General features: G+C 53.4%; 5 protein-coding genes across 13 annotated transcripts; 2 read left to right on the top strand and 3 right to left on the bottom strand.

The window, feature by feature from the left end:
* Positions 1–3,183: 3,183 nt before the first annotated feature.
* GGT5 (gamma-glutamyltransferase 5) lies at positions 3,184–22,944 on the bottom strand. Its single transcript, XM_087423610.1, is given in 16 exon segments — positions 3,184–3,605; positions 5,991–6,101; positions 6,237–6,355; positions 6,519–6,625; positions 7,057–7,247; positions 7,626–7,762; positions 8,284–8,305; positions 8,308–8,364; positions 8,366–8,430; positions 8,489–8,524; positions 8,625–8,771; positions 9,336–9,493; positions 10,120–10,315; positions 10,863–10,958; positions 11,297–11,427; positions 22,772–22,944. Coding segments are annotated over 16 exon segments (1,893 nt in total). The 3' UTR covers positions 3,184–3,458.
* A 3,048-nt stretch (positions 22,945–25,992) lies between these two features.
* On the bottom strand, positions 25,993–47,503 carry GGT1 (gamma-glutamyltransferase 1). Its single transcript, XM_004443094.3, has 15 exons — positions 46,971–47,503; positions 45,601–45,829; positions 37,359–37,532; positions 36,645–36,809; positions 35,965–36,095; positions 35,726–35,812; positions 32,664–32,856; positions 32,120–32,277; positions 30,986–31,135; positions 30,373–30,509; positions 27,484–27,671; positions 27,152–27,279; positions 26,943–27,055; positions 26,756–26,869; positions 25,993–26,411 (listed from the first exon to the last, which is right to left on the bottom strand). Exons 4-15 carry the CDS (start codon positions 36,803–36,805, stop codon positions 26,265–26,267), a joined length of 1,707 nt encoding a protein of 568 aa, XP_004443151.1. The 5' UTR covers positions 36,806–36,809; positions 37,359–37,532; positions 45,601–45,829; positions 46,971–47,503; the 3' UTR covers positions 25,993–26,264.
* A 2,982-nt stretch (positions 47,504–50,485) lies between these two features.
* On the top strand, positions 50,486–57,151 carry LRRC75B (leucine rich repeat containing 75B). Its single transcript, XM_004443111.3, has 4 exons — positions 50,486–50,659; positions 53,229–53,357; positions 54,699–54,814; positions 56,332–57,151. Exons 1-4 carry the CDS (start codon positions 50,486–50,488, stop codon positions 56,870–56,872), a joined length of 960 nt encoding a protein of 319 aa, XP_004443168.1. The 3' UTR covers positions 56,873–57,151.
* Positions 57,152–69,460: 12,309 nt separating this feature from the next.
* Positions 69,461–88,146, bottom strand: SNRPD3 (small nuclear ribonucleoprotein D3 polypeptide). 3 transcript variants are annotated; one of them, XM_087423854.1, is made up of 5 exons: positions 88,001–88,146; positions 87,566–87,650; positions 86,322–86,465; positions 71,633–71,825; positions 69,461–69,698 (listed from the first exon to the last, which is right to left on the bottom strand). In XM_087423854.1, the coding sequence occupies exons 3-5, from the start codon at positions 86,445–86,447 to the stop codon at positions 69,637–69,639; spliced, it is 381 nt and encodes a 126-aa protein (XP_087279980.1). In that variant the 5' UTR covers positions 86,448–86,465; positions 87,566–87,650; positions 88,001–88,146; the 3' UTR covers positions 69,461–69,636. The 3 variants fall into 3 exon arrangements, with proteins under 3 accessions (XP_087279980.1, XP_004443150.1, XP_087279981.1); XM_004443093.3 differs by lacking the exon at positions 87,566–87,650; XM_087423855.1 differs by lacking the exons at positions 87,566–87,650; positions 88,001–88,146 and adding an exon at positions 87,837–87,955.
* An 8-nt stretch (positions 88,147–88,154) lies between these two features.
* Positions 88,155–100,251, top strand: GUCD1 (guanylyl cyclase domain containing 1). Of its 7 annotated transcripts, none has more exons than XM_087423852.1 (8): positions 88,155–88,257; positions 92,396–92,480; positions 92,993–93,167; positions 93,360–93,525; positions 94,737–94,828; positions 95,600–95,645; positions 96,878–96,990; positions 97,722–100,251. In XM_087423852.1, exons 1-7 carry the CDS (start codon positions 88,213–88,215, stop codon positions 96,941–96,943), a joined length of 675 nt encoding a protein of 224 aa, XP_087279978.1. In that variant the 5' UTR covers positions 88,155–88,212; the 3' UTR covers positions 96,944–96,990; positions 97,722–100,251. The 7 variants fall into 7 exon arrangements, with proteins under 7 accessions (XP_087279978.1, XP_087279975.1, XP_087279976.1 ...); XM_087423849.1 differs by having other exon boundaries at positions 96,749–96,990; XM_087423850.1 differs by having other exon boundaries at positions 96,749–96,990; positions 97,719–100,251.
* The last annotated feature ends 10,431 nt before the right edge of the window (positions 100,252–110,682 follow it).

Here is a 110,682-nt window from a genome sequence, read left to right as displayed (position 1 = left end):
CCACAGAGGGACAGAGGGAGCCAGGGCAGGTGCCATCCTCCCTGGCCATGAAGGACTAATGAAGTTGATCATCAATGCTACCATTCTGGTAGATTTCTAGCAAAAAGAGGAGATGTGGAATTGGAAAAAGATGGAATCCCTTATGTTATGGCACTAAAATGGAGCCAGGTGGACATGAGGAGGAGATGAACAAATTCCTCCTTCAGGATGAACTCTTGAACTCACCAGAAGCCTGAAATGTGTCTGCAAGTCTTCTGCCGTTCCTGTCAGTCATCTCCCACATTCCTAAGTTTAATGGCTTGTTTCAACCGACCCTCACCCCAATGACTACCCTGTCCCTGGAATTTGTTAAAAAAAATTCCTTCCCTCTTTTTTTTCTTTGCCTGTGTTAGCCATGACTATAAAACCTCCCTTCTCCCTTCAATGGCCGGAACACAGTTCAAGAGCTACTTGAGTCTGTGTTCCCAGGCTGCAGTCCTAACAAACCCTGAGTAAGCTTCTTTTTGTTTTACGCTTACCAGAGCCTACCTCATAATCGATTGACACCGGTGTTCTGGGCGGGAAGTGGACAGGGCTGGGCAAGTCCACTGGGCAGGATGAGCAGGGATGGAGGGGAGTGGGCTTCCTCCAGGGTCCCCAGGAGCCAAGGAGGGCTCCGTGCTGTTTCGTGGCAGGATCAGGTGTGCTTTTTCCAAGGCTCATTGTTGCCATGAATGGGGAGTGGATCGAGGTGGTGGCAGCTGTGAGGAGGTGGAAAGGGGTAAGGAGACAGAGCCAGGGCCGAGCCATGCAGGTGGAGGGAGAGGACTGGATGACTAACACGGGAGGGGGTTGAGGTAGACACCAGAGAGCTCTGGCTGCCTCAGAGCTGGCTTCCAGTTTGGCATGTTGAGTCCGAGGTGCCCGTGGATCCCAGATGCTCCGGAGCTGGGTGAGTATGTGGGTATGTGATGCTCTAGAAACCTGGGCCAGAGCTTGGGTGGGGACCCATCAACTCACAAGTGGCAACTGACCCTCCAGATGGGTGAGAGCCCCAGGGATGGCCGAGGGTGAGTCAGGAGTGGGGCACCAGGGGGCCCTCCCCTCTGCCCAGTGTGCAGGGACACAGTTATCATGCTCCGTGAGTGCCGCTAGAAAGCCCTACCCAGAGGGACCTCAAGGCCTCCCAGGCCGACTCATGCCTGGCTGGTGCGGGGCAGCCTCCCTGGACCCTGGGCCGGGGGCAGGTCTGGTCTGGGAGCACAGAAGCAGGCTCCAGCCACAGGACAGGCTTGTGCCAAGCAGCCTCCTTCTCCCCATGGGGTTTGGGACAGCTCTCAGTGTGGGCCCCATGGACCCAAACCAATCAGCCTTCCCCATCCCAGCCCCTCCCCTCTGGGCCACACGGATTGCTGAGGGAGGGACGCGCTGGGCCCAGGAGAGCTGGGTCCATGAAAGCTGGGCCTGGGACTTTTGTTAAACCCCAAGAGGTTGGGTGTTGAGGGGAGAAGCTCTGTCACTCCTCTGGCCGTGAAGTTCAGCAGATGTGCTAGAGCCATCGGGATGGTGGCCAGGGAACCACCTCGGGTGAGGCCGCCCCATGGAGGGTCCTGATGGCGTGGGGCCAGCCTCTGGATCCTACCAGGTCTGAAGCCCCTCCACTCTCACTTCTGTCTAAGCTCACTTGTTGTGCATCCCTGACCCCTGCATGAGACCTGCCCTTTCTGAAAGTCTGCCTCCCAAGCCAGACCCCAGGAGAGGCTGGTGGCTGCGAGGCTGCCTGCGTGCAGCAGTGAGTGGCCCCGAGGTTCACACTGGAGCACAGCAACGATGGCAGGACTGCCCCATCTCAAAGTGAGCCACCCTTTATCCCCAGACATCCTGGAGTCTATCAGAATGTCCCCTCCACACTCCGAGTCAAGCCCAGATCAGGAATTTGCCCCAACCAGACTCCTCTCCCCATGTATAGCAGACTAAATTACTGTTCCCAAATAACGTCCACGTTGTGATCCCTGGAACCTGTGAATTATATGGCAAAAGTGACTTTGAGACTAAATTAAGGATCTTAAAATGGGGAGATTACCCTGGATTATCCAGGTGGGCCCTATATGACCACAAGTGTCCTTACATGCTTTCTGAGTGTGCCTTCTCTACCCAGACCTGCCGAAGCAGAGGGAGCCTTCACACACACAGAGGAGAAGGCCATGTGACCATGGAGGGAGGACGGGTGGGGATTGGATTGGAGCTATGCGGCCACCAGCCTGGAGAGGAGGGAAGAATTCTCCCTGCGAGGTGCGGGGCAGGGGACATGCGGCCTCCAGTGACACTAATTTCAGACTCCGAGTCTGTGAGAGAATAGATTTCTGTTGTTTTAAGGCACTCAGTCTGTGGTATTTTGTCTCGGCAGCCACAGGGAAGTAACACCCGCCCTATCCTGCCTGGTGGAACTCCAGGGCAGAGTTGGGGGTGATGGCTCAGAGGTGGAGCCTCGGTATGCCCCTGTGCGACATTTGGGGTGAAATGGAAACACTCAATGCTCCCAGGAACTGTTGTGGAGCAGGACCCCCAGGTCAGTCCAGCAAGGTGCCCCCAGTGAGGGTGGCCCAGCCAGCAGCACAGAGCCCTTCACAGCAGCTGGGGGCTCCTGGGTCCAGAGCCACGGTTCACAGGGGTGATTTGGCACTGTCACAACTGGCTGTGGGGGGGTTGCTGCTACATCTAGCAGGTAGAGGCCAGGGAGGCTGCTCAACATCCTACAATGTGGGGACAGCCCCCCCAGAAGAATGTTTCACCCAAAATGTCAACAGTGCCAAGGGTGAGAACATGAGCTGTTGGGGCTGGGGGCTGGGTGGGCTCTCAGGTCTTGCTTCGTTCCACCTTTCCCTGGCACGGAGGACAAGATCCAGAAGGTCTCAGCAAGAGGCAGAGGCTGGTGCCCCCAGGCCACACCTCTGCCTTCCCACCAGCAGGCAGGCCTCGGGCAGCCACGCTGTGGAGCCCCAGCAAGTGGTGGGTGCTTGCTCCTGTGGTCGAGCCTGGGCGAGCAGCAGCCTGGGCGAGTCCCGGCCCGTCTCCGGGCTTCAGTTTCCCCACCTCCATGGTGGTGTGTTGCGGAAGACTGTAGGAGCTCAGTGTGCGTGCTTTCTGAGGGTCCCCTCCCCCACTTCGACCCCAAATCAGGCCACAGTCCAGCCTCCTCTTTAATCTTGGGCTGGAGAAAATACAGATGGGGGTGGGCCACAGTCCTGGGCAAGAGGCCTGGGAAGGCTAGAGGGGCCAGGGCAGGACACAAGAGGCTCTGAGGGAGGGCTCAGCTCCCACAGTCGTCCATCTGCCAGGCTGCCCCCACCTCTCGCAGCCCCAGGCCGACCCCCTAGCCAAGGGGTCCAGATCCTGCTGGAGCTCTCAGTCCCACGGCCAAGGCCAGCCTGGGCACACACTGATGGTAGGCTAGATCCCGGCTTTCGGGAGCAGCCTCCTCAGTAGCCCGAGGCCTCCCCACCCTTCCTTAGGTCTGATGCGGCGTCCACACAGGCCCCGTCCTGGGACACGGCCTGGACCACGTTCAGGAAAAGGAGGTTCTTGCTCTGGCTCTGGCCTCGGTCCTGGAGCCCCTTCTGCACTTCCTGGAGAGGAGAGAAGGCCGGTGCACAGGTGAGGGCAGCTTAGATCTGCCTCCAGAGGGGACAGAGCCCAGGCAGGGATCTAAGAACCCTACAGCCTCCCACTCAAAAGGCCCTAGAGGAGAAGCCTGGCTCCAGAGCACATGGCAGGAGGACAATACTCATGCTAGAAGGAGCTTGAGATGCAAGTTCATTTCTGTCCCGGATCCAAGGACACCAGGGGCCCCCGTTGCAATGCCTGAGAAATCTGGGGCTTTCGGTGGAGAAGGTGGCTGCTGGGGACTTGGGCTGAGAGGCCTCTAATTTTGAGGACCTTGACAACTAAGCCTTCTAGAAGGCAGAGGCTGGAGCCTTTGGAGTCCTGGGTCCTCCAAAATAAGAACTGCCCAATTCAAGGTCTTAGTCCCCGCCTTGGGGTGTGGGCTGCTCAGGGGCCCCTGGACATGGAGGAGAAGAAGGTGCCAGTACTGTCAGGCTGCACAGGACCTTCCATCTCAACACCCACATAAGAAGACCAGAGATCCCAGACCCCAGGAACACGGTAGTCAAACTCCTCACGGCCCAAGGCCCCACAAGATTAGAGCCCCGTTGTTGAGGAATCAGCTGGAAGAGGGACCCAAAGCTTTAGACACCGTTTGCTCTGAATACCCAAGGACCCAAAAGTCCAAGGATGTTGACCCCCAGGCCAAAGGCACCAGTGGTCCCCGCAGGGGAGGCGCTCCGAGCACAGGGCCCTAAAGGCTCAGGTCTGAGACGCTGAGTCTGTGGGATTTAGGACATCAGGGGCCCAGGTGTTGGTTTCTAAGACGCTGGATACCCTGCCTCAGGGTTATGGCCATCACACACCGGCCAGTCTGTAAAGGGGCACAAATCGTGGAGTGTAGGGACCTGTGCTACTTGGACCCCATGTTTCCAGTTACCATTTTGGACCAACAGTCAAGGACCTTACCCCACCAGGGCTCTAGATTCCAGAGACCTCTAAGAACAAAGGCCCTAGTGTTCTGCCATCCTCAGGACAAGGACCTCCAACCTGAGGTCACCCAGTGAAGCCGTGTGACCTGAGCTGCTGGTGCGGTGAGGTCTCTGGAGTGCTATGCCTTTGAGTTATAAGTTTCTCTGCCTGACGTACTAATTGGCCAATGTCCTTAGATTTGAAAGCCGAAGTCCTCATGGCCGAGGCAACAGCAGGGACCTTAGTCCTTGGAGACTCTGTTCTTTAGGGTCTAGTGGCCAAACTCCAAGGCCCTGAGGAATGAAGACCCTCCCGGCCCTTGGGTGTGAAGGCCCTTGGAGACTCAAAGGCTCCACCCAGAATCTAGGATTTTCTCATGGAAGGCCCTAGACCTGCATGGCCAACACTCTAACTCTCCAAGGGAGCTGAGGATCTTGGGCTCGTGGGTCGCTGGATTCCCGGCTGTCATCTCTGAATTCTCAGAATCTAAGGTCCTTGGAGAATGATGTTTACAGAGTAAGGACCTTCAGCCAAGGTCAAGGGGAAGGGCTGAAGAGGATGAGCCCTGAGGGAGCACTCAACATCCTCCTCCACAGGGAGGACCCTACACAGGGAGGGAGGGCCTCGGGCTCTGGAGTCTGAGCTGACAGGCTGAGGTTTTTAGTCTCCCGGCCCAAAGACTGAGGTTCTCAGAGACTACACACCCCCTCGGACTCAAAGCCCCTCATTCTACGGCCCTCAGAGTTCTAAGGGCCATGGAAGGCAGCCCTGAGACCAGAGAGGCTCATTACAGAAAAGGCAGCTTTGAGGACTCTGAACACCAAGTTGGACTGACCCCAGGCATGAAGCCTGGAGCCTTGAAAAGCTGCCAGTCTTTTAAAGTAGGTCCTAGGGAAGGGCATCTGCCAGCCCAGAGAGCTCCGAGGAGCCTGACCATCTGCTGGGGCAGGGCATCCAACAGGAGAATTCAGCTCCCCCGACGTGCTTGTGTGGGGGAGTGAAGAAACGTTTGTAAGAACCCCCAATCCCCCAGAAGGAAATCCCTCTGCTGACTCTCACAGGAATAATAAACTCTTTACAAATAAACTCACAAATAAAAGCTGCAAATCACACAAGGAAACATACCACCACAAGGGAGAGCCTGGGAGGCCACAGCCAGGAAAACCAGCTTCTGGAGAGAACAGCACAGACTAAGCAGGGACCAGGTGCAGAGGTGCCCGGCCCAGGAGAAGCGCGGACCGCACCCTGTTCTCTGCCTCGGAGTCCACGAGACTGGCCTGGTGCCTCTCCCACTCAGCTTTGCAACTTCCCATGGCCCCCAAAGCTGGAACGTGCCTGGCCTGAGACATCAGCAGCTGAGACCCTCCCTGGGAGGTGGCTTTGAGCAGCATGCACTAAAGCGTCCAGCCTAGTGGTGGCGTGGACCGCTGCCTCACCTGGCTGAAATTGGGCTCGTAGTCCACCTGGCCCTTGCTGTCGACATGCAGGATTGGGGCTGCAATGGCTGCTTTCAGGTCAAAGCCAAGCCACAGCTTGTTCATGATGGCCTGGGGAGAGCAGGAGGCCGCAGGGAGGGAGGGGACACCAGCCCCACCACACCAATCCCTCCTTGACCCCGGGGAGAGCAGAACAACACGGTCTCCCAGAGAGGCGACATTCCAGCCAGGAGCCCCCAGACTCACCTGGGCCACAGCAGAGATGATGAGCTCCCCCCCAGCCCCGCCAATCACCAGCTTTGACCCCTGGGCTGCGTTGACCAAGACGGAGGGTACCATGGATGATGGGGGCCGCTCACCTGCAACTGGAGACCAGACAGGTGTCACCCACAGCCTCGCTTCCAGGCCAGCGCCCTCCAGGACCGCCCCTCTATCTCTGTCTCCATTCACTCCGGCTGGGTGAGGTGGGTGGTAGCACCCACCCTGCCCGGCTTCCCTCCTTTTGCCAATGGGGGCCCCCACGCTCACCAGGTTTGGGGATGACACTGGAGCCTGGCTGGCGCCTCCAGCAAAGGTCCAGGAGTTCATTGTTGAGGAGAATTCCTGTGCGCGGTGAGTACACCATCGCTCCAAAGCTGCAGATGGGGAGGCGGAGCCTGGGCTTGGGCCGCATGCTCCCGCCTCCCACCTCGAGTATGGATGCTGGCTCACCAGCCTTCCAGGAGCCCCCTGTTTTAGCGGCTACCCTCCAGCATGCTGGAGCCGCTATTTTCTCATTGGCAACACCCCCAAATATCCACCCGTGCCCCCCATCAGGGCGTTTTTCTGGGTAAGGCCCATCCCCAGGCAGGTCCTGGCTCAGGGCCACCCCATGCAGCCTTTTCAGTCAGAGGTGTCAGGGGTGTAGGACCTCTTTTGACAGAAGAAATAGGCAAACTCAAGGTTCCGCCCCATGGAGACAAGCAGGGGAGGCTGGGGGCCAGCAGACCAGGCTGGGGACAGGGAAAATTCAGGTCTAGGGAGCAAAGGAGTGGGATCTGCCCGCCTGCCCCTGGGCCTCACGCACGGCGTGTTGATGGTGCTGGTGGCGGCCACAGCACTGCCATCCTCTCCCAGCACAGACACGTGGGCCGTGCCCATCCTGTGGCCCCAGGCCCCAGCCAGGCTGTAGTGGCTGAGCTGGTGGTCACCCCGGCTGTCGATCTGCTGGCGGATGTGCTTGGCCAGGGCCTCCCCCAGCAGGACCTGGGAGGCATTCTGGGGTGGGTGGGCAGGGGGCAGGGTCAGTGAGGGGCAAAGTGGGGCCCAGAGAGCAAAGGACCCCCTTGGCAGACCCTGTCCAGTCTGTCCTCCCTCCAGCCCAGACCCTGCCCACCCTCCAGGTCCTCTGAGATGCCAGGCCACCACTGCCCCCCAGTACCTGCCACTCCAGAGCCCCTTCCAGTCCCCAGACCTGCTGCACCCTCCCTTCCCTGGGCCACTGGCAGGCTGTCCTGTTCTAGAACCAACCGCGTATACATCCTCCAACACCAGGCTCTCAGGGTCCACTGACAGAGCACCTGCTGGCCTGACCCTCCCTTCGTGCTGAGCCCTGGGACAGAGAAGGGGGCTCTCCACCAGCCCAGGCTACTTCACCTGGATCTCTGGGTGGCTTCGAGGGTCCCACAGCCGCCACCTCTGCCCCCCAGCAAACTTGAGGGTCTCTACGAGGTGATGGTACAAGTTCACGCTCCCCTCGGGCCTCGCCACTGACTCCGCGGAGAAGTTGAACCCTGGGGAGGGGGTAAGCACAGGTGGCGGTCACCCTGTGTAGCGGGTTGAATAATGGCCCCCCTCAAAAAAAATTTGTCCACGTCCTAATCCCCAGAACCTGTGAATACTACCTTATATGGCAAAATGTGTGATTAACTTAAGGATCTTGAGGGGAGCAGACTATCCTGGATTATCCGGGTGGGCTCTAAATGTAATCACATGTGTCCTTATAAGACAGACACATAGAGAAGAGGAGGACGCCATGGGACCCCGGAGGCAGAGACTGGCGATGTGGTCACAAGCCTAGGAATTCCGGCAGCCCCCAGAAGCTGGAAGAGGCAAAGAACAGATTTTCTCCCAGAGCCCCAGAGGGAACGTGGCCCAGCTGACACCTCGATTCTGGACTTCTGGCTTCCAGAACCATGAGAGAGTAGATTTTTGTTGTTTTAAGCTACCAAATTTGTGGTAATTTGTACGGCAGCCACAGGGAACAGTCAGCCTTGGGCAGCCCCAGCCCTGGACACTGCTGGGACCCCCTCACCACCCTGCAGGCTGCCAGAGACGGGGCTGGGCCTCAGCCCCGGGTGCACACACTGGACGGGCAGCTCACCGCCTGCAGAGCCCACCTGCTCCTGTGCCTGAGACTGGGTCAGCTTGCAGGAAGGACTCAGACCCTTCAGCAAAGCCCCTAGAATGGGCCTCGCCAGAGGCCGGCTCTAAAACACACCATCTTGACCCGTTTCCACAGCCCTGTCATCGGCGTCGTTCGTCTGAGGAGGGGGCTGAGCTGGAAAAGGCAATGGCTGCCCAAAGCCATGGCTGGGCTTGGAGTCGAGGTTCCCAGCGAGGCAGGGCTCTGGGCGGGAGGCCTGGGGGCTTCACCTTTGAGCACGTTGAGGATGAAGCTGAGAATGGCGCCCCCTGCAGGCGGTGGCGGTGAGTACAGGGTGTAGTCTCCCAGGGGCAGTGCCAGGGCGTCCACCACCTCTGGCTGGAACGATGCCAGGTCCTGCGGGGTCAGCCGGCTGCCTGGGGTGAAATAGAGAGGGCTCCACATACAGATGGGGAAACTGAGGTGGAGAGTGACAGCCACCAACCCCAGGTCACACAGTGGGGATCCCCTCGTCCCTCGCCTTCTAGACCTGAAGGGGTGATGGTGGGTCCGTGGGCAGTGGCCTCAGGGCTGGGCCCTAGAGCCCAGTGGAGGATGGGTGGGCAGAGGCCAGAGGCGGGCAGGTTGGGAGGGGGAGAAGCGGGGTGGGAGAGGCAAGCTGGCCTCTGAGAGACTGTGAGGGTGGCCAGCTCTAGGCCCAGGGGCCCACTGTGGCCCACCATGGCCCATGGCCCATGGCCCATGGCCACCATGGCCACCGCTAACTCCATTTACTGGCTGGGGCTCTGCTCCTCGAGGTCCTTGACTGCAGGGTCCCTGAGGCCAGCAGTGGGCAGGACTGGGTGCACGGGCTCTCCAAGCCCTGGGAGCAGCCAGCACTCCCCCGGGGCCTCGGGAAGGGCCTGTCCTCAATCCCAGCACCCAGAAGCTGGGCCTTTCTCTGGCAGGGCCGGGGGCTTTGGGACCTCAGTGCTGCTGACCTTCCTTGGCAATGTCCTCCAGCAGCGTCTGGCCCAGGCTCCCTGTGTAGAAGGCCTCTGCACCCTCCGTGGCCACGGTCTCCAGGGTGGCAGCCAGCACAGGCCATGGGAATGAGTCCTGAGGCCTCAGCGGTTCTGTCCCGTTGAAGAAGAGCTGCCTGGGAGTTGGGGGCAGCCTCAGTGTGGGGCCAGTTCCCAGAGGGCAGCCACACTCCTGTAGGGGCTCTTGTGGGGTCCTTGGGACCCTACAGGGAGGCAGTCCTGGTCTGGGGTCCTGAGGGGCTGAGGTGGACATCAGGGGAACCAATTCTCTAGGACTGGGTGGCGCTGACGCCTCTCACCTCACTCATCACCCTGGCCCAGGCAGGGCATGCTCCACCCAGGGCCTGTCCTCCCTATGCTCCTGGGAGGACCTGGTCAGTGGGCTGGCAGAGTGGGCAAGGGGGGCAGCCAAAGTCCTCCTTCCAACCCAGAGAGAATGAGAAGGCGGGCAGGGCCAGAGAACAGTGCAGAGCCCAAATCCACACCCTGGGAGTCCCATCACTGGGCATAAACTCCCTCTGGCCTGAGCCCCTCGGATTAGGCTCTGCCATGTGGAGCCCAAAGGTCTGCGAACTGAGACAACAAAGTACTAGCCCTCCAAGGCCCCCAGCACCCACATTGGGTCAACTCTTCAGTGCGAGGAGGGGTTGAGGCGGAGCCAGGATGGGGGCCGGGCTCAAACAGGCCGTGGCCTGAGCCCAGGAGCTGAGGAGGGGCTCCGGGATCCCCCAGGGTTGTTCACCTCAGGGACGAGGCATGCAAGGAAGGCCGCAGCAAGCTGTGGTTCAGGAACTGACTGAGGATGGGGGGCATGCGGTAGCCCCTTCGGAGCAGCGCAATGGTGGGCAGGAACAACTGCGCCCAGGGCAGGCGGCCGTGGCGGCGGTGGGCCTCAGCATAGCCGCGGAGCTCCCCGGGCACTCCGATCCACTGGGCCCCTGCATAGCACAGTTGTGTCATGCCCCGGCACCCACACCGCCCCCACCCTGCCCTCGGCCCCGTGGTTCCCAGGCCTGCCTCAGGGGTTCTCCATCACCCTACACTTATCCCCCCAGTCATGGCAGCCAGAGTGAACTTTCTGGAGCCCACACCTGACCACGTCCCTCCCTGCTCAAAGCCCCCTTGGCTCCCCACTGCCCTCCATACAAAGTCCATGGCCAGGCCCCCAGGGCCCAGCACAAACTGGCCCTGGGACGCCCCACTCCCATCCCACCAACCCACCTTCCTGAACCCTCTGGGCCTTTGCCCAGGCCATCCTTCTGCTTGGTTCACCCCTCCCTACTCAGAGAGGCCCTCTCCCTGGAAAACTCCCCCAACCCCAGTGGGTCAGGACCTCCGTGGGGGCTCTCCAGCTCCTAGCTGCTGCTCTCCAGTGCCAGGGTGTCACAACCTGTCCATGAGGCATGCTGCCCCTTCAGGGGGCTATTCTGGTCAGCCCCAGTGGCCTGGTGGAGTGGGGGCAGGTGGCCTCTTCCAGGGACTCACCTGTGGCCAGGGGCTGGGTCCGCTCACACTGGTCCAGCAGATGCAGGTCGTAGCTGGCGGGCACTGTCTCCCGGGCATTGATGACCTCCACCTTCCCTGGAGTCGGGACAGGGCATGCAAGTGGTCAGGGGCACTCCCATGGCTGCCAGGCCTCACCCCACCCACACCATGGTCCCTCTCAGATGGCCCTGGCCCTGCTCTAGGCCTCAGTTGCCCTCTCTGTACCATGAACTGGCCTCTGGGCTAACACTTGGGATAGGACTGGCCACTAAGGCTTTGCACAGGTGAGGCGCTGGAGGGGCACCAAGGGGCCCCAGGAAGGGGCATGAGCGCACGGGACGGCTTGGCGGTACACTCAGGATGTTTACAAGTCCCTCACCGTTAGTGCTTGTGGACAAGCCCATCCTCCCCATGGGGGTCCCATATAGGCTCACCTGTGGTCGCACTGTAGATGGTGAAGATGACCCCTCCGCCCAGGCCCATGCTCTGCGGGTTGACGACGCCTGTGCAGACCAGAGCCGCGATGGTGGCATCCACGGCTGAGCCATGCTGCTGGAGGATGGCTCTACGGGACACAGCACAGAATAAACGGCCTGGTCCCGTGCACCAGCCTCCCCACCTGGGCTTGCTCGGCTGCCATTCACCAGGGAATGGTGACAGGTGGATGGCCCATCTGCTGCCACCAAACACCAGATTAGGTCACGGACCACACCGGGCTGCCCTCTCAAGTCCAACCGCTCACAGGTCCACACACTCTACAGATTGCAAATTGTGATGCCATTTACACTGCTCCTTGCCAAATATAAGGCACTTCTCAGTTTGTAAAGTGCTTCTGCTGCCATTATTCCCTAGGTCCTCCCAGCAGCACTGGCTCGTTTGCAACAGGCAGAACCATGCTTGGGCCAACCCCTCGGTCCCTCCCAGCAGTCTCAGGAGCCCACCCCGGGCAGCCTCCACTCCTTATCTCACTGGCCCCAACCCCTTCAAGACCAGACTTTTTCAAGCGACTCCAGGATCCTGCTCTGCCACCAGGGCTGGAGATTGGGCTGATGGGCCCCAAAGCTCCTCCCGGGGCCCCAGTGTTTATGAGAATGCTGTCCGGCCTCATCTCCCCATCTGCCCGTGGGCAGTGAGGCCTGGGCCCTTCAGTTCTGAGGTGCTGGCCAGACGGGCCTACGTCATGGAAATGACCCCATCCCTGGGGCACAGCCCTGCACAGCTTACCAGGGGCTGCCTCTTCCCTCACACCCAGCAATCCTCTCCAGCACCTCAAGGAAGCCAGCATTTAAACCCCAGTTACAGATGGGGAAACCAAGGCCCAAAGAGGGAGCGGGTCCCCTTGAGTCCCCTTCTGCCCCCAGCACCCTCTCTCAGCTCGGGCACCTTGGCCTGACCATCCAGCCTGGACTCACACCCCGCCTCGAGCTCCGTGTGCCTGCTCTGGGCCCACACAGACACACGTAATCTTGGAATGAGAAAGAGGGCACGAAGCCAGAAGCATGCAAGAACTAAGGCTGCTACCCTCAGGCAGAGAGAAACACACATTTTAATAAGAATAAAACACTATAAACAAGGTCAAGAGACAAATTGGAAAAAAATTTCTTTTTTTAACTTCTATGAAAAACAAAGGCCTCATCTCTCCTGACCCATTTCTCCCTCCTCATGGAAGTGCCTTCCACACTCAGCTCCCAGGAAACCGCACCCCCACGCTCTGGTTTTCTTCCCACGACCCTGACCTCATGATGTTGGAGGCGTTGGCCTCAGTCTTTGGTCCTCGTGCATCTGTATCTTCTGGATGAGCTGATCCAGGCTCAGGGCTGAAAGTGTAACCTCTATGCTGATGACCCCCAAATTTTATCTTCAGCCCAGTCATCTCCCCTAAACTCCAGACACTTATACTCAGCCATCCACAAGCTACCGCCCCTGGGTATCTAAGAGACATTTCACTCTTAACATGACCTAAACTGCCCTCCCACCTCTGCCCCTAAAATGGCTCCTCTCCTAGTCTTCACTGTCCTAGAAAAGGACACAACCTTTCACCCCTTTGCTCAGGCCATACACCTTGGTGTCATCCTTGATTGGTCTCTTTCTTTTATCCCCGTATCCAATCCACCAGCAAATCCTGCCAGTTACTTACAGCTTCAAAATTTACCCAGATTCTGATCCTTCCTCATCACCTCCACCACCAGCACCCAGGTCCAAGCCAGTAGCCTCTTTCACTGGGTGACTGCAGGGAGCTCCTACCTGGTCCCCTGCATCTGCCTTGCTCTCTTATATTCTAACAAAATAATCTGTAAAGTGTAAATCACACATTCCGGTAATGGGAGAAGAAATAATTCAGACCAAACTTCCCACAGCCAACCAGCAAAGCCAGATAAGCAAAAAACCTCTGCTGACAGGCATCAGAGGCAGGGAAAAAATACAGGCCTAGACAGAGAAGTGAGCCTGGCCTTGGGAGCTTCTTTCCCTCAAGACGACTGCCAGTCCTGGAAGAGGTGGCTGAGGCCACACAGTGCTTTTGACACCTCGTGTGCCTGGGGGCTGCAAGTGCTGGCGAACCACGCTCAGAGACAGGTCCTTACTCTAGGAGTGACAGGGAACTAGAAAGAGACCAGCCCCTACAAGCACGGTGGCCCAGCTTCAAATCATCTCAGTTGCTTAAACTGGATTAAGGTGATCCCAGAATGTTGGTATCCTAGGCCTCAAATTATTTCTTTTTTTGTGAGGAGGACCAGCCCTGAGCTAACATCTGATGCCAATCCTCTCCTTTTTTTCCTTGAGGAAGATGGGCCCCGAGCTAACAACCGTGGCCATCTTCCTCTACTTTATATGGGACGCCGCCACAGCACGGCTTAACAAGCGATGTGTCCGTGCGCGCCCGGGATCCGAACCTGCGAACCCCGGGCTGCCGCAGCCGAGCATGTGCACTTAACCACTGCGCCACTGGGCCAGCCCCTCAAATTATTTCTAAAACTTATTTTTAACAATTTTTATACACACTTTCCAGTGCTAAATTAAAAATAACCAAGAAAACAAGGAATTGAGACAGTACAAACACAGTCCAAGAGAAAGCATAGACAGTGACGAAGAAAACGACCCGTAGGCTCTCCAGACTATGAAACTGTCACACCACAGAATTTAAATAACTACTTTCAAGGATATAGAAGACAAGATTAAGAACTTCACCATGGGGCCGGCCCCGTGGTTTAGCAGTTAAGTGCACGCGCTCCGCTACTGGCGGCCCGGGTTTGGATCCCGGGCACGCACCAATGCACCGCTTGTCCGGCCATGCTGAGGCCGTGTCCCACATACAGCAACTAGAGGAATGTGCAACTATGATGTACAACTATCTACTGGGGCTTTGGGGGGAAAAAAAGGAGGAGGATTGGCAATAGATGTTAGCTCAGGGCCAGTCTTCCTTAGCAAAAAGAGGAGGATTGGCACAGATGTTAGCTCAGGGCCGATCTTCCTCACAAAAAAAAAAAAAAGAATTTCACCAGAGAACTGGCAACCACAAAACATGGAATTAAGAGCTCAATGCTAACAGTAGGTTAACAACAGATTAGACACAGAGGAAAAAAATTACAAAATATCCAAATTTAATTACTGAAAGAAAGGACAGAATATATAGAAAATAGAGTAAGAGACACGGAGACAAAATGACAAAAAAATATATATCGTGCAGATACTAACCAGGCTTGTACAACTATATTCATTTCAGACAAGGTAGACTTTAAGAAGAAAACTATCATTAGAGATAATGAGGGACACATTATTATGACAAAAAGCTCAATTCAACAGGAAGATAAAAAATCAGAATGTGTATGCACTTAGTTTTAAAATATATAAAGCAAAAATTGGCAGGAAGAAAAGAAGAAATAGACAAATATACATAGGGGGTGACTTGAACACTCCTCTCAGTAACTAACAGAATAGCAGGAAAAATCAGCGAGGCTGCAGAAGATCTGAATGACACCTTTATAATAAGTTGACTGAACTGACATACATAGAACACTATGCTCAACAATCACGCAGTTGAATACACATTCTTTTCCAGAACACACAGAATATTTATAAAAATTAATCATTTGCTGGACCTTAAAGTAGTTTCCAAGAACTGATATCATATAAATTAATTAGAAAATCCCCAGGTGTTTGCAGATCAAGAAAAATACTACTAAATAACCCATGAAACAAAGAAGACATTACAAAATATTAGAAAATATTTTGAACCAAGTGTAATGAAAATACCATAGGTCAAAAGTTGTGGGGTTGAGGGGCCAGCCCAGTGGCGTAGCAGTTAAGTTCACGTGCTCTGCTTCAGCAGCCTGGGTTCACAGGTTCAGATCCCAGGTGCGGACCTACATCACTCATCAGCCATGCTGTGGCCGTGACCCACAAACAAAACAGAGGAAGATTGGCACAGATGCTAGCTCATGGATAATCTTCCTCAAGCACAAAAAAAAAAAAAAAAGGATGAAAAAGAAAACCTAAAATTAAGTACAAAATGAAAATAAATTAAGCTAATGGTATATTGAATGGCTAACATAACCATACAGAAAAAATAATTTAATTTACTTACTGTATATCTTTTGTGGGATATATCCTAAGGAAAACAAACTGGCAAAGACACCTTGAATTTCACTTAGTAGATTTATTGTTCGTAGTGGTATTGTTGAAGTAATTCTGAAACTATTTTGTGAGTATTTGGGGATAGAGCAAGAAGTAAACATATTGACATTGTTGGGAACTTCTCTCACCATCTCAGAAGAGACATACAAGTAAGGGATGGAGAAAGGTGGAGAAGACCCTGTCATGGTGGACTTGAACTGGAGGGATCAGTAAGGACTCACGATATTTTAAAAATATAGTTTGTTCTGGCTGCATGCACTGACACAACCTAGAAGCAATGGCATCCCAGTAGTGATGAGCACTCCTAGCATCCAGATCTTGGTTTCTAAAATACCGTTCTCTATTAATTCCTGATTCCAGGTCTGGTTGAGGGAATGTACAAGTAGATCCTGGAACATCTAGTGCTAGAAGACAAGAAAATTCTCCAAGACTAATGGAGACCTGAAAAAGAACAGTTATTGGCTTAAACGGGTTCTCACTTGGTCAAATTTGTGACGATTTGAGCATCCAAAAGAATAACAGTGATGGATTGTAATATAATGAATTAAAATAATCCATGAGTCAATAGTGATCCACAAGAATATCAGGGTTGGGGTGTAGGGGGATCTTCTTTACAGAAGATACCAGCTAATGAATGTTGAAGAAATGACAGGTTTAGAAATCACCTTTTTGTAAATACAAATTTATTTATTCAGACAAGGATCAAAATAGATGCTAAAACATAGGGTAAAATGTTGTCTGAGAAAAAGATGTTCACATGGTCTCAAAGTATCAAACCACATGTTACTAATTTAATAGGGAAAATGGTACCTCTTACAGTGGAGAGATCTGGGGGACACCACCTTTAGGAAGTGACCCACATAGTGTCATCAATGACGGGAGAGCTTGACATTTTGATCCCTCTTATGAGTTACAACTGGAAGGACAAAACACTGTCTATCTTATGTTATGTTTAACCTGAATCTGATCATAAAGAAAGAAGCAGACAAACAAGACTGTGAAGAAAGGCTGTGATACAACTGGACTGATGTCTTTAAAAATGTTAATGTTGGAGGCTGGCCTGGTGGTGTAGTGGTTAAGTTCACCCGCTCCGCTTCGGCTGTCCAGGGTTCACTGGGTCGAATCTTGGGCACGGACATACACACCACTCATCAAGCCATGCTGTGGCAGGCATCCCACATATGGAATAGAGAAAGATGGGCACAGATGTTAGCTCAGAGCCCATCTTCCTCAGCAAAAAGAAATGTTAATGTCATAGAGGATCGACTGATTTTTTTCTAAAAAGCTGGGGATTGTTCCAGATTAAAGAAGACTAAAGAGGGCCGGCCCCATGGCTTAGCGGTTAAGTGCGCGCACTCCGCTACTGGCGGCCTGGGTTCAGATCCCGGGCGCACACCGACGCACTGCTTCTCCGGCCATGCTGAGGCCGTGTCCCACATACAGCAACTAGAAGGATGTGCAACTATGACATACAACTATCTACTGGGGCTTTGGGCAAGAAAAAAAGGAGGAGGATTGGCAATAGATGTTAGCTCAGAGCCGGTCTTTCTCAGCAAAACGAGGAGGATTAGCATGGATGTTAGCTCAGGGCTGATCTTTCTCACAAAAAAAAAAAAAAGAAGACTAAAGAAACATGACAATCACTGATTGGATACTGGATCTAAAGAGATGATAGACAGATAGACAGACAGATAGATGATAGACAGATGACAGATGATAGGTAGATAGATAGACAGACAGACAGATAGATAGATGATAGACGAGAGAGAGAGATGTGACAATTATTGGGTCAGTTGGGAAAATTTGAATTGGACTAGGTATTAGATACTATTATTGTATCAAGGTTAAATTCTTGAGTGTGATAATGGTATTAAGGTTATATAGGAGAATGATCTTATTCTTAGTAGATCTATGCTTAAGCGTTTAGGGATGAAGTGTTATGACGAATGCAATTTACTTTTCAAAAATGTGGATAGATCTATATGGAGAGAAGGAAAGAAAATGAGGTAAAATATTAACAATTGGTGAATCTAAGTGAAGGATATATGGGTATCCTCTCCATTTTTCTGTGGGTTTAAAACTTTTTCAAAATAAAAATATAAAGATTTAGGGTGGAAAACAGCACCAACAACAAAAACTTGTGGAATGCAGCTAAGCCAAACTTCGAGAGAAAATTACTGCTTCAAATGCATATATTAAAAGAGACTTTATTTATTTATTTTTTTTGTGAGGAAGATCAGCCCTGACCTAACATCCGCCAATCCTTCCCTTTTTTTGCTGACGAAGACTGGCCCTGGGCTAACATCCGTACCCATCTTCCTCCACTTTATATGGGACGCTGCCACAGCATGGCTTGCCAAGTGGTGCGTCTGTGTAGACGCGGGATCCAAACCGGTGAACCCCGGGCCACTGCAGCGGAGTGCATGCACTTAACCGCTTGCGCCACCGAGCCAGCCCCTTGAAGAGAGTTTAAAGATCAATAACCTATGTATTCACCCTATAATTTGTGTTTTCCAAGTTGTATCTCAAAATGAATTTTTTTAAAAAAGCAACTTAAATTCAATGGAAGTAGGAGAGAAGAATCAAGATAAAAGCAGAAACTAATGAAAGAGGGAAAAAAATGTACAACGAAGAAAATCAAAAGCAAAAAGTTGACTCTGCAGGGGCCGGCCCCGTGGCATAGTGGTTAAATGTGCGCACTCCGTGGCTGGCAGCCCGCGTTCAGATCCCGGGCGTGCACCGAGGCACCGCTTGCCAGGCCATGCTGTGGCAGCATCCCATGTAAAGTGGAGGAAGATGGGCACAGATGTCAGCCCAGGGCCAGTCTTCCTCAGCAAAAAGAGGAGGATTGGCATGGATGTTAGCTCAGGACTGATCTTCCTCACAAAAAAAAAAAAAAAAAGTTGATTCTGCGAAAAGACAATAAAATTGATAAAACCCTTGTCAAGATTGATCAACAACAAAGAGAGAAAAACACTAATTACCAATATCAGGAATGAAAAAGAAGACTCATTACACACCTTGTAGACATTAAAAAGATAATAAGAGGATGTTATAAATACCTGTACGTCAATCAATGTGACAATTTGCATAAACTGGACAAACTCCTTGGAAAGAACTTACTAAAACTGACACAAGAAGAAAGAGAAACTTGATAGTCTTATATGTATTAAAGAAATGAAATCCATTCTTTAAAACCTTCACATACAGACAAATAACTCAGGCTTGGAAGGCCTAACCAGTAAATTCTTCCAAACGTTTAAGGAAGAAACATAAAAACAAGAATCCTAAACAAAATATTAGCAAATCAAATCTAGTGATGCATAAAAACGATATTAAATCATGAACAAGTGGGCTTCATTCCAGGAACGCAAAGGTGGTTTAACATTCATTGCAGGGGGCCAGCCAGGTGGTGTAGTGGTTAAGTTCACACACTCTGCATCTGCGGCCCGAGGTTCGCGGGTTCAGATCCCAGTCTCAGACCCACACGCTGCTCATCAAGCCATGCTGTGGTGGCGTCCCACATACAGAACAGAGGAAGATTGGCACAGAGGTTAGCTCACCAATAAATAAATAAATAAATAACAACAAGAAAGCATTCATTGCATTTCTTAAAAGGGAGAAAAAGTATTAGAGTATCTTGATAATGCAGAAAATGCATTTGGTGTATAACTGATAGGAAAATGGGCAAAAGATTGCAACAGAAACTTTACAGAAAAGGAGATCCAGATGGCCAGTGATCACTTCCAACCCCTCAGCCCTAGATATAGATGTGTTTCTTGTCTGTGTTCCCACCACGAAGACAAGGGCTTTGACCATCTGGGACACCTCTGTGCCCTAGGACAATGGCTAGCAGATGGTAAATGCCGCATTCCTATTTGATGAAGGGCACTGCAGGTAGAGAAGCACGCACACAACTTCGCGCATCCACGACGCCCACTGACTTGTACCATGTACACACCCATGTCCACAGGCACGATGGCCCAGGCTCGGGCCCCCAGGCTGGAGTTCCTACTTACCAGCCACATGACGCCAGGCTCATGACTCAACCTCCCTGAGCCTGAGTCTCCTCAGCTGTGAACAGGGGTAGTTCTGGCCATCAGAGAGCCGCCGTGCAGAGCAACCACACATTTCCAACATGCTTGTCCCCAAGGGCCCGTGAAGCTGCCGTCACCATCACTGCTGTCACACACCCACTCGGCAGTGCATGCTCACACGTGCGGGAGCACACACACGTGGCTGCTCACACAGGCATGTGCTCACACATGCAGGTGCACAGTGCCCAGGCACACAGGCCATTTCCTCCTGAGTCCCAGAGGGGAGGAAATGCAGCAATTTCCTGGTGAGCTGGCTGGGAGTACAGAGAGCCACTGGGGTCACAGGGGCTGGGAGGAGAGGAAAGGGTGGGGCCGCACCCTAATCCCCTATGAGCCTTCCCCACAGTAGCGTCCCCTGCCCTGACCCTGGACCTAACTCCAGGTCCTGAGATGCTGACTCAGGTCCAGTCCAAGCCCCTGTAACAGTTAGTGATCAGTACGGCTGCCATCTAGGGAGCACCTCCTTTTAGGCCAGGCAAGCTCCATGGCCCTACCATGAGGGAAGTGCCAACATGAGCCCCATTTCACAGATAGGGAAACTGAAGCTCACAGAATGCAGGAACTTGACCAAAGTCCCTGCTGTCCTCTGCACTGACAGTGCAACTCATTGACCCCTGGATGGGTCTGGAGCAGTGACAAGACCCAACTCTCGGGGGCCCATCCCCATCCTCACCTCTGAAGCCCAGTGCCAGCCCACACCCCAATGCCCAGAGGGTGAGCACCCTGGGCCCACCAGCCTCCTCTACAACTACTCATGTGACCAGTAAGGCTCTGGCCTTTACAGGCCGACCCTGGGGGCTGGACAAGCATTGGGGTCCAGGGAGGGGGGTGGGGGCTCTGGGAAGACCCCACCCCTCCAGCAGCCCTGGAGAGTTTCCACCCCTGCAGGGGCAGCAGAGGATGACGGTCCCAGCTGGGCCTGCTCGCTCTGTGACATCAGGCAGGTCCCTTCTGTGCAGCCCTAGTGTCCTCATAAATCAAGTGGAGCAATGAATTCGGCTGGATTCTGGGAGGAGCAATGAATCCTCCCACTGAGGGTCCTGTGGGAGGGCAGGCATTTCTGGGCCACAGCAGACAGATGTCACAAAGCCTGAAAGTCACCACTGACCCTGAAGCGCTTCCCTAGAAGACAAGCACTTACTCGGAGCCTCAGAACACCCAGTCTGCACACAGGCCTAACCCACTGGGACATCCCACTGGAAGATGACCATCTAGAGGGGAAGGGACCTCACTGTCACCGTGTGTCTACTGTATGTCCACTAGGCGGTTCTGGGTCCTCCTTCACACAAACTTTAAGAACCCTCCCCAGGGGCTCTGGCTGCCGCAGAAGGCCCAGTCCCAAAGGAGAAAACCTGGTGCTGATAGGGTAGAAGGAGAGGGGGTCTGGGAGGCTGTGCTGGTGAGAGGAGAAGGCAGTGGGGAAGCTGGGGATAGGAAAGAGGAAGAGTGGGCTGTGGGCGGGCAGCCCCCATCAGACCCCACAGCAGCATGACCAGGGCCCTCGCGGGAGGCATCTTGGCCAGCAGGCCCCCAGCCCAGCTGGGGTCAGACCTCCTGTTCCACATCTGCTGGGGCCAGCTCCAGGTTCCCTCCCACTCCTGGCTTCTTAAAAAAGAAGAGGAAGTGGAGAGTCCTGTGTGACAAGCACACAAAACACTGAGGAGAAACCACATCCGCTCTCCTCATCAAGGGAGGGCTGCTGGGAGCACACAGCTCAGAGCAGAGACACCAACCTGGACTCTCATGTGCGCAGCAGGGCATGCCATGGAGAACCCCCAGACAAAGACTCAGGGAGACACAGTGCGCCAACACTCCCTCTCAGAGATACATGGCAGCAGCCCCCCACTCCCGGCAGCCGCGTTCCTGTCAGTGGTCTCTGGGGCCAGAAGCCCCTGGCCCTGTCTGCATCTTTGCAACTCTGGGTTCAGGTGGGCACAGTACCTCTGCATGTTCTTCAGAGCATGGTGGGGCCCACTCCCCTTCCATTGCTGGGAGCCCCCTGGGGAGACCAAGCAGCCTGTCCCCCACTTGTCCCTGAGCTGCCATCCTCAGCCACTGTCATCCTAGAAGGAGCCCTGAGGGAGGGGACAGAAAGGCCTGAGAAGAGCCCAGAGGACCAGGTCAGGAGCGGGTAGGGCAGGGACAGAAGGACAGACAGACAGATGAAGGAAGCAAGGAATGAATGAAAAGGTGAATGAATGAAACAGAAGGAGAAAGCATGCAGGAGGGGTGAAGCCAGGACGAAGGGGGCACAGAACACCATCTGCCCAGTGGCGCCTTGGGCTGGGACCTGGCCACACTCCCCTGGCTCTGGGACTGTCCCTTTCAGTTTACAAAACACTTCTGATCCTGACAGTGGCCCATGAAACAGATATTCCGGGAAGCAGACCCAGCTGGCAGGGAGGGGGACGGTTGCCCAGACTTCTGCAGGCCCATGGGGAGTGGGGGCAGGGGCCAGGAGGGGCGTCCCGCCATGTCCCGCCCTGGTGGGCAGCGGAAGCCTCCCATGGGCTGGGCTTCCTGGAAGAGGGTTGGGAAACGCCAGCTGGGGCGCCTCTCCCCTGCCCCCCTCACCCCGGCCGCCAAACATCAAAGAGTCACTCCGTCTTGCTGCTGGCCTGGCCCGAGACCCCGAGCCAGGGAGGGGAGGCTGTGGGGGCCGTGGATCCGGCAGGAATGGGTTTCCCAGGTCCGGGGCCAGGGTGGGAGACTGGCCCTGGGCAGCACTGAGTGCACCCCAGCAGGCCAGCACTCACATACGGAGCCCCTGAACCCCCTCGCCCAGGCCCCTGGGAGAAGACCCCAGCCTTGGAAAACTGTCATGGCCTCTCTGAAGGGGCTAGTATTGGTCATCCCGTCAGCCTGGGCCAGATCAGTGACATTGCCGCAGTGCCCTCTCTGGCCGCCTGAGCCCTGGAGCTACGGATAGACTCACACATCACCTCCACTCTGCCCACACTGTCGTCACCCCAAACCCCCGTCTGTCCCCGTGCACGCCTGCTGCCTGCTCTGTGCAGGGGCCTTGGGGCTGCTCTCGCGCTGAAACCCAAACCCACGCGGCCCCCACATGCCAGCATGCACACACGTGTGCCTTCTCCACGCTCTCGCCCCTGGTCACCGAGCCTCCGGGAGGGGCCCGCCGCCGAGGGGCCACCCAGCTCCTACCCACCTCTTACTCACCGCCCAATGTCCGAGCAGACCTTGGAGTCAGCGGCGACCGCAGCGTGGGCAAAGGCCTGGGGCCCACAGTGGGCGTGGTGGCGAGAAAGGACCACGGCAGGCACAATGATGGCCAGGGCCAGCCCCAGCCCCAGTAGGACCATGCCAACCATCGTCCCACGACTCTGGGCCATGGCTCTGCGCCCCAGGCGGAGGGGGGATGCAGGTGGGCAGACAGATGCACAGACAGATTCGTGGATGAATGGACAAGAAGATGCGCAGATGGGCTTGCAGATGATTGGACAAATGGACAAATAGATGGGGGCCAGAGACAGACAGACAAATGGATTGGCAGACAAGCCAGATAGCTGGAGAGAGGATAATAAGAGACGGACGGTCAGTTAGACACTGGACAGGACGGGATTACAGATGGATGGACAGAAGGCAGGTTCACAGATGAACAGCAGGCAGCCAGGCAGACGGTGGGTGTACGGACCGACGGCGGTGGCGGCGGGGCTGCGGCCCTCCTGGAGTGCTTCTACAGAGGCAAAGCTGGCCACACGCCTCAACCTCCAGTGTTCAGCCCATACTCTGGGCCCTGGCGGGCGGCCAGGCAGCAGGGCGTTTAAGGGGAGTTTCTCTTCCAGAGAGGAGAGAGGAGCAAGCGGCTGCTCGCCTTTAACTCCCTCACTGCCGTTCCCACGGCCCACCCCCAGCACGCCTTGACGGTGCAAACGCCCCTCCTGCCTACCAGCCGCCCACCTGTCCCACAGGTGCCCAGGGCTACCCCATCCACTCGTGCTTGAGGACTTGGCGCCTGCTGCCCCCAAGGGAGTGGGGGTGCAGGGCTCCCAGGGTCCCCATGGCCACTCCTGGGTTCCCAGCAAAGCCAAGGTAGCAGGGCTCAGGCCGGCCGGGTCCCCTCCCCGGATCAGGCTCAGAGGGGCGAGGGTACCAGGATGGAGCCTTGACCCCAGCCCTCTTGGCGTGGCCCAGCAGCAGCTCGTCTCACCATCCCCAGAGCCAGAGGATACTGGGGGTCTCTGGAGCTAAACAGGTCAGAGACAGAGGTAGGGGGGACTCAAGGTGAGTCACTCAGAACCTTGGTTCAATTCCCAGCTCAGACTCAGCCTGGCCTGAGGGCAGGGGAGTAGGGTGACCTGGGGGCTTCCCAGTCTGCTTAAGGGGCAGGCTGACTCAAGAGCACCAGAAGCCTGGGACTACAAGACTCTTTGTGTGGGGAGTGCAGACAGGGCGTGCGTCCAGCCCTTGGCACCCAGCGCCCACCGGACCATCCACCCCTGAGGCCTGCTGTCCTGGAAATGCCATTGTGGGCCTCCGGGGAGTGAGGCTGCCCTTCCGTCTGCGCGTCTGCCCCTCCCTGGCTGTGTCTGCTTCCCTGTGTCCATCTGTGCTACTCCTGTTATGGCAGTGCCTCCTCTCCTAGGGAGACTGTCCTGGGCCCTGCCCTGCTCAGGCCTCAGGATGCCCAACTGGGAGGCAGCTGGGGGAGTGGGGGTCCACTGAGGCACCCCCTTCACCAGACTCAGCACAGGCACAGGGTGCAGGGTCCGCAGGCTGAACCCCACACAGTGCCCTCAGCCTCGGACACTCTTGCCACTTCCTTCCCAGTTGAGCATTACCCTCCCCATGTCTCTTTACACCTCCTGGTACAGCAGAGAAATCGAGGTGCAGGTGGTCAGCCTGCACTGGAGAGGCTGCTGGGGGGGCTCTCCCCTAGGCCACTTCCCACCACTGCCTCATGGGGTGGAGGGGGCTGCTGGCACGTCCCCCCGCCCCCACCCGCCCCCCACGCCGCCAGTGACATTGCTCAACCAGAAACCAAAGTGCATTCCTGAGCCAGGGCCAGCCCACCCGCTGGGAGACAGGGACAGTGGGGTCGGCAGAGTTGGGGGTGGGACATCCCCCCCCTCCCCAGCCATTGTCGTCAGGCAGAGGCCAAGATACAGGGACTGCTGGAGCAAAGGCCCAGGAAAGGAATGGACATCACAATGGCCTGGCCAGAGATGTGACAGAGGAGGCCCAGCCAGGAAGGGCCCTGAATGTCCTTGTCCAGGGAGTGAGGGTCAGGAGATGATGGGGAGGAAAGAGAAGGGAAACCAATTCCCCAGCACCCAGGGGTGCCTTCGGCTGAGACCCATGGGGCCTAAGGAACCAGGTGCACCCTGCCCACCTTCCGGGGCCCAGGGAGCCTCAGGGCCAGCCCCCACCTCCACCAGGAACAAGGCCCACCCCTCAGGCCTCAGTTTCTCCCCTGAAAATGGACCATGGCCTTTTCTCTGGGGCCAAAATGAGGGCTAAGGAGTGACCTGCATACCCCACTAGCCCAGCCTCCATCCTCTCCCCCGGGGACCCCAGAGATGCCACCCTCCAGGGCTCAGGGCTCAGACGGGGGCGGGGGGCACTCTCTGCAGGCCAAAACCCCATCTCCCTGTGTGCACTTTGGAAGCCCCAGGTTTTCCTGCCTCATGAAAGAGAGCCCAGACCTGGCCTCTCCTGGCCCCTGTGCCCCTGCCCTCAGGGGCCCCACTTGTGCTCACTGCTCAGCAGAGAGATCTGGCTGTTGGGCTGTGATCCCTCTCCCCTGCCCGCCTCCCCCAACCTTTCCCAGCACCCTCCTCAGGCACTACAGCTGTGTGTAAAGGACAACTTAGCAGACCCCGAGGGGGGCTTCCTTCGGTGGAGGAAGCAGGATGCTGTGTTGGGCAGTCCCTTTGGGACCCGCCCTCTCTGGGCTGAGCTCCCGGTTGCCTGCCGGCCCCAGCCCTGACCCTCTGGGATCTGGGAACCTCTTCCAGTTCTCTGTTCCCTGAGAACTGGGCCTCCTTCTGGAGCTGAACACAGCTTGGGTTTCACTCTGGGTTTGTGTTGGAAAGCCCCCAGGGCCTGGCTCTGACTAACATGTTTCGCTCCAGCCTCTTGCCCAATCGCACTCCTCAGACTCAGCTTCACCTCCGTGTGTCTTGGGCAGGGTGAGCTGGGACACCCACTGGACTGAGAAGGTATGGGCATTCCCAGCATCGGCGGGCCGCTCTCTGCCCAAGCAAATGCCAGGGCCATTGCGCCCCCTGGTGGCCGACACTAGGAAGTGCGGCTGGCCAGCCCAGGGAGGGACGGCCTGGCCCCTGGTTCTGGGGCTCAGAGTGAAAAAAAAAAAACAGTGCTTGGCATGGGCCTGCCCTGCGTGTCCCCCCCACCCCAGCGGCCGGGCTCTGGTGAAAATGCTGAGGCTAGCTCCAGGGCCTGAGGTGTGAAGACCTCTGACTCCCATCTGCATCCTTCCCTGTTGGACGACACCATTTCACACACAGGATGCTGAGGTCCAGGGAATCGGGAGCCAGCTGGCAAAATGGCCCAGAGCCTGGCGCTGTGGCCCTCGTTTATTGCATTGCTTTGCCACTCACAGGGGAAGCAAGTCCCCCAGAGTCCCACTCCCAGCCCTGGTGGGCATCTCATCCCTGGGTTGCCAGTCAGCCTCGCCCACCCTGAGTACTCAGTAGCCAGCAGGCTCCCCGCCTTTCCTGGAGTCTGAAGCAGCTGCCCAGCCACTGGCCGTGTGGACGATGGCCTGCACCACAGCGATGAAGGTGGAAGTGACCTCTGTGTAGTGATGCCGGGTCTTCAGGGCTGCAACCACTGCCTGGGGGTAGGAGGGGAGAGAGAGGCCTCAGTGGGGCCCCAGATGCCATCTGAACCACACCTGTGTGGTCATGGGCTTCACAGACCCAGACAGTGCCATTTCCGGCCAAGTGACCAGAAAGAGCAAGTTGGGGGCAGCTGGGCCTATTGAGTCTCTTCGAGCAGATGGCCTGGCTCTCACTCCAGGGGAACTCAAGATGGCCCAGGCCACGGGCACAAGGGTCATCTATCCCAGGCAGAGGACACCAGCCATCGTCTACTCTGTGATGACTCAGGAAATCCAGGCCCCCATCCCAGGACACCTTGTGGCCCCCCACTGTGACTTGGTTTCCCCACCCGCCCCACCTCATCAATGTCCTTTTCCAGCGTTGTGGTGTTGGGCAGAAGCTGGTTGTGCAGCCGGGGCTCTTCCACTGCCCGCTTCACGTCATAGCCGAACCACAGGCTGTGGATAATGGCCTAGGGGTGGTGGTGGGGATGGGGTCAGCATGGCCTGGGGCAGGGGCTGGGGGGACAGAAGGGTGGCACATACCAGCGCAGTGGCCGTGGTGATCTGCGTGCCCCCAGCAGCACCCACCACCATGCGGACCTGGCCATCCCGGCCTACAATGATCGCCGGGCACATGGATGAGAGTGGCTGCTTCCCTGTGGCCGGCAGGCGGGCAAAAAAGGACAGAGATGATGGTCAGCTGCCTGCCCGAGACACCAGCCCCCACCCCTCCCAAGCCCCCCACCCCACACCTGGCTCGATGAAGTTGGCCGGTGAGGGGGGCACCCCAAACTCGTTGATGATGTTGGGGGAGCTGAAATCATCCATCTCGTCATTGAACAGGATCCCGCTGACCAGTGATTGCACCTTGGAACCGAAGCTACAGACAGGCTGGGTCAGTCAGCTTTGACCGCCTGGCCCCCACCCACCCACCAAAGCTCCAACTTGACCCCCATGATAAGCTCGGGGCAAGCGCTCTACTAAGGTGGGGCCTCAGTTTCCCATCACGAAAGGGGTTGATGGAGCCCCCTTCTAGGACAGGCAGGCAGCCCTTGGCCCACCCAGGCCACCTGGCAGCCCCTACTAGAGGTTGATGGTGCTGGTGGCCGACACGGCACTGCCGTCCTCCGCGACCACGGACAGGTGGGCGGTACCCCCGTCGTCCGGTGCGTAGAACTCAGGCTCGTAGTAGGAGGTCGGGTGAGTGGTGTCGTCAGAGATCCGGGCCCGGAGCTGGGCGGCAAAGAACTCGGAGCTCATGTTGTGGATCACCTGCCAAGACCCCAGAGCTGGCCTGAGGAGGTGGGGGTGCAGGGAGGGGGCACAGGCTTGTGCGAGCAGCTCTCAGGAAGCCCCCAGTCACGGCTCTGACCACAACTCTCCTATACCCTAAATCTCACGTGGCCCATCTGACCCCCTCTCTCACCCCCTGTCTCTGTTGCACTCCAGCAACTCTGAATGTCTGTCTCTCTGTCCCTCAAGCCTCACTCTCGCTGCATTCAATCATTCATTCATTCAGTGAGCTTATAGTGTGTGCCCAACACGGGGGGATCCACAGGGAACCAACACAGTTCCCCGCCCTCACATCAGAGAAGACAAAGGCAGGCAGGGATGTGCTGGAAAGAACAAGCCAGCTAAGGGGGATGGAGAGGGACAGATGAGGGTGAAATGGTCAGGGAGGGCTTCTCAGAGGAGATGACATCTGAAGTGAGCCCTGAATGAGACCTGGATGGCAAATGCAAAGGCCCTGAGGCAGGCCTGTGAGGACAGGCAGGCAGTGAATGGGGTTAGGAAGAGAGGAGGTTGAAGATGCTGGAAGGGCCACTCCCATAGGTCCTCATAGGCCCCATAAAGACTTTGGCTTTTGCTCTGAACCACACGGGCTTGGGGCAGAGGTGTGAGCAGGCCAGTGGGTGTTTTCACAGGATGCTTCTGGTGGCCGTGTGGGGAATAGAGTGGAACCCAGTTGGGAGGTTATGACCTTGACCAGGGGAGAGATGATGGTGGCTTGCCCAGGTAGGAGAGAAAGAGGAGTGGATGGTCCCGGAGTCTTCAGTCCAGAGTGGCTGTTAACTGGGGAGGTGAAATTGCGGAACAGGCAGTGCTGGGGACAGTCGGGAACTTGAATCTGGACAGGTGCCCTTTGGACACCAAAGAGCTGGCTCAGGTGGGTGGGGGACCCATGTGTGTGGAGTTCACAGGCACGGGTGGGCTGAGGGATAGACGCGGAGATGCCGGCCTCGGGTGGCTGCTTAAAGCCATAGCCTGGACAGGGTCCCCAGGGAGGCGAGGGCAGACAGAGGAGAGGACAGGCAGAGAGAGAGGAGAGGAGGGAGGCACCAGCGAGGAAGAGCCTCGGGGGCCGAGCAAAGGAAATGCCTCCAGAAGTTTCCAGCAACACCCCACGGATTAACTGACTAATCCAAAGCGAAAACGTTCTGCCTGAATCTACTTCCAAGGAAACAGAAAGTGAAGTCCAGGATGTGAGACATTCTGGAGACAACAGCCCTGGGCTTTAAAAACCAACACAACAGCTGGCGGGCCTCTTGTAGGTTAGGAGCCTGGAGATTCCTAACAGCAACTGTAAGGTGTGAGCTCTGTGGGCGCTGGTCCTAAAAGACACCGGGACCCTTGGGGACACTCCAACGCAGGCGTCTGAAGGTCATGTGGCCTCGATGTCAGTGTGTGGAAGTCCTCACTCTTAGGAGATACAATCTGAAGTACTGTATCTGTGACTTACTGTCCCCTGACTCAGGGGACAACATGGAGATGGAGAGAGAGATGGAGCGAGACAGGGGAGAGGAAGGAAATGTGGCAAAATGTCCACAACTTCACAAAACACAAAGTTGAGGCAAGAAGGAGGAGGTAGCGAATTGTGTGAGATGCTGCTGAGAGGGGCCCGAAGGGGAAACTGAGGCTGGATGTGGGGGCGGGGGGATCTGGCGGCGTGGGTGTGGAGTGAGGAAGGGCAGAGCCCGAAAGGAGGGGCTCCAGAGAGGACGGAGCCAGCCAAGTTTGCTCTGAGGGTGAGCCGAGGAATGGGGCAGCAGCTGGAGGGTTCTGGAGCGACAGCAGCATGCACCTCTCTTGGGAATGACCCATCCAAAAGGGCAGAATGGTAACCCAGGAGGCAGAGCGGCGTTGTAGGAAGGGTGTGCCGAGTCAGTGAGGGGTGAACAGAAGGGCTGGCCCGAGCCGGGAGGGAGGACAGAGTGGGTGCAGGGCAGTGGCTTTTGTCACTTCAGGGACACGAGACACCAGATCACTGGCTGCAGTGACGAGTAGTGGGTACAAAATTGTCTTCAGGTAGAAGAGACCCTGGAGGGCAGAGGGGCTGCTGGACAGCTGAGGCCCCGCTTGGGAGGCACAGATCAGTGTGGGGCCTCTGCAGGTCTACCCCAGGATGTGGGGATCCATGTAGGTAAGGAGGGACGTGATGGGGGTCGCAGTGGGGGCCCATGCTGGAGCTGGGGCACCTGGCAGTGAGTGGATTGGGCGGTGCAGGGCCTGGGTGGGGATCTGGGAAGCGTTAGCTCCTGGGTGTGACCAGGGGGCAGGTGGCTGAGGCCTCTGCCTCCCTGGAATGCTGGGCCTCTCCCCCTCATCCATCTTCCTCATCACTCCTGAGGGCTGCCACATCCCCCCGTGTGTTCCTCACCTCAGCACCGACAACTCCAGAACCCTCTAGGCCAAATGCACAGCATGTGCAAAGGCCCTGAGGTGGGAGTGTGACCTGAGCAGGGGTGGGGGCACTAATAACTCATTACCAAGTCTGTCACTCTGTGAGTAAAATGAGGCAGAGGCCAGGACTCGGGGTCACCAGTCCATCCAAGCACATAGTAGGACTGACACCAAAGTTGGTGGTGGGAATGGATTAATAAAGCATGCATGAGGCTGGGGTGGCCCTAGGGAGCTCTCCCGGCACCTCCATGGCAGGCCCCCTACCCATCTGGGGCCAGCCGCTGCTCCTCACCTCAGTCACATCAACGAACTTGGGGTCCCCAAGCAGGGTCCTCTTGGCATAGGCGAACCGGAAGGCCTCCACGATGCGGTGATAGGTCAGGCCCTTCTTCTCAGGTGTCTCCACGCTCTCCGGGGAGAAGTTGTACCCTGGTTGGACAGAGCCGGGTGCACGTTGGCAGCCCCAGGGCCCTTGGGACATCCCAGCTCGGCCAAGACAGCTGGGTGCCCTGGGGTGGGCTCACACCTCCCTGAACCCTGGCCCACCTTGAGAAGGGTGACATTTAACAATCAACAGCAGTGGCCACTTAGGAGGCAGGTAAGGGTGGAACAAGGCAAGGGCCTGGGCGTCACATGTCCAGCCAGAAGGCTATCCAGTCCACGCGGTCGCAGATGAGGGCTTAGATTTACCAGAAGTGCTCTCTGGACCTGCCCCTGGCCGTGAACTTCCAGCACTGGGTGCCTGGGGCAGGCCAGATCCTCACCCCTGAACTTGTGCAAAGGCTGATCTCACCCCCAGGGACACCGCTCGCACCTCTCTCCCTCCCAACCACTCCTCCTCCAGCCCCCAAGCGCCGCCCCTCACTCCGCACTGCCCCCTGCAGGGCCACGGCGGGACAGCTCACCTTTGAGGATGTTGAGGATGAGGGCCAGCACGGGCCCACTGAGCGGGGCGCTGGGCATATAGAGCTGGGCGTCCCCAAGGCTGATGCTCAGTGGGTCCTCGATCAGCTCTGCACGGTAGTTGTTCAGGTCCTCGGCTGTCACAATGCCCCCTGCAGTGGGACAGCAACTCAGTGGGGGGGGCAGGGAGGGTGGACGCGGGGATGGGGCTGCACTACTGGGGGGCCACGGCCATCAAGCTGAGAGCCCTGCCCATCCTGGAAGGACCCACCCCTCTGCCTCCCCACTGGCCCCCCAGCCTCTCTGTCCTCCCCGACAGTGCCATGTCCCCACGGCCAGGCCCGGGTCAGCCACCCTCAACCTGCTTGCCCTGCTGGCATCCCAGTTTGCCATCCCTCTTGGTGGCCAGAGGGTCTTCTCTAAGTGGAAAATATCTGCTTCCATCTCCCCCCTCTCAGCCCCCTCCTCCCGTGACTAATGGGTGGGTGGAGGGAGGCTCGTAATTCTCCTGGGAAACAGCTCCAGACAGACGAGGTATTTACAGGCTAATTTCTGGCGTCAATGTGCTGATCACCCTCCTCCCTGATACATCGACAAAAAATAACATATGAAGCAGGCCTCAGCTCGGGGATGGAGAGACAGCATTGGGCTCTCAGGCCCGAATCCATCAGAATCTGTCCCACAACATCTCGACCGCAGGACTCTGCATGCAGCCCCTCCAATGCCTCCTCACCAAGTCCACCCTCATCCCCTGTGACTCTCCCAGAGAATTAAAACCCTCTCTCCGGGCCTTAGCTTGTTCCCTCTGCCAGGAATGCCCTTCCTCTCTCTGCCTACAAAGTCCAACCTCATCTGTAGCTTAAGCATCACCTCCTCCAGGAAGTCCTCCCAGGTCTGCACTTTAGTGCTTCCCCAGCCCCAGCTCCTGCCTATGCCTGAATTTACCTTCCGGGGTCTTTGTCTCCTGCACGGTCTCTCTCGGCTTTGAACTAACCAGGAGCTGTGGATCCATGTGGCCTGTCACTGACTGCAACATAGCTATGACCCTCCTCTGCCAGGTGCTTCCTCAGGGCGCGGTGCCCAGCCCAGGCAGGACTGGAGGACCTCCTCCCAGGCCCCCGGGGTCACCTGCTCACCAGTCTCCTGGATGTCCTTGACAATCTGGGCTGTGAGGCTCCCGTTGTAGAAGGCCTTGGCACCCTCAAAGGCCAGCGTCTCGTATGTGTCAGCCAGCTTCGACATAGTCACTGTGTCCCCCTCCTGCAGCACCTTCCCATTCCGGCAGAACACCTCGCTGGGGCAAAGGGGCTCCCGTGAGGCAGACAGGTGGGGCGGGCTCAGCCAGACCACCTCCACCCACCCCCCAATACAAGGAGATGAGAACAAGGGGCACTTGGCACCTGTCCACAGGTGAATGGCCCTGTCACTCATGGCTCATCTTCCCGGTGTCCAGCCCATGCCTTCTAGAGTCCCCTGCCACACAGGACACACAAGCCAGGACCCCATGCACCAGGCTCAGAATGTGTCCCCACACAGGTGGGAAGGGGTTTGTGTCTTCTCAGCCCGTCTCTATCAGCACAGGTTCCTGAAAGCGCTCCGCCAGCCACTCATGGCCTGCAGGGACCTCGGCCGCATCTGCCCAGCCTGTGCCCCAGGGCAGGCCGGCGCCCACAGACTTACCACAGCGTGGGGTGCCGCTCAATGGCAGCCTGATTTCTCTCCAGGGCTGCTGCCAAGGCCCTTCCCACAGGGAAGCCCTGGCGGGCCAGCTGGATGCTAGGCTGGAAGAGGCGGGCCCAGGGCAGCCTCCCGTGCCGCTGGTGCGCCAGCTCATAGCCTCGGATCTCACCAGGAACCGCCACTGACAGCCCCCCTGCAGAGGGAGAGGGACATGGTTAGTGGCTCCAGGCAGGGGATATCAGGAGGGATGCTGTCTCGGGCAGCACCCCAGGCACAGTCCCCAGATGGGACCAAGAAGACTCAGGAAAGAAAAGGAGTTTTGAGGTCACATCTGGACTCCGCAGGCAGGAGAGCGGATCAGCTGGGGATGTCTGACACGGGCACAGGAGGCAAAGGCGGGAGTGCGCGCTGGGTTCTGCTGTCCCAGGACCAGACATCTGTGTCTGCAGGTGCCACCATGTCTGAAATCCCGTGCCAGGCTCACAGTTGCACAACGAGACTGTGGGGAAACTCGACCTCTACCATCTCTGAGTTTGAGCCTCCCAGGCCCAAGGCCTCTCATCCCATAAGACTCAAGGGCTCCACCAGAACCTGCCCAAGTCCCCAGTGCAGGCCAGGCCACTCTCAACGCTGGGCTGGTCCCAAGGCAAGGGCCCCCCTTCCTCCTTTCTACTGTCCCAGAACCTCAAATACCAGCCCTATCCCCTCTCTGGGCATCAGTTTCCCCATCTGACAATAAAAAGTTTTGTCTTCCAGCTCTCACCTTCAAGGAGCCCATGACTCCTCTGGAAACAGACCCCTGGGCCTGATTCCCCACAGCCCCCGCTCCCAGGCACCCTCCTGTTTTTCTCCCCTGAGATGACCGGGGCCGTTTTGGCTGCTCCCAGGCTTGGCAGCTAAGGCTCAGGAGCTGCCTCTTCCGCCCCAAAGTCAGGCACGAGGTTCTGAGAGCCAGGTTGTTATGATTGCTGCACATCTGCACGTCTCAGAAGGTCTGACACCCAGCACACAACTCCTCCCATCTTAAATAAACGCTGCCCTGGCCTCAGGCCAATCAAGCTCTCGTACCACTCTGCTCGCCAAGGTCACCAGTGACCCCCACGCCTCCAGGCCAGGATCCCTCTCAACTTCATCTTACCTGACCCAACACTCTCTCCTCCCAGGTCACCTCTATGTCACACCCACCTGGCTCTCCTCATGTCTCCTCTCCTCTGTCCACACTCACTCTCTTGGTGACCTCCTCCAGATCAGAGCTTCAGGTTCCATTTATGTGCTGAAGACTTCCAAATTTACCCTCTGGCCTGGCCTGCTCCCCTGTTGGCCAGATCTGAGGATGCACCCACCCACTTGAGAAAGGCATCCCAAGCTTAACACACCTAAAACCCAACTCCTGACTGTCACCCAAACCCACCCTCCCGCAGTCTTGCTGGTCTCTGTTAGGGGCCACCCTGTCCTTCTAGGTGCACACCTAAAACCCGGGGGTCATCCAGGGCCCCCAGCACTTGTGTCACACCCAAACCATAAGCAAATCCGAGGCTCCACCTTCCAAATGAGTTAGGAACCAGCCACCCACCACCACTCTCCTGACAGATGACCTGACAGGCAGGCGGCTTTCTCCCTGACCCTTCTGCAACAGCCCAAGGTGTCCTGCCAGACATAGGCCAGGTGCATCCCTCCCACTCAAACACTCCAGGGGACCCCACTACCTCTTTCAGACAAGAAAGATGATGACCCACACCATGATGACCCACAAGGTCCGACATGACCTGGGCCATTCCATCCGACCCCAGGTCACTCATCGCAGCCTCACTGGCTCCCACAGAACTCTGTCCCTGCCCTTCCTGCCTGGGTCACTCGCTCTTCCCCCAGATACCTGCACGGCTCCCCCCACCCCACCCCTGCCTCTGGGTCTTTGCTCAGGCGCCCCTCCCTGCCCAGGCCACCCTTGGTAAACCCGCATGCTCTCCAGCCCTTCCCGCCTCTGCCTTCCCGGCAGCATGCGGCACTCGTGTCTGCTCAGCCTCTCTCTTCTCCACCCAGAATGTCAGCCTGACCGGTCCCCGGATTTCATCTGTTGCCTTTATTTTGTACCTCAGCTTGGGGAACAGCCCCTGACACTGTAGAAGGTGCCTAATAAGTCCTAGTTAAATAAATGAATTCCAAGCATTCGTAAGATGCTAAGTGTATAAGATTCCAGCAATCTCACGCTCTGAGTGATTTCATTTCTACACATTCTGAGTTCCCCAGCAAGTATAAAAATTCATAGACTCTGTAGGTTGGAGCAGACTCCAAAGGGGCTGCTCACAGGGCCCCACCCAGAGCCCTGGCCTGAAGGGCAGAGCCCACAGTGGGGGATCAGACCTGCTATGGCCTCTGCGCCCGGCCCCTGCTCCCCTCCAACCTCTTATCCTGCCATCCATTTGGGGGGGGGGTCCTTGGAGCAGCGCCCCCTAGTGGCCACTGGCTTTCCTTCAGCTGCCTGGGGAGCTGGGAGCCTCCTCTCTGCTAAAGGCCAGGTTAGAAAAGAGAGACTCTGCCCCGTACTCCAGAGAGCTATCCCACAAATGAACAAATGAATGAATGACTTGAATGTCTGTTTAGACAGCCTGGGTTCAATCCCAGCTTCAACACCGTCCAGCTGTGTGATATCAGCTGGTTTGCATGACCTTTCTAGGCCTCAGCGTCCCCACCTATAAAACAGGAATCAACACAGTGCTCCTGCCATCAAGGATACAGGGAGGATTCAAGTGGCTCATTGGTGAAAAGGGCTGAGCAGAGGGCTGGTCCCAGTGACCCCAGTACGTGCAAGCTGTTGTAATAATTACTAGCACTAGGTGGCCCTGGAGGGGCCTGAGCAGAAATAACAGAAGGTCCATCCCTTTATTCTCCATGATGATGGTCTTGACCATTCATTATGGGAGGGTGTTATGGGGTCAGGAAGGGATGGGAGGAGTGGGCATCAGCAACTGCCAGAGCTGTCCCTGGCCGCGGACAGGGGTGTGCTCATGCCTTCCCAGGGGCCCATCCCAGCTCTGCATCCATGCCCTGAGCTTATACCTCACCTTCCTGTGACTGCTGCGAGCTGTTGAACATGCTGGCGTAGGCCAGCCCAGGGGCCACCTCTCGGGCATTGATGATCTCAGCTTTTTCTGGAAGGAGAAGAGGTGGGCAGGCCAGATCAACACCAACCCCTCCCCCTGCAGGAGCCCAGGGCCCACCCAGCTGTGCTTGCCCCCAGCCCAAGTCCAGCCCTGGACGACCCACCCCGGCCGTTCCCTTCCCGCTCCCTGTGGGCACTCACGTGTGGTGCTGTCGTAGATGGTGAAGAACAGGCCGCCCCCAATGCCCATGCTGTGGGCGTTCATGAGCCCCACGCACAGCAGGGCCGCGATGGCAGCGTCCACCGCTGAGCCACCCTCCTGCAGCACATCCCTGCCCATGGCATGTGGGGGGAAGTGAGAATCTGTGGGGTCCCCACCCCACATGCACACCCTGTCCACAGGAGGATGGAAGAGGAGTTCTCAGGAGTTTTTGTTTTTTAAATGTAACTCTCAAACTGATGGGCTTATATTTTCCTTGTTCTCAAGCAAACAGATGTACATGACTTTTATAATTGAAAAAACAATTGTTACTTTTTATTAATAACATTTTTTCTGTTTAAGTCTTGAAGTGGGAACTGATCTTTGTATATAATATGAGATAGGAGTCTAAAACAGCATCAAACAGCAAAGGTTATCCAAAGAGATGACACCTTTAGAACTGAGAAAAGGGGTCCAGCTGGGGACGGGGAGACCTGCACCCTGCTCTCACGGTCAGTGTCCCCTTGTCCACTGACCAGAGGCTGATGAGAAGGTCCAAGGAAAGGACACCTCTTGTCCAGACAGCCTGTTTATAGGTGGGGAAACTGAGTCACAGAGGGGCAGAAGTACGGCCCAGGTCGTCTTATGGTGGCTGTCCTCCAGGGCCTGTGTCCCCACTCACCTCCCGATCTCCGAGCACTGCTTGGCGTCCGCGGCCACGGCTGCCCTGGAGTACACATGGGTGAGTTGCCCGGAGGAGGGCAGCCAGAGGCAGAGGCCGATGATGAGGAGCACCAGGGCCACAGCAGCCAGCAGGGCCAGCACCATGTACCGCTTCCTCATGGCTCTGTGGGCACAAGGCGGGAGCAGGTGACCGCCACCAGCCTGGCCTTGGGCACATCCTGACCCCTACCCCCATAGGGCACAGCCCAAAGTCAAGCCTCAGAAATCTGTCCGTGTCTCCTTCCAGCCCAGAACACATGCGGCCTGTCCAACCTTCCGGCCTTTGTACAGGCCATTCCCTCCGCCAGAAGCTCCTCGCCCCATCTCTGCCCTCCTCAATCCTCCCTGCTTATCCTCTGGCCCTATCCTGGTAAGGACCCCATCTCCAGCAGGGATCCCTCCCAGGAGCCCCCAGATTTCGTACGTCCCTGCAGAAGCCTTGCCTGTCTTCTACAGTGGCTGAGCCCTCTACTGCCAAGCAAGGAGCGCCATGAGGGGCAAGCTTGGCCTGAGTCCTTCTGTGTCCCCCACCTCAGCCCAGAGCCCAGCACTGTACATGGGTCCCCCAGAGTGGCCTGCCACAGAGTGTGGGATTCAGCCTCCATGGTGCCCTCAAGAGGGGGCAGTCTCCTCCTGAAATCGTCACATCAGCCGCCACGGGGCAGGGGCGTACCTTCCTCAGCAGATGGGAGCCCGAGCCTTGCCTGGGGAGGTGGCCACGACAGCTGGGAGAGTTTCGCTGAAACGGCCAGTGAAATAACTGGGGTCTCCCTCACGTTCTGCAGGAGACTGTGGCCACAGAATCTGCTCCAGAGAGATGCCCCGACCACGCAGCCTCCTCGTTCTCCTGAAAATCCAGAGGGTGTCCCTGAAGCCGGCTGGGCCCGGCTCTCCCTGGGGAGCTCTGTGAGGTTTCTCTTCCTCCAGATGAACTCTGGAGATGAAGAGGAGGCCGTCAGCCACTCACATGTTGGTATGCATTCTCCCAGCCTTTCTCCCAGGCACAACCAAGAGGGTCTGCACAGAGCAAGGAAGGAACAGCGGGGGCACTCCTGCACAAGGCCGGGCTTCGGTGGCAAGCATATCATGTGACGAAGGGGTGAAGCCCATGTGTGTGCAGCGTGGAGAGGAGCCAGCCTGCTCCGTCTGGGCCTGGACTCACCCCTCCCTGCTTGCTGTGGGGCCTCGGGCAAGTCACTGACCGTCTGTCCAGTGGGAGTGTCAGAGGCGCCCCGCTCGGGGGTGTTGCGAAGATTAAGTAGATTGGAAGGTATGAAGTGCTAGGAAATTGCTGACTACACTGGGCCATGCCGGGGAACGCCCTGGAGGCCTGCGCGTGGCAGAGGGAAGCTGGTCAGCCTCTTGCTCGCTGTTTATTTCCCTGTTGACTTCCTTCCAGGATGTGCAGGGAAGGACAGCAGTGACCCTTGGGGTCCCTGTGGCGGTGGCAGCAGGCGAGGGGTATGACCCCAACAGGGAGGAGAGGTGTGTGGCAGAAGCAGGGGTCCCCCTCTCCCAGACTCAGTACCCTCCAAAAGGCAGATGTCTGCTGGTGAGCCCCGGCTGGGACCTTTCTGGCTCCCTCTGTCCCTTTTCAGAGTGTCTGAACTCCAGGGGCCAGACACGGTGTCCCAGAAATGGGCTAGGAATGGAGTCCCACCCACATGTGGGGGGCACACAGATGCCAACATGGAAGGGCTTTCTCCTCCTGGGCTCAGCAGGTGATCATGCAGCAGACCACTACCCCACGTCTCCAGTAGGATCCAAGCCAGCCCCTCCTCTCCCCCTTGACCACCTTGACAGAATCCAGGCACCACCATTTCCCGCTGGACTCCTGCACAGCCCCCTCCCTGCTCTCCCTCCCGCCAGCATGGCATCGCCTGCTCTTCAGTCCTCCGAAAAGCAGACAGAAGGCTCCCTCCGAGGTGCCAACCAGGCCCTGCCCCCCACCACTGCCCCTGGGGACAGTCCGTGCCCTCCATCCCCTGCCAGGCCTGACAGCCCTCGGGGCACACCCTGGGCCCTGGCAGGGAGGCTGGGTCAAGGTTAAGAGTTCCTGATGGACACAGCTATGCTGGGAGATCTGAGGGACCACAGGAGCCGGGCTGGTAACATATGGCGTCTGTTCCGGACACAGAACTTTCCCGTCACATGCAGTGGGGGGCGGGGCAGACAGGATGGGGGCCAGTGACCTCCTCCCCAGCATAGACGCAGCCACATTTGCCAAGGAGCCACCACAGTCCTGTCCACTGGGCAAGGGCACACCAGCACCTTGGGGGCATGGTCTCATTTCTCCCAGGCTTGGGGCTGTCTGCTGATCCCCTCTTCAGGGCCCTCTTCTCTTCCCTTAGGCCCCTGGGGTAAGCCAGCCATGACCTCCTGAGGTCTGGGCTCCAGCCCACCCTGTCCATCCATCTGTCTGTCCATCCATCCACCCAAGGGCCCAAGTGGGCTCTCCGAGGGGCAGGGGGCACCCGGCAAGGCCAGGAAGAGTGAGGAGGGGGTGGGCAGCACTGACCCTCATCCCCTCCGCCCTGGGCAGGGCAGCATGGAGGCCTGGCCCAGCCCCCCGCAGGCAGACGTCCCCAGCCCTGCGGAAGACACCCTGCTGGGAGACTGGGCTTCCATTTCCCACCCCCCCACCGCACAGTTTTTCTCAAAGACTCACTAAAACAATGTCCAAGCCCAGAGGCCTGGCTCTCACCCAAATCAGTGTCAAGAGGGGAAACCGAGGCCAGAGAATGGGTAGGGCTCAGCACTTGGCCTCCAACCCCGGCCCCCACTCCTCATGACCCTGGTGGGCTTACCTGAGACCGGCGGGTAGCAGGGGCCCAGGAGAGCCCCTGTTCCTCAGAAGACAGCTCTGGGCTGGGGCACTGGCCGGGGAGGAAGAGGCAGATTTGTCTGCCTGGGAAAGTCTCAGCCACAGTGCCGGCTGGGCCCCCCACTCTGAGGAGCCGCCCCAGAGCCACGCCTGCGGCCCCTGCAGAGCTCCTCAGGGGGCCTCAGAACTAGGACTGGGATCTGGGGGTGGGGACCTCCAAGGAAGAGCAGAGGCAAGAAAGGGGCAGGAGGAACTCACGTGCTCACCTAGTCCCAGGGGGGTGAGAGGCCTGCAGGGGGTGTCTGAGGAGGGTAGGGAGCAGGCAGTCCTCTAGGACAGGTCCAGTCTGGCAGGGAGGCCGGCCAGAGGCTGACGTCATGGCAGCATGGAGGTGCCGTGACTCGGCCTGTCACCAGGTGACTAAAGTTCACGCAGCCCTGGGAGGGCCCTGGGCAGGAGGTGGGAGGTGCCATGACAGCAGTGACCCTTGGGGTCTCCAGGGCAGTGGCAGCAGGCAAGGGGTGTGGCCCCAACGGGAAAGGAGAGGTGTGCTGACAGAGGCAGGTGGGACCCCTCTCCCGGACTCAGTTCCCTCCAAAGAGTGGAGTCCGCCAGCAAGCCCCGCCAGGCGAGCCCCAGGCTAGGTCCTCACTAGCTTGCCCTGTTCCTGTTCAGAGCATCTGAATCCCAGGGTCAGGCAGTGTCCCGGAGATAGCTCCTGAGGCAGTGGAGCAGGGGAGACAAGAGCACCAGACCAGAATCCGGATCTGAGTGGCCTCACCTCACCCCACAGCCAGATGCCAAAGATGCTTCGCTGGAACACAGCCTGGGACCTTGCATCCAGACTGGTTCCACCGCCTATCCAGGAACATTAGCTCCCCAGGCCCAAGGAACCACCTGAACAGCCTGGAAAGGCAGGGCCCAGAGAGGGCCAGAGCTGGTCCAAAGTCACACAGCCCAGCAGTGCAGGCCTGGCCACCCTGGATCTGCCCCCAAGTTGCTGCAGCCCTGACCAGCCCACCAAGGAGGCCTCAAGTCAGGAGCAGCTGCAGGCCCAGCCCAAGGGAACTTAGACACTGTTCCCCGCTCTCCCTTGGCCTTTTATCTGCCAAGGACAAGGAATCTCTCCTGATCATGGCTCCCTCTGCTTCTCCCTGGCCAGCTCTGTCTAGGCCGCCCGGGAGACCCTGCAGCCCCCATCCGTGACCCCTAATCCACAACCACCCTGCAACGCCGCACTATCTGATAGATAGAAGGAGACATAGAGGCTGACCAGATATTGCTGCCCGCCCTGGGTCATGCATCCGGGACAGGCGTTGTCCTGTCGCCCACTGCCCTTGAGCAGGCTTAGGATGAAACCCACCAAACGCACTCCTATGAAATCCTAAATGGCCCCAGTATGGGGGTGCTATGATGGAGCTCTCTCCCTGGACATTGCCCCTCGATACCCCTGCAGACCAAGGTGACTGGGAAGATGAACAGCGCAGGAGCCAGGGACTGGCAGGGGATTTGGGCCTGCCTGAGTGGCTGCTTGGCAGGGCAGTCGGCTGGGAGGGGTCTGCAGTGGAGAGCCACAGGGCTCTGTCCCTAGCCTGAGCCTGCTCTGCCGTTTTCTCCCTGCCTGGGATGGCAAGAGACACAGCGGTATCAGCAGCAGCATGAGGACTGGAGGACTGTCTGAGTGGTCAGAGCATGGCCCAGACTCCACAGGTGACCCCAACAGGAAAAATTGGGGCAGGGACAAGTTAGAAGACAGAGAGCTGCCTGTGATGGGACACGAGCGAAGTCTAGAAGCAGCTGCAAGTTCCAGGGAGAGGAGACAGGAGGGAAGGTGTCTCATCAAAGGCCCTGTCAACAGAGAGGCATGACATACAGAACAAAGAAGGCCCTTCCTCACATGTTGAGTGGGTCACATTCTGTCCCGGTCAGCCCCCAACCCCCTATATGCAGAGAGGGGACCTGGGGGTAGTGGGTCTGCCCAGCAAAGGTCACTCCAGGAAAGGCTGCAGGAGTGGGGCTGGAGGTCTTCTCCAGACCCCACGGCTCCTGTCCTACGCACAAAAGATGGTGAGCTCCCTGTCCCCAGGAATGTGCAAGCCTCACGCACCAGAGATACTGACTCTGCCATCAGCACCACCCCCTCCCAACACACACACCCCTAAGCTGAATTTAGGGCCAGTGGAGCAGGCTCCCAGGATGCAGCAGAGAGGGGAGTATGAGAAGGCAATGACAGAGCAGCCAGCCTGGAGTTTCTCTATTAATCCTCCAACCCAGCTGTCAGCTGTGTCACCACTGCCCCAGAGCCACAGGGGTGAAACCCGGGCCCAGCCCCAAACCCATTCACAGACAGGAAACGGAGGCTTAGGTAGAAGCAACTGAGCCAAGGTCAGCTGGCCCCAGGAGGCACATGGACCGGCAGGTGAGCCTGGGACCCACTCCGGCCCTATCACTGGCAGCCCACAGCGAGGAGTCACTCCCCTGGGCATGAGAACACAGCTCTCCGCACCCTGCCCACACCCCTGGATGGGAAGCTTACCAATACCCAGACCCAGAGTTGAGATTTGTCTCCCTCACTGCCTACCTTGGTGGCATAGGGTTGAAAATTAGAAAAAGGACCAAGACTTGATAACCACTACCTGCCGGAAACGTTTCAAAATAGCCATACATGCCTGCGATGACCACAGGGTGGCAGGCGGCCCCTAGAGTTGTGCAATGACTCCTTGCACAACCAACCCTGCTCCAGCCCCACCACAGCCACAACCAGAACGCCAGAGCGGCAAGCATGGCCTGAGGACACAGCGCCATAGCCCCCATCACAGCTCCAGCTCCACTCCAGACCTGACGCCCCAGCAACTCTCCCCAGCCTAGGCTCCCAGATCCACCTGGGCCTCAGTTTCTCCATGCTGCACTCCTTCCTCTTACATCCAAGAAGTCCACCTCTGGGTGCTGTAGCTTCTTCAGAGAAGTCAGGCGGCTCCACCCGGTCCTCCTCCACCCATCCCACACCTGTGGCAGAGTGAGCCAGAAGGCAGCCTCAAACCCACTTACCAGACAAAAAACAAAGAACCTAAGACTCTGCCCATCTGTGCAACCTCTCTGCAGGATCCATCCACATGAGCCCCACCCCCGTCACCCTGAAGGGCAGCTCACTCCCATTACACAGGTGCATAAACTGAGTCTCGAGCAGAAGAGAGATTCCTTCAGAGCAGGCTAGCACTTGGCAGAGCTGGGGCTGGAACCCAGGCCTCCAGAAGCTCCCTGAGCTTCCCCCACCTACAATGTCCAGCAGCTCAGAGAGGGTAAGCTGCACTTGGGGTCACACAGCACTGTGGTGCAGACAGACACCCATAGGGCCTACCTGGCTCCTGGGTTGGTCCTCTTGCTAATCTCCAGCACAGAGCCGAGTCCCCAGTGCCCAGCTGTGACCCAGCTCCTCCCCTCCCTCCCCCTGCTGGCCTGGGCTGGGGAGAGGCTTTAAAGGCACAGGAACCTTTCCAGGTGGAAAGATGGCTGGCTCCTGGTCCTGACCCTGGGGCTGTGTGACCTGGGACAGCTGTGGGCCTCTCTGAGCCCAGTGAGGTCCCAAACCCTGAATGAGAAACCTGAGCTTTGCAGGCCTCAGTGGGGCTGAATGAGGCTGGGTTTCAGGGACAAGCAAGTCAGACCAAGGGTCCCCTAGGAGGAGGTGGACTCTCCCTACTTAGGATGTCCAGAGAGCGGTCACACAGCGCTGGGCACAGCCAGATGCCTGCCCCCTTGTGGGGTGGGATGCAAGCATCTGAGGCCCCACCAGGCCCGAGGAGCCTAAGACCCTCTCCATGACTCCAGGGTAGGGGACACCCCTCCAAACATACCCACTCCTTGCCCCTCGGGCTGCAGTAGCATGACTATAGGCTATAGCTGCAAGGACCCTGGTCACCTGGACTGAAGGGAGTCACATGACCCAGGGGAGTCCTTCCTCATCCCCCAGCTTTCTGGGGTCATGAGCAGGCAGGCTGATGGAGGACACAAGACAGTGGGGGCGGGGGATGGAGCTGTCGGCTCATGCCCCCACCTGCTCCAGCCCATCAAATGAGATGGAGCGGGTGCCCCCACAGGGCTGGCAGACTCACGCCTACCTGTGCCTCTGAGGTCCACACATGGCAGAATTGCTACCACTAGCATGGCCCTGGTTTAAACTCATTCATTCATCATTCATCACTCATTGATACACTTATTCATCGCCTCCCCCCATCCAATCCTGGCCTGTCCAGATTCTTCTCTCAAGGAGCTCCCACAGGATTGGAGATGGGCTAGTATGGTCAGCCAAGGAGGAGGAGGAGCCCAGGGCCCAGAGAAAGAGGCAGACACCGTGAGGGGGGTTTGGGAATCAGGGCAGAGCTGCGACTGGATTGGCAAGGACATGCCAGGCAGGGGGAACCACTTGAGCCTGGAGGCCAGGCACTGGAGGCATCTCTGGGAGCAGTGAGGGCACAAGAGAGAGTCTTGACTTCCCTGGGCCCTTCCTGAACCCTAAAGCATCAAAGCCAGAAACGGAAGTGGCTGAACTCAGATCTCGAAGGCCAGGCCAGTGCATCTGGACTTTGAGAGCCCAAGGAGGCTGGTGAATGTATCACCTGGCTGGGTAACCCATTAACCTTGGCTCACTCATTAAGATCCTGGTGGGTGACCATTAGCTCCTCAGCTGGTTCCGTTCCGGGAGCCAGGCAGAGGGCAGGGGCTGTGGGAAGAAGGGAGTGTTGATGGGGGTGCTGGCTGGGGGTTGGTCGAGCTGGGCTCTCTGTGTCCTTGTTCCTTTAGGACATTTCCTGGGCCGGGCTGGCCTCCAGCTGGGGGCAGCTGCCAAGGCAGCAAGGAGGGCGCCACCCCACCATCCCATTGTCTTTCATCTCCTAATCACACCTCCTGTGCTGGCACCAGCCACCTAGAGTGCCTCGGGGGCCTTGGCCAGACAGGAGGCTCAAGGTGCTGGTCCAGTGGGTGGGGGTGGTTGGGCACCTGGCCCATCTCCCCTCTGAGAAATGGGCCAGTAGTGGCCTCCAAGGCCCTTCCTGTTCTGACAGGCTCAGTCTGCCCCATCTCTGTGCCTGGGAAAACAAGGCACTGGCGGGGCAAGAAGGATGCTCCCGGCACAGGAAACCGCAGCCTGAGAGAGGCAGGGACTTGCCCAAAGCCACTCAGCAGGACAGTGACCCATGACACGGGGAAGGCGCTACAAACCACTTCTTGCAGTGCCATCTCACTGCAGCCTCAGTCATGCAACGCCCTGCTGTCAGGTCCTGGGAGCACCTGTGCCTGAGCCCAAGAAGTGCCAAGTGAGCCTTATGCCCTGTGGGGGCCACGGCTGGGAGAGACACAACATCCCAAAATGCAGTCGTGAGTCTCACAGTGAGTGAGCCAGACAGGCTGGTCCTGATGCAAGCAGCACCTGACCCATCCTCCAGAACTGCCAGGAGAGGGTCTCAGGGCCCACTGGGAGCCAGGAAACCTGATATCAGCCAGGATATTCACTGTCCCCTGGTATCTACACCAAAGAGACATTTGGTAAACTGGCTAAACAAAAGTGACTTGGAATCCAAGCATTGGAGCATCTTAATCAACTTAAGGATCACAGAATCTCAAACGTTTGGTCTCTGATCTCCCATCTCTAGCACCCCAGAAAGGTCAGCTTGCACACCTGCCCTGATGGGGAGCTCAGTACCTCTAAAGACAGTGAGACCATGATTGGTTGGCAAGTTCCTCCCAACTTCAGGCTCCAATTTGCCTCCTTGGAATGTCTTCTGCAGGCTGCGAGAGTCGGCCTGCTTCAGGTGCGCCTGGCCTCGCATCCTGCCCGCTGTCTTGAGGCCACAGAGCAGAGGAGCAGGGGCTACCCCAGACCCTTTGGCTACCTGGCCACAGCCTCTCAAAGCCATGCACATCCCACTGAAGGGACAGAAGGAAGACTCCAGCTTGGTGAAGGGGCTGGTATTGCTCCGTGGTGGTGGAGGTGAGCTCTGGACAACTGCAGGCCGGGCAGAGCCCCCGTGGCCCCAGGGCCTGGCCAACGCCCCCTGGTGCCATTTGCAGTGTTCACCATTTCAGCACCCACCTTTGATGCGAGGCCAGAGGCTGAAGCGTGGCCAAGTGCGTGGGCCTCCGGAGATGTCAGCTCGTTAATACCTGGGAACATCCAGCACCTGGTGGACCAAGTCCAGCTCCCAAACTCAGAGGCAGGACGGCAGCACGGCCAAGGGCATGGGCTCTAGAGTCTCTAGGTTCAACTTTGACCCCAGCCACAGATGTCCCAGGGTCTTCTCCTCCTGCCCTCAGATTTCCATCTGGAGAACAGGGACAATTAAAACAATTGTTGGAGGGATTCACTGAGACAGCCATGCGCAGACTGCAGTGAGCCCCGGTACCTCCATGGCTCTGACACCCAGGCCTTCAGCCACCTCTGTCCCTGCCTGATGCTCAGAGCTTAGAACTCATAAGTGCCCCTCTCCTGACCACCCTGTCCTCCCTGCCCACAGACCCTGCACAGGTAGCATTTATCACATCACCTTGTAATTATCTCCGGTGTCTGGGAGCTCCGGGGAGTAGGGGAGGAAGGCTGAGTCTCGTCCATGCCCCAGCCCCACCCCTGCGCCTGGCCTGGTCACTGGGAGAGCTGACGCACCCTTGTCTCCACAGCCTCAGGGTTGCATGCCCAAGCCCGTCTGTCTACCCCACCCAAGCCCGCCCCCAACTCCCTGACCTTGCACGAGCTAAGCGGATCTGTGGTTTCACGGAGGCCAAAACTGCCCAACACTTTCCATGCATGCCCTGCTGGGCCCACCCGGGCTTCCAGGAGCCCCACCCCACCACTTCTTTCCTGGCGTCTCCTTGGCTCCGTGGCCTCCTTCACCTCTTCAAGCTGGACTCACCAGCTGGGTCCTGCTGAAACATCCTGCCAGCTCATGTTTCACACGCCTCAGGTCGACATGCCCAAACCTGGGCTAAGCAACGACCCTCCCCAGACCTCCACCGGCCACATTAGCCAGAGTCTGGCCCTGAGCAGCCGCCCCTGCCTCCTCACTGGCCCCATTCAGCTGCACTTTCACACCCCGTCTCCGCAGCACCTGACCCCAGCCCCTCAAGGGCCACCACTCTCACCTGGCAACTCCTCCTCATGGGTCCCCAGGCCACCAGTTACCCCACTGCAGCCCCAGTGCTCAGCCTGCAAATCTGAGCGTGTCCCTCCCCCACCGAAAAACTCTTCAAAGGCCCCCTTTGCCCTCCAGATAAATTCCTGCTGTTCTGGGGCCCTGCCCCTTCCTCTGTGCAGTTGACGTGCCGCTCTCCCACTGGGACTGCATGCTAGTGCTCCTCCTTCAGACCCCAGCCTCAATGCCACCTCCTCCGAAAGAACTCCTCTGCCTCCCTGTCAGGTGACTTCCTCAGTTCCCACAGTGCCTGGGGGCCCCCATCACAGCTCCCCACCTCTGTGCGGTAGCTGGTCCACCTCCTGTATCTGTCTGAGTCTCCGCAAGGCCCAACGGTCATCAGTGAATGGACGAACGATGGCTGTCGGGGGGCCGGGTGGACACAGTACGAAGCTACGGAAGATTCAATGGTAAAAAGAGCTTGCACACGTCCAACACCACTGTGTGCCCGACTCTTTCCTTGCTGTGTCTAATCCTAAGATATTTGCCAGATGGACATTTGATTTTCCCCATTTTACAAATGAGGAAACTGAGGTTTGCAGAAACTACTAGTAGTAGTGGGTTGAATAGTGTCCTCCCAAGTTCATATCTACCCGGGAGCTCTGAATGTGACCTCATTTGGAAATACAGTCTTCGTAGACGTCATCAGTTAAAATATCATACTGGATTGTGGGGTCCCTAAATCCAATAACCAGTGTCCTTATAAGAAGGCAACGGGAAGAGAGATGCACAGACACAGGGGAGAAGCCCATGTGACCAGGGAAGCAGAGACTGGAGTGATGCAGCCACAAGCCAAGGACTGCCAGCAACCATGAGAAGCTAGGGAAAGGCAAAGAATGATTCTCCCCTAGCGCCTCCAGAGAGCATGGCCTGCCACGGCCTTGATTGCAGACTTCTAGCCTCCAGAACTGTGAGAGAATCAATTTCTGTTGTTTTAAGCCACCCAGTTTGTGCTGATTTGTTACGACAGCCACAGAAAACTAGTACAGTGACCTACTTTGCCTACGTTTGTACCCCCAAAAAGGAGCAGGTCCAGGGGATGCAAATCCAGGTCCTGAGCCCACACTTGTGACCCCCATGGCAGTAACTGGCCCTGCAGAAGACTCACAACCTGTCCCTGTAGAGCCAGCTCCAGGGAAAACCGTCTCCACAGAGCGTCCATCTGCTTCCTTCCCCTTAGTGAGTTCCAAAACCATCCTATGTCCTTCTTTGCAGTGGCTGCCAGAAGGCTCAGTGTCACCTGGCTGCTTGCTGAGGTACCATCAGCTGTGAGCTGGACTTCCCCTTCCTGGGCTTTGACTACCCCACTGGGTGGGTAGAGAAGAGGCCCTAAGGTGGGGCAGGTCCAGTTCCAGCTCCGGCTGCAGCTCTCCACCCTGCCTGCTGGGTCCTCTGGACCTTGGTTCCCTGTCACTCCAGCCAGGCCACCACACGGATGGCCAAGGGCTTGGGAAGCCAGAGGTGTGGCTGTCACCGCTACTTGTCTCCTGGCAGGCCCTACTTGGGGCCCAAGATGCCCCCAGCACGGCCTGGGGACCAGCTGTGTCCCTCCCACCTGACTCTCTAGCTCCCCAACCTCCTACCTCCCTGGCTGCCCAGGGGTGGCCAGGCTGCCCCAAGAGACCCGGTACAAGTCCCTGAACCCCCACATCAGCCCTGGGGGCTGAGAGGGCAATATCACAGCCCCCACCCCACTCATGGGGTCTCCACAAACACAGTTCTGCCACCTAAGGCAACTCTGGGGAGAGGGCCAGCAGCCTTTAGTTAAGCACACATGGAGGCTAGTGAGGGGGAACATGCCCCCACTCCCGAGGGCACAGCTCTGTCTCTGGGGCCTCCTGTCCAGATCAGATTAGGCCTGAACGAGTCCCTAAGAGCCAACTCAACCTAACTACCCCCACAGGAGGCTGAGGGAGGCCCAACCAGGGATCTGGGTCTAGACACCACCCTCCCTCCTTTCCTGGGAAAATGTCCTCCAGGAATCACTCAGCCAAGGACACAGAGGGTGGGGTGGGGGGTGAGGGGTGAGGCTGGGGGGCAGTTCTGCTTTCCACAGGACTCTAAGCTCTGGGCATCCCCCTACGCCACTGCCTGGGTTGCCCCCTTCATGACATCCAGGCTCAACACTCCCTCCCTCCACCCCGAATCCCATCTCAGCCTTCTTACATTCGAGGGGACAATGTCCAGGCCTGGCTCAGCCTCTGGAAGGATATGGTCAGGATCTGGGAGACCTCCCAGCTCTAGCTCCAGCCCTGAGTTTGTGGGGGAGGAGGAGGAGGGTCTTACCAGGCTGCCAACTTTGGACAGGGGGTCTGAGAGGTCCCTGGGGCAATGGCGCTGCTGCTTAAGTCCCTGGCCCCATCACGTCAGTTCAGCTACAGCGCCTTGGCCCTGGAGGAAGGCCCGCCGGGCAGTCGTGCAGGTTTGCCAAGGAGGAAACCTGTGTTGCCAACGTGGCCCCAGGACAACGCTGGCTGTGGAGAGGGGGAGGGGAGGCTGCTGGGTCCAGCTGGCAGATGGCAGGGGAGAAGGGGGCCCAGGATAGAAAGGCCCCAGGTACAGGCTCAACAGGGGTGCCCAAGCAGGCAACGACAGGGTTAGGGTTCAGTGGGCGGTCAAGGGATAAGGATATAAGTCATCCTCTGCCTTGTCTCAGGGGCTCGGCCTCAGGGGACCACAGACACCAGCACCCTGTTTCTGGACACACTTCTAGGGGGCAATGCTTAACCCAAAGGAAGAAGCCTGACTCTGCCCTCATTTACTCTGCCCTCATTTACCATGTGCCCTCAGACAGCCTCCCCTCTCCCCCACGTACCCCAGTCTGTGCTCATCCCTCCTGCACCAGTGCCCAGGCACACTGTCTTCACAAGCTGGACACACCCTCCTTGCTGTGGGAGTTCGGATCTGAGTGCCCCAAATGCCTCCTACCCAGGGAATGTGAGGGGCCCAGAGCTGGGGGGGTTGGGAGGATGGGGGCTGCAGGGGACAGCAGGCCTCTAATGAAGGCCTCTGGAGCTGGGCGGGTCCCCAGCTCAAACCTGGACCCTGGAGGAGTCAGGGCTCCCCCTCCTCACACTGCCCCCACTCCTGTCAGGCAGGAGGACTGAAGCCAGCGGCACGTCCTGCTGGCCTGCTGCCACCCTGCCCAGAGCTGGGCTTAACGGTTAACCCGCACTCCCCATCCTGTTTACCACCCAGGCAGGGGTCAGAGGAGGCGGCCTCCACCCAGCCTGCCCAGGCCTGCTCCCAGCCAAGCAGGGAGGGGCAGAAAATATTTGTCAGTGCAGGAGTGTCCACACAGGGTGGACAAGTCAGATACTACGATTGGGGGAGATTCCTGAAAGCAGCTGCTGGCACTGCCTAAGGCTGGCAGACGGCAACGGAGGCCCCAGCCACCCCGCCCTGATTCCAAGTCCAGTGCTCTTTGCACCGCCAAAGCACTTGTTCCACCCACAGTCAGCACTGGGGCCAGAGGGCTTAGAGGCGCCAAGCATCCTGGTCCTGGCCCGGCTCAGCGCCTCCCCCCGCGACTCCAGCCCTGGCGACAGAGCTCCAGAGCCCGGTCTAGCGCGGGCGAGAGCCTCCTGCAGCGAGACCTCCCAAACTGTCTGGGAGCTCCGGGGCCCCCAGCAGGAACCACCCGCTGCTTCCACCGCTCCAGCCTGGCCGGGGCGCGCAGCCTGCAATCCCACGCTCCCCGCAGGGCGCATCCCGAGCCCAAGCGAGACCGGGGCGGGGCGGGGCGCAGACGGCCCGGCCTCCCGCGCGCTCGGCGCCCGCCGCGCAGCGGCTATGGGGTCGCGGCTGGGCCGGCGGGCCGGACCCGAGGCGGGCTCGGAGGCCGGGGCGGCGGGGTGCGGGCCCGCGCCCTATGAGCGCCGGGTGCGCTGGCTCCGCGAGATCCAGGCAACACTCCGTGAGCGGCGGCCCGAGCGCGCCCAGCAGCTGCTGCGCCTCCTGCGCCAGGCGAGAGAAGGAGCGGGCCAGGCCGGGGAGGGGCTGGGGGCTGCACGCCGCGGGCCTGGAATGGGCCGGGAAGCGATACCGAGCTGGCCTCGGGCACGAGAGTCAGGGCCAGCCCCGGAAGGGCGCGCGGGCAGGGCGGGTTCCGGGGGGAGGGGAGGGGAGGGTCCGACTGGCTGCAAGGTGTGGGTGTCTTGTCTCAGCGAGAGGATGAGGGAGGGAGGCCCGTGGGCTAGAGTGAGGAGGGGACTGTGAGTGTGGAGGAGAGGGGCCCAGTAACTGTGTAGGCGTCTCTGGGGTTTGAGGTCAGTTGTGTGTGTCTGAGGGTGTCCCAAGCCTGGAGGTAAAAGCCTAGATTCAGGGGGGCTGGAAGGAGTGGCAAGTGGGGGGTGAATCATCTTGTATTGAGGGGCAATGGGAAGAGGGCAGCTCCCCGCTCCTCCAGAATGAAGGGAGGCACTGCACTGGACCCTGGAGAGAGCACCTTGGGAAGCCACAGCCCAGCTGGTCAGTGGGTACAACCTCACCATGATACCACGGCAGCCCAGAGCCACAGCACACATCACCCATCCTCCTAACAGGCAGCTCACCATGCCCACTGAGTACACACACCTGGCATCTGTACAGCACAACCAGCCCCACCCACATCTGGATGGGTGGGGGCTCTGGTCCCATACACACCAGGTACCTGAGTCCCAGATCCTGAGCCTTGGGTTGCCCTAGGAGACATGGGTTCTGATCCTAGCATCACCACTGGGCAAGCCACTTCCCTCTCTGCCCACGTCCACACCCCCTGCAGCAGCTGCCACCACAACCTGCCCCATCCTGTAAACCGAAATCAGCCGGGCAAGTCTTTAGCCTGAAGGTGGATGATTAGAGATGGGGAAACTGAGGCTTAGAAAGAAGTAGTGAGCCCAGGGCCACCAACCAGAGCAAACTGGGCACCAGCCAAGCCCAGAGCCCAACCTCCAGCCTTTCAGCCCCTCTCCTCCTGACGCACTGGGTTTCCTTTCTAGGCCCTGCAGGCTGGAATGGTGGAGCTGGCCCTTTAAGAGGAGCTGTCCAGACCAGCAGAAGGCAGGCTGCAGTCTGGGGCCCAGTCTGGGTCAGCCCAAGCTCACCAGTCACCCCTCCCTTCTGGATCCTCCCTAGCTGGCATCTGCGACTTGAACGGTGTTTAAAATGCAAACAGCAGAGCAGCACCAAATCAGCCACAGACTGTCCAGAGGCATAGATCTCTGTCTGGGATGGCATCTGGAGCCCAAGGCACCAGCTGGGCATTTTAGCTGGGAAACCAGCTAGGTTGCCCACTTTGTGTCGCAGAGGTTGGGACTCGAGGCCCAATGAGGGACCTGTCCTGCCCCATAATCCACAGGGACTCTGCAGTTATGACCTTTGGGCATTCCCACCTGGCCTGACTTCCTGTGCCATGGGCCTATGCACAGAGCATGTCACTCTCTGGCTTGGGAAGGGCCCACATGGGGTGTGGAGGCCCCTCCCGGCTGTGTCTGCCCCATCAGCTTGTCAGTATATCCTCTAAATGGACCCTCTGAAAGGGTGTTGAGCACCACACTAGCCTATGGGAGTAATAGGAGGCAGAGGCCAAGGAGTGAAGGCAGGAAGCCCAGGGCAGCCAGGGGCCCGAGTAGGGTCTCTGCAAAGAGTGGGAGACTTGGAGCCAGGACAAGGAGACTGGTGGGTGGGGGAGGCCACGAATACCAAGCTTCAAGGTGTTCTGAGACTGCAGACTATGCATGAGTCTCTAATATCACACAACTTCGAGAACATTTGGTCTCCACTGAGGGTCATGCTCAGGTGTGTGTTTCATAGAGCCAGCTCTAGCAGCCCGAGGGTGGACTGGGGGGTGTTGGGAGGCCAGCAGCCCCAGGAGAAGGCCGTTGGGGGATGAGGCCTGAACCTCCTTGAGCAGTAGGGAGGGAGAGCAGGGCAGAGAGGGGTGAGGGGAGAGTGTGGGGTGATTCCTGGGCTCTGGCCCAAGTGCCTGGGAAGACGGGGATGGTGGCACAGGAGACAAGGCTGGCCTCAAGGCAGGAGATGAGCATGCCCAGTTTGAGCTGCCTTTGGGACATCTGAGCTGAGAGACAGGCTCATCCCCACAGGAAGGGTCTGGACCTGTTGGCAAATGAGTGGTGGCCATAGCTCAGGACAGCTTGGGAATAGGTGGATAGAGGCAAAGGGCCCAGAAGGAATGCTGGAGAACAGCAGCCTTTGGGGGTCATCAGTGGAACCCCCAAAGAATCCTCCAGACAAGCCCAATCCCAGAGGAGTCAAGGTGTCACAGCAGGGCGTTTCACCTCCAGGGAACCAGTCTAAGGGTTCAGGACCCACTTATCACCTTCCTGAGGCTCCCAATGCACCGACCTTCTCCTCGTCTGAAGATCCACCTGCCCCTGCACAGCTGGCCCATCGCTGCCTGTGGGGAGACTCCAGCAAGCCTCAGGGAGGGAAATGGACAGAGGGGAACGGATGTGAGGGGCTCTGGCTGGCTGGGACGGGGCCTGGAGAAGGGAGGCCCTGGCTCCTGGCTCACTCAGTTCTCCTCACCACTCAGGACCTGGGCCTTGAGGGGACCCTCCTCACCAACATCCTCTACAGAAACGTGGCCTTCCTCAATCTGGTGGACCCCATCTCCCATGATCTACTTGTGAACCTGGCCCGGGACCTGCAGTGCCCCAAAACGGTGAGGCCAGTGGGTACGGGCCCCAGGCTGGGCAGTGTGGTTGACAGGGGCCAGGAGAGCCCAGGGCTGGGAGGTAGGAGCCTGGGTCCTCATCTGGCTTGCTGCATGGCCTTAGGCAAGCTGCTGTCCCTCTGTGGGACCTAATGCCAGTTTCAGTGTATTATACAGAATGTTCCAACAAATCTGCTAACAGAACCAAACTCCCAGCCTCTGAGTTCCAGAGCCATAAGAGAGTCACCCTAGGCTGGAACCCATATCCACATGTCCCATCCTGTATGAATACCCCTGGGGACAAGTGTTCACTGCTTCCCACGGCAGCTCGAGCCACAAGCAAGTCCCTTTTCGTGTTGACGTCTGCTACCTGCAGCCTCCACTCCCCCCTACCACCATGTCTGCCTAGAACACCCCTCCCCCACCCCCACACCCCTGTCCTGCTCTGTAGGCACCTGCAGACATCCTACCGTGAACACTGAAGGTGCTGTGCTCCTGACACAGCCTGTGGCCAGCCACCGGCCCCCATTCCTTCATCACAGTGAGTCCCCGCATGAAACAAGGGTGCCCCCTAGGAGCCCTGATGGCTCTGAACTCCCATGTCTGTATGCAGTTGTCACGAGCATTCTGAGGCTAGCCTAGAGACATCACAGAGACCGCCAGGGCTTGCTGCCACTGTATGTGCATGCTGTTCACAGAGGGCCTGGAGAAAACAATGTGCCAGGTAGTGGAGCGTGCTCAGTGCCAGCTTTGTGGGAATCAGGGCACTCTGTCTTCCACCCGAGCTGGTCTCTACAAGGGCCCACTTAGGACCAGGAGAAAGCCAGGTGGTGGTGCTGTAAAACATTAACCCTCCCAGCCCTGGCAGCCCAGACCCAGGCCCTAGAGGCGCAGTCTAGCTTGAAGAGTGAGAGGAAGAAGAGCATGCTGACCTGGCTTGTTCCTATTCCCTGGGGGTGGTGTCAGTGGAGCAGGGCTCCCTGGAGGGGCCTGGTCTTGCCTCCCCCTGTGGCGAGTCCCTGGGGGGCGCTGAGGGTGGGCAGGGAGTTGGCTGATAGCCTGAGACGCTGGCCCTGGGCCTGAGAACAGGGAACAAGGGCCCATTGTCTGGGCTTCCTCCCGCCGGGCACTGTGGGCCCTCGGACCAGCCTGTCCAGCTCCCAGTGGGCAGCCTCCCCTGGCTCTGTGCCAGGCCATAGCCAGGGTGGGGGGTGGGGGTGGGAGGGAAAGGCCAGTGGGCAGCTCAGCGATCCGTGATGAATGACTGTGCGCACGCGCACGCTTGAGTCCCCAAGGCCCAGAGGGGGCAGGAGGGGCTCAGCCTCACCCTGACAACGCTGCCCCGCACAGGACTATGAGCTCTGGAAGTCCTCGGACAAGATCTGCCGGCAGCTCATCTACCACCTCACCCCTCACTCCAAGCAGCAGCGAAGGTCCAGCCTGCCCCGAAGGAAGATCCAGAGCTGGTAAGAGCTGCCAGCCACAGCCCTGCCTCATGGCCTGTAGGGTCCTTTCCCAGGCTGACGTCGAGAGGCAGGGCCGGCCCTAGGGGAGAACCCAGGCTTCTCTCAGCAAGAGGCTGGTGCCTGAAATCCCACCCTATGGGCCCCTTACCCTCATCTGCATCACGGCCCCAACTGGAAGTCAGTCTGGCTGGTGGCAGCAGATGCTCCCCAAGCCAGGCTGCACTCTCTGTATGATCCGCCACCTGCCGCTTGCTCATCCCTCAGTCCCTGGCCTGTCACAGGCCCCAAGGTAACCTCAGCAGCAGTCAGCTGAATCTCACACAGGCTGTGAGGGAGGCAGATTCTGGGTCATGACTCCTGTTTTACAGGGAAGAAAACTGAGGCTGGGAGAAGCAAAGCGGCTTGCCCAAGGCTACACTCTGCCCTGATTATTCTGCAGCCCCTTGGGAATTCTTTGCCAGGCTGTCTGAAGCTGAAGCCTCCACAGCCAGCCTGATAGCTCACTCTGCCGTGGGGTCCCCCGCAGTCACTCCATCACAGCCTTGTGGCTACAGACTCAGCCCAGGAACCAGCCACAGGCACTCAGGCCCAGGGGTCCAGACCACAGGCCCCATGCTCTCCCCTGCTTGCCCCCAAGCCCCTGACCCCCTCAGGCCTGGTGGCCCACACTGAGCCTGGAGCTTATAGGGTTGTTTCCTGCCATGGCAAGTGGGGGCCCTGGAGGTGTTCCCACTGCTCTCAGTTGACCCCCAGTCAGGCCTATCTGCCTAGCGGGCTGTGTGCAAGTGACAGGAGAGACTGAGAGGGGGCTTCTGGGGGCAGGAGGGGACCCTCCTCAGTCTCTTAAACTTCCCTTCCAGCTTAGAATACAGGGGCCCTCCCCCAGGTCAGGTCCCCACCCACACCACCCACACCTCCCCTCTTGCTACCTGGGCCTGTCCCCTCTTTAGCCCCCAAGGCTGGGGGGACCAGCCTGATACCTTGTCACCCTCATAGGAACTTCTGTCCTTAGCCCCAAAAGGTCAACCTTATAGGAGGCACCTGAAAAAATGTGTGGGCTCAGGAGTCAGAGCATCTCAATTTGGAGACCTGGCTCCCTTCTTAGTGGTGTGTGACTGTGGAAGAGTCACATCACCTCTTTGAGCATCATTTGCTCCTCTGCAGAAGAGGATCATCATTCCTACCCCACTGGGTTGGCATAAAAATAAGGGAGACAACAGGTGTAACAGGTGTGGTGATGCAGGCACACAGTGGGTTTTTATAATAACAACAGCTCTTGGAGCCTCAATGCAGGTGTATTTAATCCTCAGGACATCCAGGTCCCCTTTTCTCCAAAGGAGAAACTGAGGCTCAGAGCAGTTCTGAACATTGCCCACGGCCACCCATGTAGAAAGGGGCAGTTTGATCCCAGCTTGGCCCAACTGTGGGGGCCTGGGCCTCGCCCCAATGGGTCACTGTGGCCAGTGGGGACCTGCCTGGGCCCTGGGCCCTTGCTCAGTCCTGCAACCCTCCCACAGCCTCAAGAGCAGCCTCCAGAAGACTCTGCCAGCAGGGGAGACCGTGAACCTTTCTGGAATCCCGCTGTCGGCGCAGGACGTGCAGCACATAATGTGCTACTTGGGCAGCCAGGGCACGGGGCTCGCGGTGCTGGACCTGAGCTTCAAGGAGCTAAGTGATGAGCTGCTGGGCCTGCTGCTGCCCAGCCTCTGGGCACTGCCCCACCTCACCCAGCTCCTGATCAATGGCAACCGGCTGACGTGGGCCACTGCCCACGAGCTCACCGAGGCAGTCAAGGACACCACCAAGTTCCCCGCGCTGGCCTGGGTAGACCTGAGTAACAACGTGGATGTGGCCTCGCTGCCTCAGCCCCTGCTGGTCGGCCTGTGCCGACGGCTGAGCCAGCGCACCTCGCTCCCCACCATCTATGAGGGCCTGGACCTCGAGCCTGAGGAGCGCAAGCCTGAGGATGGTGGGGCCGTGGCCACCACCGCTGCCTCCACCTGGGGCTCTGCAGCTGCTGGGCCAGGACCCGAGCCCCAGGCCTGCTGCACCAGGTGACCTGCCTCCTACCACTGGACTGACAATGCTCCCAAGCACATAGGATAGAAGGTGATGGAGACCCTGGAGGTCCTCCAGGCCCCCAGAGATCCAGTGCAAATGCTCAGCTTGGGATTAAGGAGATGGAAGGAGAATGAGCTCATCAGAGGCTAGATGGTCAGCCCAGATGGCGGTCTCAGCCTTCCCTCAGCAGGAGCCTGGCACTCACTGTGCATACCCCACAATAAAGGGTGATGCCCCCCTCTGCCTCAGCCTTTCTGCATCATGGACCTCAGGGTCACCGAGCACCAGCCATGCTGCTGGGGTGGGGAGAAGGGGTGGCTGGGGACTTGGGCACCCCACCCACCTGAAAGGGAAGGACCAAGCTCATTCTGACCTCCCCCAGGTGGTCCCTGGACAGGGCCCCCAAGGAGAAACAAGGTGTGGGGGTCGGGTCCATCTGTGGCTGGAGAGTTAGAGGAGGCCTCCAGGGACCCAGCCGTCACGCTTGGGGAGGGGTAGGTTGAAAGCCCAGAAAGGGGCAAAGCTCGGAATGGAGCCCACAGCAAGCTCATGCCTGAGCCTAGGCTGCTGACCTCCCCACCAGGGCCCCTTGGTCTGAGGAAAAGACTGTGCTGCCAGAAGCCTTGTCTCCCACAGGGCACAGCACTGCCTGCCACTCCTGGTACAGGTCTCCTGTACCTGGCAAGTGGGCAGCTCCATGGGGTTAGAAGACACATCAGGCAAGAGACAAAGCGTTTGTGTGTTCCCTCCAGGCCCTGGGGCCACGTGCACAGGCTGGTGGAGGTGGGCAGAGCTAGCAGCAGGGGGCTCTGGGGTAGAGTAGTCCTAGGGCTTCCCCAGGAGGTGGCCTCTCCCAGCAGGGGGCTGTCTCCCTTCCTCCCCAAGCACAATCGGGGTAGGCTCCAGGGCAGAAGCCCGATGCCACGGTCACCCTCACAGCCCCGTGGGGAGAGCTGGAGTTCAGCCCAATGAGGTACTAGGCATGGCAGAAACAAGAACGGAATTTAGAGATGTCCAGGGAGGAAAGTGAGGCCCAGAGTGGGGAAGCCAGTGGCCTAAGGCTCCTGTGCAGAGCCAGAAGGTCAGGTCTGGGGCAGTGGGATCCTGCCAAATGAGGAGAGACCAGCAGCAGAGGGAAGCCCCATGGGCCAAGGAGAAGGTGGGGGTGCCCCTGTGCCTAAGTAGCTGGGCCCACCAGCTGACCTTCCCCCACAGCTCTGGCCCACAGGGGACTGTGAGTCAGCACTGATTACAGCACATCCCCAGGCCTGCCGGAGGCACAGCAGCCTCTTGGGCCAGAAGGGAGATGGCCAAGAAGGGTGAGGATGGGATGGTGTCAGTCCCGGGACCAAGAAGGAGGCGGTAAGGAAAAGGAGCTCCCACTCCATTGTTGCCTGCCCATCCCGAGGTCAGGCCCCACTGGTCTCGCTGCTTTTGGGGGAACCCGTATCTGGAGGGAGTGGGAAGGGTGGGAAGAGCACCCAGTTCAGCCCAGCTCTGCTGGGGACCGACTTGCTGTGGGACCTGGCCAGACCCTCCCCTCTCTGGGCCTCGGGTCTCTCCTTTCTCCCCTCTGTTAAATAGGGCTGGCTGTCCATAGTCCCTTCCAGCTCTCAACACTACATCCCGGGGTCCTGGCCCCTCCCAGGCCTCCTTGTTTTAAAAACATGGGCCTGCCCAGTGGCTCCGGAGCCACAGAAGTGTCTCTTTGTGCCTCCACCCTGGAACAGGAGGCTCAGGCTCCCTGGAGTGAGGCAAAGCAGGGTGGAAGGGGCCAGTGGAGAGGAAAAGAATAGGGAAGCCGGCTTTGGGCCGGGCACACTGATAAGGCAGGCAGCTGTGTTCTCCTGCAACTCCTTGCTGGAGAAATGCCAAGCTCTCTGTGTTCTCCTGCCCTCCTGCCCCGCTCACTGCCTACCCACCACTGGCCTGAATTCAGCCCACAAACCTTGAATGTCCCTGCTCGGAGCGATTCCTACCAGGATGATCTGAGGACTTGAGCAGAGTGTCGACAGGCAAGCTCTGAGAGAATCCAGGCGGCGGCAGCTGGTCTCAATCTCCCCGCCTCTCGGAAGGAGGCTTGCGATGCAATAGCCAAGATGGAGCATGAAACAGCTCAAGAGAAGAGGTTTGGCCTTATTGCCATGCAGGTGCAAGGCCCTCACGTTGGGGCTTCATGACCACCAGTGAGGCTACTTTACAGGCAGGCACACTCTAGGAAGCGGGCTCTTGTGTGCCCTCCAGGCCAGCTCCAGCCCCAGTTCCGGACCCAGGAGGCAGCAGGTGGGCCTTGCTCAGACCGGTACTCACCCAGGTCCAGTCTTGGAGGCAGGCAGGATTGGCCCAATCCCGGCCCTGTCACCTGCTGGCAGTGTGGTCCTCTCGGGGACTAGGTACAAGCCTCCCCTTATCCTGCTGGAGTGAGGATGACACAAGGTTTGGAAAGTGCCTGCTGTGTGGGCGGCACAGACCAGACGCACTTCAGTATCAGTGGGGCCTCCACCCAGGGCCCTCTGGGTGGGAATGGCAGGAGCCCAAACCTTTGGACTAAACCAAGCTGAAGCCATTTATTTATTTAACAAGCACTCCGACAGCCTTTCTCTGGGCCAGGTACTGTTCCAATGGCTTTACACTCCTTTTAATTCTTTTTGCACTTGTGGGAGGTGGGTGCTATCACCACCTCCATTTTGGAGGTAAGTGAACTGAGGCAGGGAGAGGTTATGTCACTTGTCCAAGGTCAAAGAGCTAGGAACTGGAGAAGCCGGGACGTGAGCCAGGTGGCCTGGCTGCAGTCTGTGATGCTAACCACTGTGATGCTGCCTGTCCCACAGCCATCCCAGAAGCCAAAGATTCACCGCAACTCCTGAGCAAGCCCCTGCCAGAGGCCATTTGAGACAGAAGAAGCACCGTGGTGGCTCTGCTGGCGGGCGTCCTGCAGCGGGGAGCTGGCCCCTGGAGCAAGACCACTCAGGACCTCCCTGGGCCTCAGTTTCCTTGTGTGCAAAATGGGTGGGGAGGGGAGCAGTGTGGATCCAGGCTCTGCCCTTTTCCAGGATTGAAAGGAACTAATGAGGAGTGGGTTTGGAAGTACTTGTCAGACTGAATGAAGCCCAGCCCTGTGCCCAGGGGTGCTGGATCCACACCCACTTCTGGCAATCTGCAGCTGCAGATGCCTTTACCTTCACTTGAGGGGCCTCAGCCTCCTCAAACCTAAACCTGCTTTGCTAGGATGCTCAGAGCATTGAAACACGTTGAAAAGATAACTGTGCTCTACTGTGTATTGAAATACAACAAAGTGGACATACCAAGTGTTACAAGTTTAGAGTGTGCAATATGGTACATTTTGACTTGTGTATACATCCATGACACCACCATCACAATCAAGACGGTCAACATACCTGTCACACCCATATCTGTTGCCCCTTGGTAAGGCCTCCCTCCTGCCCCCTTCCCCAAGCAACCATTGCTCTGCTTTCTGTCCCTATACATTGGTTTGCATTCTCTAGAGTTTTAGATATATGGAATCATATAAGGTGTACTCTTTTTTATGACTTTCACTCAGCATTAATTATTTTGAGACTCGCCCATGTTGCTGCATGTATCAATAGTTCCTTTGAACTGTCGAGTAGCATTCTGTTGGATGGATGCACCACAGTTCATTCACCTGCTGATGGACATTTGGGTTGTTTTCAGTTTTTAGCTATTATAAATAAAGCAGCTATGAATATCTGTGTACGAGTTTTTGCATAAACATGTATTTCCTTTTCTCTTGGGTAGTGGTATCTCACTATGATTTTCTTTTCTTGTAATATCTTTGCCTGGTTTTGGTATCACGGTAATGTTGGTGTCATTGAATGAGTTGAGGATTCCCTTCTCTTCAATTTTTGGAAGACTTTGTGTAGAACTGATATTATTTCTTCCTTCAATATCTGGTAGAATTCCTCAGTGAAAGCACGTGGGCCTAAAGTTTTCTTTGAGGGAAGATTTTCAATTACAATTCCAATTTCTTTAACAGATACAGAACTATTCAGGTTAGCTATTTCTTCTTGAGTGAGTGTTGGTAATTTGGGTCCTTCAAGAAATTTGTCCATTTCATCTAAGTTGTTGAATTTGTTGGCATAAAGTTGTTCATATATTCCCTTTTAACATCTGTGGAATCTATAGTAGTCACCTCTCTCATTCCTGAGATTGGCAATTACGTCTTCTGTCTTTTTTTATGAATTTATTCTTTCCTGATCAGTCTGGTTAGCGGTTTATCAATTTTACTGATCTTGTTAAAGAATTATTTTTTGGTTTCAGGGATTTTTCTTTATTGTTTTCTATTTCATTGATACCCATTTTGATCCTTATTTCCTTTCTTCTGCTTACTTCAGGTTTCATTGGCTCGTTTTTCTAGATTCTTAAATGAATCTTCTTGTCTGATATTAATACAGCTGAGATCATTGATCTGAGACCTTTCTTTTTCTTTTTTTTTTTTTTGTGAGGGAGATCAGCCCTGAGCTAACATCCGTGCTAATCCTCCTCTTTTTGTTGAGGAAGACCAGCTCTGAGCTAACATCTATTGCCAATCTTCCTCCTTTTTTTCCTTCCCCAAAGCCCCAGTGCATAGCTGTATGTCATAGTTGCACATCCTTCTAGTTGCTGTATGTGGGACTCGGCCTCAGCATGGCCAGAGAAGCGGCGAGTTGGTGCGCGCCCGGGATCTGAACCCGGGCTGCCAGTAGCGGAGCACGCGCACTTAACCGCTAAGCCACCGGGCCGGCCCCTCTTTTTTTCTAATAAAGGTGTTTAGTGCTATAAATTACCTCCCTAAGTTCTGCTTTAGTGGCATCCCACAAATTCTGATATGTTGTTTCCATTTTCATGTTGGTTCAAAATAATTTCTAATTTCTCTTTTGGTTTCTTCTTCGATCCATGGGTTACTCAGAAGTGTGTTATTTTGTTTCCAAGTATTTGGAGATTTTCCAAGAATCTTTCTGTTAATGATTTCCAATTTAATTTCACTGTGGTCACACAACATAGTTAATATGGCTTGAAGCCTTTTGAATTTTGGTAAATGTTCTATGTGCAAATGAGAAGAATGTGTATTCTGCTATTGTTGGGTGGTCCTATAAGTGTTAATCAAAGTCAAGTTGACTTATAGTATTGTTCAAGTCTACTTTATCCTTGCTGATTTTCTGCCTACTTGCATTATCAGTTATTGAGAGGGGAACTGAAATCCCTTGCTGTAATTGTATTTGTCTACTTCTTACTGCAGTTTTATCTGTTTTTTGCTTCATGTATTTTGAAGCTTTATTATTAAGTACATAAATGTTTAAGACTGTTATGACTCCTTCATTAACTGACCTTCTCATCATTATGAAATGACCTTCACTATCCCTTGCAATATTCCTTGCTCTGAAACCTACTTGTCTGATATTAATATAGCTTCTCTAGCTTTCTTTTGACTAGTGTTAGCAATGGTATTGTTTTTTTCCATCCTTTTACTTTTCACCTATTTATGTCTTTATATTTAAAGTGTGTTTCTTAGAGACAGCATATGTTTGGGTCTTGCTTTTTTTTAATCCAATCTGATAATCCTGCTTTTTAATTGAAGTGTTTATACCATTTACATTTAGTGTGATTATTGATATGGTTAGGCTTAAGCCTATCATCTTGCTATTTATTTTCTATTTATCCCATCTGTTCTTTGTTCCTCTCTTCCTCTTTTTTTGCCATCTTTTAGAATAATTACTTATTTATAAATCCATTACTTACTTATCTCCTTTGTTGGCTTAACTCTTCTCTTTTTATTAAGGTAAAATTAACATGATATACAATTCACCATTTTAAAGTGTACAATTCAGTGGCTTTTAGTACATTCTCCATATTGTGCAACCATCATTACTATCTAATTACAGAACATTTTCATCACTCCAAAAAGAAACTCCATACCCATTAAGCAGGCACTCCCTATTCTCCCCTCTCTGTCTCTGGCAACCACTAATCTGCTTTCTCTCTATGAATTTGCCTATTCTGGACATTTTTTTTTTCCTTTCTCCCCAAAGCCCCAGTACATGGTTGTACATTCTAGTTGTAAGTCCTTCTAGTTCTTCTGTGTGAGCCACTGCCACAGCACGGCAACTGACAGACGGGTGGTGTGGTTCCATGACCAGGAAACGCACCTGGGCCACTGAGGCGGAGAGCATGGAACTTTAACCACTAGACCATCAGGGCTGGCTCTGGACATTTCATATGAATGGAATCATCCAATATGTGGCCTTTTGTGTCCAGCTTCTTTCATTCAGCATGTTTTCAAAATTCATCCATGTTGCAGTATGTACATCAGTAATTCATGCCTTTTTATGGCTAAATACTACTCCATTGTATGGGTAGACCACTTCTGTTTATCCTTTCATCAGTTGATGTACATTTGAGTGTTGGCTTAACTCTTTGTTATTTCAGTGTTGCTTTGGGGACTATATGTCTTTAAATTACCACAGTCTACCTTCAAGTAATATACCACTGCTTGTATAAGAACCTTACAGTAATATACTTTCCTTTCTCCTCTCTTGGCCTTTATGCTAATATTATCATGCATTTTACCTTTACATATGTTTTATAAATCCATAGTACAATCTTCACTCCTTTGTGTAGATCCAGATTTCCATTTGGTATAATTTTCCTTGTGCTAGAAGGATGTCCTTTAACATTTTTTGTATAGCTGGTCTACTGGTGATGAATTATTCAGTCTTTGTATGTCTGAAAAAAATCTTTATTTTGCCTTCATTTTTGAAAGATATTTTTTTCCAGGTATTGAATTCTAGATTGATTTTTTTCTGTCAATACTTTAAAGATGTTGCTTCACCATCTTCATGCTTGCATTGTTCCCAGTGAGAAATGTCATCCTTATCTTTGTTCCTCTCATTATAACATTTCTTTTTTCTCTAGCTGCTTTTTAAGATTTTCTCTTCACCACTGGTTTTGAGTTATGATATGCCTTAGTTTTGTTTTGTTTCTTGTGCTTGGAGTTCACTTAGCTTCTTGAACCTGTGAGTTTAGTTTTCATCAAGTTTGGCAAGTTTTTGGCCCATGATTTCTTCTAATAATTTTTCTGTCCCCCCTCATTGCCTCTCCCTTGCGGACTCCAACTGCCTATACATTAGGACACTTGAAATTGTTCTGTAACTGTCCTTTTTTCAGATTCTTTTTTCTCTGTGTTTCATTTTGGATAGTTTCCATGGCTATGCCTTAAAGTTCACTACTCTTCTTCTGCAATGTCTGATCTGATGTTAATCTCACTCAGCTATAGAAGTTCAGTTAGAAGTTTCTCCTTCTCTCCTACTTTTCCTTCTTTTTCTTCCCTTTCTCCCCCCCCCTTTTAAATCTTCCATGTCTCTACTTAATTTTTGAATATATGAAATAGTTAAAATAACTGTTTTCATGTCCTTCTCTGCTAATTCTAACATTTGTGTCAGTTTGGGATTTGTTTTGATTATTCTCATTATGGGTTGTGCTTTCCTGCCTCTTTGCATGCTTGGTAATCTTGCAGTGGATGCCAGACATTGTGAGTTTTACCTTTAGGGTGCTGGAAATTTTTATATTCCTATAAATCTTTTTGAGCTTTGTTCTGGAATACAGCTAACTGACCTGGAAACAGTCAAGTCTTGACCCTTTTAAGTCTTGTTTTTAGGACTTATTAGGTGGATCCAGAGCAGTGCTCACTCTAGGGCTAGTAAGCCCTCATTTATGAGGCAAGACTTTCCTGGATGCTTTTATTAATCATATTTTTGTATTCTGTATTTTATGTTTTTTAATTTTTTTATGACACTTTGACATCTTGGGGCTTTGCTAATCCTGCAGACTGCCCCTCCCAGAGTCAGTTAATTCTTAGAGACAGTAAATAACTTGCTGGCGGGCATGCCTTTCATATACAAACTAACCAATCCAAACTCTACACCCAACCACCTTTATCTAACTCTCACACACCAAGCCAATATTTCCCCAGCCCTAAACCACCCCAGGGCCAGGTACTAGACAAGAGACCACCCTTATAGCCCACAGCCCTTTGAATTTATTCTAATTATTCAATTCTAAACTTACTCAAACTTGCCTAACCTGCCTCGTCCATTCCTTCCCCCTGGAAACCACAATAAAGGCTCTGGGTCATGCTCTCCCGTCACTCATTCTGCCTCATTACCCACCCTGGTGTTTCCTCATGTGACCCTGTGTGGTGTGGTGTGCCCCCTCCTCTTGGGAACTGTGAGTAATAAATTTTTCTTTCAAGGCAGTTGTCTCCATGTCTGTCACCATACCATTCCTGACGAAAAAAAATCCTTGGTACATTTTAAAACAATAGTCTACCCAATATCCTATGAATTGAGTTTTTGTCTGGCTGGCGGGAACAGGAACTATTCCCAGCCCTGTGTGATACCAGGCACCACACTGTTGTAATCCTTTTTGATGGTTCTTTCCCCAGCCGCGGTTAGTTTTCTCACACTCATGTGCTGATCAGTACCCTGAATATTCAAAAGGGACCTTCTGCAGATCTCCTGGGCTCTTTGTGTAGCTTTCTCTTCTCTGGTATTCTGTCCTATGAACTCGAGCTGCCTCGGCCTCTCTGAACTCTTAGCTCTGACTCCTCAACCCGGGTAGGCTAGCAGGATCCACTTCAGTTCCCCCTCACTGTGCCTCAGAGTGGAAACTCTTGCAAGGCAGTAGCCCACCTTATTTGTTTTCCATCTCTTAGGGATTACTCTCCTTCAATGTCTGAGTTTTGGTTTTTTTCAGGCATGAAGATAAATCCAGGCAATTACCTCCATCTTGGCCAGAAGCAAAAAAATCTGGTATGTTTTATTTTGACTTCATTTTTTTAAAAAGATTATAGAATACCCAGCAAGTGAATGTAGAAGCTGAGATAGTAGCAATGAATCAACTGAGTCTAAACCCTCCCTTGTACAGATAACCAACTAGAGGCTTGGTGAGAAGTGGTAGCAGACGTAGTCAGAACCAGAATCCATCTCTTAAAGCTTGGTATAGTCATCCTTCTGACATCATCCTTTCTTCTATATCTTCTTTATATTGCCAAGTTGTTTTTAATTTTAAAGTAGCATATTTTCAAAAAAAAATACATATTTTTTAAAAAGAGAGAATGTGCTTAAATATTCAGACCTCCCCAATCCTGGCAACAAGTTGGAAGCTTATTCTCTAGAGGGGATTAGAAGGTTGCTGGACTAGGAAGCCTTCCCCAAAACCTAGAAGATGAAGTGATCTGGACCTATCAGAATGCTGAAACTCCCCAGCCCTCTTCCCCCTCTGAGCTCCCAGAAGGCCAGCAGTTCAAGGTAAACCCACCTGACAAGAGACTGGAAATTTTCTCCAGGGAATCTGACCAGCCCAAGAGGAAGTCCTAAAGGTACAGACATTGGGGATTTACCCAAAAAAGTTCAATTTTTTTAATACCCTACTCTTAAATAGAAGTGGACAACCAAAGATTGCCAGGTAGCTAAGGAAAGTCTGTAACATGAAAAACTAAAAAAACAAAAAGGGGGAAGAAAATATTGTGCAGGCAGATGAAAGCTTCAACAAACATATCAACATCCTCAGAGATAAGAAGTATTGCAACTACAGAACAAGCTCCTATTAGGAAAAAAAAAAAAAAGGAACATTCAAAGAATCAACTTGGGGGAAATCTTCTATAAAGGAGATTAAAAGACAAGAAAATTGGAGGTGGCAGGGAGAGAAAAGGTAAGAACAGAGGTAAGTCCAGGAGATCCAACATCTGATTAACATAACAGGAATTCCAGAAAGAAAAGTCAGAAAACCAAAGGAAGGAAACCATTAGCAAATAATTCAGGAAAGTTTCCCAGAAATGAAGGAGGTGAGTCCATTCTGAAAGGATTCATCAAGGGCCTGGCACAATGCATGAAAACAGACCTTCACCAGTGTGTCACTGTGAAATTTCAGAACACTGGTGACAGAAGGGAAAAAAGAGTCACATACAAAGGATCAGGATTCAGAATGGCTTCAGACTCCTCTACAGCAACACTAGATGCCTGACGGAACAGTAACAGCGCCTTGAAAGTTCTAAAGGAAAACAAATTCCAACTTAGAATTTCATAACCAATGAAATCAAGTGTGAGAGAACAAGACATTTTCAGGCATGTGGTCACTCAAAAAACTACTTCTCACATACCCCTCCTACCACGGGTACTCTACTAAAATGAGGTAACAACTCGAGAGAGGAAGAGGTTACACAGAAAACAGGAGATTGAACAAAGAGCGGTGCGGAAAGCCCATGATGACAGCAATACATCAGGCACAAGGGAGAGCAAGAAACTGGGGGTCAAGTGGTTCAAGAAGAAACTGATGAAATAGATGATGTGTGAATGTCTTTAGAGAACTCTGGGGTTTAATTGGGGACACGCAGACAGAAAACTAAGCAAATAAAAATGCACGATTATTAATTCTAGGGAAAAGCAAGTTCTGCAGAAAAAGTAATCTAGCCCACTACATGGCTCAGCTTTGATGTAAATACCCAGTCGTAATAATGTAAACACTGTTATCTAACTTGACTTATAATATCAGGGAAGTGGGTGATGGAGAGTACATGCACACTGGGCAGGAGGAATAGAGAAAAGTCAAACGATAATGCCTAAAATGGAATCACCAAGGAGCACCCAGGCAAACAGGCTTACATTGAGACATGGAGGGAGAACAGGGCAGAAGGGCAGAGCTGTTTTTCATAATAAACCTTGCAGAACTGTTTGCTCTTTCAATGTGAATAACTGATTTTCTTCTAAAGTGCTGGCTGGATATAAAACTGTTTATAAAACTACGTATTTTAGGTTAATTTCTTTTATTGTTCTAAAAAACCTCCAAATTTTTATTGTGAACATTTAATTAGAAACAAAGCCATAAATGAGAACCTCTTTCACTTTTTAGGATCTAGGGTTACAGCTAGTTTTCACTGTGTGCAGAATCGTTCAAGGCTGGTATTCCTGCATTGAATCATGTCCAAAGTCAGCTTTTCAGATTCAGGATGCCATTTGTTACTATTAAGTATAGCGTATTATTATTTATTGTTTCCTGTAAAAGTATGATAATTTAAGTTGTAATCATACTAACATAACATATTCCAGTCCAGGGTCAAAATGCAGCCTCAATGATATACTGAAACAGAGTCACCTAGCTGGGGTGGCAAGGGCACTGTTTAATAATTTTATTTATTTATTTTCCCCCCAAAGCCCCAGTATATAGTTGTATGTCATAGTTGCACATCCTTCTAGTTGCTGCATGTGGGACGTGGCCTCAGCATGGCCAGAGAAGCGGTGCGTCGGTGCGCGCCAGGGATCTGAACCCGGGCCGCCAGCAGCAGAGTGCATGCACTTAACCACTAAGCCACGGGGCCAGCCTGCAAGGGCACTGTTTAAAATGCAGATTCCTGGGTCCCACTCTAGACCAACTAATCAGTTTCCAGGGGTGGGGCCTTAGAATCTTAATTTCTAACAAGATCCCTAGCTGATGTTGAAAACCACTGCTCCCACTTGCTATAACTTAGTAGGCTTCAGTAATAAGCCAAGAAATCCATGTCTGTAAATCAAGGTGACCAGCACGGGGGATTCAGAGGAGTTGGGGGTGCTGGAGCAAGAGGCACAGGGGCTGCTCTGCGGGGATGGTCTTTGAAGCCTTATTTGACACACCTGTGGTATCTGACTGACCCACAGATGCTTGCTCCTTAGGAGTTCTTGATTACAGGAACAATACAAGGCCTGTTACCTTGTATCATGATACTGCAGTATCATGATTACAAGACAAATCTTGTTAGAAAATCTCTACTTGATGCCAGGTTAAGAGCTGTGTTGGATTTTCTTCTTCCTCTTCCATTACTTGAACAATCATCCAATGAGCAATGCTCTAAGGGCCAATAATTGATCCCTTTTCCTCAGTAGTTTGTGCTTAGCTTGCCCTACTCCAAACCGCTGCAAGACCTCTTTTCCGTATTTGACTTCTTCAGGCTGCTTTTCCAATTTCTGCGTTTTTGTCACAGTTATTCGCTTTGCACACCCTGTCCTCTCTACCTTTGCTACAGTGAAACCTGGCTGTGCCAATCAATGCTGAGACGTTCTGACAAAGGCACAAGAATCTGTCCCCCCAAATCACCACAGAACTGCTTACCAAGCCAGTACAGGAGCCACAGATGCTGGCCACTAAGATTCTAAGAATCACCTTTTAAAGTTAGATTACTTTTGCCAAATGTGAACCACTAGGGTTTTCAGGGCACAGAGACCAGAGCATTGGACTTTTTCATGGGCCAGGACCATCTGTGTTGTGTTGTTCACCATGCCCACTAAAATTACCTGAACAAAGCTCCAGGTAAGTGCCTGTGTCTGAAGACGAATGAGACAACCTGTGTATTCTCTTCTTCTGAGGGCTTGGAACAGCAGCTTAAACTCATCAATAACTGTGCTACTTCAAAATACTGGCATTTTCCCAGGACATCTCCCATGGTGTCAAAATTTAACCTGCTGCCAAAGCAAACAGAACACCATACTCCAAAATGACCACACAGTCCATATTTTCTCAAAAACAAACAAAAAACACAACCCAAAACAACCATATTTATTTAGTTTAACATTTCCCCTGATCTAAAGAGAAAGATGTCAAAAGAAAACCTAGCACACATACACAAGTACATACCCACCCCGACCCCCCACTCCCCAGCCCTGAACCCAGATAACCTAAAAAAAAATAAAAAGGCAAGCTCTGTTCAATAGATACATTTATCTTCGCTTCTGGAAGATGTTCCCACGTCCCATTCCACGTCCTCTTCCTCTTGCAGCCACTGAAAGGTGGGGTAGAGAAAGGACAAGGCCAGGTCAGTGCGGCCAATGAGTGCTCATGCTAGGGAGCAGCCAGAACCCTAGGACATCGCCATAGGAAGGGGCCTGAAAGGCCACCTGGTCCAACACCTAGCCCACCCCATTGCATTTCACAGGGGAAAATGGAGACCCAGAGAGGGGCAAGGACTGGTGCCTGGCATCAGAGCTGGAGTGGGCACCAGACTCCTGCCTTCCAGTCCAGCACTGCTCTCCACAAGAGGCTGGGAGGCAGGGTGTTGAGAGCGAAGGTGGTTGGGAGAGCAAGTCTGAGAACCACAGAAAAGACGAATTCCCAGAGCTGGCCTCAGGCGAGCTAATAATGCATGACAGATGCATTTAATTCACACTCAGAATTCTGAAACGGAGTTAAATGTTAACATCTGTTAGATCTGGGTGAGGGGTTTTATTATTCTTTGAGCTATTCTGCATGTATGAAATGTTTCATGATAGCAAAAAACACCCCCCCCAAAAAAAAACTCACAAAAAAATAAAACCACTCCTCATACAAAGGGTACAACAAGACAGCTGTTCTCTGTGACCCATGGGTTCTAGGAGGGCACCAGTGGTTTCAAAGGACAGGTGAAAATATTCTGATGGCTACTAATTAGAGCCTGACCCCTCTCTCCTCTTATAGAGCCTGGAGCCGCCCTGAAGAGGGAGGAAGTCACCCAAAACCCAGCCACATGAGACAGGACCAGAGCAAGGGGTTGGGAGAGGCACGGACGGCTCAGGCAGAGGCCAGTGGGCCTAGGCAAACTCACTGCCAAGTGCCTTCTAGTGCATAGCCACTGGGTTTCCCCTTTTGTTAGAGAAGACGGTGCAGTTACACAGCGATGAGGACAGCCCTTCCCTGAGAAGGCAGAGAACAGCAGTTCTAGCAAGAAAACTAGCATTTCTGAAAATCATTCCTTCTCCAGAACAAAAGGTCCAGAGCTCCTGGTTCCATCTCCCCACAACTGCCTCTTGTGTAGGAAGGGCAAGGAGATTCTCTGCCCAGTTCTTTTGGAAGGTATTTGAAAGGATTACTCTACTGCATCTTTAAACTCAAAAGCTACCTCATATATAACATACGTACAGCAGCTAAAGATACTGATGGCAAATTCAGTGACTTTCCTGCTCTGTAAATCTTGTTACCAATACTAAGACAGTTTCTAAGGACTTCACTTGCTTTCTTAGCTAATCAACATGGCAGAACTTCTCATGGACCCAAATATAAAACCTCTGACTGGGCTAAACCAGAAGAAAGGCCAGTCTAAGTCACTGGGAAAAGGCTAGTCCCACTTTCGGAACATGCTACAGAAAGGATTTATTTTCAAATATAAGAAGCTTTGAAAATAGAAGTCCAGCCCCCTTTAATGGGTAAAGATGGCTTAAAACTGGTTACTCATCTGAAAACGGATCCCCACCATCAGAATTTCTCCCGATTTACACTGAGTGTCAGTACACATACCCAGCCTCTCTGAGAACTGTTGCCTGCTGCTTCACGAGTCAGCTAACCCACACCGAAGGGCCCCGCTCAGTAAACTAGACAAGAATAAGGTTCCTGCAGACATCTTGGACAGAATTTCTGGAAACAAAGGACCTCCTAGAGATTCATTATAGGAGACTTATCTACTCTTTCATTGAGGACAGGATTCCACATCTTTTTTCTAAGGAGCCACTCTGGATTTTGCATAAGTCATATGAATATGCTCAGGCAAGGCAAGACAGAGAAGGCAGGCCAAGGGCCCCAGTCCCTCACAAGTGGGGGCCCCAAGACCGCGGGAAAAAGCGGTGGCCATGGGTGTGAAGATGGCTGAGGTCAGGTCCACCCCTGTGCCCAGGCAATGACAGGGCCCTTTCCTAAAAGATACACAACAAACCTGTATGTTAACACCAGCGCATGAGGAACACCTACCTTGGGCCTTCAGGATAGCAGCTTTTCCCCGACCAGCCCCTGAGCCTTGGTTTTTATTTTTCATGCTCTTTAACATGGGTGCGTTTTTCAGCATGTCAGGCAAAATCAGAAAGCGGATCTTGCTGCCACGGATGTACACCTGCTCCAGTTGTGCCACTCGGCCATCTCTGTATGTGACTGTGATGTTGGACATCTGGAAGGGAATCACCACCTCATCAGTAAGGGCCAGCAGCACCAGCGGAGAACAGGGGTGCACAAAGAAGAGAAGCCTTGGCTGGTGGGAAGTCCAGAAATGCAGAAACTAACGTCATGAAATAAGAGGGCTAGGCAAAGCTGGGGGAGTATGAGTGCCTACTGTGTGCACCAGGGACTGTGCTAAGGACTTCACATTTTTGTTCCTCACAGCACCTCCAGGGTAGGTGTAAGCGTTCCCATTTTTACAGATAAAAAAACTAAGGCACTTGCCCCAAGTCAAAGAGCCAGAATGCAAGGTCTCCCGATTCGAACCCAGGTGGCTTGGCTCCAAAGCTCTAACTCTGCTTATCCTGCCTCCCTGCCAGCACGTGAAGCGCTCCCAGTGTGGATAAAATCTAACTGAAACAGCTATCACCTGCTTGTCCAAACTGTGTCCTCTCTCGCATCTTCCCTGCACACAGACCGCAAAGGCACTGTGAAGGTCAGGGGCATTCACCAGATGTGGTTCCCATCCTCTCAGAGAGCACACTCTAGGAGACAAGACAAAGCTCCTCTGGCTTGAGTGACTAGGGACTGAGAAGTGGAAGTGGCAATGCCTGTACGAAGGACCCGGATTATTGGAGAGATGTGAGGCAAGAGCTGGCACAAAGAGAGACAAGACACTCGGGCAGGAACCTACAGGTTGCAGGGACTGGAGCAGTGGAACTGGGACCAAGGACAAGGTTGTCACCTCAGAAACTACAGAGGTCACTCAACTTGTGGACAGAGGAAGGGTGGATAGGGTTAGGGCAGCACTCTGGAAGGATGAACATACCAACACGGGTAAACTGTGGGATGGAGAGGCGAGGAGCCTAGAGGTGAGACGCCAGGAGATCAGGGTGGCGTGGGAATGTGACACAAACATGCCAGCACCTATCTCAACATCACATTTACCAGAAAAAGGAGCTTATTTTATGAGTCTTCTGGATGGAAGAGGATTATAATTTATTCAGAAAGGGTCAAGCCCACATTGTAGTGAGGTGTGCAGTCTCCCCACCTTGGACTCACTTGATCTTTTCTTCAAATGCTAACTGGCCACCCAGCCTCTGCTTCAACACCCAGCGTGCAAAGACTAACAACACTCTAGGGCTGCCCTGCTATATCTGTGCAGTTGGAATGATTTCTAGAGCTTCAACACACTGTTGTGTTGCAAGGAGCGCGCGCACTTAACTGCTACACCACTTAACCGCTACACCATGGGGCCAGCCCTAAACCCACACTCTTAACCATACATCAGACCACCACTTACTTCCTACAACTGTTAAGAAGCAAATTAAATGAGGCAAGTTATCTCTAAACGCCATTGCCTACCATATAATAGAAGCACAGTAAATGGTGAATCTAAATGATAGTTAAAATGTCTATTTTGGGGGCTGTGCTGCTGCCAAGCCACTTCTCCTCCAGCACGTCCTGGCAGATCTCCCTCCTTCCTCTGTCACAATCTCCCCAACTGGCTTTGAGAATCCCTGACAGCGGCTGTAATATAAGATTTTTTTTGTGTGTGTGTGTGTGTGTGAGGAAGATCAGCCCTGAGCTAACATCCATGCTAATCCTCCTCTTTTTGCTGAGGAAGACCGGCTCTGAGCTAACATCTATTGCCAATCCTCCACCTTGTTTTTTTTTTTTCCCCAAAGCCCCAGTAGATAGTTGTATGTCATAGCTGCACATCCTTCTAGTTGCTGCATGTGGGACGCGGCCTCAGCATGGCCGGAGAAGCGGTGCGTCGGTGCGCGCCCGGGATCTGAACCCGGGCGGCCACTAGCGGAGTGCACGCGCTTAACCGCTAAGCCATGGGGCCGGCCCTGTTATATAAGATTAACACAACTTAAACTAAATGTTTTCACAAACGGCACATGTCCTGGCTAACGCAGGAAAGGTCCAAGATCACTTGCCTCTGATCACATTCTAAGAACCAGGTCTGCCATTGCTCTCATGCTCTCCCTGCAGCAGTGGAGAAATGGCTGCGCTGTGGACGAGGCCCCAAAGTCCCACCGCTCGCCGGTACAGCTTGTCAATAAGCCCAAGGCAGCAACTTGAGTGAATCAGGTTTTAATGAAAGTCAGGCAGGAACACCCAGTTTACACAACTTTCCCAAAGAGTCACAATGAAACACAGATGGCATAAGCCAGGTAGCCAACTGAAATGACATCCTGGGGGAAAGCAGATCTTAGTACAGTCAAAAATGTTGGAATCTCCTCACACATCTGGGCCGAGATGGAGCTAGCTCGAGGGTTGTAAAGCAGTGGTGGGGTGCTTCAGGATCGTCAATCACAACATCCCCATTGTGGGGCACATAGTAAGCACTCAACAAACATTTGGTCCCCTCCCCCTCTTCCCTGCCTTACCATTAATAGTAGAACCGCCTTCTTTTCCTCTGATCCCTTCTACTCATTTTCCTGCCTGAAATTCGGTAGAGCTGACAGTTTGATGCTTCCAGAGGCAAGAGGGTCTTACAGGTTTACCTTATGGTTCATCTTCAGAGACTGCCCTTAAGATCACAGACTGGGGAGTCAGAGACTTGGGTTTAGATCGCTCCTTCCATGTCTGGTCACCCTGGGCATCCTGAAGCTTGTCCTCAGAGAGGTCCTGTGATGACTGAAGGATCTACTGTATGTAAAACACTAGCATAGCACCTAGCACAGAATAAGCACACAATGAATGGAAGCTTGTGGTACTATTAAGCACACAGCCTTTCAGAGATAGGTCCTAGCTTCACAAGTTAAACTAAGACTTATTTAAAAATACTTAACAGTACCCAGATCTTGGTTTCTAAATTCTACTCCCAACTTAAAAGGAACCAAGGTTCCTTGAAGAAATGAATGATTCCAGAGCTGGGTTAGGGAAGGTAAAAGATGAGCCTGTAACAGACATCTGTGCCAGAAGGTAAGGACATGCTCCCCCAAAATGGCCAGGACATACCAAAAGGACAAAGGAGTCAGTTTGAGAGGGCTCCTACTGGCCAAATTTGGGATAATTTGAACATCAAAATAATGATAGTAAAGGATTACAACCAATTTAATAAAACAGAAACCCATGAGCCCATTTTGATAATGAAAGAATAAATGTAGTAAGGAAAGGCTCTTTCATACAGTAGACCTAATAAACAGAGAAAGAATGATGGAGTTAAAAAAAAAAAACAAACCCTTTTGCAATCATCATAGCAAAAAGATTCAAGTAAGAATCTTCACTGGGTGCTAAATAGCCAGGAGACAGGAGGGGGCTGATGAAGAACAGAATACTCACAAGATATTTACTTAAAGAATCTCCCCACAAAATTCTCATTAGTTACAAAGGCAAAGAACATACAGTGAAAAGACCACACAGCACCTTAACCAAACAATCATGGTTAACGTCACCAATAAACGGCAAACAGGCGTTTCGGGCCTCTGAGTGTGACACACTGAGGAGATGAAATCATCTATACAGTAATAGCAAAAAAAAGCACAACCCGAATCTAATCCTGAGTAAACATCAGAGAAACCCCAATCAAGGGACATTGTAAACAAATAACTGGACTCTATTCTTCAAAAACATCAATGGTGTGAAAAGCAAAAGCAGCGGAAGTGACCAAGACTAAAGCAGCATCAAGCGAGCTGACAGTTAAGTGTAGTAACTGAGGCAGAGAGGAAAACGTTACCATAAAGGACATTATTGGGACACTTGTAGAAATCAGAACATGGACTGCAGGTTAAAGTACTGATTCAATGTTGAAGTTCCTGAATTAATAACTGTACTGGGGGTACAGTAAGAGAGTATATTTGGTTTTTGGAGGGCTTTTTTTGTTTTTTTGAGGAAGATTGGCCCTGAGCTAACATCTGTTGCCAATCTTCCTCTTTTTGTCTTTTCTCCCCAAAGCCCCAGTACATAGTTGTATACCCTAGTTGTAGGTCCTTGTAGTTCTGCTATGTGGGACGCTGCCGCAGCATGGCTTGATGAGCAGTGAGTAAGTCCATCCGAACCCGCAAACCCCAGGCCGCCTAAGCGGAACGTGCCAACTTAACCGCTATGCCACCAGGCCGGCCCCGAGAGTATATTTGTTATTAGGAAATATACACAACAATTAAATACACTAATTTAAAAATTAGTTTTCCTTCTGGCTAGAGAGCTAGGTGTCTGAAGAAATTCCCAACCACGTTTCACTGAGCACTTCCAGAAGCTTTCCTGTTGTTAATTCTGGGTAGTTTTCTCCTGACAGTCATGTGAGAGCTTCTTTTTGGTTATCATTTTTACAAGAACTTATGATGCAGAGACCATTTCCCACAGACCACTATGCCACAGACAAGAAAACAGAGTTCTAACAGTCCAGTCAGTGATGAGGTAGGCATGCCAAAGGCCCCAAAGCACCATTTCAGGTCCTGCAGAATCTATCAACTCCACCACTTTCTCTCACCAAAACTAGGAATTACGTCACTCTAAAGATAGTGAAAGTGGGGGTGTGACCATTACCCTCTTTTTTAAAATAATATTTACTGTGCTTTATGATCACAAACTTAACACATGCTTGTCATTTTTTAAATGAGAAAAATATTTTTAAAAAAATTTTAATGACATATGATTTCCACTAAAAGATAACTACTCTAGTTTTCCTCAAAAACTTTTAATGCACCTTTTTTTCCTAATGTTTTATTTTTATTTATTTTTTATTGCAGTTACATTGGTTTATAACTGTATAAATTTCAGGTGTACATCATCATACTTCTATTTCTGCATAGACTACATCTTGTTCACCACCCAAATACTAATTACAATCAATCACCACACGCATGTGCCTAAACATCCCTTTTGCCCTCCTCCCTCCCCTCTTCCCCTCTGGTAATAATGCATCTTTATGTATCATTTATTGCTTGGTTTTATTTATTTTTATGTTTTTTTAATTGATGTTTTAATAGTTTTTAACATTGTGAAATTTTGGGTTGTACATTTTTGTTTGTCCATCACCATATATATGTCTCCCTTCACCCCTTGTCCCCACCCCCCACTCCCATTGCCCCTGGTAACCACAATACAGTTTTCTCTGTCCATGTGTTGGTTTAAATTCCACATATGACTGACATCCTACAGTGTTTGTCTTTCTCTTTCTGGCTTACTTCACTTAACATAATACCCTCCAGGCCCATCCACGTTGTTGCAAATGGGACGATTTTGTCTTTTTTTATGGCTGAGTAGTATTCCATTGTATATATATACCACATTTTCTTGATCCAATCATCAGTCGAGGGACACTTAGGTTGCTTCCACTTCTTGGCTATAGTGAATAATGCTGCAATGAACATAGGGGTGCATAAGCCTCTTTGGATTGTTGATTTCAGGTTCATTGGATAGATTCCCAGTAGTGGGATGTCTGGATCATAGGGCATCTCTATTTTTAATTCTTTGAGGACTCTCCATACCGTTTTCCATAGAGGCTGCACCAGTTTGCATTCCCACCAGCTGTGTATGGGGGTTCCTGTTTCTCCACATCCTCTCCAACATTTGTTGTTTTTTGTCTCGGTGATTATAGCCATTCTAACAGGCGTGAGGTGGTATCTTAGTGTTGTTTTGATTTGCATTTCCCTGATGCTTAATGATGTTGAACATCTTTTCATGTGCCTTTTGGCCATCTGTTTACCTTCTCTGGAGAAGCGTCTGTTCATTTCCTCTGCCCATTTTTTTTATCAGGTTGTTTGTTTTTTTGTTCAGAGGTGTGAGTTCTTTACATATTATGGAGATCAACCCCTTGTCAAATGTATGTTTTGCAAATGTTCTCTCACAACTGGTGAGTTGTCTGTTCATCTTGATTCTGGTTTTGCTTGTCTTGTAGAAGCTCTTTAATCTGATAAAGTCCTACTTGTTTATTTTTTCTTTAGTTTCCCTAGTCTGGGTAGGCATGTCATCCGAAAAGATTCCTTTATGACCAATGTCAAATAGCGTGTTGCCTATATTTTCTTCTATGAGTTTTATAGTTTCAGCTCTCACCTTCAGGTCTTTGATCCATTTTGAGTTAATTTTTGTGAATGGCAATAGCAGATGGTCCACTTGCATTCTTTTGCATGTGGCTGTCCAGTTTTCCCAACACCATTTATTGAAGAGACTTTCCTTTCGCCATTGTATGTTCTTAGCTCCTCTGCCGAAAATTAGCTATCCATATATGTGTGGTTTTATTTCTGGGCTTTCAATTCTGTTCCATTGATCTGTGTGTCTGTTTTTGTACCAGTACCACACTGTTTTGATTACTATTGCTTTGTAGTATGTTTTGAAGTCAGGGATTGTGATGCCTCCTGTTTTTTTTTTTTTTTTTTAATAATTTTCTTTCTTTCTTTCTTTTTACCCAAAGCCCCAGTAGATAGTTGTATGTCATAGTTTCACATCCTTCTAGTTGCTGTATGTGGGACGCGGCCTCAGCATGGCTGGAGAAGCAGTGCGTCGGTGCACGCCCGGGATCCGAACCCGGGCCGCCAGCAGCGGAGCGCACGCACTTAACCGCTAAGCCACGGGGCCGGCCCTCCTGCTTTGTTCTTTTTTCTTAGGATTGCTTTAGCTATTCGGGGTCTTTTGTTGCCCCATATGAATTTTAGTATTCTTTTTTCTATTTCCGTGAAGAATGTCATTGGGATTCTACTGAATCCCAATGGGGATTGCACTGAATCTGTAGATTGCTTTAGGTAATGTAGACATTTTAACTATGTTTATTCTTCCAATCCACGTGCATGGGATATCTTTCCATTTCTTTATGTCATCATCGATTTCTTTCAATAATGTCTTGTAGTTCTCATTGTATAGGTCTTTCACCTCCTTGGTAAGATTTATTCCTAGGTATTTTATTCTTTGTGATGCAATTGTAAATGGTATTATCTTTTTGAGCTCTCTTTCTGTTAGTTCATGATTAGCATACAGAAATGCAACTGATTTTTATAGATTGATTTTGTACCCTGCGACTTCGCTGTAATTGTTGATTATTTCTAATAGTTTTCCAACGGATTCTTTAGGGTTTTCTATATATAAAATCATGTCATCTGCAAATAGTGAGAGTTTCACTTCTTCATTACCTATTTGGATTCCTTTTATTCCTTTTTCTTGCCTAATTGCTCTGGCCAAAACCTTCAGTACTATGTTGAACAGGAGTGGTGAGAGTGGGCAGCCCTGCCTCGTTCCTGTTCTCACAGGAATGGCTTTCAGTCTTTCCCTGTTGAGTATGATGTTGGCTGTGGGTTTGTCATAAATAGCCTTATGTTGAGGTACTTTCCTTCTGTTCCCATTTTGTTGAGCGTTTTTATCATAAATGGATGTTGTATCTTGTCAACTGCCTTCTCTGTGTCTACTGAGATGACTATGTGGTTTTTATTCTTTGTTTTGTTAATGTGGTGTATCACGTTGATTGATTTGCAGATGTTGAACCACCCCTGAGTCCCTGTTATAAATCCCACTTGATCATGGTGTATGATCTTTTTAATGTATTGCTGTATTCAGTTTGCCAATATTTTGTTGAGGATTTTTGCATCTATGTTCATCAGCGATACTGGTCTATAATTTTCTTTCTTTGTATTGTCTTTGTCTGGCTTTGGTATCAGGGTGATGTTGGCCTCATAGAATGATTTAGAAATTGTTCCATCTTCCTCTATTTTTTGGAATAGTTTGAGAAGAATGGGTATTAAATCTTCTTTGAATGTTTGGTAAAATTCACCGAAAAGCCATCTGGTCCTGGACTTTTATTTTTTGGGAGGTTTTTGATTACTATTTCAATCTCTTTACTTGTGATTGGTCTATTCAGATTCTCCATTTCTTCTTGGTTCAGTTTTGGGAGGTTGTATGAGTCTAAGAATTTATCCATTTCTTCTAGATTGTCCAATTTGTTGGCATATAATTTATCATAGTATTCTCTTATAATCCTCTGTATTTCTGTGGTATCCGTTGTAATTTCTCCTCTTTCATTTCTAATTTTATTTACTTGAGCCTTTTCTCTTTTTTTCTTAGTAAGCCTGGCTAAGGGTTTGTCGATTTTGTTTATCTTCTCAAAGAACCAACTCTTTGTTTCATTAATCCTTTCTACTGTTTTTTTGGTCTCAATTTCATTTATTTCTGCTCTGATTTTTACTATTTCTCTCCTTCTGCTGACTTTGGGCTTTGTTCTTTTTCTAGTTCTGTTAGGTGTAATTTAAGGTTGCCTATTAGGGCTTTTTCTTGTTTGTTAAGGTGGGCTTGTGTCGCTATGAGTTTCCCTCTCAGGACCGCTTTTGCTGCATCCCATATGGTTTGGTATGGCATATTTTCATTTTCGTTTGTTTCCAGATAGTTTTTGATTTCTCCTTTAATTTCATCAATGATCCATTGGTTGTTCAGTAGCATGTTGTTTATTTTTTATTTTTTTTTTTTTAAAGATTTTATTTATTCATTTTTTTCCCCCCAAAGCCCCAGGAGATAGTTGTATGTCATAGGTTCACATCCTTCTAGTTGCTGTACGTGGGACTCGGCCTCAGGGTGGACGGAGAAGTGGTGCCTTGGGGCGTGCCCGGGATCCGAACCCGGGCCGCCAGCATCAGAGCGCGCGCACTTAACCGCTAAGCCACGGAGCCGGCCCAGCATGTTGTTTAATCTCCACATTTCTGTCACTTTCCGTTTTTTTTTCATGGTTCATTTCAGTTTCATAGCATTATGGTCTGAAAAGATGCTTGTTATGATTTCAATCTTCTTAAATTTATTGAGGCTTGCTTTGTTTCCCAACATATGGTCTATCCTTGAAAATGTTCCATGCGCGCTTGAGAAGAATTTGTAGTCAGATGTTTTTGGATGGAGTGCTCTGTATACGTCTACTAGGTCCATCTCGTCCAGTTTTTCATGTAAGTCTACTATTTCTTTATTGACTTTTATTGCTTGGTTTTATTTTTATAAAATTGGGAACATATTGTGGAGTTCTTTCTTTTTTCCCCATTAATGTCAACAGCATTTTCCCATGACATCAAATATTCTTCTATGCTATTTTTTTGGATGAATAACATTCTTTATGATGTACCCTTATTTGTTTAATCATAATTTATTTAACTCAGTAGAAACGTTGGTTGTTTTCAGGTTTAAAACAGCACTGTTTTTTGTTTGTTTGTTTGTTTTTGTGAGGAAGATCAGCCCTGAGCTAACATCCATGCTAATCCTCTTTTTTTTTTTTGCTGAGGAAGACCGGCTCTGAGCTAACATCTATTGCCAATCCTCCCCCTTTCCCCCCCCGCCCCCAAAGCCCCAGTAGATAGTTGTATGTCATAGTTGCACATCCTTCTAGTTGCTGTATGTGAGACGTGGCCTCAGCATGGCCGGAGAAGTGGTGCGTCGGTGCACGCCCGGGATCCGAACCCGGGCCACCAGCGCACACTTAACCGCTAAGCCACGGGGCCGGCCCAAAACAGCACTGTTTTATTAAAAACAGCTCTGCAATGGATACTCTTGCATATAAACCTCCGTCCACCATTTTGGATTGGCTTCTAGAAGTAGAACTATGGCATCAAAGGGCATGAACTCTTCTACATCAACATACGTTAAATGTGTTTCCAGAAAGGTTGTAACAATTTACACTCCTGTCAGAGTAACAAGGAACCCCGGTAGCATTATTAATTTTATCTTGCCAATTTGCAAGTTTAGACATTCTTTTTTTTTTTTTTTAAAGATTTTATTTATTTATTTTTTCCCCCCAAAGCCCCAGTAGACAGTTGTATGTCATAGCTGCACATCCTTCTAGTTGCTGTATGTGGGACTCGGCCTCAGGATGGACGGAGAAGTGGTGTCTCGGTGCACGCCCGGGATCCGAACCCAGGCCACCAGCATCGGAGCGCGCGCACTTAACCACCAAGCCATGGGGCAGGCCTAGACATTCTTGCTGTTTTCTAATTTGCATGTCTGATTATTAATAAGGCTATTATTTTGTATGTAAAATGTCTATTTATATATTTTTCTTTTATGATATATCCATTTTATGATTTGTGTCCACTTTTAATTGGGAAATTAACATTCTTCACTTGTAAATATGATTATATATTAAATACAATAAACTTTCATTGTAAAAAAAAATCACGAGATGTCCTAAGTGTCTGAATACTGCGTACAGCTGGGCCAGGAGAACACTTCTGGCATTCACTAAGAATCTAAGAAGGAACCTCTGGGGACCCTTCACCCTGGACACCTAATAAAATCCACAGCCAAATAAAAATTTCCCCCAAAGGTTAAATAAATATAGTCTAGTTTGTAAAATCAAAATGATTTGCTTATTTCTACTCATTATCCCTCACCTTAAAGCTCCTTTTATGGTTTTTAATATTTTACCAAATATCTGACTAGAGGATTCTTTCTTAAGAAATATTGTTTTTTATGATCTTAAAGAAAAATCCCTTAGTTCCCTCCTTGACAATTAATAAAGACAAGATGCTTCAAGCCTGTGGTGCATACACATAACCAAGAACAGAAATTTCCCCATTTGGGGGCTTCTGGTTCTAAATCATCCATACCAAAGCTGGGCAAGAGATGGAATATACTCCTCCATCGTTCCCATCTCTGCTACAAACGAAAATCTATTGCAGAGGATCATGTGGCGAGCCCTAGTGGCCTTGCTCAGCTCAGGAGATGCTCATAGCAGCACGTGTGGGGCACCATCATCTGTAGCTGATGCCACATCCTGTGGCACTGGCCACCTGCAGACCAGGCTTGCCTCGCATCCATGGGGTGCAGGGAGTGGGAGAGCAAGGCTCCCAGCCTTCCCAGCAAAACCTCAGATGCACAGAAGCACCTGCACCCTCTGACCCAATAAACACCATCTCAGGGACCCCATCCTTGGTTTAACGCAAGCATACATTACATTTTCAAATGTCAAAAGAGGGCAAAACAGGCTACATTAAAAACACCCAAGGAACCCAAAAAGAAGGTGTACACGGATGTTGTTGAGGACATTATCTAATATGAGACAATATCTCCTTCATCAGGGCCCAGGAAAAAATGTCTCTCATATCCGAGTGTCAAGGAAAACTGCACAACTGGTATTTTATCTTAAGGACACTCTACACCTCAGAACTGATGATTTCCTTCTGCCTGGCCTCTAGGAAACTTAGAATGGAACGTTCTGAGCTTACACCCAAACGTACCTCTATCAAATGCACAGGGACTCAGGTTTACATTTCTGGGTACTGACTGCCTGGCTTCATTTTACTGTCTCCCCAGCTGACCTGCACCTTGACCTGCACCTTGACCTATCTATTTCCATCCTACCATATGATATCTTATAAGCCACCTGTACCTCTTTTTGAAAGAAGATAGAATAAAAAATACTAAAACCTCAAAATATATTCCTAGGGGAAAAAGTCCATGCCAATCGTGACTCTGGTAGGATTCTCTCATCTGTTTTCCAAATCTTTGCAGTGTGTGATCAATCCTACTTTTATATTAGAAAATGTTATTAAAACCCAACACCCGGGGCCGGCCCTGTGGCTTAGCGGTTAAGTGCGCACCCTCCGCTGCTGGCGGCCTGGGTTCAGATCCCAGGCGCGCACCGACGCACTGCTTCTCCGGCCATGCTGAGGCCGTGTCCCACATACAGCAACTAGAAGGATGTGCAGCTATGACATACAACTGTCTACTGGGGCTTTGGGGGGAAAAAAGATAAATAAATAAAATCCTTAAAAAAAAAAAACACCCCAACATGAAATGGCAAACACTAAACTCCAGCTGCCTTCTAGCACAGAACAAGCTGCGAAAGTACTAAGAGGCTGCTCTCATCCCCGAAGCTACTAATGGGCCAGAAAAGACGGAGAGCAGCGGGGACCAAAGGACGGGAGTGAGCTGTGCTCAATGTTCACTGCCGCCGGGCTCAGCTGGCCACAGCCTGCTGGGTTTATTCAATGTGCCTGCCAGGTTTAGGCAGACCCAGCCAAGCCTCACATCTTGGCACAGGCAGTGTTTTGGGCTGAACTGTGTAGCCCCCCTTCCCCTCAAGAATTCATATGTTGAAGTCGTAACCCCCCAATACCTCAGAACGTGGTCATATTTAAAGACTGGATCTTTATAGAGATAACTGGGCCCTAATCCAACATGACTTGTTTCCTTAGAAGAGATTAGGACACTGAAATAAGGTGTCAGTTAAGGCAGAGTGTAAATAGGATTCTGTGTGTTGGGAGTGCTGAAAAATAAAGCTGGCCTCCCGAATATTTAAGGGTGGAGATTACACGCAACTTTTAGTTAGATCTTTATTCTGTGGCAAAAAAAAAAGATTAGGATACAGACACACAGAGGAGAGACCCTGTGAAGACACAGGAAGAAGATGGCCATCTATAAGCCAAGGAGAGAGGTCTGGAACAGATCCTTCATTCACAACCCTCAGAAGAAACAACCCTGTGACACCTTGATCTTGGCCTTCTAGCCTCCAGAACTCGGAGAATAAATTTCTGCTGTTTAAGCCACCAGTGTGGAACTTTGTTATGGCAGCCCTAACAGATTAATACAGGTGGGAGGCAGGTGGCTGGCCCCCACCATGTGACAAACATCTACTCATTTATTCTGCACCATCGTCCTGAGGCTGAGGTGCTATTTTTACCCAATTTAGAAAGGAGAGGACAGAGGGTGAGGGAGGTCGAAAGCTCGTCCCAAGTCACACTAGGTGGCAGGCTGCAACCTGATTCCAGATTTGTCTGTCACCAGGCTGTGTGTGCTTTACATCACACTGGCTACATGTGAGAGACCACCAATGTTATCTGGTTAGACACCCTCCTCACATTACAGATGGGAAGTCTGAGGCCCTGGAAGCTCAAAAGTTGTCCAAATAGCTGAATAAACATATTAAGATTTCCTACCCTCAGTCTTGCATTCTGCTCACCAAACTAAAGTACCCTAAAACAAATAAGGATGCCTTAAGCCAGAGGACTGGATCTATGATGGTGGTACCTCACAAAGGCAAAGGAAGCCAGGCCCCACAGGACCTTTGGAGATCCCACACCACACATCTTTATGGCATCAACACCAAGGAGAGAAATCTGCAGTCACCAGATGTCTATCTTCCCAAATGCCAGGGAAATGTCCCAGCTGGTCAACCTGGCAGGAAGATGATGCCTCAAGCTACAGAGAAATCACAAATAAATGAATGAGCCCTGACAAGAATGGATAGTTAGGACAGCTGATCTGCAGTGTGACCTTAGGTAAGTCACTTTACCTCTCTGAGAACTGGAAAATATTAACAGGTACCATATGTTGACATTTATGATGTGCAAGGTGCTGAGCTAGCTGCTGCACACACATAACTCATCTGATCTTGGGAACAGCCCTGGGGTGTAGGTTCACCCCTGTGGTGGACTTGGGAGTGCACTGCTCAGATCTCCCTTCGGGGGACAAAGGCTATTAGGAATGCAGGGAGCTAACAGCTTCCAGCCGCCACCTGTGGGATCCACTACAGCATTCAACCTGAGGCCACTTTCTCCCTAGGCTGCCAGCCAATGACTGACCACAGTGGGGGAACCAGAGCCAGACCACTTCTGCCCCATGCTAGACTCTTCTAATGAGCAATCTTTGCCTGGCCAAGACTTCCTCAGAGATACACTGCAGTCTCAGGCTCTTCCTACTCAATCCTCCTTCCTTTCCCCTCTCCTTTCACGAATGTCAGACCAGTATCCTAGACTGAAAACTCTCCTGCCTACCCCTACTCCTTCTCCTTTATTGTCAGTTCCTCCAATAAGTCTCTTGCACAACTAATTTTGTCTTGGCATCTACATCTCAGACAACTCAAAATAACACCATTCCCATTTTACGGATAAGGTAACTGAGGCGATTAACATGCCTAAGGTTAGACAATTAGGATTTAAACCCACATGTGATGGTTTAAAGAACAAGAGAGAAAGTGTGCTGATACACTTTGTAAAGCAATGTTATACAAACTCACATGATTATTAGCAAAAGGCAAACAAAATCATGCCACGGGAAGGGCACTGTATCAGGAAGCTGCCCCAACATTTATTAGCAGATTGACATTCAGTAGATGAGTCTATTAATCTTATTCTCCCTACTATACGGATGACAAACCTATCACCAATTCTGCTTACCTCACAAGGTAGTTGCTATAATCAAACAAGATGCCTCCTCCAAGAAAAATGGCAAACATACCATGTGAGTGTAAGATTCTGCTTAGCACCAAGCATTACGCAAACGTGTAGGGGCAAATGGATAATGGCCCTGATCCTGACGGATTCTACTGAAGGTAGTAGAGCTATGTTTCCTAAACAGGTCTCCAAAATATGGAAGAAAATGATTATGGGATGGAGAAAACAAAGCACAAAGTTAAATATTCCCAATGGCTCTTATTTATGCCCAAATGCCCAGCAACTATAACAGTTCCTAACACACATCAGGCACTCAATAAATAAGTGAGGAATGACAGCAACTTCAAAAAGACCTCCAATCACCATCTTTCTGTCCAAGACAGAGGCCCAAGCTTCCCCCCAGCCTCATGTGCAAAGCAAGATACCTGGCAGTTCATGTTGTCCTCCGCTTCAATGAGCTTCCCACGATACACCTCACCGGTATTTGTCTCACATGTCACAATGTGACCCTCAGCCTCGTGAAGGACTTTAATGGGCACACCAATAGACATCTTGGCAGGAAGAGAGTTCTACAGTGAAACAGACAACAGTTAGTCCATCTTTCAGAGCCTGAGAAGGCATGTGGCACACACCATGCCTCCCTCAAGGCCTGACACTCCATAAAACTTAGTAAAAATGCCAAAGCTGCACTTTCTATAGAAAAAAGGAGCTTAAGGGGCCAGCCCAGTGGCCTAGTGGTTAAGTTTGCATGCTCTGCTTAGGCGGCCCAGGGTTCACAGGTTCGGATCCCAGGTGCGGACCTATGCAGCACTCATCAAGCCATGCTGTGGCAGCGTCCCACATACAAAATAGAAAAAGAGTGGCAGAGATGTTAGCTTAGGGCCAATCTTCCTCAGCAAAAAGAGGAAGATTGGCAACAGATATGAGCTCAGGGCCAATGTTCCTCACCAAAAAAAAAAAAAAAAATAGAGCTTAACTCCTAGCTTGAGGACCCTATCTGGCAAACACATGTAAGATGTGCGGTAGGGGGAAAGAGGGGGCCTGGGAATGAAAAGAAAGTACTTTCCATCTCCCTCCCTGCTACCATATGTCCCTTTATCTTCATCAAATAACCATTAACCATACTGTGTGTTGGGGGAAAGGGGGTTGGAATGAACGTGCAAACAAGGTATCTGTCAACCCATAGTTGTGGTTAACACCACTTACATGTGGGTAGTAGTATTGGGCACATGTGTACAGTATCGGGCAATTCAGAATACAGACCAAAGGATCCAGGCAAATCTGGTAGAAGAGGCTGTGCATTCAATTCAACCCATTAAGTGCCCATGACCCTCCACTTACTTCACCATCAAGGCTAAAGAGAAAATACAAAGTGCTCACAAAGCGACAATGTGCAGGAAATCCAGGGAGGAAAAATATAATCAGGGTAAGTGACTGACTTGATGTCACAGAAGAGACAAGCAGTGGACTTTTTATTCCAAGGTGAGCAACGACTGAAGATTGGGACATATTATGTGTGGTCAAGACAGGAAAGGGAACATGAGGTTGGGAAAGACAAGTTCCCTTGGTGAGGAGCCTTAGGAGTCTAGATTTTATACTTGAAGGCAGCGGGGAATCACTGCAGGATTATAGGTAAGGAATGATCAAATGAAAAGGGAGCAGCACTTACAACAAAATGGATCGAACACGGTTTAGAAGCAGGGAAACTTGATAGAACTTCTGTAACAGCGTGGAAAGCAGGAGAGGACCAGCGCCTGAAAGGGGCATAGAGGCAGAGATGCAAAGAACTTTGAAAAAGATTACCCAGGTAGGATTTGGGGAAGGAGGCAACCAGCCAGGAATGATTTCAAGACTACTGCCTGGATGCTTCGAAAAACACTGACTTGGAGAGGTATAGAAGGCGAAGAGCATGTACTCTGGGGAAAAGCTAATGAACTCACTTCCAGGCGCTAGGGAGGCACCGCTGATGCTCGGGTGGCCCAGCCTTCTCCGCTCTTCTCCCTCCTCGAGCCCTGCAGAGCTCGTCGGCAGCGCCTCCTTCCCCAGCCCCCGGGCCCTCACGGGTGCCTCGGCCTACCCTCGCCCGCCCCCGGCCTCTCCTCACCGGCTCCGGCCTCCTCTTCCTTTCTGGGGCGGCAGGGACTCTGGCGAATGCGTAAGCGTGTGGGGAACTAATGGCGGGGCCCGCGCTCCCACAATACCACGCGTTCCCAAAATGCCTCGCGCAGGACCCGCCCCTTTCCTTTTCCTAGCGGTGACCGCGGTCTCGTCTCTTCTTCCTCCTCACTCCGCCGGCTGGGAAACGTGCGCTCTAGTATGATAGTTCCGGCCCCGGAATGGACGGCTGATGACCGGGCCCAGGTACTGCCGGAAACACCGACCCCCGGGGCGGCAAGGGGAGAGGACGACTCGCGCTTCCTAGCACCCCAGACCAGGGACGGACTGGACCGCTAGGCGGGGATCTGGGGCGTGGGCCCTTGGATCGGGGGCGGCAGGCAGTGGAGCCGAGGGTCCAAGACCTCCCCTCACAATTTAATCTTTGGAACCCGGCACCTCCAGGTAAGGGGCGTCCTGATTGAGGCGAGCTATCTCACCGTACGGATAGGGAAACAGGTATAGAGTAGAGCGGGGGCGGGCCCAGGGTCGTGGTCTCCCGAGGCCCGCGGTGTATGGGGCAGGACCAGGCCTTAGACCTGAGGCTGGGGCTGGGCAGACACGGAGCTTGCTAAGGGAAGAGCCTCTGTGGAGCCAATGTTCCTGGAACGCTGGGGTTAGGGGCGGGGCTCAGGAAAGGGGCGGGGCTTCCGGGGAACGGAGGCGGAGAAGGGCCTGCGCGTCTGCGCGAGGGCTGGGAAAGGGGCGGGGCCACCAGCAGCCGAGACAGCGAAAGGCGGGGGCGGGCTTAGAGCAGGAGGCTTGGGGGCCTCTAAGAACAGGACTCGGGGAGAGGGGAGGGGAGGGGCTTAATGAAGGGGCGGGCCCCCGGATCCCAGGCCTGGAAGGGCCGGGGCGGGGCTTGGGGCGGCACAGCTGCCCCCTCCCCTTCTCCCCACCGCGGTGGCAGTGGCGACAGAGGAGCACGACACGCGCCGGCCCCGCTCGCGCCCCAGCCAAAGGCGAAGCTGCAGCCGGCGCCGGGCCGGGGCCATGGGCGCCCCGCGCCGCCCGGGTCATGAGGACGGAGGCGGAGGCAGCGGGGGCGCCGCTCGAGTCCGGTCAGTGCTTCCCCGAGGGCCCACCCCTCACCCCGGGGAACGAGGGGACCCCGCCCTAGCTCGGGGCAGGGTCTGGCTGCGCGACCTTGGGCTGACCGCCGCCTCAGGCTGTAGAGCCTTGAGTGAAACCTGGCCAGGTGTACGCTCCCGCCTGGGCCCCCACTCTCCCCAGCTGCCATCAGTTGGTGTTTCCTGTTACTCCCAGGGTTGGGACCCCAGTAGTTCTGATAGCGGTCGTGATGGGAGGGTCCTGATTGTGAGGCAGGGGCGCCACCTTCCCCGAAGCGAAAAGTCCTGCTGGAGCCGCAGGTAAATCCTGTCCCCTAGGGGAACTGTGGGAGAACTGACGCCTAGAAGGGCAGGGAGCTGGCCGAGAACACAGAGCAGTGGGAGGGCCCCTTCCCCTGGCCTCCCCGGCTTAGCCTTTAGTCTTGCTACAGTCCTCATCCTCTGGTTCCTTCTGCCCCAAGGTGGTCTGAGTTCCTTTAGGGCGGAAACCAAGACTGACATCCAGTGCGTGGGCCACAGTTTGCTTCTCTAAGTGGGGGAGGGAGGAAGTAGTGATTCCTGCTCGGGGCGAGGTGTAGGGTTGATGAGAAAGAGAAAGTAAACTCTAAAGCTAGTAAACTCTAAAGTGAGGTACCAGCTCGTGGGAGAGGTCAAGAGCATGCCCAGCCCCACCCTAAGGCATCAGTGGGACCATGGTGTCCCACCTAGGGAGTGGTCTCTTTTGTGATTACAACAAGGAGTAGGGTCTGATGCTGTCCTGGGATTTGCATCCCTACTCCTCCAACTCTGTGATCTTGGACCAGGCGCTTGCCTTTCCTGAGCCTCCGTGGAGTAATGGCTCACATTCGTGGGGAGCTTTCTATGGGCAGGCACTGTGCTAAATTGTTTACATGCAGTGCCTCGTTAATCCCCATAACGACCCCATGAAGTAGGTTACCATCGTTATTTGCGCTTTTGCAGATGAGCAGACTGAGGCTGAGGGGTTAAGTATCCAGGGCCAGTGAGCTGCCTTCCTTCCTTGGCGACACCTGCCAACTGAAGCCAGGCCAGGGCCTTCCAGGCAGACCCTAGCTCTCAGGTGAGACAGTCCCTTGGCTCCAAGCATCAACAACTGGCAGCAGCTTTGGGCTTGGAAGGCCTCACCTACCCTTATCACTCCCCACAGGAGTATCTCTGAGTCCCATTGGGCTGACCTGCCCCTGCCAAGACTGGGATGGTCAGGTGGGGATGTTTAGCCCTGCCAGGTCTCAGGATCAAGGGGTTTTAGGGATTGGGGCAAGAAGAGATGGGGCAGTGGAGTTCCTGAGGGCCCTACAGAGAGCTGTCCTATGCCACATTTACAGCTAGGCATAGGAGAAGGCACAGACAGAGTCAAAGCCTGGCCAAAGATGGCCCAGCTAGCTGATGTGAGAGCCCAGGCCACAAAGTAAGGGAGCTGTGAACAGAGGTCCATAGTCTGGAAGCCTGGGTGGGGGAGCATTGCGGTGACAAGTAGACATCTCAAGGGATAAGCCTTTTTGGAAAAACGCCTTCCAATCACCGAGCATGTATGAATGCCTGCACTGGGCCTAGGGCTGGGAAGAGACAAATGCAACCCTGTCCCTGCCTGTCACTGAGGAATTCTTGGCCTGTCTGGTGGGGAAGGCAGACACCACCTCAAATACTCCATATTGAAGGGCTCAGAGAGGGAAAGAAACCAGAGCATTTGGACATTCAGAGATGGGAGATAACAGTCTGACTAAGGGATATGCAAGAGCAAAGGCTGAGGAGTAAACAGCCTGTGTAGAGAAAAACAAAAAGGGCAGTTTATGGCCACAGTGAGGGGTTCTTGATAAGGGAGGTATCCCACCATGAGGGAACAGCACCCTACTTAGAGCTCTCCTTCCACTCAGCTCATTGGGGGGAATTATTTTAGAATATGAATCCCTGGAGGACAGGGCTTGGGTCTTGGTCACCTTTAGTGTCCCCAGAGGCTAGCACACAGTGGGTGTTTAATAAGTTCATTTCTTCCAACAAATGTTTATTGAGTTACTACTAAGCATTAGACACTAGGCACTGGAAATAACAGTGAACAAGATTAGCAAATTCTCTGCCCTCAGGAAGCTTATAGTCTAGTGGGGAGACAAAGTAGCTTTACTTTTTTGTTGTTGTTACTTTTATTAAGTACTGTGAAGGAAACAAACAGGATGCTGTGAAGGAGGGCCCCCCTACAGCAAAGGCATAGTCAGCAAAAGCCTCTCAGAGGAGGAGACTTTGAGCATTGCCTCTCTAAGGCACACCTCACCCTTTTCCCTAGCCTAGCCCCCTGTTTTTCTCTTATACTTGCCTGTTTTTGCTGTCCACCGGGACAGGGCCCTGTCTGTGTCTCTCACCACTGTATCTCCAGTTATGTGCCAGGCTCTTGGGAAATATTTGTTGATCGAATGGCTGAATCAGACCAAAGTCCCCCACTTTAGAGATGGCCAGACCCAGACCAGCAGGAGGAAGTCAGCTACTCAGCCCACAGCCAGCCAGTGACAGAGCCAGGGCTAGAATGCCTAGGTCCGGCCAATTCTGCTCCGCCTCACTGCTTGGCAAGGACAGACTGAGCGGTTGCCGAGGATAGCTTTCCACATACACTGATCACCTTACAGTCCCTTCCTCCTAACTATGGTCTTCACGCATTGTTGGCCCAGGGGACTTTGGAGTCAGGCAAACCTCCAGAGGCCTCGTGAATTCAGACATGAATATCTGCTGAGTGCCTCTCATGTGCTGGCCCTATCTCTGCCTCCCTGGAGCTCCCACTGCTCTGAGAGTGCACAGAGTGGGGGGCTGAGCATGACGGGCAGCGTCGTGGAGAAGTGATGTCCGAAGACAGGAGTTAGCTCAGGCACCTGTGATGCCAAGAGAGTCCAGGCAGAGGGAGTAGGTATGCAAAGGCCCAGAGGCATAGGGGATCACAGCAGCTGAAGGTCTGCCTGGAGGGCGACCTGTTGAGGATGAGGGGAGGTGAGGAAGCAGAGGGCACTGGGGCAGCAGCCTTGAAGGCATTGTCCTAAGAGATATGGGAACCAACCCATTGGAGGATTTTGAGTCAGGCTGAGCTGTTCCGACTGGTGTTTTGGGAGATCACTGCTATTGTAAGGAGAAAGGGTCGGGGGGCCTGAAAGGCTGTGGGCTGGCCCCTGAACAACCCCTGTAAGATCTGGGCAGGAGCCAAAGACGGTGGCTCCAATGGGGGCAGCAGTGGTGGGCACTATGCCAAGGGTCTGTAACCTCCCTGTGTTTCCATGCAGGGGATTTTGTGCAGCTGCCCGTGCCCATCATCCAGCAGCTCTACCACTGGGACTGTGGCCTGGCCTGCTCCAGGATGGTGCTGCGGTGAGTGGGCAGGCCGAGGCCCTCCCCATCCACACCACCTTCTCTGGGTTGGGGAAGATGGAGGGAGAGACCTGGGTGGGATTCATCATCCATCCATGTGGCTGTCCTTTGTTGGGGCTTGTGGGAAGTTCAGCTTCCAACCAGGCTTAGTCCCATCTGCAAAAGCAAGAAGTGGACCAGGCCTTCCAGGTCTCCACTCTGGAAATGCCTGAGGGCTCTGGGGATGGTCAGGGAAGTTCCAGGTGCCTAGGCCTGGCCCACAGAGTCACCCCATGATGGGACAGAGGGCCCTCCACCCTTCCAGCCTCGGGCTCCTGGGAGACTGGGTCACTGGGGAGTTGACTGCTAAGCTGAGGCTGTGTGAACATCACAGGAACCTTGACCATCAGAGCCTGAAGGGCTCTGTCCTTCATAGGCCTCCATAGCCATGTCCTTGTAGGAGAGTTTTTAGGTGGCTGCCTGGAACCCCAGAGAAGCCTCTCCCTTACCTGTTTTATATCTTGGAGTTCCAGGCAAGAAAAGGTTCAACAAAAGGTGTCTGTGCCTAGAACTTAGAAAATCACTGACGTGGTCCAAGCACCTCATCCTAGAAACAAAGCTAATGAGGCCAGAGAGGGCGGCAACTTGCCCAAAGTCACACAGCCTGCAAGAGACTCAAGAAGCACAATCTAGGCCCTCAACTCTGAGGTCAGCATGGCACCCCAGGCAGCCTCAGGTTGTGTCCAGGCAGTATGTGGGCAGGACATAGGGTTTCATGCCAAAGGGTGGAGACTTCTGGGGAGTGGGAGCTCTGATAGTGGCTGATAGGCCCATGGGGGAGGGTGACCTGGACCAGCTTCTCCTCGAGGGCAAGCCGACCTCAGTGGCCTGTCTGCACAGGTACCTGGGCCAGCTGGACGACAGTGAGTTCGAGAGTGCCCTGCAGGAGCTGCGGCTGACCAGGAGCATTTGGACCATCGACCTGGCCTATCTGATGCGCCACTTTGGCGTGAGGCACCGCTTCTGTACCCAGACCCTGGGCGTCGACAAGGGCTACAAAAACCAGGTGAGTGGCTGGCTGCCGAGCCTTCACCAGGTCCAGTCGTTGGAAGAGGGTGTGGTCGAGACCCAAGTAGACACACAGGTGTGCAGAGACCAGGGAGCAATGGCAGACCTGCCATGGGCAGGACTTGGGAGCCAGTCAGACCCGATGACCTTGAGGTCTGGCCTGCCCAGAGGATCTGAGCAGTGAGCTCAGGAAGGTGCCCTCCTGGCACCCCCACTCCAGAGCCCTCTGCTGCCTGCCTCCGACAGCACTTGAGGATGTGCAGGGGAGCATCTCAGGCCGCCTTCCTGAGTCCTTCCCTGCTATCCCTCAGGACAAGGCAAGGCCCAGGGCCTCAGAGCACTTTGACTTTGTCCAGGCATCATTTGCCCATTTTCTTCCTTCTCACAGGGCCAGCTGGCTCCAAGCTCCAAGTCAATTGGTATTCTGGAAGAAAAACCAAAATACTGTCTTTCCTTCTTTTTTTTTGAAAAGGAATGCCAACATAGCCTTGCCCAATACACCAGCGCGTTATCCTTCCCTGTACAGCTAGAGCCGGTCTTGCCTGCCTTGGAGGCAGATCTCAGCCTAGGCTCTGAAACTTGGCAGAGCAGAGTCACCACTGGCCTCGTTAGCAAGAGGGCTGTTGCCTGGTGGCCAGTGCTGGTCAACCTAACTCTCCTTTGAACCTTCCGGGCCAGGGGAAGAAGGCTCACAATCTGGCTTGGTCACCATGGCTTCAGGGCAGAGAAAAGGTCCCCAAAACAAGATCTCTTCTGCTCTCCTACGGGGACTCTGGCCCTCTTAAGGCCCCTGCACCAAAGTATGTTCCATGGACCTCACCTGGCTAAGCCGGGTGGTAGCTGAGCGTCCAAGTGGGCTCAGCCCCCCTTTGCTCATTTACTACAGGCTCCTGTTCATGCCCTCGGGGATGCACAAGCCCAGGGGTTACTGAGCTTCCTGAGGAGGCCGACCTGAGCCCGGCTGCCCACCCATCTCCTAAGTGTCCTCCTCATGCCTCTGGGTGGTCCTGTGCACTCCAGTCAGCCACCCTGCCAGCTCGGGACAGACACAGCTTTCTGCCTAGGCATGCTGCATGTGCTGTCTCCCCAGGCAGGCCGGCTCCTCTGCTCTCCCACCATCTCTAACTCTCTAATGTGCTCTTTACTTCACCCAGGTGGGGTGAGGGCAGCCAGGACGGGTGACCCCTCCAACTGCTCTTCTCTTTTCAGTCCTTCTACAGGAAGCACTTTGACACAGAGGAGACCCGGGTGAACCAGCTGTTCGCACAAGCCAAAGCCTGCAAGGTGCTGGTAGAGAAACGGTGAGCCTCCCCTCGCCCTTCCTTGCTCGCCTGCTCACCTGCAGTCTTGCGGGATGGCACACAGGAAAGTCTAGGGACCTGGAGGTCAGGTAGAATCAGGTTTGCTACCCAGGTGGCCGTAGCACTGACTTGCCTCCCCACTGAGCCTTAGTTTTTCCATCAATAAAATGGGGACAAGTAGGGCTATTGACCTACTGTACACAAAACTCTGGGCTGGGATAGATCCTGAGCAGGGGCTGCAGGGACAGGTGAGCAAGACAGACTCCAGCCAGCCCTCGGGCTGCTCACAGATTGGTGGCATGGGACAGAACACAGGAACTCTAATGAAGGGGTGACAGCCTGAGGAACATGCCAGCATGGTGATGGAGGCTGACAGGACAGCCCAGTGTGTAGGCTGTCTAGGAAGGCCTGGCTCCCAGATCTCCCCACGGGCTGCCATCAACCTACATGGATCTCCCCCTTCTCTTCTATACGTGGGGGCAGGATTCAGCCAGACCCTGGGAGTAACTTGCCTAGACACGAGCGACTGTCTTCTCTGGGCTCACTGTTGGTGCCCTGCTCAGGCTTGCTGGCTCAGACCCTGGCCAGGCTCCCCTGGACCACTCTTCTCAGGTCTCGCTGTTCTTTACAGATTTCTGTTTTCACTTTTAACATAATGTAGCCACATGATAGGCAATTTGGAAAACGGGAAAAGTCTCCACATGTTCTTCGGCCACCTGAGTACGTGCTGAAAGGAAAGGCAGCATGTGTTTATGTGGTGGCACTTGACAGGTGCTGTCTCTTTGAGTGGGAAGCTGGTGCTGTGCCCATTCATCAGGTAAGGAAACTGAGGATGGGGAAAACGGTGTGAGCCACCCACGCTCACCCCCAGCAACTCTGCCATGCTGTGATCCAAACCTGGCACTTCCACACCTGGTTATTCCATGAAGCCTGCTGCTTTTCTTTCCAGCTCAGCCCCCGCTTTTTTTTCCTGTGGCTGAAATCTCGCTCTTGTACATACCACTGGGAATTCAGCCAGCTATTTCGTTTCAAAGACCAAATGGAAAAATGGCCTGTTTCCCCGGCCAAGGCCTCAAACCAAACTGCCATGTGACACGGCTGTGGACTGGGGTTGGGCCAGGCCACGTAGCTAATGCCGCCACTCCTGAGGAGATTGCTAAGGAAGGAGGGCCCGAGTGGGTGAGCATCCCCTCCTGCAAAGATGGTGGAGCCCCGGCCTCAAGGGTGCCCCCCACCACCCCAGCCCTTCTCCCTTTCTGAGTTCTTATTTGGATTGGCTGCCTTCTGTGGGGCATCGAATGGGGCAGTGCCTCAGAGTCTGCCTCAGGGCGCGGCTGGCTCTGCTGAACTGGGGGTCCCCCAGAAGTGTTGCTGACCAGCCTTTCTTGGGGAGCCCCCTCTGCCATGAGGAGCCTTAGAAAAAAAGAGAAAAATAGCCCTTTCAGAGAAGCATTTGGTTTTGAAACTGGCAAAGGCATGCTTGGCTCAGATTTTGGGAAATAAACTGACAGTTTCCAGTGTAAACCACACATGATTTAGGGTAAAGGACCAAGGAGGGATGCTTGGCAAAAAAAATTCACTAATCAGGCCAGGAGGTGGGGTCCCATGTGCTGCTCTAGTGGCGCTTGACAGGGCCCCATCCGGAGCGGACCTCCTACCACCCCAGGAAGGGCCTGACGGGGCCAGCTTATCCTTGGGCACACTCAGAGCCACCCCCCTGGTCCTGTGCTTGGCCATGTGCTGAGCCTGGGCCACAGTGACAAAGCAGGACGTTTCCACCTGCAAGGATCTCAGGGCGGAGAGAAGACGAGCCATGTCCCCAAGCTTTGTGACATAGAGCGGAATGGGTCCCAGCAGGGGTCCACTTGAGAGGTAGGGAATGGGGCCAGCGGCGCCAGCTGACCCTCCTCCCACCCACAGCACTGTGAGCGTGCAAGACATCCAGGAGCACCTGGCACAGGGCCACGTGGCCATCGTGCTGGTGAACTCGGGGGTGCTGCACTGCGACCTCTGCTCCAGCCCCGTCAAGTACTGCTGCTTTGCCCCCAGTGGCCACCGCTGCTTCTGCCGCACCCCCGACTACCAGGGCCACTTCATCGTGCTGCGTGGCTATAACCGGGCCACCGGCTGCATCTTCTACAACAACCCAGCCTACGCAGACCGTGAGTGTCGAAGGCGGGGACAGTGGGTGGGGCAGGCTGCGTTCACGGTCCCTTATTCCCACCCCCATGACTCCTTTCCATTCAACCTGCTGTGGTGGACCTCACTCACTGCCTTCTCCCTAGAGCCCCTGCTCCTCCTGGGCTCCTGTCATCCATGCCACCCCTCTGGTCGTGCAGCAAACCAGTCACAAAGCTGGGGCCCTGCTGGCCTCCACATCCCAGTCATCTCCAGGCCAGGCCAGGCCAGGCCATCTCCCTCCCACACCGCCAGCCCCATGCCACTACCCAGGGCCCCGCCTCAGCCTCATGCTGCACAGGCTGCAGTTTCCTCCCTCCCCCACTCTGGCCCTCCCAGGACAGCCAGCATGCTTGTCAGAAGAGATAGTGCCCAGCCCCAGCCCCTGCTCCAGACCCATCTAGGGCTCCCCATTGCCCTGGGGACAGGGAAGGACTGCCCTGACTCAAGCAGACTTACCCATGTGGCCTCAAGCATGCTTCTTCCCCTCTCTGGGCCTCACTTTCTCCATCTGCTAACCTGGGGAGGGGTCAGAGAAGGAGCTCACGAAGGTTGAAATAGGCAAGGAGGGCTTCCTGGAAGTAGAAGACTTGATCAGCAAGAGGTGGCCTGGCGGGCGGGACACGGTCAGACCTCCCCTGGCTCCCCTGGGTGCCAGTGAAGGGGGTGCTCCCTCCACCTGCCAACCCCGCTCTGCCCCTCCTGCCCCCAGCAGGAATGTGCAGCACCAGCATCAGTAACTTCGAGGAGGCCAGAACCAGCTACGGCACAGACGAGGACATCCTCTTTGTCTACTTGGACAGCTGACAGCAGAAGCCTGGTGTGCCCAGGCCCTCAGATCCCACCCTGCCCCGCCCCAGCTGGGCCCACTCAGGAGTCCCTGGCTCAGGCCCTGGGCTGTTGGGGCTCAGATGTGGAACTGCAGCCTTGGCCCGTGTGACAGAGCCCTGGGGAACTCTAGGAGGCTGCGGCGTGCCTGCTTTGTCCGCCAGTGCTGAGTGTGTCATCATGCCACTTACCCTGGGCACCTGCTGGTTGCTGGAGGTGTCCCCGGAGCGTCTGAGCAGAGCTTCCCCCAGGACCCTGAGCCTGACTCCAACTGTGCCCAGGGGACATTCCGCCTTACAGGTGCCCTTGTTGCCTGCCAGCCAGGGTTAGGGGAGAAGCCAAGCCTGTCTCCCCACAGACCTGGGGCCTGAGCCCTGGAGAGAGACGCCGCTCGTCAGGACAGCATCTGTGTGTGTGTATCTGATCCCGGCCCCCAGGGCTGTGGACTGCTCCAGGCCTCGCTTGGAGCTGTCCTCACCCTTCTACCCTGGAAGTACTGCAGCGCCCCCATGCCCTTTGGTGCCACCACCCCCTCCTGCCTCCCAGTGGACCCACATTCCTGTGGCTGGTTGTGAGGCCTCCGGGGCCTAGGGAGGGCTGGACCTCAGGCAGAAAGCAGCCCTCCAGGTACCCTAGCCACGTAGGATGGAGGGTCATCAGGGGAATAATGGGGCCCTGGCTCCTGCTGGCTGGCAGTGCTGAGTGTGCTCCAGGAATACCTGACCCTAAGGGCCAAGAACGGCTGCCTGAGCCCCAGAGATCCCCCCCCACCCACAAGGCCTCCTGACAGTAGCCTGAGTCCCGACAGCAGGGCCCAACCTCCGAGTGTGGGGACCCTGAGTCTCACAGGGCTGAGTGTGCTGGGGCACTAGGGAAGCAATGGCACGGGCAGCCTGTGACCTCCTACCCACCCTGATGTTCATGCCAGGACCTCTTGCACAGAATGCTGGGTCTCTTCTGTCTCGACAGAGAAGGGTGCTGCCTGCCCAGGATCACATAGCATGGCACGTAGCATAGACTAGAGCTCTTCCTCCCTCCCTCCCTCCCTTTGGTCTGTCTTTCTAGATTTACGTTATAACTTTTGGGAGGTGAGAATCACCTTCAAGTAAGACAATAATAGTGAGATTGCAGGTACTTTGGAACCACAGACACCTCTCTTTACGGGGCAGGTAAGCCAGCCCAAGTTCTCTTTTGAAGAGAAGGAACTCACGGCCCCCGGGCTGAGTGCCAGGGCCCTTCACCTTCCAGACAGCATCTGCCCAGTCTGGGGCAAGTTTGCCCAGGACAGTGGTGGAGCTGGGTCTTGAACCCAGGTCTGCACCTAAAAAATAAGGGAAATGGATCACTCCCAAAGGGGCTGGGGACACCCACCCCTCATGGGCTGCCTCTGGCAAAGGGCAGGGGTGCCCCAACAGCCATACTACACCTGTACCCCTGCATCTTGGTCTTCCAGTGCCCAGGGCATGATGTGGTGGCAGCTGCCCCTCTTTCAGGCTGCAAACCACGCTCAGCTTCTGCCCCCACCTGCCAGCTGGCCCCTCCCCACTGTGGCTGCTCTGAGGGGCAGAGGTGGGCTCTGCTTTAGAAGGGCTATCAGACCACCCAGTCGTATTGCTCCTCGACACCAGGTACAGCCTTTGGCCAAGAGGGAGGCGCTGTTAGCTGGGCAGCCACCCTGGTTTCAGAGACTAGCATTGCCTTTAGACTGGTCTCATCTCTGTTGCCTTAATGCTGGGAGGCCCAAGATCCCAGGGAGCTCTGGGTCTACACTCAGGAGTACCACACGTGGCAGCTGTGGGGGTTGGGCGTCCTCAGGAGGGGTCTGGGTAAAATTGTGGTGAGAATAGATGTATCAAGGAAAACAATGAGAGGAAGTGAACCTTTCAGGCTGGCTGAATGTGAGTGAGACACGGTGCACATGCTGGTGGGGCTGCCGTAGAGAGCAGCCTCCGTGGAGAGTAGTCACCGCACCTCAGCCCACCATGTAACATTTAGAAATGCTCAGTCCCCAGGCTCAGAGGATGGCTTCCAGGGACAAGCCACAAGTTAGAGGTCACCTATCTAGAAGATGAATGAGAAAGCTACCTGCCCCTGAGACGGTGCCACCTGACTGGGGAGGATCATGGAGGCAGAACACAAACCACACTATGTTGTGTTCTTGTACAAGTCATGAAAGTGGGGCCGGAGAAGGAGCCTGGACATCAGGAACTTCTGCCCACAGCATGTGGCATCTGTGGCCCCCTATCCACATGCTAGGGGACCATTGCACCTCCCAAAGCCACACTGGACAGCTGGCTTTGTTCACTGTAGCCACTCGGGGACAAAAGGGATCTTTTGCACTGCAGAGATTTTATACATAAATATATTTTGTTTGTAATGAGCCATTCTCAATAAACATTATTCTCACTGCAAAATGATGGTAGCCTCTGGCCCACCTTTGTGAGTCCTTGTCTCCTTCCCAAGTTCTCAGCATGAGCTCGTGGGACCCGGGTCCTTGACTTGCCATGCCTGTTTTTAGCTGGGTCTGGAATCTGGTTTTCTCCTCTTCGGGCCTTGATGCTTGTGCGAAGCCTGGGGGGACAGTGCTGGAAATGGAAGAGCCTCGGAGCTCAGCGGACAGACGGAGGACGCACAACCTTGGGTAGGAGGAGGGCCTGGGGGGGCAGTGTAGAGAGGGGGACAGTGGGGCCCACAAGAGGGAATAGAGGGGCTCCAGCCCTCCCTGCACCCGCCACCCCCAACCAGCAGCTCCCCTTATCTACTAGCTATTGGGCTCTTCTAGTATTGCATTTGATAAGAATTCTAGTTCTGAAAAAGGAAATATTTGGAAATCCTGCATTAATCTGGCACCTCAGGACCTCCCCCGGTCCCACGGGGAGCTGAAAGAGCAGAGCTGGCTTCTTGGCTAGGGTCCTGGTCTCCGGCCTGTGCTCCTCCTGGCTGCCTGCTGCCCTGCCCTCCCCAAGCTCCACGGTGTGGAGATACATTAGTAGGAGTTCTGACCGAGGTCTTGGATTCCTTACTCCAAACTGGAGAGCAGCCCTGTAGACATGCCTTCAGTCAGGAAGTTGACCAGCTGAGTGACTAGCTGGGGTGCCCCACTAGAGTGTGCCAGGCAGCATACCAGGTGTTCTAAACGTGTAGCCAACAGCCTGTGAACACTGGCAGTGAGTTCACCCCTCTCTGCCCCTCAGTGAGCCTTCTACCCACCCTAGGGGAAGGGGCCCCATCCTGAATGGGCATATCAGGGGTTGAGACAGGCATGGGAGAGAATGGGGCCTCTGAGTGGCCACTGAATGCAGTTATGGGAGAAAAATGACAGAATGAGGGCGATGTTAAAGTAGGAGGGACAAAAGTGGGTAGGGTGGTGAGTCTGGGGTGGAGTTGGCTGCCCAGAGCATGCAGGGTGTAGATAGTTGGGGGACAGGCTGAGGACTCTTGGGAGGGGCCCCACTCGGAGCCAAGGAGCCAGGCCAGAGCAGAGATCTGAGCCCAGATGCCACACCAGAGCCAACTAACCAGGGGTGAGAGGGCACACACGCCACCCCACCTTGCTAGTCTATTGTCCAGACTGCTTTTTGGAAGGGTACAGCACCCCCATGCCCAGATGCCCTGTGAGCCCACCTCCTGTCTGTACACCACCTCATGAGGCCGCCTCCTTCTTACATCCAGAACCCCTGGGGGCCACCAGAGGACACTAGACACTCAGTGCCAGGGGGAGACGCACAGGGGATGTCACAGGACGAGTAGGTTCCACCATTACACATGTAATCTAGCGGTTATACCAATAGAATCACACACACATGGGTTGTAGAAGACACTGCACAATTTTACTAGTTATCGCTGCATAACAAATTACCTCAAAACTTAGCAGTTTAAAACAACAAACATTCCATTTATTAGCTGGCAGTTTGTGTGAGTTAGGAATGTGGGTGCAGCTGAGATGGTGCCTTGGGCCCAGGGTCTCTCATGAGGTTGCCATCAAGCTCTTGGCCAGGGCTGCAGTCACCTCAAGGCTCAACTGGGGCTGGAGCATCTGTGTCCAAGTTCACTTACAGGGCTGCTGGCCACAGCCTGCCTGGGTGTCCTCCTAACATGACACTAGTCTGGACACTAGACTAGCAAGCTGGGGTGGCATGTGTACCCTCTCACCCCTGGGTAGTTGGCTCTGGTGTGGCATCTGGGCTCAGATCTCTGCTCTGGTCTGGCCCCTTGGCTCCCAATGGGGCCCCTCCCAGGAGTCCTCAGCCTGTTGCCCTACTATCCCTGCCCTGCATGCCCTGGGCAGCCAACTCCACCCAGGACTCACCACCCCACCCACTTTTGTCCCTCCTACTTGAACACCTCCCTCGTTCTGTCATTTTTCTCCCATAATTGCATTCAGTGGCCACGTAAGAGTGAGAATGAGAGAGAGCATGTGAGCACGCTGAGGATGGAAGCCACAGCCTAGATCAGAGGTGACATCCTATCACTTTTGCAGTGTTCTATCTGTTAGAAGCAATCAGAAAGTCCAGCATACAGTGGGGATTATGCAGGCATGAATACCAGGAGGCAAGGATCACTGGAAGTCATCTGAAATGTTGCCTGCCACGACAGCCAACGGGTAGTTCCGTTTTCTAAATCTCAAAACAAAGCTAGGGGTGGCCCTGGAGACCATCTTGTCTAGCGTATCCAGAGGCATGCCTTTCAGAATGCCAATGGTGAGAAGTTCTATACAATGAGGTGCCCTGGTCAGGTCAGCTTGGCAAACACTGCATGTTGCAGTCCCCTCCAGGAGATTTAGGTTGTGCAGAAAAGGCTCTGTATAATCCTGCGGCAAGCGGACCCCATTAATTTAGGGTTTCCCCAAATTACTTAGCCACAGTTTGGTTTTGTGTAACACTGGTATTCTGTGAGATATGCTGACATTTAGGTAACCACTGGTCTAGTCCAAGAAGGAGACTGCAGCCCCAGAAAGAGGAGTGACTGGCCCAAGGTCATCACTCAACGAGCTATAGACAGAGCTATACCCAAACCTGTCATCGCTGCTTTCCCAACCCTCAGTCGAGGCCACGGCTGGTGACCCTGTAGAAGGGAACCAATGCCAGAAGAGCCAGGAAGTGAACTCTGAGTTCTGGAGCCAGAGATGGGCTGCCACTGGCCCCTGGGGGCCTACCTCCAGGTGGAAAGCCTGGCACGTGGTCCTGATACCCTGGAAGAGCACAGAAGCTGCTCTTCCTGCCTCCTTCCGACCTGCCCTTGCCACAGTATCCAGGGACTTGCCCCCATCCTCCAGCTTCACAACAGGATTGAGAAAACTGGAAGATACCAAGACGTCATCCTGCTGAGCTGCTAGTGCTGGGGAGCAAGTGATGGGACCAGAACGGAATGGAGTGTTCATGGAAAAACCTCAGTGCCAGGAAATGGAGGCTGAGTCTCCCACGGGCCCAGCGCAGTGGCCTCTCCAGTGGCTTCTCCATCCTCTCTTCCTCCTGGCCCCCCTCTTTTCCTCTCCCTGGCTTCCCACCCTGACATGCATCCTGAATACTCCTTCCTGAGGCTATCTCCCAGCCCTGAGTGAAATCCTGGGCTTCCCTCAGCCTTAGGAGATCTGGTGAGCCAGTCTCCCTGAGCCTTTTGGAGACCCTTGATTTACAATGGCCTAATGTCCACATCTCATTCCACCCTTACAAGAGACCCACGACGCAGCCAAGCTGACCTCCTCTTGGTACCTCCCACCTGCCAAAGTCCATTCCTCCCTCAGGGCCTGTGCACCTTCTATTTCTTCCCCTGTGCCCTCCATCAAGGTTCTGCTCAATGTCGCCACTTTTAAAGGAGCATCTCCACCCCTTCCCTGTGCCCCCCAACCATGGCATCCTGCCTACCTGTCTCCACTGCTGTAGCCCCAGCACCTGACACCTAGTAGCTGCTTAATAAAGTACATCAGTGAATGGTCAGCAGCAGATCTTTAACAACACCTGCTTTAGTGGCTTTCCTGTACTTTTCAGAACCATAGGTCATGATTAAAGAGGAGGCTGTATTTGAACCTTTGATGTCATGCAGAATTCAGCAGACATTCTCTCCTACAAGGGTAGGTGGGAGTGTAAACTGGTAATGCTTTTTATAGGTAATTTGCAGTATACTATTGGGAGGCAATTCTCCACTGGTGGCTGCATTTCTGCATGTCTCATGGGTCGAGGCACTGGCTACCTTCACCTGAACTACCTTTTCAGGGATGTTCCTATAGCAAATAGCCTTGGAAGGCTTGATGTGTCTCCCTTTGGAGCCAAAGACAGGCAAACGTACTGCCCATTATAGGATTCCAGTTCTTTAAACTCAGGGCTCCTCCCTTAACACAACCCACTGCAAATGCAGGTATCCCCTGGCCCGCTTTGGAATTGGGGCTGGAGAATCTGCAAGAAAATGCTGGTGCTTTGCCTAGAGCTATTGCCATAATAAACTGTCCTTTGCTCTGTGGAAATTAATAAAAGAAACCTTAACTAAATTGGAGTTGGGAAGGCTTGTAGGGGAGCTCTCACACCCTAGCATACACCGTCAATTACACCAACCAGGAAGAGAGGACGCTTGCATCTTGGAGAGGAAGTGAAACTACTTCACCACAGAAGGAAGATGTCTCTCCCTAGCGGGCAACAGCTCAGCCAATGAGAAGCCGTTGCCACCCTGAACTGTTACTTTCCCCCAATGGACTTTCGTTTAGAACAGCCCCTCCCTACTCCCTCTTTTTCTCTACAAAGGCAGCTCCTCTCCTTTCTTTTCTGGATTCGCCTATGGTTTGCAGCAGCATGCGCATCCTGTATTGCAATTCTTTTGGCTATTCCTTAATAAACTCATTTCGAGATAAAATAACTGCAAATTTTATTTTTAAGTTGACAGCTCTGACTCAGGAATGTCGTGTCTTCTACTAGCATCCATGAAACTGGCAGGCTAACTTGCAAATAAGGCCCTTTATGGTTCCTGACAGTTATGGCAAGAATGAGATGCTGACAGAGACATGGCTTTCTGCAAGAAGGAAGAGGGCCTTACAGTCCACTTAATGGGAAGTCCATGAGAGACAGTAGCAAACTTGTTGACAAACTTGTATGGTAATCAGGTGATCAATGGTCCTTCACTTTACTGCCCGTGAATGAAGAAGAATTGGGGAGGGGCTGCAAGCTTAGTCCCCGGAAGCAGGTTCGAAAACAGCTACCTGGATGGTGCCCTGGTTGTTGCTAACTGTCCTTGAGCAGGAGGCATCCTGCACTATCTGGTGGTCAGTTTCATGTCCTCCCCATTGTAATAACCAGTAGTAAGTCTTAGGTGGGCAGATGGTTGCAACCCCTTTCAAACACCAGTTACAAAGATGCACTGAGCCTGAAGGGTAGGAAATTCAAGACAGCTGTGGGAAGAAAGCAAGCAGATCACTGGAACCTTGGCTGGTTTGCTTGGGTGGTGATGGGTTGGAGCACGCAGTGCTTGCTAAGGAGGAATGGCACAGCTGGGCCTTCTGTCTGCTCAGCCTCTCCTGCATTCTCTCACGCCAACCTTAACTCCATTAGCAGACAACAGTAAAAGGCCCCAGAGTTTTTTTGCAGTGGGTTCTGGCTGCTACAAAGAAGCTTTGGCCCTCTCAGAGAGATTCCCCTGAGACAAACTCCCACAGAAAGCTATAGATGAAGCTACTAAGCTGGGCTCTTACTGCCTCCGACTGGTTTGCAGTGCTGATGAAGGGAGCAGATGGGAGTGAGAAACTGACCCGAAGAAGTCTAGATAAAGTCTTGCAGTCAGCCCCGCCACCAGGAGAACTCTCCTAGTCCTTCTGTGAAAACTGAACAAAAACTGAAGCGTTATTGACAAGGCGGGGCAGCAAATGTCTCAGATTAAACTGGACTCCTCAAAAAAAACTACCGTGGCTCACGTCTAGTCTGTGTCAGCCAAGAACAAAAGGCCTGCAGCACCAGCCAGATCAAGGGGTCCCCAAAGCTGAAGGAGATGTCCTCAGTAATGATGGCCTTGCCACCTGCTGTAGGGCTTGGGCTGGGCTGAAAACTTATGAACCTCGGCCACACCACTGCAAACTGAAAGTGAATGTGCCCTTGTTTAACGGCGCGGAGCCACTTTCTCCTTCCGCAATCCCTGATCCCTCACTCTCCCTCTACCCCAACCTCAGCTGCTTTAAGGAGAAATGAGGTCAGGGCTGAGGGCCCTGTCTGAGTGTGCGAGGGAACTTTAGGGATGGGAGGGCTTCAAACTTCCATGGCTCTGCTGGATATGAGTCCCCAAGTCACGAATCTACCCAGTCCTCGAGGGGGAGAAAGGTTTCCAAATTCAACTGAGAGGTTTGGTTGCCCAGCGAGGGGAGAAAAAGCTAAGGACCTGGGACCCTTTGGTGCAATTCAGTGTATTGTTCCATCCACATCTGAAGGTTTCATAGGAATTGATGCTTGTCCTTCTAGTTCATAAGTGCCAGCAGGGATTCTCCCAATCAGGAAGACCTGCATGTACCTCTCTAAGTGCTAGAGGGATGAACTCCCCTACCCTTTGCCCCCTGTGGGTAGGTCAGAATTTAGTGTGAGCCCCTTCACCCTCTGATGTCCAAAACTTTCACTACATAGATGAAGTCCTGTTGGTGGCAAGTCAAAAGCCTCAGCCTCAGAGATCCTAACTGTAGTCTTTTCATGCCTCCACCAGCAGGGACGACTGATAAACCCTGACCAAATTCAGTTTCTTGGGACTAGGCGGGCAGACTCTACGCTTAATCCCTCCAGCAGGTAAGGAAAAGCCGCTGCCTCCTCTTTCCCCCTCCACCACTCCCAAAAAAGGAGGCCTGGCACTTTCTTGGAATCTTTGGTATCGGAGACAGTATTTCCTCAACTGGGCATCCTACTTGGTCCTTTATACTGGCTAAACTGCAAACCCTTTGAGCAAGGCCTAAACCACGGCCTGCATTGGAAAACATCCAGCAAGGTGTGGCCCACTGTCTACATTTGGGGCCCCACAACTCTATGACCCCTTTAAGCCATATACATCTCTGTGACTGATGGCTGTACTAACTGGAGCCTCTGGCAAAGGGAGGCAGATTGCACCCAGAGGTGCCCCTTGGGGTTTTGGATGTACTGCCTCCTTGACACAGTGACCATATACACCCCTTTGGAAAAGCTTACTATCGGGCTCTTGTTGAAACTGAATACCTGGCCCATGGAAGCCTTGCTTGTGAAATGGAAATTGAACACTCAAGAACACAGCTGGCCTGGCCTGAGGAACACCTCAGCTTTACATGAAAAAACTGGCAGCTAATCTTTTGTGGGAAACATATCCCCTATTCCACCAAAGCAAAGCCACTGGCTCATTGGTGACCTCAAGTTCCTCGAAATGCTTGAGCCTGGTTCACCAATGGGTCAACTAAGCTGAAACCTGATGGTGTCCACTGGGCTGCTGTGCTATTCACCCTTAGCAGCACTACCCTGAACTGAAAATGGATGTGAGCCCCTCTGCTCAGTAGATAGAACTCAAGGCCATTCTTATAGCCCTGGGCCAGTACTCCACTTGGTAAACCTTAGTATATTTTTACTGACTTTTGGGTTGTCGCCAATGGCCTAGTTGTTTGGCCTGCCACTTAGAAAACCTCAGACTGGCAGATTAAAGACACTCCTCTCTGGGGCCATCAGCTGTGGAAATAAATTGTGGCTGTGGTCGACCTGTCTAGGTCACTCATGTAGATGTCCATGGTAAGAGCCTGTTCTCTGATGAGACCAACTGGAATAAGGCTGTTGATTGCACCACCTATAGCACCCAGATTGCCCCCTGGATTCATCATTGTGCTGGGCATGGCAACACATCCCCCGCTGTGGACCGGGCACAAAGGAAAAGATGGTTTCTGATGCAGAGGCTACCAGCACATGCCAAAGTTGTGATTCCTGCCAAGGGCTGGCCCACTTCTCTTGCAGAGAAGGAGGTCACCTTGCACAGGGCATGGCCCTGGTCAGCTCATGGCAGATTAACTCCATCATACCTCTGTCTCCCTCTCGGGGCTATTGGTGGAACGTCACCACCGCTGACACTTGTTCAGGTTATGGAGTTCCTGTTCCAGTCCAATAAGCCAACTCTGGACACACCATTGTGGCCCTTGAAACTAATCTGTGTGATGTTTTTGGCTCTATGGACCATTTGCAGTCTGATGAGGGTGCACCTTTTATCACAAAAGCTACTCAACAATGGGCAGGCAAAGTATTCAATGGACCCTCCACACTTCTTGCCATCCACAGGCATCTAGAATTGTTCAACACTAGAATACCTCCTTGAAAATCAACTCAAAAAGGTTTCTGATTCTACCTCCCTCGCTCCCTCCTAGTCCATACACTTTCATAAAGCATTTTGGTCACTGAACACAGCTATCTTAGAAAGGCCACTTCCTGGGTATATTTGGATGAAAATGGTATGAAAGTCATAAGGACCTGTTTTGAAATTTGCCAATTCAGACCTGACTATTCCTGGGCATGGTGCTTCTTTCTTTCCCCTAAGAGCAACTCCAGGCCAGCCTAGCTGGCACATCTCCTAGGAAGACAGTCCAGCTGAAAGCAGGCCTAGGGACTCAAATTTGATTCTGGTTCAGCCACTTGGATTCTCTTGTTGGTTGACATGGTTTTCTATCATAAGGACAATGACCACTTGGGGGAACACACTGCTCACTGAGACCCCCTATGGTGGCCCATGCAGGACAAAGTGAGGAACAAGATGGGTCTCTGTGCATTTTATTAAAATGCCCTTGTTCATCTTGCACCTGATCCTTCCAAACAAAAGGTTTGGATTTGAGAAAAGGATAACTGGGGGGGGGGGGGGGTGATGTTTTAGCTATTGGAATTTAGCTACACCGATTTTGGAGGGGGAACAGCAACTTTGGCACCTAGATAGGAACGCCTTAGATCCCAGGAGATAGGTTGGGAGGGGCATTAATCTTAATGATCTATGTCTTTCTGGAGCCTTCCTTATGAACAAACATGCCCTGGTGCAGCTCTCCCAAACTTCTGCAAGTACCTTAAAAGTAACTGATGGCGGGCCGGCCCCGTGGCTTAGCAGTTAAGTGCGCGCGCTCCGCTGCTGGTGGCCCGGGTTCAGATCCCGGGCGCGCACGGACGCACCGCCTCTCCGGCCATGCTGAGGCCGCGTCCCATGTACAGCAACTAGTAGGATGTGCAGCTATGACATACAACTATCTACTGGAGCTTTGGGGGAATAAATAAATAAATAAATAATAAATAAAAGTAACTGATGGCAGGGTTTGCACAGCATGATCACCATTCCTATTAACCTTACCAGAAGTCTACTGGAAATGCAGGGGATACCCCTGGCTCCTGTATCTCCCAGGAGAAACACCTGCAATACCACCAGATGTCTTCCCAACCCCCACTCCCACAGACCTCTCTCAGTCATTCTATGGGGAGGATGAATGCCACCCTGCTGGTGGCGTGGGCAAACAGGATAGATTGGATTGATTGCCCTCAGGCAGTCCTTCCACATATAAGGATTAGACTCAATTATGCAAACTAAACTGGGAACCCAAAGACCTACCAACTGGCCAGGAGGCCACACTGGAGGCATTATCAACCTCTGCCCTGACTGATGTAGGTCCCTCTTGGGGGACCCCAACACTTGCAAACAATACTTTCTTTCTAGGGGCACCACGTGTGCCATGATGACTGTTCTTGTGTGGAAGCCAGGCATTAACTTGCCAACCTCCCCAAAACAGTGTCTTGCATCTTCATAGTGGTCGTAAGGGACCTTCAAGTGTTTAAGCACACAACACCAATAGATCAGGAAGCCCACAGACAAACTGCGGAGATCTTGCTACAATGAGGCTAGCCTTAGCTATTCAGGGAGCTTCCTGGACACATAACTGACTTGTTATTTATGTGCACCCTCTGTGGGGAGTTCTCCCTGTGATGGTAGTCATCTGATTAGAAAAGGTGATACAACGTTTGTCCAACTCACTGGCCAGGATTGATACGGATGATAGACTTGCCTACACTTCCTCCTTGTGGGCCAAAGTCAAGAATGGGCAATACTAATATGTCCTTCTGTACTTGGATTAATGACCTAGGCCAAGTTGAAAGGTCAATATTTGAGAAAGCCACATGGCTTTTTCTAAGGTAGATCTTGACAGTATATGAGATTTGTCCAGTCTGTTGGATGGAGGAACTTGGCAGGGCAAGACTGAGGGGGCAGGTTGGGCTCCTTAGGCTCCTTGAAGTGCTGTGGATGAAATCAATTAAATGCTGTGAGATAAACTGAACTGATTTGGTCCAGCCTCTGTTGGTCAGATTAATCAGAGCAACTGATGGAGTGGTATACTCATGCGGAAATTGCCAGAAGATGGTGTAGAAATGAGGGGTGGATACTGTTGGAAGTTATTGCTGTGGGTGTCTCACATTTCTCCCATTTCTGCATGACTTGTGAGTTAAAACCATGAATACCTTTGCCCTGGACTATCTTTTCAAGGATGTTTGTTTAGTCCACAGCCTTGGAAGGTAGAGATAGGTCTCCCTCCAAAGTAAAAGGCAGGTGTTCTTGTGACCTTGGTAGATAGAGACAGTGCCTTTAGAGCAAGGAGCAGGCATACTTTACTGTCTAGTATAAAAGATTCAAATTCTCTAAGCTCTCTTCTCTCTTTTTCCCTTTCTCTCCTGAATGCAACCCACTACACGTACAGGAGTCACTTGGCCCTCTTTGTGTTATCCTGTGGTAATTGGGGCTTGGGGAACTGCTGCAAGAAAATGCCAGTATTCTGGCTGCTACTATTGCTGTAATAAATTCCTTTGTTTCTGACCCAGGAATGTCGTGTGTTCTGCCAGCATCCATGAAACTGAAGTAGGCTA

This window comes from Ceratotherium simum, chromosome 35 (assembly GCF_057802395.1).
Source record: "Ceratotherium simum simum isolate JZ-2026a chromosome 35, ASM5780239v1, whole genome shotgun sequence".
Classification (NCBI taxonomy): Eukaryota; Metazoa; Chordata; class Mammalia; order Perissodactyla; family Rhinocerotidae; genus Ceratotherium; species Ceratotherium simum.
The sequence above is the reverse complement of the archived record's forward strand: the minus strand, read 5'-3'. Positions and strand labels throughout refer to the sequence as shown.

What these genes read in the sequence shown, in the direction of transcription:
- LRRC75B (XM_004443111.3), top strand. Translation starts at nt 50,486, where the DNA reads ATGGGGTCGCGGCTGGGCCGGCGGGCCGGACCCGAGGCGGGCTCGGAG. An exon ending in TGCTGCGCCTCCTGCGCCAG is followed by an intron (nt 50,660 to 53,228) that starts GCGAGAGAAGGA and finishes CTCACCACTCAG; the next exon opens with GACCTGGGCCTTGAGGGGAC. An exon ending in CGAAGGAAGATCCAGAGCTG is followed by an intron (nt 54,815 to 56,331) that starts GTAAGAGCTGCC and finishes ACCCTCCCACAG; the next exon opens with CCTCAAGAGCAGCCTCCAGA.
- GUCD1 (XM_087423849.1), top strand. Translation starts at nt 88,213, where the DNA reads ATGATAGTTCCGGCCCCGGAATGGACGGCTGATGACCGGGCCCAG. An exon ending in CGGCTGATGACCGGGCCCAG is followed by an intron (nt 88,258 to 92,395) that starts GTACTGCCGGAA and finishes GTTTCCATGCAG; the next exon opens with GGGATTTTGTGCAGCTGCCC. An exon ending in GTGCTGTGCCCATTCATCAG is followed by an intron (nt 95,646 to 96,748) that starts GTAAGGAAACTG and finishes TCCCACCCACAG; the next exon opens with CACTGTGAGCGTGCAAGACA.
- GGT1 (XM_004443094.3), bottom strand. Translation starts at nt 36,805, where the DNA reads ATGAGGAAGCGGTACATGGTGCTGGCCCTGCTGGCTGCTGTGGCCCTG. An exon ending in AGTTCGTTGATGTGACTGAG is followed by an intron (nt 27,672 to 30,372) that starts GTGAGGAGCAGC and finishes GGGTCTTGGCAG; the next exon opens with GTGATCCACAACATGAGCTC. An exon ending in TCACCACGGCCACTGCGCTG is followed by an intron (nt 26,870 to 26,942) that starts GTATGTGCCACC and finishes CACCACCCCTAG; the next exon opens with GCCATTATCCACAGCCTGTG.
- SNRPD3 (XM_087423854.1), bottom strand. Translation starts at nt 86,447, where the DNA reads ATGTCTATTGGTGTGCCCATTAAAGTCCTTCACGAGGCTGAGGGTCAC. An exon ending in AGGACAACATGAACTGCCAG is followed by an intron (nt 71,826 to 86,321) that starts GTATCTTGCTTT and finishes ATTCCCTTCCAG; the next exon opens with ATGTCCAACATCACAGTCAC. An exon ending in TGCTATCCTGAAGGCCCAAG is followed by an intron (nt 69,699 to 71,632) that starts GTAGGTGTTCCT and finishes CCCACCTTTCAG; the next exon opens with TGGCTGCAAGAGGAAGAGGA.